A 144,179-nucleotide genomic window follows, 5' to 3' on the forward strand; every position below is an offset into this window, starting at 1 on the left:
TGAAGCTGTATATCCAATCAGAGTCTGTATTTACGAAGTATGTAATCCTGGAAGCGTAATTCAAATTTTGGCTCAAGATTCCAATAATCACTGGATTCAGTTGTGGGATGAATCGTCTCAGATTGTACCCCCGAAATCAAGATTATTTTCTCCACCGTTGTCGCATCCGTGTAACTTTAAAACCAAAATGCTCAAACTAGTATTTAAGGACAGTTCACAGGTCTCTTACACAAAGCTAGATGCTGTGATGCTCATCGGTACATCAGAATTGATCCTATCTAGAAATCCTAACGAGAGTTTAACTAATCTGTTCAAAGAAATTAACTGCACGTACTCTCCATACCATGACGATGTTCATAATTTAACAACAGATTCAGAAAGTGCACACTTAGATATAGTTTATCTGCAACAGAATTTTTCCAAATACTGTGTTATTCGTAAAAGGTATTATTATCATCGACATTAAATAATATTTGAATCTATTTTTTCTGTTAATAATAAAAATTAATTTAAAAATTAATTTGTTCCGATAATATTTGCAGCGACATAAGAAGGGTTTCTACATATCCTATATATTCAAATTATAAGAATAATTTGAAGCACAAAAAGGTATCTCAGGAGGTAACCCCTGGTTATGAGCAACCTCTTGATCAGAGATATCCGCGTCGTATTTTCTTAAAAAGTAATTCGAATTGTGCTAAGAGAGTGAAACTCTCATTGGATGAATCCAAGGAGCTATCGTTAGCTTTTTCCCAGGTGCATCAGACCGTCTCCAAGGAGCTATCACGTTGCAGTTTATCTGCGCTTCCTGTAAAGTATTCTAAGAAGTCTATTTCTCATCACAATATTTATTACAATAATGACATTTCGTACTTTGAGTATTAAAGTATTTATTTTGTATTATATTAATTATATGTTATCTTTACAGAATGAAATACTACTAAAAATATTTAAATACTTAGATGTGGTAACATTATGCCGCACGAATGAAGTAAATAATAGGCGCTTTGATATTTTAACACGGGATCCTCTACTCTATACATGTTTGAACATGCGATATATTAGCTCTGAGAAAAAAATGTGCGATATATTTTATTATTTTACACCTAGATGTAAATATTTGCAACAATTAGATCTTACAGATTGCATCTTTGATGTTAATGATTTCGTAAACTTTCTTGATAATTGCGGCAGGCGTTTAACGCATTTAAAATTAAGTGAGTTCTCATTAAGGATCATCGACTTAAATCCTGTCCTACTTAAAACTTCAGAGATATATGCAAAAATTTGAAAGGTATATGCATATAGTATATGTATATAATTGTCAAGATTATTGGTAAATTGTATAACAATTTGTAATACAAATTTTTTTTAGAATTGGATCTAAGTTATTCTGACATAGACGACGAAGGATTTTCGTATCTCGAGGGGCTAAATAATTTGGAACATTTAAACCTTTTTGATGCTGGAATTACTGGTATAAGAACCGAATGTTTTTGCAAAATACTGCAAAATAATCAACGGATGCGTCAGTTATCGGCAGATAGCTACTTTATAAACGATGCAGTTCTAATAGAGTTGGGAAATTCGTGTCGTGACTTGGAAGCAATATATTCACTGGACGCATGTGATCTTACATCTCAGGGTATTAATGCTCTCGCTAACTGTAAGAATTTACAAAAAGTGAACCTTCATCTGTAAGTGTGTGTGCTACATTTTCTTTTAAAGCACACATTATTGTATTCTTTATTGAAATTTGTTTGCTTCTTTTGCGAGCATCTTGAAAAAGTTACATGAATTTTCTCTTTGCAATTAAAGTACTGTACTAATTACATCATTTTTGTTACAGACACGGATACCCAGCTCATAATGAGAGCTTATTTAGATTACTTTCCTCTTATCAAAACTTGCAAGAAGTTCATTTGTCCCATGCTATCCTCACTGATCACCGGTTGGAATTACTAGCGCAGTGCAAAAACTTAAAAAAGTTATATCTTTTTAACGCGAAACTTGATATACCTGATAATTGTTCCGTTATTTTGAAACAATGTCCTAAACTGGAGGAGTTTTATTTCATGTGCTGTAATATAAATCAATTGGTTAATGAATTGGTTAATCAATGGAAGGAAAGATATCCGCACGTGTCCGTCTATACATTCTGACAATTGAAATAGTTTTTGTTTAATAGGTTAGGACGAATCAATTTACTTTTTATATGTTTACTTTTTATATTTTTACTTACAAATTTACTTTTTAAAAATTATCTGCTAAATTAGGTTTAAAATAAGTTAATCTTTAATAAAAACAAAATATTCACATTTATTTATAGTTTTGTTATTTTCGAACCGTTTTATCTTTCTTTTTTTTCATAATTTGAATTTTTTGGGCGATGGTGTCATTTCTTTGTTTGAAATAATTGTTCAGCCAAATATTAGAAAAACTACATATACATTAATAATACATATACATATACATTAATAACATCGTTAATAAATTCTTGATATTTTTTATGTTTTTTTCGTTTAGAAATAGAGATTTCGTGTAATACTTTTTCTAGTTGCAGTTTCTAAAACAGCTTTCCGTAAAGTTCGTTGTAAAAATTTATTTTTATACTGTTCTGAAATAAACTCATGAAAGCTACTATAAATATTGGCAGAATGTCCGCTGTTTCCTCTTGAAAATTACACTATAATCTTTATATATTTAATTTTAAAATCCATCGTTTCTCCATAAAATAAAAAATATGTACACTTTTAGAATAAAATAGCTCGAAGTATTCGAACCTTTCCACTCTATCATATTTCTGCTTCCACGCGAGATGAGATGTCACATGGTTTTACAACTTTCCACGCGTGGAAAGTTCACGCATGTACTTTGCAAGGCGCACTATGTGTCCAGTTGTTGGAAAAGATTTTTACAAAGATTTTTACCAAGAGAGCCTCAAAAAATATCAAAATTCGGAAAAAGCCTTATTCTGAATAATTACCTACAATTTATTTCCATTTTCCTAGAAAGCGTTTAAATCAATTTCCTAGGCAAATAGCATTTGAACACAAAAAATAAACGGGCGAAAGCCATTTGACCAGGCAGATAGCATTTGCCTAGTCAATAGCTATTTTCCTAAAATAACCATTTGCCTACGACACATAATACATATATATCTTTATGGTTCGGCATAAGTTGGGGCCAACCATAAGCGATGTGTACATACGTATACGCTGATATACATCGACATCCTAACTTGTATTTCGGAAGTATTTTCCATATGTATAATCAAAATACAAAGATATATCAAAATTAAGTTTCCTTATATGATTTGTTAATTGTCGGTACCACTAAAAAATACATAAAAATATGATTATAAGCAATAGACATAACGTGAAATGCAGTAGGACGATTCGTTTTCAAATACGTGACAGCGCGGACATATCTGCGCGCGTGATGCAGTGTCGCACGTAATATATCCGCAACTCGATTGGTCGACGGTGTCGATTGGTCGACGGTGTTAAGGTGGCAGCCGACCCTGCGTCGCGATCGTTGTTGCGCACGTCGTTCTTCTAATGTCTTCTATCATTTTCTACGACCTTCGATCATTGTTCGCCAAGTCTTGTCTGTGATCGTCGATCGTATGCGGTCGGCAGTTCAAAGTCCTGCGTAATTATAATAATTAAGTCGTGTAGTAAGTCGCGTATATATAGTTATAAGTCTCGCGTTAAATTTTATCGGCCAGTGTCAAAGCTACGTGGCTTTCCATAGCCTTTACAGGGAATCAAGTGTATAGAAATAATACAGCAGGTGATACAGGTACGTGTACGTTAGGCTACAACTACATGTATCGTAATGTTCACCGTAAGCGGTCGTAACGCTCGTCGTAATCGCTATCGTAAGCTCATCGTATGAGTTGATTCAGCTTGAACTCTTTACAATTACGACGCTTGTCTGGCGTTACAACATAACCTTGCAACCGCATGCTTCCCAGTCGCCACCCCTTCGTTAAGGGGTACACCGAATGGTCCTCCGTAGGATAAAGTCGGCAGCAGACACAATCAGGACGAGCCCAACACTGGCAGGAGGACAAGCAGAAGCGCCATCAGCGCCACCCGAGGCGCCAGAGTAGATGGGCAAGAGAGAGCGCTCCGAGGATGGAGAGGGCAAGTCCCTTCCTGTGAGCGATCCCATCCGGCGCAGTCACATAAATTAGAATAAGGTAGGCTTAAGTTGTGCGACAAGGTTCGCCGAGCTACGGCTAACATAGGTCTAAAGACCGTTTTCTTAGCCAATCCATTTCCTTTTAGTTTCCTTGGCACCACAGTGTCCGGCGTGGCCGTAAGAATTTCTTTGTTTTCCGTTTATTTATCGAATTGCGCATAGATCGGAAAAGAGCGCGAATATATTAGGCACCGAGCCACACACAATCTTCAGTCCGCGGACACAAAATATCAAGCCGAGCGTAGAGCGCGAATAAAGAACCAAGCGTGCCGCATAAGAGCATCATAAGAAACGAGCAAAACCGGGTAGCGTCGCGATCCGACCATTAGGAGGCGAGATACGTGACCGCGGACGCCAACTACCCGATCGAGCGGGGTAATCGACCAAATAACCACCCGTACCGCATAGGGGCGTCTTAAGAAACGGGCAAAACCAAACCGCGTCGCGATCCGACCACTAGGAGGCGAGATTCAGAACCGCGGACGCCAACTACCCGACTGCGCAGGGCAAGCGACACAGGAACCACCGGTACCCCACCGCAGCACCTCAGGGTGCGAGCAGCACCAAACCGCGTCGCGATCCGAGCACCAGGTAAGGAGATTGCGAACCAGGCGTCATCTTCGGGAAAAAGCACGCGGTGATTCATGAGCGGGACCTGGTACATCCGGGGAACAGGTCGCCGTCGAAATCCGGCCACCCTAACGAAAGTTACGGGGACGGTCCGCGAACTCGCTACCTGGACATCGGCTGCGAGAACAAATCGCGGAATTGAGTTAAGTAGGACCGGGAAAACGATCACCGGGGGTCGCCGTCAACGGCGGACACCGCGAAGTCGATCCGGACATCTTCTCCGGGAAGTCGGTCCGGAATCCTCTATAGGAGCGTATGAGAGGACGTGCGCGCGGGTCGGCGTCGTGAAAGACCGAAAAACCAGAAAGTTGGAAAACCACTACCCGGGCGGTAATAAAGGGCGTCGTCCGTAAGGCAGGGCAGGTGGAATTTTCCACGGGAAACATCTGGTACGCTCGTAGCGGGTAAACAACGCGTGTTATTGCGCCGCGGCGAACATTCCTGAGAGAGAAAGCGGCCGTGACGCCGGAGTGGGGATGGAATTCGAAGGAGGGGAGCCACTGCGAGCAACGTTACTCGAGGGCCGAGGCAGTCTCTCGTGGGCGCTCGTAGAGGTAACACCTATCTCGCGCGTATATCTCGGCGTGTCGCGTAAAGTTCCGCGATCGCATTACGAGTTACGAAATAAGATTACCCTGACGTCCAAAACCAACGGGAACGCCCGCATAACGCGTTAAGGTGGTTCATGCATCGTCATTACGAAAGGCGAACGGTATTATTGTGCCGAATCACGACATACGTACTTAGCGAGACGTGCGACCGCCATCTTGTGCGGAATTGAAAATTGTGAACAACAAGCATTGTGAAACAAATTGTGTGAATAAATGGAATAATCATTTGTGAAAATAAACACGGAGTTGTCGATTACTTACCTTCTACTTACCTGATCAAGCGGTGGTCAGCCATCTTGAGTGTGCGTTGATCCGGGTCGAAGATTATCGTCGGTGATCCATCAGTCGGTGACGGAGAGGGGCCATCCACGGCGGGAACCTGAAAAAAAGCATTATTAATTAAGTTAATTTACCACAAGTCCTATACTTATCTCGTTCGAGCGGTGGTCGGCCATCTTGCTGGCGCGTTGACTTGGGTCGGCGGTTGGCATCAATGATCCATGAGGCGGCGATGCAGATGAGTCATCCATAGCGGGAACCTGAAAAAAGAAAGGATTAATTAAGTTAATTACCCACGGGGCCGGTACTTACCCTGTCGGGCGGTGCATGGTCATCCATCTTGATCCCACGTTGATGTGGAGCGGCGATTGACATCGGTGATCCGAGAGAGGGCACTGGAGAGCGGCCATCCGTGGCGGGAATCTAAAAAGGAAGAAGGATTAGTTAGTCTGTTAACACGTGACAATAAACGAATTGATTGACCATAGTAGCAAAATCACTTACCTTCTCGGTGGAAATAGGACAAACCGAGTGGCGACCGATGACTCAGAGGACAAATAGCGTGTTGCGCAGCCCAATCGTGTACCGTTCGGTTACAACCTAACCTGTCAGCTTTCTCGACGTGCGAAAAAAAATGTGTTTATAGATGTATTATCCCGACGATGAGTTCAGCCGCCTGTTGTTACAAGTAACCTCCTTCAAGGAGGACCTCCAGGGTCGCGAGACCATCAGCGTGGAGAATAACGTAGCGTCGATGTTTCAGCTGCGAACGTTCGCCGATGTATAACATGAACATAGTAAACCTGGACGACGTGGCCCTAGATTCCATAGAATTGACGTTTAAGGATCAGTATATGGGACGCAGCGAAATGTGGCGTTTGAAGAACAGCTTGGTACCCTATTCCTTTATTTCACATTTGCTAATTGATCTCTTCTGTATCTCTGACCAAAATATATGTATATATATATATATATGTTCTTCTTAGGTAAACACTTGCGTGTTCATCAATAAGAAGATAGAGTTTTGCGGCGGTAGTATACGTTGTGTCAAGTGTACGAGATGTGGTCACAGGGCAATCGTGTTGCCTGCGTCGTCATAACTGATGACACTAAAGTTTGTGCAACATTATGGTACTTTATTATTGTAATGTCCCTTTATCTTTGTTATAAAAGATCCGATTCTTCTTAGGTGGTGTTTCGATCTTCTACAAGTATGGTATACTTGTTCATTCAAATGAGCTCTGAAATGTGGGATTTTGATATACACGGAGATCTTTACTTTGAGAAGGCAGTTAATGGATTCTTAGCGGACCTATTTCAAAAGTGGAAAAAGAATAGCAGCAATCATGAAGTTACTATAGTACTGTTCTCGAGAACTTTCTACAATGCGACCAGTTTGGAGGAATTTCCAAATCATATGAGGGACTGTTTGCAGCACGATTACAGAGGGAGATTTTATGAAGATTTTTACAGAGTTGCGGTACAGAATGAAAGATTTGAGGATTGGAGTAATATATTGGTGCAACTGCGCAAACTGTTTACTGATTATCAAAAAATTGTCTTGGAATATCACCAGAAGCCAGGTGTTAATATGCCTAAGGCGGTAAATTCCACTGCTGCTCAAGGCAACTTTTTGGAAGTGTTGAATATGTCTTTGAACGGTAAGTAAGGAACGACCAAATCATTAAGTAATTTATTTGTCTATTTTGCATCTTATTCTATCCATGATATTTTTACAGTTTTTGAAAAACACTACTTGGATCGCAGGTTTGGCAGGACTGGTCAGTTATCCGTAGTCATTACACCTGGAATTGGAGTTTTTGAGGTTGACAGAGAGCTGACAAATGTGACAAAGCAGAGAATCATTGACAACGGTGTAGGAAGTGATTTAGTATGCGTTAGGGAACAGCCACTTCATGCAGTTCCGTTATTGAAGGTACTATAAGTACAAAACAAATATATACATATATATATGTATAGATATTATGTGCATAATTTATTTATATACAAGTAATATGTGTGTAATATTTGATTCTAGTTTCACAACAAAGATTCCTCTATAAATGCACCAGATGACTATATAGCATGCCTCACTGGATAAATCTCAGTTTCTATTCCACGAACAAAAAGATTCCCTATTCCACATTTATTCCACAAATAAAGCTGCCGCCCGATAAAAACAGTCACGTCACATCCACGTCGAATCCACGTAATTTACGTGGACTACGTGGATGCAGATTTATCCACAAACTATCCACATGGATGCAACGTTCTTTTCTCATCACTACATCGAAGTCTATTATCTCCGAAATATCAATGTAGATTCTCTGTGGATATATCTATTAAGAAATATGTACAGGGAATTTTTATTGACATTTCGAGGATAAAAGATTTCGATGTAGTGATGAAAAAAAAACGTTGCATCCATGTGGATAGTTTGTGGATAAATATCTGCATCCACGTAATTTCTATTAAAGATTATAATTAATCAAAGTGTGTTTAAAAGAACCGCGCAATGATATTTCGCGAGGAGAGGCAGAGTACTTGACGTTATCGCCAAGCGTACTTCCAATGTTTGCGAGCGGTGTGGTAGAAGGTGTTTTACCACGTTGTCAATGCGTGCGTCCGATTTCCGCAAGGAAGAAGACGAAGTGACGATCGTCTCTCGGCGCGACGGTTTCGGCCATTCCTTCTTGAAAATTCAAGCGAACAACACGTTTTAACAGTCGTTCCGTAAATTCGTGTAACATCGATTTCATAAGTGTGATTGAACCAATATATTGTAAGCAGTAACGTTAGCTGCTCTGCGTGTGCTGTTAAGCCATATAATTACGATTGTGGACAGCGAATCCTGACCAGAAATAGCCAGAGATCTCCTGTGCATAGCAACAACACATCGTTCCAGTCATGATTGTGTTTCCTCTACAACGCGAAGGATCGTTGCCAGCAATCCTTTAGTCTCTCATTGCAACGACGACGTGTCGTTATCATTCATGGTGATGGATATAAAGAAAAGATGTGATGCCGACATGACATCGCAGAGATCTGAGCTAGTGCCAACACGACACTAGCTATCTCCGAGAGATCTTCTCTTTGCCTGTTCAGCGAACAGCGCAGCCAGCAAATAGGTATTTAATAGCGTTTCATCGAAACCTGAGACGAGTTTGAGACGTAACTCTCTTGGTTTCAGAAACATCACTCAATCAACGATTCGAGCCACGAGTTATGCGCATAACTTCAATCCATAAAGACTTTACCAGAAACAAAACGTTCTCTTCACTATAACTTACGCTCATTAAAACTGTCGAGTTCTTGTTAGTCATAAACTACGTCTACTAATCAAACGTTTGTCATTACTTAATTCAATGATACTTTTATTGTAATTACGTTCATTAACAGTCGAGTTAATATCTATCAAAAGCATTAAGTCAAGATATTGTCACATATGTTTATGGTTGTAAAATTAATCAACGAGATTAATTAAAAATACTCAATAATTCGTCGGCGTGAATCAAAGATATATTGTGCATGCTTAGATGTGATACCTTTATGATGTGCATTCTCTGATGAGATAATTTAATGATTCTCATGCGTTGATATGTTTAAATATATTCTGATAAGAGAAAGTAATCCATTTCTTTCATAATTCTTTAAAAGACACAAAAATAATACTCAATTTCTTGCAAATAAGACGCAATTATAATTTACATGGTCCTTCGAGTTAATATTCAATTATGAATCCCATTCTTCTTTAAATTCAATGATTCAATGATAATTCATTGGTCTAATTCATTATTACTTATCAGAATATATCTATTTGATTTCATTAATGATATGTATATATATTTAATTATGTATATTCCGATGTATTGATAATTTGTGCTGCCTTTGCGCACTAATATTTGAAAACCTGTTCAAATAATTTATAAAAAACATAAACATCTCACTTAGTATCGCTCTCTCCTTTTTTCTTACAGTCCAATACATAGCTCGTAAACATTTTTGGTCCTTCGAGCCGGATCAATACAAAACACATGACAATAAGATTAAATTTGTAAAACCAGCTGAACAGTAAACGGGCTAGTCACGTGATCTTGAAGTACAAATGGAATGTGGAGAAAGTACTGAGAAGTAAATACATACATGGTGAAGGTTGAATTCTAATATTCAAAATATTATCATTGGTGAAAGAGCGATGCTTAGTTAGATCAGAATAATATTATAAGCAGACTTTGTGATTACAATTGTGTGTTGACTAAAGTCAACTGCGTAAATTTCGACCATGCGGGTCTCTCATATAGAAAACCGAATACAACAACAATTTCCTTTAATTAATATCATAGTTAAATCCTATGATGATTTACTTGAATATGGGTTAACTAACGCTTCAAATCAAAGAATTAATGCTCGCCTCTCCTCGTTAAAAGAAACATGGGAGAAATTCTCGTTAAATCACGAAGCAATTAAATTGTCAATTGCTAAGCTCAGTACAGAGGATAAACTTACAATTTACAATAACGTTTATTTCGTTAATGATTTATTTTCTGATACTCATACATGCTATCTCTGTTATCTTGAATCACTTGAAAAGATCACTTCTCTTTTCGAATCGGATCACTTGTCAACGGCGACATCTGCATCAGCCCAGTTTCTTTCTCGGCCAGTTGCTACACCTGTAGCATCTGCATCAACCCAGTCTCTTTCTCAGCCAGTTGCTGCACCTGTGGCATCTGCATCGACTCAGTCTCTTTCTCAGTCAGTTGCCACACCTGTCTATATACATCAATCGCGTCTGCCTCAAATTACTATTCCAACTTTTGACGGAACTCCATCCAATTGGCTTTCATTTAAAGATTTATTTACATCAATTGTAATTGATAAACAGAATGTATCCGCAGTTGAAAAACTACAGTATTTGAAAACGAGTTTAATTGGGTCTGCTGCCCTTTTAATTAAAGATACTGTTCTCATAGCTGAAAATTTTCAAAAGACATGGGATGTCTTAGTTTCATTTTATGAGAATAAACGATTACTTGTTCATTCAGAATTACAATCATTGTTTACTCTCAGGCGATTAACTAAAGAATCGGCTTCTGATTTAGAACAGCTTTATTCTAAGATAGGTCAATCATATAGAACTTTACAAAGCCTTGGTCGTCCTGTTGATCAATGGGATGACGTATTGGTTTATACTGCAACTCAGCGGTTGGATGCTGATTCGTTAAGAGCTTGGGAAAACAAATTAGGTTCGTCAAAAGAACCACCCTCTTGGGCACAGTTTAGTGAGTTCTTGTTCTCTCGTATATTGTCTCTTCAAGCTTTTGAGAGGTCACGTCATGGTAAACTTAGTCAGCAAACGCGACAACAAACAGCTAAAGTACATTTTCAAGGAAAGACTAAGGAGTCAGATTCTAACAATTCTTGTTGTTTGATATGCTCAGGGAAGCACTTCACTTCTAATTGTCCTCAATATATTAATAAAACTATTTTTCAAAAGAAAGCTCTCATAGTAAAGCATAAACTATGCTTTAATTGTCTAGGATTACATCGAGTTTCGATGTGTAAAACAACTAGAAGGTGTAAAAACTGTGGACAGAAACACCACACTACAATTCACACTGTAAATAATTCAACAAAAGAAAATAAGAAGTCTTCTGATGTAAAAGAAGTTCCTTCTTCAACAGTTACAAAACCTGAAGCTAAGGTTTTGCATTCTTCTGTAGAAAATTCATTGCTAGTGTCTCAAGTATTATTGGCTACAGCTCAAGTTGTACTTATGTCAGGAGATGGTCGAGTTACGAAGATCAGAGCTCTTATTGATCAGGGTTCTGAGATCTCTATCATAACAGAGCGAGTTGTGCAACGACTTAAACTCTCACGAAGTTCTTCCTCACTGTCATTAATCGGGATTGGCGCTCAAAAGTCTAATAAGACTCGAGGCTTTACTTCATTCACATTTAAACCACATTTTGATTCTGAGATTGAATACTGGATTTCAGCTCATATTCTACCAAAGCTTACTTCTTCTATTCCCTCGACTAAACTTGATAAGACGTCATGGCCTCATTTAAACAAACTTCAACTTGCGGATCCAGAATTTGCGAAACCAGGATCAATCGATCTTATTTTAGGAGCTGATGTATACGGACAGATAATAGACCAAGGTATAATAAAAGGAGCTATCAATACACCTATTGCTCAATGCACGAAATTAGGATGGATAGTTTCAGGCCCAACAAATGCTAAAGATACCACTTCAAAGGTTTATGGATATCACGTTAAGGTCAATGATGATCTGTACAATTTAATGCGAAAGTTTTGGGAATTGGAAGAGATTCCAACGTCAAGCACTGCTGCCTTGTCTCCCGAGGAGCAAGAATGCGAAAACCATTTTAAGGCTACGCATACGAGGGATGTAAACGGAAGATATATTGTCAGACTTCCTTTCAAAGACTCATCAGAAAAACTAGGAGATTCTAAAACAAAAGCTACACGAGTGGTTAAAAGCTTATTTAATAAATTTACTTCCCGACCTGATTACGCTAAATCTTATACTGCATTCATTAATGAATATAAGGATCTGCATCACATGCAACAGGTTCCAACGAGTCAAGCCGAACCTGAGAGAGCTTATTATCTTCCACACCATGGTGTGTTACGAGAACAAAGTCTTACTACAAAATTGCGAGTAGTTTTTAACGGTTCTAGTCCCACTACGTCAGGTATTTCCCTCAATCAATTGCTTCATCAAGGCGCGAAGTTACAGTCAAATCTTTTTGATGTTCTTATTTGGTTTCGGATGTTTCGGTACGTTTTCTTTGCTGACATTGAAAAAATGTACAGACAAATATTGGTTCATAAGGATGATTGGGATTTCCAAAGGATATTATGGATGGAAAAACTTAATGAGATGATGATTTTCATTATTTTCGTTTTGATCACAGTAACCTACGGTCTTGCTTGCGCTCCATTTTTGGCATTACGTGCAATCAAGCAATTAATTCTTGACGAAGGACATCGTTTTCCTCTTGCACTCCCTACAATGAGAAAGGGTATATATGTTGATGACTTTTTTGGGGGTGCCGACACAGTCGAGGAAACTAAAACAGTTGTTAGTCAAGTAGACCAGCTTTGCATGGCGGGCGGTTTTAATTTGCAGAAATGGGTTAGCAATGACCCAAAAGTTATTGAAGATATTCCTGCTAACAAACGAATTGATTTACCTTCCATTCAAATAGAAAATGCGGTAATCCATGCCCTCGGACTGTGTTGGCATCCATCCACTGATGTCTTTCAATTTACTATAAATTTATCTTTGCCTAAGGTCGTTTCCAAAAGAACTATTTTGTCTACTATTGCCAAATTGTTTGATCCGTTAGGATTTCTATCACCTATTACGATTTCAGCTAAAATATTTATTCAGCAATTATGGTCTCATCAACTCGGATGGGATGATGAACTCCCTCCTCATCTTTCTGACGAATGGACGACTTTTGTTAATCAACTTAAAGATATGCCAAACTTTACCTTTCCAAGATGGCTAGGATTTCAATCATCGGATACACTAGAAATGCATGGATTTTGTGATGCATCACAACTCGCAATGGCTGCAGTCGTTTATATACGATCAACGTCCAAGGAAGGAAAGGTTACTATTACTTTAGTGGCATCAAAAACAAAAGTCGCTCCCTTAAAGAAATTGACTATACCTCGTCTTGAATTACAAGGAGCAGCATTACTCGTGAAACTAATGGTACAAATTTCGAAAGTAATAAATAGAAAAGATATACGTGTTTTTGGTTGGATCGATTCTTCTGTGGCCTATACCTGGATCACGAATCCTCCATCAAGATGGAAGGAATTTGTCCAAAATCGAGTCTACTTAATACAAGATCAATTACCACAAGCCTTATGGGGATTAGTTCCTGGTACCGAAAACCCAGCTGATCTAGCTACTAGAGGACTAACATCGTCTCAATTATTAGAATGTTCCACATGGTGGACAGGACCATACTGGCTTTCTCAACACGAATCTACCTGGCCAAAGGTCTCTGTACCTTTAATCAATGATGACCTTGAAGAAAGAAACAAACAAGTCTCAACCATCATTGTTGACAATCCTACAGAACTGTGGGATCTGATTTTTAGGTTTTCGAGTCTCACCAAATTACTAAGGATAACTGCATTGTGCAGAAGATTTATTTCATTGCTTAGGAAACGTCAGAGTTTAAGTGAAGGAACATCACTAAGTACTGTTGAAATACAGAATGCGAAACTTTACTGGGTTAAAGCGATTCAACAATCCTCCTTTTCTCAAGAAATTAAGATTCTGTCCAAGGGACAATCTCTCCCAAAATCAAATCCTTTGTTGTGTCTCACACCATACATTGATAATCAAGGATGTATTCGTGTAGGAGGACGATTAGATAACTCTCACCTAACTGAAGGTTCAAAACATCCTCTAATTCTTCCAAAGAATTCTGTTCTAACCACTTTAGTTATCGATGATGCGCATAAGCGCACCCTTCATGGGGGAACTTAGTTGACTTTGTCATTCTTACGACAACAATATTGGATCGTCAGAGGTCGTACTACGGTAAGGTCTTTTATTCAGAAATGTGTAATATGTGCTAGGTACCGCCAGAAGAAAGCACAGCAACTGATGGGTCAGCTTCCAGTCAATAGAGTCACACCATCTCGTGCTTTTCTAAACTCTGGAATCGATTACGCAGGCCCTTTCATCATCAAAACATGGAAAGGAAAGAATCCGCGTACTTACAAGGCTTACATTGCCTTATTTGTCTGCTTTGCTACCTCAGCACTGCATTTGGAGCTTGTTACAGATTACTCTTCTGATGCATTTATAGCAGCTTATAAAAGGTTCACAGCACGAAGAGGCATCTGTGCTACCCTAACGAGCGATTGCGGTACTAATTTTGTGGGTGCTGATAAAGAACTCAAGAAACTTTTTTCAGAATCCTCTAATGAACTAAAAAACATAGCGGCTCTTCTAGCCAACGATGGCACTCAGTGGATCTTTCACCCACCTTCAGCTCCTCATTTTGGAGGAAAGTGGGAAGCTGGCGTTAAGTCAGTAAAAACTCATCTAAAACGAGTAGTTGGAAACCAAATCTTAACATACGAAGAATTTGTTACTCTGCTTACGCAAATTGAAGCAATTCTAAATTCACGTCCCCTTTACCCGTTAACAGATGATCCTGATGATCTTACTGCTCTTACTCCAGGCCATTTCCTGATGGGAACTGCGCCTACAATCATACCCGAACCGTCTTTAGAAACAATTAAGATGTCTCACCTTAGTCGTTGGCAGCTGATTGGGAAAATGCTCGAAGATTTTTGGTCTAAATGGTCACGAGAGTATCTACAGCGATACCATTCAATTTACAAGTGGAATAGAGTTGTTCCTTCGTTGAGGGAGGGCTCTCTGGTTTTGGTCGTCGATGACAGGTATCCGCCTTCGAAATGGCCGTTAGGCAGAATCATACAAACACATCCAGGACCTGATGGTCACATTCGAGTTGTAACGATCCGTACTCAGTCCTCAACATTTAAGCGACCGATAGTAAAAGTTTGCCCTCTTCCCATAAAAATTAATCAAGCATGAATTGTTCGGTAACTACAGTTACCGAAGGCGGGCGGAATGTTTAAAAGAACCGCGCAATGATATTTCGCGAGGAGAGGCAGAGTACTTGACGTTATCGCCAAGCGTACTTCCAATGTTTGCGAGCGGTGTGGTAACTAAGGTGTTTTACCACGTTGTCAATGCGTGCGTCCGATTTCCGCAAGGAAGAAGACGAAGTGACGATCGTCTCTCGGCGCGACGGTTTCGGCCATTCCTTCTTGAAAATTCAAGCGAACAACACGTTTTAACAGTCGTTCCGTAAATTCGTGTAACATCGATTTCATAAGTGTGATTGAACCAATATATTGTAAGCAGTAACGTTAGCTGCTCTGCGTGTGCTGTTAAGCCATATAATTACGATTGTGGACAGCGAATCCTGACCAGAAATAGCCAGAGATCTCCTGTGCATAGCAACAACACATCGTTCCAGTCATGATTGTGTTTCCTCTACAACGCGAAGGATCGTTGCCAGCAATCCTTTAGTCTCTCATTGCAACGACGACGTGTCGTTATCATTCATGGTGATGGATATAAAGAAAAGATGTGATGCCGACATGACATCGCAGAGATCTGAGCTAGTGCCAACACGACACTATAGCTATCTCCGAGAGATCTTCTCTTTGCCTGTTCAGCGAACAGCGCAGCCAGCAAATAGGTATTTAATAGCGTTTCATCGAAACCTGAGACGAGTTTGAGACGTAACTCTCTTGGTTTCAGAAACATCACTCAATCAACGATTCGAGCCACGAGTTATGCGCATAACTTCAATCCATAAAGACTTTACCAGAAACAAAACGTTCTCTTCACTATAACTTACGCTCATTAAAACTGTCGAGTTCTTGTTAGTCATAAACTACGTCTACTAATCAAACGTTTGTCATTACTTAATTCAATGATACTTTTATTGTAATTACGTTCATTAACAGTCGAGTTAATATCTATCAAAAGCATTAAGTCAAGATATTGTCACATATGTTTATGGTTGTAAAATTAATCAACGAGATTAATTAAAAATACTCAATAATTCGTCGGCGTGAATCAAAGATATATTGTGCATGCTTAGATGTGATACCTTTATGATGTGCATTCTCTGATGAGATAATTTAATGATTCTCATGCGTTGATATGTTTAAATATATTCTGATAAGAGAAAGTAATCCATTTCTTTCATAATTCTTTAAAAGACACAAAAATAATACTCAATTTCTTGCAAATAAGACGCAATTATAATTTACATGGTCCTTCGAGTTAATATTCAATTATGAATCCCATTCTTCTTTAAATTCAATGATTCAATGATAATTCATTGGTCTAATTCATTATTACTTATCAGAATATATCTATTTGATTTCATTAATGATATGTATATATATTTAATGATGTATATTCCGATGTATTGATAATTTGTGCTGCCTTTGCGCACTAATATTTGAAAACCTGTTCAAATAATTTATAAAAAAACATAAACATCTCACTTAGTATCGCTCTCTCCTTTTTTCTTACAGTCCAATACATAGCTCGTAAACAAAGTGATATAAAGATTATAATTAATGAAAGTATTATTATACTGCGTTTATGCGCTAACCGGATGAGGTCCCGATCATTATTTATTAGGGATGCCATAAGAAAGGTTTCCTTATTTTTGTCTAGTGAGGCCCTTGTAAGGATTTGATAAGAATGTTTTAACTTTATACATATACGTTTTTCATAAATATATTTACGAACAATTTTCATAACTAAAGATCAAAAAATCAATGAGTAAGGAGACATTTTTCATGCTGGGGTCTTTTAGACCCCTCATGTCATTTACGAGATTCTTGAGAGGTATGGCATTTAAGGGATAATTTCATAGGGCCTACAGGAGTTCTAATACAGCAACATCACTATCAAGCTATTTTAATGCAAACATTGAAGTCACAAAGTGAGACTACATTATCCACTATAAGTGGATCCTCGATGGAAGTTGGAGCGAGCAATTCAAATCAGATTTCAAGATCGGCATCTCAAATAGGATTCCAAGGTCGTTAGTATTTAGTATTATTAAATTAGAGCATTTTTAAGGTATGAAATATGAGAGATACAATAGATAATAAACTTCATGTTCTTATAGACACAAAAGGAAAGTTACTGCGACCTAATCCTTCTGTAACTAATGGAGATAAAGCTGCAAATCCTTTAGCTATGGCGAATAAGAGTCTTACTTGATGCGCACGAATACATCGATATGCTATCTTTCTCCTTCGACATCCTCGAGCCGAGATTTTCTATTTTCTTATATATTATGCCAGTGACAGAGAGAAACGAGATGATTGTCGGTCCTTGTCTAACTCATATATTCATCTCATCTCGACTATCTTCTATTTAAATAGTCCGGACGTGTATTCAATAAATTATTATGTAATACAATAAACTAATAAATTTTAATATGAGTGTGCAGATGTACATTAATTTAAGTTTAGATCCCCACCCATCTAGAAGGGTGAATTTCAATTCTCGACAGGAGGCTGTATTTTAAATTTCTAAAATGTATCATAAGACGTCTTAAAGACATTATAAATGACGTCTTTAAGGCGTCATACGTTCCAATTATCCTCTGTCTGCGAATATATAATGATGAAAATTAAATCACACGCGCTTTTGCTTCAGAAGAAATACAGATTGAATGATAGAAGAATTGATAGAGATACAGATTGGACTGAAGATTATCTCGATTTCTTCATCTTGAGTAGGGAGGTCATCAGAGGGAGGGAGAGCCAGCACACACGGGTCTTTGATTAAATTTCCATTATTTCCATTATTATTCAGCGTCAGAGGCGTATAACGCAAGATATACACAATCAAACACAATTTACATTTCGACAATCATTATATGTATAAGACTTCATTTCGATTCTCCCTATTGGTACTTAGCAGTAATGCTCATCGATATAGCTTTTCCCGCTACTTCAAAGAGCGCCGCGTCGACGCGCAACGACGGTTCCCCGGTTTATCAACGCATCCTCTCTTTCCTCTTTCTCTCGCTCATTCACACGCTCTCACTATCGCGCGCATTCGTATGTACGTTCACGTAGCGTCGTCGATCGAAAAGTCAGGTAAAAATCCGCGAAGAATTCCCTCAACTGCGGCGATTCGCTCTCCCTATATAGGTGCAGGGCGATATTCCTTAGCGGAATATCGCTCGGGACTCTTCTCCTCTCTTGATCGTAGTTGCGAAGTTTCGAGGCAAAAGCCTCATATGGATTCTCGACGGTGGAAGAAGTTCGCCGGTCGCTTTAACCGACGACTTGGAACTCGGCGGTAATCACGGAGAATTTTACTTATTCGCTCCGCCCGCTCTAATCAAGTTTCTTCCCCGAGAAATGACACGATCAGGTCACGCTTCTCTTCGTCTACAAAATTAAGTTCCGTCCGAGTAGAGTATCAGACGCCAGGAAAGATGATCCTGGGTGTGCACAAAACGTGCGAACTCTAATTATTAACATCTTCATCTGTCGCACAAGTACCTTTTGCGTAATCCAACTAGAACCTAGAACACCGCGGTCACAGTGATCTTCTCTTGTGCTTTGTATGTTGGGGAAAAAAGACTTCTCCGGATGAGGATCTCTTGGAGATTCTTCTTTTTTTTTGTATCTTCCTTTGTATATCATCGCACCCCGTTTCTACAGAAGAGCAACAACGCAATGGCGAACTTGCATCTAGAACTTGGGGGATCAGCAACTATCAGCAGCGTATTCTCTCCATTCTACCATTTATACATTTACTACATACGGCTTCTCTAACTTCTAAGATTGTTTCTTTATCGTGCATATCGCTTGCCTCTCTTTTTCTCTCTTTTTTTTTGCATTTTGACTGCGGCTCGTGAGGGGAAACACGCTATTGAAATTAATCGGAAATAAATTGAAACCCTTAACTGCAATGCGTTTTAATCGGAATTGGGATCGGCATAATTTCTCGAGTTCAGGTTTTCGCAAATCTCTCTCTTATACTTTTCGAGACAATCTGCTCTAAACAATAAAAAATCGAACTCGCCGAAATTACATCAATGGGTGTGTTTAGGTAAGACACCGCTACTGTAGCGCTACACGAATGCGTACCAGCCATTGGCTGTTCGTGGTAGCGCTACCATGAACAGCCAATGGCTGGTACGCATTCGTGTAGCGCTACAGTAGCGGTGTCTTACCTAAACACACCCAATCTCCCGCACTTAATTTTAATCAACCAACAGCAGGACCAAATCGTGAACGAGAGTCGCGAATTATCGAAAAAAAGAGTGACGCTTTATCAGACATTTTATTATATTTATATTGGAATTCCGATTCGCGTAACACGAATTACAGCGAAATAGATGATACACAGAACAATGAAAGGGCTTTCTTCAATGTGAACAATTAAGGACGAAATCTACGAGAGAGTGAAACTTCGACGAACGTTTTAAGAACTTTAGAATTCCATATATGTAGTTCATATTCAAGTATTTCGCTCTTGATCACGAGCCTGCCCGGCTGAAAACGGATAACTTCTACAATTACGTCTCGTTACACGTTCTTATGGACTTCAAGCCGAACGAGACCATTTTTGAAAGCGGGATAAAATGTAACAGCTAAAACGAAAAGACTTGATGTTCTCTTCGCGAAATCGTTCTTTTCTGTTCTTCCGTTTATAAAAGAGACCGGTTATCGCATTGCAACAAATTCGATTGGCGCATCACGGCCCACGATGATGGATCTACGATCCTCTCTCAGAGTAGCGATCGCTCTTATATCGTTTCCACACGCGATCGTTCACGCGAGAAATTATTCGTACCTATATATATTCTATGTACATTATTTCCTGCTCTCGACATTTCATACAGGCATGCCATATAATATTCGCTAACTCGTAAAGTATATTAAACAAAAGCGAGGTGTCCGCGAAATCATTTTTCCACTTAAAGGAGACAAAACGAAACGTGAGGATGATAAACTGCATCTTCTTTCCTTCGATGCTAACAGAAACGCGTGTGGATAACGTCAAACAAATCATTTTAATGAAAAGGGCATATATGCACACAAGAATAAACATTCTTATGTCTTTACAGTACATAATTGTTGCGAACGAGAGCGGTTTCGCACGATCCCCACTCGACACGCGTGCAACAACGCTACGACGACATTCCCTCCGTCCTAAAGTCATCGATAATTGTCTAATATGTTACAATCGGGCGTCACATCGGGCCCCGAATCCAGACAAGCCTTAAGATTATTAGATTAATGATCGATATTCGTTAAGAAATGGTAATAAGAGCGTAATACAATCAGAGTAAATTATCGAGATTTAACAGAATCCACGTACTCTTTTCTTCCGAGTGTTCGCTCTTTAAGCTCTATCTTCCATTGCTTTTTTTTGCTTTTTTTCTTTTAGTTACATCACACATCTTTTATCACCTACCACGACTGCATCATTACTTTTAGATTTGCTTCAGCACGTGCGCAAACATAATTATGTGACGCGTATTCAGGAAACAGTATGCTAGCACGTATATGAACACGTGCACATCTGCGCCTCTCTCTCTCTCTCTTTCTCTCTGTGCATCTCTATATCTATCTATCTATCTTTATATATATATATATAATTCACTTATATGATAGACAACAGTACGTAAAATGTAGTAAATACAAATCGAAACATCATTCGTGGAGAAAAAGGGATGATCTTGCTCGATGAAAAAGAAATGAGGAAGGGAAATGTCGTACGCTCTCTCTTCCTTTGGGGAACTACAATGATGTTGTTGCGCTCGATTCCGTTCTGCTCGGGATGCATTTTTACTTGCATAAACAAATCCTGAGTTCCTTCAAATCCTGAATTCCTTTCCCACACAATCCTTACATAGTTCGCTTCATACTCTACGAATGAAATTCCAAAATCAATTCACAAATCGAGTCTCGGTCGACAATAACTGGGAAGGGCTGATAATTTTCAATCTGAAAAGATCTGTCTTGTAGAAATCTTTAAAAATTATCTCGCAATGATGTGGCATATTGCGCCGTGAATAACAAATAGAGATGGAGTAAAGAGAAAAGGAAAAATTTGATATGAAAATAGTGACGTGTAAACAAGGGAAACATAATTTCTCGCGTATGAATAAAGAAAAGTAGTGTAGTGTGTAGTGTATCGCAATTTTTTGGATTTGGATTCCAAGAAAAATATAGCTTCTGACCGTTCATAGAAAACTGGCGCAAAAATAAAGAAACTAAACTTGTACTAGAGTCTTGCTTCGTTCCTGAACACAAACTCCCGGATTAGGCGTTGAATCCTCGTTGATTTGAACACTCGGTTCGTATAATGTACGGCGGTGTAATAAATTCGCTCAATATCCGCAATTTGATAATTTTACATACGCATACGTTTATTAAGATTAGCTCAGTACAGTATTAACTTCATCACGGAGCATCATGCGCAGAGACTTTCGCAAATGCAGGCACATCCGCTTCTCAAAGAGGGGCTGTCGAATCCTAATTTTTTTTTTCAGGCATCCTGCATTAAGGCAATTAAGTGCACCCCGTTTTATTTACGTTTCGGATCTATTCTTCTGTAAATTGCAACTAATTACACAATATGAAGTACAAGATCGTGAATAACTATTTAAAAAAGAAAATCACTTGCTCAAAGTATACATGTATCGAGTACGGGTGGAAAGACAAGCAAAACATCCAAGAACATCGGAGAAACGACAATTAAAAGTTCAACAAGTTTCCTTTACAATCTGTTTTCTACTTTTCGTTTAAATTTAGTTTTGAAGTTTCTCGATCTTGCGCACAAAGAAAATAAGATGATCAAGCTCTGAAGTTCATACTCTATCGTGATAGATTTGCACACTAAATATTTTAACTCTTCTTTCTTTCTTTTTCTCGTGGATCTACACGGCGTGTATATATCATTTTTGCACACTTTGTAAAACGTTCGCACAGGGGGGTTTGCAGAGCCACCACATCTTGCAGATACACGCTCACACGGGATCTTAGGTGACAGACAATTTGGATTGAAAACATTAACGAGACGGGGCAAGAGATATCATGTATACGGACTAGTGAACATGCAAAAGAAAGAAAAGGAAGAATAGTATTCGAAGAAAAGAAACGAGAAAAGCAGATAACGGCGATGTACACGAGCATCTTCGAAATTTTCTACTCTCGGTAGAAATCTTACAAATGCATCCGTATTACATCGCACGCACACTCCGATACAATGTTACCGATGTTACCTTCGCGTATGTTTTATAGAAATAAATATATCTCTATTAAAAAAAAATTTGGTATATTTGAAAGACTTGGCTTGTCTTCGAAAAAATTGAAAAGAAAAATTTGAAGATTTTCCATTATCGGATCACGATATGAAAAATTTTTTTACTTTACGCTTTTTAACGAATAAATATATAGATCCAAGTATAATTGTGATAGGACAAGTTTTTTTTACGGTTACTGCAATTGTTTAATGTCTTAAAATGGAGTGACTAATTTAAAAAAAAGCTTTATTTCTCAATTCTATGCGTCACAAGTTTACATCTAATGTAAAATTATATCGGGAGCTTTCCAGCAAGCGACACAAGTCGACACAAGTATCGTTTTATCTTTGTTACTCATTGCCAAAAAAAGAAAGATAGAACGATGTTTGTGCCGACTTGTGTCGCTTGCTGGAAAGCTCCCATAATATACAACACTAAATCTTGAAATTTATAATTTGGTGAACAGTAAATATTAGTGAAACATTAAATACATTTAAAACATAAACACTAGAAACCATATATTTTGAAATGTTAATTTAACGGCTAACATAAAATCATAACTTATATCTAAATGTAATCTCTCCACTTTACGACATTTTATGCCATAAGTATGCCAAGGGATGGTCCGCCAGTACCGATTTTTACTAAATTATATATATCTAATTCAATTAAACATCTATTTCTAAAAAGTCTAATACATAAAATTTATTCCCTCAATATAATTCATTCTTTATTCCCTCAATATAATTCAACCCTTTCCTCTGTTTAGTCTACGATGTAAAATTGTGTAAAATGCTACAGCGAACAAACTCTACTTAAACGAGTTAAAAGATAAAGGAAGTTCGTGTAGACTACAAATGATAATTATAAACTATAAATGACTTTCTCGTACATTATACCAATGATTTATTGATTGTAAAGCATACAGGAGTCTATTATAACGAGAATTATAATCTAAGTAGTCATCTGAAAAATATGCAGCAACGTTGTTCTGCACTGTTATACCATTCGTGACATTCGTTCCTACAATCGTTTTGTGTATCATTTTTTCCATTATTAGTGCGCCGGAGAAGTTATCTGTAGGTTAAAGCAATTTAAAAGCGTTAGTATTACGGACCAGCCCAGGCATGATTTTGCATTCGTATATTTTTATCTGAAAAAAAGGGGGAGACGTATCGTATTACAAGTATACATTAGCGGTCGATCGTTCGATTTGCACCGGGTATGTTGATCAATAAAACCTCTCGCATTTCGTATCATGACGGCAATCGTGTATAACATACGCAAAATGCAATATGGAAAAGCTACATTCGCGTACACATTCATTCACCATCATTGGATCGATATATACTACAAGTATATTGCTGAATTCTTATATCAGTATGCTGATCCAAGTATCCTTTTGCGTGTATTTATCCTTTTGCGTGTTCGTACTATTCTTCGATACCTCAATAACCGAACAACAAACGCTAATGTCGCTTCGTCTTCGTAAGAACTTCTTTTTACAATACATTTTTGTGTTGGTTCGCAAACACCTGCTCTCCAGCGGGTAAAAGGTAACGCCGTATCGTGGTAGCACGTCAGCGTGGAAGAACGTGGCAAGACTCATTCGAAGAAGAGTAGTACACGCGAACGAACTCTATATATTTCGAGCATGACTGCAAGAAGTGTGAGTTATGTACATTATTATTCGCAAAGATGCCGCAGCGGCCAGCGAATCAGCCCTTGCCCTTGTTCCATGTCACGTAACAGCAAAAATGGCGAGATTAAAGTTCGGAAAAGTTTTGTAGTAGCATTAGGGCACAAAAGGATGAGGACGTGGATGAGAGGGAGGAGGAGAAGGAGGAAGAAAGGAGAGGGCGTTTCGAATAATTATTAATATATAATATTATAATAATAACAATAATGATGAGGTGTTCTAAACAGTGCTAGGACTAGTGCTAGGGGATCCTGTGTGAGGAATCAGGGTGGAGGATGGGTACACGGGCTAAGGAGGGGTTAGTGTGGGGGTGGCGGTTCCGTAGATTGGTTTCTGCCATCTACTGCCCTAACCGGCTTCCTACGCGAAGAGCCTGTCACTCCGACCGAGCCAACTCCACCTCTGAGGTAAGCGGGCGCCGGAGCTGCTATCGGTTCCCTGATAGTTCCGGTACCAGTATTCCTAATTGGTGGCGGCAGTGGTTGCTGCAGTACCTAAGTCACACGAAATTCTATGAGGACTATTTCGATTTTCTACCATGTATCAACTGTTGTTCCGATAATATCGTCTGGAACTAGATATAGCGTGTCTCAAAATAACATTGACATAAGTATCATATAAAGTGACAGTAAAATTAAATACAATAAGTGAGATAAATTATCAAATTTCTCAAAGTGACAGATAATTTTTGGGAAATATAGATGCTAGATATTGCTACATCGAGTTTCAAATATAACATATATATTACTTTCATCCCCTTTAGGTCTCTAATTATGCTTAATTTTAACATATAATATTTTAACATATATTATTTGCCAGAAAAATAGATGCTTACCAATGGCTGAGGTAATACACTATGCATCAATGTTTGAACTATAGGTGGATTTTGCGTTGCAATGCTATTAGGATTCGAGGATAATCCCTGATTTTGCAGACCTGAACCTACGCTGCCAGTAGTAGTAGTAGTAGCAGCAGCAGCAGCAGCAGCCTGCAGAATATGCGATTCTTTTTGTTGCACAGGTGCCTGTGATGTCACGTGTTTACTTGTCGCTTGTTCTCTCTTCGCTTCCTGAGTTACTCCCAATTTTTTCGCAGAGACAATGGAAGTATTGGCGTTTGGGGTTTCAGGACTGGTCGTGGCAGTAGTCGCATTCGACGCCGGTGTTTGCACAGCGCACTGTTGTTGCATCAATTCTGACAATGTTTGGGAAAGCGTTCCGACAATAAGTTCACGTGCAAACAGGCTCCTATTTGCACTCTCGCGTTCAATACTTTGCAGTTGTGAGTCAGACGGCGTGGTTATGATGCATCTGTACAAACGTGAAGACGGACAATCAGATTTACCAAGTAAAATAATCGAATATCGCAATATTCGTTCTTATCGGTTTTCAAATTAAACGTATACATTAAACGTATACATGTATTTTTTTACTGCTCGTGAGTATATATTTTTCAATTATAAATACCACATGTTGATATATAACAAAATGCATATCAGTGTTGTCCAAAATAGATACGTAGATATTTATAATATAGTTTTTGGCAGCTATTTACAACACGTGAGCTTGTACATTTTGTATATAGACTGAGAAAAAAAAGAGTAATTTTTTTTGTTAGAACGCAAGCTTGACTGATTATTGTTCTTTTGTAAAAAGGATAAAGATATATACTTTATATATACTTTATATAAGGGGTTTTAAAAAGCGTTTTTTTTTTTTTTTTAAAGGGACGTACCCAACCCTATCCAATTCTATCCAATTCAAGGGGGGAGAGGCGTTTTTTCAAGGGACGTACCCAACCCTATCCTATTCTATCCAATTCAAGGGTGCGTTCCGATTCCCCACCTGGGTGCTGAAAATCTATAGTGCACGTGACATATACTATAGGATTTTTAGCACTCGGGTGGGAATCCGAACGTAGCCCAAGAGGGGAGAGGCGTTTTTCAAGGGACGTACCCAACCCTATCCAATTCTTTTCCCTACTATTATCATTTCCTTTGGACCAACGGTTTAACGTCTCTTCCGAAAGACGGAGCCCAGTTTTCCACCTAGGGATACCTCTCTCCGCTAGATGGGGGGACGGCGTTTTCACTGAGAAATTCTCAGTGGCCTAGCGGGATTCAAACCCGGTTCTCCGGATTACGAATCTGGCGCTCTACCCACCAGACCAGCCATCACCCGATTGTTCTTTTGTATATTGCATGAATTTTTAATCTTAAATATATGTGAATAATTTAAATTAATATTTTACGTGAACAAAATGCACTTGAAATTAACTAGACTTATTTACTTAACGAGACTAATATGAATAAAAAAATTCTATAAACAATATTTTATACCTGTAACTTTGAAATACATGTTATTAATTGAAGATCTGAAAGGGAAATACATACCTGGGTAACAGGGACATATTATTCTGTGAATTAGTCGAAGACACACCGGACGAGTTGGCCGCATTGGTCGCGTTATTATTACTACTTGTACTGTTCGTTGTCCCCATAGTAGTAGTATGACCGCCACCACCGCCGCTGCCACCCCCGCTGCCTCCACTTACAGAACCGATCACTTGCGTCTGTCTTCTGGGTAATCTTTCGAGTTGTTGTCTGGCAGCCTAAAAAGATTTTATTTTAGTAACCATATTGCTTAATATGTAAAAGATAATTAACCCTTTTGCTACAAGGAATGACTACAGCTGACTGGGAACAAAAAGTGAACTATTTGCTCAATCTCTTCTATAAAAATCACAAGACTATTGGAATAATTATTATTTAAGCAATTCACAAGTTACCAATAATAATACACAAAATAATAATTATCAATATAGTAATAGAAAATATTAAATACTAATATATAAACTAATCGCACATATAATATCAATAGTATATTCTGCTACATCAACAGAATAAATCATCAAAAATTAATAAATTATTAACTTACATTAGCATAATTCATTATTAGCATTGTTCAAATATTTCTTAATCTCGCTTGGATTAAAGTCAATAACTCAATAATTGAAGTCAGTAATTTAAATAATCAAAATTCGATAATTTAACACAGTTTAAGTCAATAACTAACTAAACTCAATAATTTAACTCAGCCAATAACTAACTAAACAAAATTTTTGAAAATTTATCTCTTCTTTCTCTTCTAAACACTCCACTATTTTCTTTATTCTATTTGTCCTTTTAATGTTCTATTATGTTTATTTATAAATATCTATTGTTACATTTCTAGTTATAACATTTATAATTTCAGCAAACAACCTCTATATATTATTAAACAAAAAAAAAGAGAAAGAGAGAACGGAAAACAAGGTAACAAAAAAGTCAAAATGTTCAATCAGTATAAGTAAATGTGTAATCAGTGCCACGTATCCAGTCTGAGATTAATTTTAAGTTACGTAGCATATGAGACTATTCTATCTATATATCTTGTATATATATATATATATTCATAACTGAACGTTCCAATTAATTTTTTTTCAATCAATTACTTTAATATTTCATAAACTGTTATTTTCACCTTACAATTAAGCTTTTACATGTATTAAATATTCAATACTATCAAATAGCCAGCTATCAGACACAGCTTTAAACGATGTAATCATGATATCTACATTTAAACGCGATTCGACTTGAACATTCTTCAGACTTAATGACATACATGACACTGCGATTATGCATAACCTAATAAACATTATAAAAATATATATATATATACATATATTCGTTTTTTTTTTTCAAGGTAAAAATGAATTATACCCGGACTTGTTGTCGCTCTAATTGCAACTGCATTTGTAATTGCTGTAGTTGTGTAGGTGCTGATGTACTTTGTCCACTTCCGCCTCCACTTCTGCGTACTCCCGACAATTGAGACAGCAATTCCGCAATTGGATCTATGCCTTCACGATTACTTGGGCTCAGCCCTCCAGATGAACTGAAATGCATGTTGGACCTGCAGGTCCAATAACGCTCTAATGAACATGATCTGAGATAACATGATAACAATGATGATTAAGAACTTGTAGTTAATCATGTCAAATTTTCATTAAGGAAAAAGTATTTACAATTTATCACAATCTATCGGCAGATAGATACAGTATTTATGAAATAACCTATTCATAAAAATATAAAAGATATAAATTTGCAAAAAAAAATATCTAGTAACATTATTACAAAATTATGTACAAAGATAAAGTCTATAAACATTATAATCAATTGTGAAATATGATAATTACAAAAAATTTATTTTAATTAATATCAATATTTTCAATAAAAAATACTTTAATTTATATGATATAGGAAATAATCTTATGTAATGTTAAATTGATGAGTAAATTGGTCAATAGATATCTGCAGTTTTGTACATACCTACGTCCACGTGGAGCTCCAACGGCTCTAGATGGATGCGGTATCCGTCTAACACCGTGTCTACTTGCAGTTGGTTCATCCAGAAAGGAGATCAGGTCCCTTGGTCCACTGCGGTGTTCTAGTGTCAGATGGCCAGCAAAATCATCAGTAACATGATTAGGATCTCCACCTGGCACTGCTGCGCACACTGGACAAACCTGTTACAAAAAATATACAAGTTATAGATATACTTACGTAATCATTATGTATTTTATCTCTTTTTACTCTTTATACACGTACGACTTCGAACGAAATATCCGGATGATCAGCAGCAACGTGTTCTTGTAATGTAGCCTCGGTAAAGCCCATTTTTGTACAGTAGGGACAAGTCAAGGATTGGGGCTGTTCGACACTCACTCCTTCGCCACCATAGTATAATTCTATTGGAAAGTTAATCATTTACAAATTAATTAATAAATTTTAATCTTAACCTTTTAATCATAACATTTTCCAACTATAAATTATTTAATATTATTATATAATTATGATGCGTCATTTGCTTTGTCAAACACGTCTTTTTTATATATTTACAATTTTTGAAGGAAATTAATTGAAATATAATTGAAAAAATAATTTATTTAATCACTAAAAAATGTTATCTAATCACGCAACTAGAAGTTTAATTTGCAAAATTCATTATTTTTCAGGCATTTATAACTATTTAACACTGCGCGGACACTGTCTTTTAAGGCACAGTCGATTTTTCGTATTGTACAGTTTTCTCCTGACACTTAAAAAAAAATGCAACAATTCCGGCCTATGTAAGAATAGAAATCACTTTTTGAAACCTTAAAGATGATACATTAATTTTTATAAATTTGTTTGTAACACAGAAACGTTTTCAAAAACCCTTCGGACTTAAAAGTCCCAGGGTGTCCGGGGTGAGTATTCCAAAAACACGGTGTCCGCGCAGTGTTAAGTATAAGAATTTGGCATTGAAATAAATATCTTTTCTTCTTATGTATTCTGCTGTAATATGTAAAAAAGTTGAATATATAAAATACTTTTAAATTATTTTATATAATTAATATTTGTAATTATTAGTAAAGTAAACATTATATTTTAAATTTGAGCCTTACCAAAGTCAGATCTAGTAAGTATGCATTGCATAGGATGATCTGTGAGGTGGCGAGTGGTACTGGCGCCTCCCTCGTAGCAGCTGGCACATAGATCATAATCGTAGCATACGAGGCACTTGTATCTACGACCCCGAAAATTTCCCTTCAAGCAGGAATCACAGCTAACCCCTAAAACAAATATGTTTAGCTCAATATAAATTCGAAAAAATATTTTAAAAATGTTTTATATCACGTACATACAAATCTCATAGATTTTTAAATCTTGCTAAAATCTTAGCTATTTCTAATTTGCCATTACAACTTACATTTATTGTTATATATAATTAAATATAGATATTATCACGTGCAGTAACAAATAATAAGCCGAAAAGTAGAAAGTAAAACTCTTATTTTTAAGTTTATTATTTATTAGTTAAATAGTAATACACATTACTTAATATATTAAATTTCTGATATATTATAATTCCTTATTAGCAAGTTAAAAGTATTCTTGGATTTCCATTTTGCATAATGCAGTCGTGGAAAAAATTCTGGATGCAAAATATAAAAAACATGAAATTACAATAAGCATATAAATGCAAATTATAGTTTAAAATATTGAAAGTCATCAAAAAGTTCCTTCAGTCTCACATACCAATTTCATTATTTTTCAATTTTGAAAAAAAGCTGAAAAGTATATTAGTAGAACCAACTAATGCCAAATAGTTTGAAAACGTCAAAATAATAAATGATATATAAAGTAGAGAAATTCAATCAAGTATGACATATACCACTCTATGTACTAGAATCAATTTAAATTTCAAACTTCTACCTTCCTTCCAACTATACTTCTTACATATGCATTAACTTTAAATTATTTAAAAAAAAAAAAGAATGACAGAGAATACATGTAAGAGAAATAGAAGGTTAATTAAGAGAAAGACAGAACATTTGTACATCAGTTAACAAAGTAATAAATCATGACTTCATGAAAATCTGTGTGTGTGTGTGTGTGTGTGTTTCTATGTACATTTTTAACCCAGATCTCATAACATCAAATAATGTACAACACTGTATTAATTGAAGTAATGTATTTTTATATCGCACTCCAATTTTCTTTCCACGTTTGCGTTATGCAAAACGGGAACCAAAAGAATACTTTTTAACTTGCCAATAAGGAATTACTACTACCCGTATCCAAAGTCAGATGACTATACAACTATAAATAGCAATGTGCAGTAAATACGAGTCACAGTCTTGCAACAATGGAAAGCAGGATTCGGGCACGATATACGCCAATTGAGTACAGTAAATACAAAGGAACGACTGATCAATATTTCATAAGAAGGCGTGAACTTATCGCATACATATACATTTATTAATTAAACACTAAAATCTACATGATACTGTACTTAGTTTCAAATATAAAATATCAGTAATTGAAGTTTACAATGCGCGACAAATACTGGAGTGTCCAAGTGGCACTTCAGGTTGATCTATCATCAATTTATATCGGACATGATAATTATATAACATAACACACCTTGCGCCTTGGAAAAATATAAATTCTACTTAAGAAGCACAGAGATTACCTTGTGCTGTACACGCCATACTAAATAAATGCAAAACTTCTTTCCGCTTATTAAAATCTCAAAGGCCAGAGACTTAAGAGCAATGTGGCTCGTAATACTATTTTTATGACACACATTAAGTAGCGAAGCTGAGATGTCGAGAGGATAGCGGACAAGTCCGCCGGAGGGCACGGGGGCCGTTACACAAAATTTTTATTGACCGCCCGTGCAATCGGTTTCGTGCAAAGAGATCGCGATAATGTTGGAAAAAAGTCTGCAATATGTTCTGCAAGAAGGGAAAGACTCGGTGAGGAAAACGGGTTGGGGGAGCCCAGGGGAGACCGTGTTGAAAGGGGGAGTCAGCTGAGGCGGTACGACGGTCTGACAGCTGATCGGACGTGGTGGTCGACGACCTGGCGGTACGCCGCAGCAAGAGGATACCGAATATCGTCGCGGATCCCCAGGGATTCCACGGGAAAACGTCGCAAATCCGCAGAAATTCGCGTGAATCTTCAACCGTGTGCTGCCATCTGGCCTCTGACATTAGGGCCCGTCGGCCACGGGAGCTCGCGGGACGTGTCCCCGTGTCAAAAAGGACGTCCCCGCGGCTCGACGGTCCCGCGGACACCGTCGCGGGTCCTCGCGGACCCACGGCGAAGGTTCCCGCGTGCCCGACGCGACCCAGAAACCGCTCGCCGCGGCGGCGGGCACCCGTGAATCCCCGCGCGGTCGCCCGTCCCGCGGGCTGACTTGCTCGTCGGAGCACGTACGTACCTTCATGTCGACTCATTTTCCGTTTAAAATCTCATATACGCCAAACTGCGCGAACCCCTCGCGATCGTACGCTCTGCGAGACACGATCGCCGGCCGTCGTTGCGTGGGCACCTCGGCGTCGCTCGGTCACGGGTCGACACGACACGGGGAAAACATCAATCGTCAAACAAAAAATTTGTCGTTAGAATTTCCAGCGTAAAACCTAACCCAACTAGGCTTGACGAACGTGACGTCACGATAGACTGGCCTACCGGGTATCCCGATGACCCGATGGACGTTGCGCGACCTGCGCGTCGCCTATTGGCGCCGCCGCGCGACCCCGCCGTGACGTTGCCGCGAGTCGCGACGATCTCGACTTCGTATTCGCGGGAGATACGAAGTTCGCGCGATTCCTCAAGGGCGGCTTCTTTTCAGCCGCGCGTCGTTCCTGTTAAAGAAACCCTAAATTAATCATTTATTAATTTAATTGGCGATTTATACAACTAGCAGGATTGTCGAAAAAATTGTGAACTTATAATTTATAATTTATTGCCCATAATATAATTTTTCTTTCCATTGAACAACAAAAATTAGCAATTGCTAATTTTTGCTATCTGCGTTGACTGAATAGCATAGTATTGCTTGACGAGTTAATCATCAAAGTTAATCGGAATTTAAACGAAGATGCTTTGCAACGATTTGTTAATCATAAATGATAAATTACGTTTTAATTGTAAGGATATTAAATTTAAAATACTTTTATTCAGCCACACACGGTCTGTCGATGACAAAACTTATTAAACTAGGCAATCACATTGATGGCTTTTACTTCAATCTAAGACATTAAGAAACTGCGCACAATTAGAGCACATATTAGAAATAAGAATAAATATTAAATATTAGGAATCGGAATTAATAATAATAATCAACCGTAATGCGCAATGGCAAAGAATAAAATATAAGATATATAAATATAGGAATTAATATTCCTACATTTACATATCTTAATATTTAATATTTATTACAGGAATATTCCTATATTTATATATCCTAATATTTAATATTTATTCTTATTCCTAATATGCGCTCTATTGTGTGCAGGACTTCAGTGTGAGAAATTCAAATTCACCTCCCTCATTCTATCTGCGTTGATTCGAACGGCCATCCATGGACGGCATGGACACGTAGTTCATGACGAGACCAGATGGCGATCTTTTCACGAAACCTTCCGAAAGTCATTTCCGCGCGTGCTCGTATCGTTCCGCCGGCGATCGCGAGACTTCGGGTCGGACGCGGACCCCTCGCGAAATCGTATATCGTATCACTTATCGAACAATGGCCGCGGTACTCGGACGTGTGATTGTGTACGGGGGCAAGGGTGCCCTCGGCTCGGCTTGCGTATCGCAATTCAAATCGCAAAATTGGGTGAGTAAGCGGGACTCACGAGTGCCGTTACCCTCGCGCCCGACGCGTAATCCAGATCCGATTAATCGCACGGCCGTCTTATCGGCAGACCTTGTCAATACATCGCACAAAATTTGATTAGAGTTTTCTGCCGGTCTACTATTAAATAATTTTATAAACATGTGAAAAAACACGTATTAATATGTACGTACAATGAAAAAATTATATAAATATATTAAATAATTAAAATGTTAAAAAATGTAATTTATAATGGCCAAGTCGGAGTTTTTTTATCACCCAATTTATCGGTGACTTTTGCCCGATCACATTCCGCAAATCGTACATCGTATTTTCGTCCGTTTCAATTTTTCTTAGTGAAATTTGTAAGGATAAAATAAGAACCATTTTTCCGCGGTATTCGTTTGACATGATATTTATTTAGGCCCATGTCAAACGGCGCATGGGAGTGCCATATGATTCGATCGAAGTGACAGTCAACTGTTTCCTCTTCAATTTTCCCGGTTCCATTAAGTCACGGCGATTTTAAATATTTCGTGGAGTAATTTCAGATTATATGCGATAATATGCGATAGCCCTTGGTCAATTTTATTATTTATTTCATTTTTTTGCATTATAATTGGATAAATAAAATATGCAATTATATGCAATTATGACATGTGACTATATATCAATGTAATAATAAGTAAAAATATTGCAAAATGCGATTACACAATTCAAAGATTTTGCAATTTAATCGAAATCGATATTTCTTTATGAGATTGTCTTTAGTTGTATATGTAGACGTATATATAGACGTTGTCTGAAATTGCATAAAAACTATGTATGTGTACCAAGGTTACTGGTAGTCAGGCAAGTCCTTTCACAGAGCCTTCTAGAAGTGATTATTATCTCTACTGTATATACATTTAGATAAATCACATGTATAAAGTTAGCTAAATCATATGTTTTATGCTAAAAAACATAAATTACCTATATCCTAATTATCTTCTAAACACAAATGTTATTTATATTATTGCTTGTGCATAAAATTATTAAATATTTTTATAATATTGTTAATTTGTTATTAAGTATGTATATGTATGTTATATTTAGTTTATAATTATAAATTTTTATTTTGGTTTAGTATATGCGTTGTATTATAATTTTTAGTGGGTTGGCTCTATTGATATGAAGCCAAATGAGCAAGCAGATGCAAATGTGATTGTAAATCCTGACGGCGACTGGCAGCAGCAGGTAATTTTTCGTCGTTTACATTTTTATCATGAATATTCAAGCGGTAGATGTTAATTAACTTCTTGCAGCAAACTGAGATCTTGGCTCAAGTTAAAGATACATTGAAAGACGAAAAAGTTGATGGCATTATCTGCGTGGCCGGGGGATGGGCCGGTGGTAATGCGGCGCACAAAGATTTCGTGAAAAACAGCGACTTAATGTGGAAACAAAGCGTTTGGAGTTCCGTCATAGCTGCCAGTATCGCGGCTGAATACTTGAAGCAAGGAGGATTCCTTTCTTTGACTGGTGCTAAGCCGGCGCTAGGAGAAACACCAGGTTTCTTTCATGGATAATAATATAAATATGCATCATATAACTTTTCGTAATTGCTAAAAGGCCGATTCTACTCGATTAGGGATGATCGGCTATGGTATGGCAAAGGCAGCTGTTCATCAGTTAACGAAATCTTTGGCGGCTAAAGATAGTGGTCTTCCTTCCAATAGTTTGGTTGCTTGCATCCTACCGGTTACTTTAGACACGCCAATGAACAGGAAATGGATGCCTAAAGCTGATACAAGCACTTGGACTCCACTCGAGTTTGTGTCAAAGTAAGATAAAACGTTATTTACATATCAAATTAATATCTTGTGATTTATATTATTTAAAAAATGTACTTATCTTTCTATAGCTTGTTCTGGAAATGGTCTCAAAACCAAGATCGGCCTACTAATGGTTCTCTCCTGCAACTAATTACTAAGGACAATAAAACGGAGCTGATCGCAGCTTAAAGATATCAAGTGAATAAAATTCATGGGAACAAAAGTCTTGGAGCATTTATGACAATACGATAATACATATATCTTGTTTATTGTTACATGAAGTGGAGAGATATGTTCATGAGGCGGCAAGTCCTCCAAAATGATTGAAGTTCTTATTTTTGTATCAAGAACCGATATAGTTTTTTATGTGTTTTTAAACGTCCATTCCAACACTATATTTTTGTATGTTATTGTATACACAAGTCGTTTACTTACTTACAAGAAGAGGATACTTTTTATGCATGTGTATACACATGTATTGACATATTTGTTTTTGTTGTGAATGTAGAACACATATACATATACTATATTGAATGTTGCAAAAACAAAACGAAAAAAAAAGATCACTTAAAGCATCACGAATTGTCCCTTTCGTGTTGATTTCTTGTCCTCTTTGAGCTTCACAAGTCCAGTCAAATAGTTAAGTTTTTTTTTTATAGTCCATAAAATTTCATTTTTTTTTTTTAAGTAAATTTTAATGTTTTAAGTCAGTTTACAGCATTGTTACCGAAATATTTGATATTAAATATTAAAAACTATCGCAGTCATACGTAAATTATCTTAAAAAAAGATTTTATAATCTACCGTTAACTTTTGAATAATGAAATTATATCTCTATTAAAAAGAAATATTGTCAAGTTATTTTTATATTGGAATAAATACGTGTCCATAGTAACTAACACGTTTAAAGAAGGTTAGATATCAGCCCGGATAGCTCAGTCGGTAGAGCATCAGACTTTTAATCTGAGGGTCCAGGGTTCGAGTCCCTGTTCGGGCGATTTTTTTTTATTACTCGAAACGGGACGACATTTTGTAGTAAAATGTAAATTCAGTATTTTAAGTGCAATATATTTAATAGCATATTTACTGTAATATAGTCACTATAAAACCTCATACTTTTTATACATGTTGCAAATAATTATACATAATTCATTATATTTTTACAGATCTTTATTATTTTTGTACAATGTAGAATTTATTATCTCTGACTGTGACAATGATGTTGGAGCAGCACGTCGACTAGTTCTATAGATACATATAAATCAATTAGTATTTTGTGATATATATACTATAACACCAAACAAATTATGCTTATTTTGCTTTGGGTGAGAAAAACTCGTCAAGCATTTTTTGTTCCGCTGAAAAGAAAAAAAGAAAGGTTCAGATTTATGATATGTTATCAAGTTACATTATAACACATTTATATAATATATATATATATTTTTATACAGTCTCTAGAACTTTGGATGTTCCTTTAATCACACTTTTTGGCCAATAAACAAGTACCTTAGCAAAGTTTTGTGCAAAGCATTTTATCTTTAATCGTGATTCAAAGAATGGTAGAAAAAGACCCTATCAGGTTGATAAAAAAAAACTGATTAAGAAGATATTTGACAGTTTGATAGAATATTTTCTATAACACGACATATTATTATAAAATAAGAGATCTTCGAGCCATATTTATTTCTACATTTATGTTTACAGTCAAGTGTTTTACCTATTAAAGCAAGTCTCTTCTCCTCGGCTAGCTTAGCGTCACGTGCAGGTTTAAGTCTCAGTTCCTCTGCTCTGCGAGCATCCTCTTTCCTCTTAAATCTTCTATGATGGTATGCGCCGTAAGTGATTCCAGTAAGGAGTAGACTCCAGCGGCAAAACTATATAAACAGATGCGTTTAATTACAAACAGAAATTGTTTATTCTATATATGCCTATAAAAACAAACACTGACATATTACTGGTGTTATAAGTGTCACTCCTGGACCAAGTTAAGACAGCGAAATCTAATTCTAAATCTAGATAACAGACGGTCATCAATTACTAATCGAATTTCGAACTGAAAATGATCGAATTTATTTCATGCGGAGCAAAACACTTTCAAGTTTTTTCAAGGTTAGAAAATCGAAAGACGACGTTAAGAAACCTTTCAGTGAAAATTGAAAAATAACACAAATTGCCGTGACAACGAAGACCACCAGTTATATCTTTTAATATATATATTTATTAATTTCCGAATATACCTTTACGAAACAGTAGAAAAATTATGTAATGAAATAAATTCGATCGCGACGAGAGACGGTGAGAATTCAGTCGGATGGGTCGGAAAGAACAGCGTTTAATAACAGCGTGAAATAAAACGTATAAGGAAGATACGCAGGAAAACATACGATGATGGAATGTTTCGAGAGAAGCTGCTCCTTTTACCTTGATAAAAGGAGAAACCCGCAAGGGTCTCGGATTCAGCTCGGCGGTCGACATCTTGCTCGAGGTCGAGTCGTCGAGGATAAGGACGTCGTATGTCGTATCTCGCGAGTGCGCGTGTCATCGGTGTCATGAGTGTGCTCCGTGCGCGATGAAAAGCGCGCGAAATTCGAGAACGTCGTTTTGCTCGACAAAACAACATTCATACACACATACACACATACACACAGGCATACACTTCGACTGTCAAAAAACTATTTCTTTTACCATCACCAATCTTAAAAGATTGTCCTTCTAACATGAATGTCTTGGAACAAAACGCAAGAAACAATCGTTAAAAAATTTTCATCTTGTACATATGCAAGGCGCGGATATAGGATTAAAGCGGAGCACTTCCGGAACTTTACTTTCAGAAACTATTTCTTTTATAAAAATAAACCTTAAAAATTGTCGTTGCACATGAACATTTTGGTGTAAAACGCAGGAACAAACGTTAATAAAGAGATTTTTACATATTCAAGTACCCGCTGGTATTTCGGATAAACGGAGCAGTTCCAGGTCTTGTTTGTTAGTAAATTTTTATTCTACTAACGTCGTGGATCTTAAAGATTGTCCTCGCACTTGTATACATTTTGGCACAAAACAATAATAAAAAATAATAAGTGAAATTAGACGGATGTGGTTCTTATAATAAAATAATACATGCGTTTTTATAAAGAGTGTATGATAAATACTTAAGTCTTTAAGTCTCCTTTCTTAAGTATTTGTCATACTGCGTGTTTCTTGTATTCATATTTCGTCTTTTAATTTTTTTCTTTCTTAAATTCGTTATAGAAGCTTCATCATACTTTAAATGCAATTTAATTAGTATAAAACAATAGACATTTTGATATCTCTGTCAAGAAGAAAGAAATATCAAATCGTCTAACAGAAAAAGAAAAAAATCAATAAATCTTGCAAAACTCCAACGAATGATAACATTACGTTCGATTCAAATTAAATGCGAGCATCGATTGTATCGAAAAATACACACCGAGAAGTTAATTTACAAAAGAATTTATTCATTAAATTGATTAAATTAATTCATAAAAATTGACTGCACAACATTGATCAAAAATATTTCTATCTCTAATTCCATTATTTGCGTGAGAATACGGATTGATCGTTTCTTTGTGATCCGTTCTTTTAATTTGAAATTGTAATCAACTACATTCGACTATAGAAAAAATTGTACACAGAAAAATAATCATTCTACAGCCAAGAAAAGCATTTATTTATTTTGTTTTATTTCGTTTAAGTAAGTTTTTTCTTACAACAAAGAATATTTTCTTATTAATATAGTTTTCAAATATCTTGACACAAGTCAAGAATATGGTTTAAGTAAATGTAATACTTATATTGATTTTATGGTAGATTTGCGGATATATAAGCTTACCAAATACTTAATCCGCAAATCTACCATAAAGTCATTATAAGCATTAAATTATTTACTCAAAACAATATATTCTGTTTTTTTTAAGATTTGTGTCAAGATATTTGAAAACTATTAGTAAGAAAATATTCTTTGTTGTAAAAAAACTTATTTGAAATAAATAAAATAAGTAAGTGCTTTCCTTTTGGCTGTAGAATGATTATTCTTATGTGTGTATTTTGTATTATATGAATATTAATCTGAATTACATCCTGCGAAAAATCGAAATTTATAATATGGATGAAACTAAAAAATTAATAACAAAAAATTTTTTAATGCAAAAACCGAAGCACGGTGACGGACGCGCGGAGCACAAACGCTTCCTACCTGTACGAAATTCCTCGGAAGAACGATAGCTGAGTGACTTACGCAGGTAAACGGTATTTCCGAGCGTTGACGGAAACAAGTGGCAAAGTCCGTTCACCGTCAAAAACAACGCTGAAAACGCGCCGATCTTCAAGATATGCAATTTCAAATTCAACGGTTGCGCGTTGCGCCTGTATGTACATACGGACAGTGCGGTGCCGACGGTCACGGAAAGGTTGCAACACTTTTTTTTTGATGATTTTTGGAACGCGCAGTAATTTTGAGATCGCGATTCACCATCTCTGTATACACGTAGTGAACGGTTATGATAGCTGTCAAAGTGAACTATACAAGGTGGAGGTTCACGAAATGTATCTTGTGCGCCGCGGAAAATCTTAAGATATCAACTGGATACTGTAATATCGGGGTTAGTATAAAAGAATAAGCTAAATAGACAATTTTATTTTATAAATTAATTTTTATTTTCAAGACATGTGTAACATTAAAAATTAATGTAATATAAACATATTAATATAATTATTTATAATAATTATATTAATTATTATAATAATTATATTAACAATATATTAATTATTTATAATAATTATATTAATATATTGTGTTATATGTTATATTAATTTTAATTACATAATTAATTACATAATTAATAACATTAAAATTAATTAATAACATATTAATTTTAATACATATTATTAATACATAATTAATATAACAGTAAAATTAACCGGTGTCTGGATTAATGTTCGGCAAGCAGAGGACATCAGTCGATCGAAGAAGCTGCCGTGGAAGACGTGGATGCTGAGACCGCGAAGTCACATCACCGCTTCAAAGCCAATCCTTCTCGTCAAATAACGATGAAGTAATCTTTCTAAAAAATTACAATTATAAAAATTAATTACTTGCAAATTCAGTTTTAGTACAAAATCATCATTTTATTATAATTATATTAAGTTGAGAAGATAGATTTACTTACATAAAATTGCCAGATCGCTGATTACTATTGATTGTTCGGTAAGAACAGATCAATCGCAATCTGTTGTCCGCTGCAATCCAGAACGAATCTCTTGTAGAAATTCGTTGTGGGATTAAGATGTGCACGTCTTTGTTCACTCTAGTACTGGGATCTTCTCTCGGCTGCAGGGCCCCTGGATCGATATTAGGCAGGGATGTTTCGAAAACGGCGATACGTCCTCGGGTGGTGGAGAGGAGTTTGTGAGCAGCTTGAAGACCGGCACCAAGGGCGTTGTTATCATCAAGAGTGCCACACAACTTGATAGGCAGCTAGGCGAGAAGGTTGCGGAATCGGCAGGCCCAAAGATATTTCGGATAATTTTTACCTTGTGCCGTGTTCATTCAAGATTTATTCCTTCATTCGTTTATTCATTCCATTCATTAACGAGAGTTCACGTTACAATCATTCAATGTCAAACATATCATTTATTTATTCATACATCACCTTGGTGAAAAAATTTCTCAGAAAATCTCTCATATTTTCTCAGAAATTTTGCAAGAATTGGGACTTATGAAAATTCTGAAGAGGTATATGATATTTCTCAGATACTTTCAGAATTAATTAGATGAAGATTTATAGAATATTTCAATATCCGTATATGTGAAAATTTCTGATAAATTGCACAGATTTTCTCATATTTATTCAGATTTCTACAAGGATATATTTGCGAAAAATATTTTATTCTTATTTTGTCTGAGTTTTTCAATTCGTATAAAAAATCTGAAAATTTCTCTGAGTATTCAAAAAAAAAATCTGAAAATTTTTATAGAAATTCTGATTAATAATGTGAAAAATTTTGATATTTTTTCACCAGGACATCCATGGAAGATCACATAGTATTAATACCGTGTGACATGATTCTCTATTACTGCATTTAATCTTTGGGGCATAGATGCAACTAAATTTCAGAATAACTCAGGCCTTGCGCGGAAACCTTCCCATACGTTGAGAACTGTTGCGCCAATGCCTCGCGTCTACGTGGAAATTGAGGATTCCATATTTTCTGAGTAGCTTGTTCCTCTCGTTTTCCATAATGTTACAGGCTCAGATTCATCCGTCGAAAATACCTTCTCATTCGAGAAAATGGTATTTGTCCATTCATATTCCCATGCCAAATGCTGCAAGGTAAAAGCCATCCGTTGTTCTTTGTGGCGTTCGGTTAATTGTTTATATTGAGCCGGTTTATATCGATTGTATCTCTGTTCCCGCCATCTGCGTCGCACGGTTAGCGCGCAACAATTCAAACCAACTTCCGCTACCGTTTGCTGCGCCGCTGAGCGGAATCCGGTCTTCTGAACTAAATTTAAAAGTTGTTGATCTTCCTCGACGGTAGTGCATCGTGGACGCCTTGTTATTGGCCGAGAATTTATATGGCCGTCTATTTTAAATTGTCGCACTAATTTGTATACCGTACTTCTTTGCAATGTAGAGGAAAGTCCCCTATTATGAGATAGGCTCCTAATATGCGAAACCGTGCGGTGCAGAGAGCGGGAACAGAGATATAATCGATATAAACTGGCTCCATATAAACAATTAATTGAACGCCACAAAGAACAACGGATGGCTTTTTGCCTTGCAGCATTTGGCATGGGAGCATGAATGGACAAATACCATTTTCTCGAAAGAGAAGGTATTTTCGTCGGATGAATCTGAGCGTGTAACATTATGAAAAACGAGAGGAACAAGCTACTCAGAAAATATGGAATCCCCAATTTCCACGTAGACGCGAGGCATTAGTGCAACATGTTCTCAACGTATGGGAAGGTTTTCGCGCAAGGCCTGAATTATTTTAAAATTTATCTATGCCCCAAAGATTAAATGCAGTAATAGAGAATCATGGAAGTGTCACACGGTATTAATACTTTCCATGGATGCCTTGGTGAAAAAATATCAAAATTTTTCACATTATTAATCAAAATTTCTATAAACATTTTTAGATTTTTTTAGAATACTTAGAAATTTTCAGATTTTTTATACAAATTGAAAAACTCAGACAAAATAAGAATAAAATATTTTTCGCTAATATATCCTTGTAGAAACTTGAATAAATATGAGAAAATCTGTGCAATTTATCAGAAATTTTCATATATACGGATATTGAAATATTCTAAAAATCTTCAATTATTTCTGAAAGTATCTGAGAAATATCATATACTTCTTCAGAATTTTTTATAAGTTCCAATTCTTGCAAAATTTCTGAGAAAATATGAGAAGTTTTTTCACCAAGATGATGTATGAATAAATGAATAATATGTTTGACATTGAATGATTTTAACGTGAACAACTCTCGTTAATAAATGAACGAATGAAGGAATGAAAATCTTGAATGAACACGGCACAAGGCAAAAGTCATCTGAAATATCTATGGGCCTGCCGATTCCGCGACCTTCTCGCCTAGCTGCCCATCAAGTTCTGTGGCACTCTTAATAATAACAACGCCCTTGGTGCCGGTCGTCAAGCTGTTCACAAACTCCTCTCTACCACCCGAGGGCGTATCGCCGTTTTCCAAACATGCCTGCCTAATATCGGTCCAGGGGCCCTGCAGCCGAGAGAAGATCCCAGTACTAGAGTGAACAAAGACATGCACATCTTAATCCCACAACGAATTTCTACAAGAGATTCGCTCTGGATTGCAGCGGACAACAGATTGCGATTGATCTGTTCTTACTGAACAGTCAATAGTAATCAGCGATCTGGCAATTTTATGTAAGTAAATCTATCTCCTCAACTTAATATAATTATAATAAAATAATGATTTTGTACTAAAACAGAATTTGCAAGTAATTAATTTTTATAATTGTAATTTTTTAGAAAGATTACTTCATCGTTATTTGACGAGAAGGATTGGCTTTGAAGCATTGATGTGGTTTCGCAGTCTCAGCATCCACGTCTTCCACGGCAGCTTCTTCAATCGACTGATGTCCTCTGCTTGCCGAACATTAATCCAGACACCGGTTAATTTTACTGTTATATTAATTATGTATTAATATTATGTATTAAAATTAATATGTTATTAATTATTGTAATTTTAATGTTATTAATTATGTAATTAATTATGTAATTAAAATTAACATAACATATAACACAATATATTAATATAATTATTATAAATAATTAATATAATTAATATAATTATTATAATAATTAATATAATTATTATAATAATTAATATAATTATTATAAATAATTATATTAATATGTTTATATTACATTAATTTTTAATGTTACACATGTCTTGAAAATAAAAATTAATTTATAAAATAAAATGGTCTATTTAGCTTATTCTTTTATACTAACCCCGATATTACAGTATCCAGTTGATATCTTAAGATTTTCCGCGGCGCACAAGATACATTTCGTGAACCTCCACCTTGTATAGCTCACTTTGACAGCTATCATAACCGTTCACTACATGTATACAGAGATGGTGGATCGCGATCTCAAAATTTCTGCGCGTTCCAAAAATCATCAAAAAAAAGTGTTGCAACCTTTCCGTGAACGACTGTACATACGGACAGTGCGGTGCCGTCGGTGTCTAGTGCGCCGGCGCGGGCGGCGCAGAGCGGCGGAACGTGATTCGCCGAATCCGGCGGCTCGACCGCTCGACTCGCGAGCCAATCACGTTCGACGTCTCTCTCGACTGTGCGGTAGAGACCTAGAAATCAGAGATGCGACATTGAAGGGCATAGCCTGATTGGTTGTCTAAATCACGTGATAATAACGCCATGTTGGTTCCTTACTGCATGTGATTGACATCGGTAGTGAAATATGTATAATGCATATTTGTATATTAATGGTGGTTTATTAGTGTTTATAACTTACATTTTTGTGCAATACATTATTATTATTATGGTGTAAGTATTTCTATTTGTGTACATATTTATTATCAAATGTAAAGTTAATCTAACCTTTAATAGCACATGATGTCATTTTCTCTCTAATATTATATGAATGTATATACTTAGAATGTATTGAAAATAGAGTCCTTATGTAGGACTCTAACTGAGAATGAACTTAATTTACTAAAAACATCTGTAATATTCTCTACATTTGCGATATTTTCCGAATAATCTCAAAATCTACATGTGCTGTTAACGACCTGACTTTTCTTTCAAAGCTATATTGAACTTGATCCTTTCTTTTGAGAATATTTTGTTTATTATACAGAATAAAGTGCTGTGTATCTGGTTGTGCAAATATATTTAAGAAGCATCGGAAACTGGAAGAAGATGAAAATTGTCCACTTGTTTCATTCCATCGTTTTCCTAAAAATGTTGAGGTACAAACTGCTTGGATATTTAATGTGAGAAAAATTAATGGATGTAGTTGGCAGCCTATAAATTCGTCACGTGTGTGCTCTGTAAGTTAGAACTTAGCTAAAATATTTTTGATAAAATTTGAACATTCCATAATAGCGTATTATATTTTTCTAGGAGCACTTTGATTATTCCTCTTGGGAGAAAAATAGAGAAGGGGAGAAAAGGAAACTTAAATTCCAAGCAGTTCCTTCTGTTTTTAATAATCTTTCACAGATATCTCAAAATGATCACAATTATTCACGAATGTCAATAATGAAAGATATAGATAGATAGATAGATATAGGGTCCGTTCCGTTTCACGCATATGCGTGCATTTATCTATAGCATACGTAACGTTTACTATAGACAATGCGCGCATCATGCGTGAAACGGAACGGACCCTAGGTCTCTACTGTGCGGCGGCAACGACGCGCGCAAGCGGCGCAAGTAATACGCGACACGTTCAACGTCGGTGCGAGACGTTTTGTCGCTCGTGTAATTCTTTTCTCGTGAACGAAAAGAAATCTGTTTACGGAGTGTTGAAAATTGAACGTACGCCGAATATTTCCTTCCTTTTTGTGTCGACTGAAACGAGTGGAATGCTGTCGCTGGGCGAAATGAATGCCGAACGCCGTGCTGGACGCCGTACGTGTCACCCTCCCGACTGTGATTTGGCCGATCTCCTGCAGTGCTCCGTGATCGGTGAGTGAATTTTACATGAGAAATAAGTGTTTCTCGAAGCGCGATATATCCGAATTTTAATAGAATCGTTGTTCCGCGTGTCACAGTGCTTTTGTTTCGATTTCTACTTCGAATATGTGAATCGCGCGGAAAGACGCTTCGATAAATAGCTTGAACCTCTCGTTAAGCGCGGGAATTAATAATCAATTGAGTGATTAAAGAGAACGATCGCGCGTTTGGCTTTCTCGACACTTTGCTTGTCGCGATCGCGAATGATCGCGAACAACCGCAAACGATCGAGTGAGCTTGCTTCAAAAGTGTATGAACAAGCTCAAATGTGCGTCCACGAATATAATTCCGTTAAAGAACAGGCACGTAATTTGCTCGTTCACGTAATTCGTCGTAAATATAAATTTATTTACACGCGTGTGCTTCTTTATTTTTCATAACCTCTATTTTACAGAAAATTTACGTTAAATTGTATCTTTTTTATTTTTAAATTTCTTCGCGATCGTTCTCCCACCGCGGTGATCGCGTATAAAAAACGTTGAACCGTCGTCGTCAAAAGATACTTAAAAATTATAAAACGTTCTCTGTTGCTTGTTCCCCAAATATTTTTCGTTCTGCTTGGTTTTGCTTACAAAATTTTCCATAAACGAGCCTATAGGTGCGATTTCACGATGACGCTCGACGCTGGATTCGAGCGTCAAATCTAGTCACGTGATATATTCAGAGGGACGCGAAATATAACCTAACCACTGGATTGGCTGAAATGAGCGTCGAGTGTCAAAGCTAAACACAGTTTAGCTTTTTGACGCTCGAATCCAGCGTCGAGCGTCATCGTGAAATCGCGCCTTATTGCTTCGTATTTCGTGCTCTTATCTTGCAGATTTACTAGCAAGAAAAAGAAAGAACGTTGTCAATTCGATCGCGGCGCTTTAAAATGGACTTATTGCTATGAAATTTTTCTGATAGTTAATACACTCTACGTTACAAACTCATAGCTGATAGAATTTAACATATATAACTATAGACACTACAATAAAGCACGTGCCATTTATATATTTTTATAATAACATGTATCAAATTTAATCTTTATATTTACTTGACATCACGCATCAAGATAACTTGTAACTTGAATAAAATCAATCATAATAACCTGTCATTTATGAATTGTCAAAACATGATTCTCGCGCTGACAGTTTTGGATTTCTATTCTTTTATTGCCTGTATGTATATACATACATACCTGACCAATCACAAGTGATTTGATTTTATCAAGGCTTAATTCGCGATTTCGCTCGTAGATGGCGCACCGCGCGCCTAGGTAACAATTCCGGCGAGTGTTCCATCTAGGGCGCGTCAGGCGCGTGGCCGTGGCCCCCTTCCATGACGACGATCGTGGGCGAAAAACGGTCCGGTGTTCGGAGACTTCGGAGTTTCGGAGCGGAGCATCATCGGAGCTCGCAGCAGTGAGCAAAATGGCGTTGTTATGGACGGTGATGTCGTTCGCGTTTTCGTTACTACTGACACCTTTCCTCATGCTGCTGCTGGCGATCATATTCCTCGCGTCGATCGGCAAGTCCCTCGGTGTGCGTAGGCTGTACATCAAGCTGTTGCTGGCCCTCTTCGAGGTAAGTCCCGTTCTTCTTCCGTTTCGTATGTCAACGTGATCAACCGGTACGCTCCCGGATGGTCGTTTCCTGCGTACCAACACGGATCGCGTACCGCGCGACGTCGCGGTCGCGCGGTTTCCTTCGATCGGCGTGGCGACGCGACGCGAGGAACCGTTTCCTGTGCACATTTGCGGTTGTTTTTCTTTCGTAGCACGTGCGCGTCGGAGGAATGTCAATTGGGTAACCTTACGCGTCGTTGCGTAGTCGCAAGGCGTTAGCAATTTTGCGAGCGATGAGAAAGAAGAATCAATTTAGTTTCCTTGTTTATTCGATATTCGGAAAACGGAACTGACCGCGGAGATTTCGCGGCGACGCGAGTCTCTCGCCTGGGTCCGGCGGGACGGATATGCAACGAGTATGCAAAGGGTTTTCTCTGTGGGTCGCGAGTTAATTAGCGCGCAGGATGACCGACCTTTCGCACTTTGTATACGTACCCGCCTTATGCCCGCGGTATCAAAGTACAGTTTCCGCGAAACGGTGAGAGAAGAGCGGTTTTTTTTTTATCAACGTTACGCAAGCTCGATTTATTTTTGGACGGAACAGATCGGTGCGGACAGGAAAGCCTCTATTTATCAAATGATATATATTAACCGTCCCTCCGTCTATATATGTTTTATTTTTGCACCCTCGGAGTGCAGTATACGTGGGTCTGTCACATTTGACGCTGTTTTTCCCTACTTTAAAGTATTTAAAAAAAAGCTGAAAAAATTCACAAAACGTCTGTCTATATACATTGTAATTGACGATTTTATAGTCTTTTGATAAACATCGTTTATTTAATATTTTCTGGCAGGCTTGCGGGTTTTACAGTTACGAGCAGATATCATTTTGGCTCGGACGCCGTAGACCCAGGTATACAGCCAGAGGGTTAATCTCTCCCTATTGTACACGTACATTATGGGAGTAACAGTGATTCGGCATCTAAACCGGCGAAGCAATCCTATACAGATGTGTGTTATTCATGTATTTCACGTGCATTATCGTGTGCACATTCTTAAACGCGGAGAGGAAGTGTTCGAAACTGTATTCATCTGTGACACCTGTCGACGCGTAACACTTGCCGAAGAAAATACCGTTTATTTAGTTCTAATCAGCGCGGTGTAATTGCGAAACGAGATTCATGGATCTGGCGTACTGCAAAAACGGCGACGGCCAGGAGATTGTCCCTGATTTCTATTTTAAATTATTCCGCATCGGAATGCGACGCCTCAGACGTCAGACGCGTATTAATTTCATGATTAAAACAGCTGTTTGTCGAAACGATTAAAAGAAGCCTTTGCCGAGATCGTTTTTATTGAGATAAAAAGATTATCAATTCTACTCTGAATTGTTAATTAATGCCGAATGTATTGTAATGACGTACGTAAACGTCATGAAAACGGAAGTAAATATGCCAATGTCAGTTTAGGCTTTCTTATTAAGGTTTATGATATCCAGAACCGAAGGATTTATTTTCCTAAAAACAATCGATACATTCATTAGAGATGCAAAGTGCGGCAATGTATAAAAAATGTATAGAAAATAATGCCGAAAATACAATATGCGTGCTCGAAATTATTTAACTTTTTTAAACGACTAATTACTTATGCGAGAACGTGGTAAGTAAAATATTTAAGAAACGATCACCGGGCACTTTCTCCGAAAAAATATGCCGAATGTCCCGTGCTTCGCTCACTTTCTCCTAATTACACAGATAGATGCTGTCTTAATGAGATCTTCGTTTCAGTGTTAAAACACGTATAATGCCTATATATAAGTGCCTCAAAATTTAAAGACTTTTTGAAACTTTGAACTTTTTCCTGCCTAGTCCACCGTTCAAGCCTACTTTATCTTATCATTTTCTTGTCATATGTCGCTTGAAACCGCATAGTTTCATATAATCACGATAAGCTATTCACTCTGCATTATCATTAATATTAATATAAAAATTCAAGAGTTGCTCATTTATTTGTACACGTCCATGTTTTATACTTATATCGACCTTTGCAGCGCGTATATTTAATATATTTGTCAATATTGTCTGATCAAGTTACAAGATAGATATCGCTATATGTCCTTTTCTGTACTATTTGCTCATTCATAATAATATACTGCTTCACGTCCCTTTCATCATTTCCGTTTACCGTACATGTAGTCTCTTATTAACTTGACTGACTTAACTCGGATTGATTATTTATTTGTTCTAAAATTGGTGGGCAGTCAAGAGGGAATTATTTTCTCTATTACATTAATTTCAATCATATCTTTATCTGTAATTTAATTTGTCTTTATGTTTAATATACAAGAATATGTTCGAGAAAACTGTGTGCAGATATTGATTATACGTAATAGGTATTCTGTTTTAACAAATGTCTTTCTATATTTATTGTGACGGTTTAAAAACCGTGGATGATTCTAAATATAATCGAAGTCATAAATTAAAAAAATTTTCATGATCTAAGGCAAAGTATTGAAAGGTTCTAAGTGTAGTAAATAAAGATAAAAATATATGTATTAATTGCAAGGTAAGGATGAAAGAATTAAGCGAACGGACTATGATAAACAAGTAGCAGACAATACGCAAAAAAAGCAAAAAACGCAAAAGAATATTGATCCATTTACATTGACGCGAATTCTCACAATTAACAAACTGCGTAGGCGAGCAATATTTGTGTTTTATCATAGATACGCATCGGAATGGTATGATGACCAAATAGCCTTTGATGAAATATTAATGTAAATGAATACATTACCATGCTTTATTATATCATTATCATGACTTGTAAAAGTTTGATTATTTACAATGAAAACATGTACGTATACATGTATCGTATTTCCGGCGTGACTTTGCAGCAACCTTCCGGCATTCGATACCAATCTCTCGTGCAGCGTACCTCAAAATAACTACCTAAAATCAGAAGTAAGATACCAAACGATTCTACTAAAATAACTACTAAAATCAGAAATAACTTGTTGACTTGTTGATTAAATAGTTTTTGAATGTATTGCCAGAAGAATGTGAAAGGCTGGAAGGATCTGCATACATTTCAGTGTTTGTATTTCAGATGCTCAAGTGCAAATGATTGAATTTTCAGGTTCTTGTAGAATCTGAGATATTGGCAATAAAACTGTTTATGTGCGCACTATTTATAGTCCTGATTTCTGGCTATATTTTGCTAATATTTAAAAGATATGTTATTAACATAAATATATTTTTTTAGTAATAAAAGAAAAATAGAATTATATTAGGAAGATTTAAAAATTTTTAAATACATTTTTTAAATATTAAATATATTTTTTTAATTACTTGAAATTGATCATTGAGTTAAATTTATAGCAGATACTTTCATTTTTAATGAAGTTTTATATGGTATGCATGCTATTCTTCTACTATTAATTTTTATAATTCAGGTATTGATTTGTTGTTAACTGGGTTTTTTTAAACTTGTTTTGCACTGCGTAGAGTGTATAAATAGTCTAATAAATGTTAGTCATAAATTGAAATGAGATTTAAATTTTTTATTCATAGTCATACTTAATCATCTTTATTTGGTTTTGCAAAAAGTTTGCAATATAATCATATTGCGAACATCATAGACAAGAGATGCAAAACGCGAATATTTGGTGTCGTAAATTTATATAAAATATATCCTAATTTCTAACTTTTCTAAGAATTCTTAAATATCTAATTATGTAATATTTAATTTCAGTAAACGTTGCGTATACGAATAGTCATTTGTATAACTACTAATGTCAAAATTGTCGTTATGATTAACATACCTAATTAATTTTTGCAAAATTATGCATCTTTGAATACTGGATTAAATAACGTAACTTGTTTTCATTAAAAATTAGTAAATTTTTTAGCTTTTCTAAATTATCGCTAATATAAAACTGTATAATTTTAATAAGCATAAAAAGTATACTAAAAATAGGCGAATGGCATATCGATGAACCAACGAGGTGAAAACGCTCCTCATATACATCACGTTACAACTGTGTTTTCATGAGGAACTCACCGAGTCACCGACTATATTACCGCAAGGTCTGTTGGAAGTGTTTTGAATGCTATAAGAAAACGCGACATATATATATATCCCGCAAACGTAATGATTCTACTCCGGTTTATTAATTTAACAATATGATTACCCTCTGCTGTAAAAATTGATGCAGAGTTCGTAATAAAGTTTGCATTTCTACAAAGCAAACGCACGAGGTTCAATAAAAAGGTCGATTCTTATTATCGGTCAAGTTACGGTCCGGTCACGATCCGATCAAAAATCGTTGCCATTAAATTCAATGCAAACTCGAGAAAGCATTGAATTTAATGGCAATGATTTTTAATCGGATCGTGACCGGATCGTGACTTGACCGATAATGAGAATCGACCTTAAAAGTGGAGGGAACTGAATGTTTTTTAATATCTTTTGATATAAAACTTGAGAATCTATCGTTACCTTGGACTTGAACCTCGGATTGACTACTTGTACCGTGAGTCGCCAGAGGCAAAGAAAACGCAAAGTTACATGTATAAATAATTTATGTTCACGCTAATGACTTTTTGTCAGTTGCACCGTCCTGGTTCGATAATGCCGGTTTGTCAAGTGTATATAATAAATGTGTTATCAACGTGATAACATCTACTATATCCGTGATATATCATCTAGATACGTGCACGGAATACACATTGTCACAACTATCAGTAAAAGAACACGTCAAGTCGTAATATTCAAAACTAGATTCTGAACAATCAACTTACGTATCTCTTCTGCATTGTAAAATATTGTAGTATTCCTAAATAATATATAATATTAATATGGAAATATCATTTTATTTCTACTAAACAGAATTTACTTAAAAATCTAAAAATCATTCACATAAACTGCAAAAAATATGTATACAATATCATTTCTTTAGTTCAAGATTTATTCAAGATATTGAAGAGAGACTATTGGAGATTTCTTTTCTTAAAGAAATCTCAATCTTTTAATATATATATCCCTTTTAATATATATACGTACGCGATTACGCTTATAATCTTTCAAAATATAAATATAAAAACGAGTTTTTATCTTAGTTGTCGCTTTGTTGAAACTTATATCTTTGTATTGTTGCATCTAAATTTTTTTCTCTAACAGGTACGTTTAAAAAGAGGAAATAAATAGAATTTGTGCGTTTATTAAAATAATTCCTGATATTTTAAATAAAAGTATGTAAAACATGATCGAATTTTATCTCTCGAAATGTCACGAGCCTGTTACGCAACTGTCGGTCTTGGATTTTCTACACGGTGACGAAACGAAATTCCTTCGCGAGTGCGTTCGCACTTTGAATTCACCGTTACGCTCGAAACTTCCGCACGAATCTTGAATCACAATACAATATGTAATACGGTCGGTGCATGCAAAATGTCGATAATGTCCTGACAGTTTTAGCATTGACAAAAATAGTTTTATATTGGAGAAACGTCATGAGACGTGTAGACGTATTCTGCTATTAACAATATCTTGATCTTGAAACCGGACTAAACACTGATAAAAGAGACGAAGGACAAAGATGAGGAGTGGTACATGAGTCAGCTTTACGTCATTTTACGTATGGATTGATACGTTACTGCTTGTTTCGAGGGGAAAAAAGAGTGATTGCCAAGAGTTAATTTGCCTATCTTTTTTCTGCATTGTAAAATATTCTTTATCACGATAAAATCGGAGCAATGTTCGATTTTACTCAGCAAGATCTTTGTTATCGCTATACACATTTTTGAGGAAAAACACTGATAAGATTTCCATTTCAAATCGAGTTCGCTAGACAATTTATTCTTGCAAACAACGTATGCAAGAATTTAATTTGCAGAAATGTTGCGCTTCATGGTCGGTGTTACTACTACGATTTAACTACAATAATTGCAGCAATTCAGCCGAATAAAGTCCCCTTGAAATTACATAATTGAGGAATACCAAGGACGAGCTAACTTAAAAATTGCTTTTCTAATTTATTTACGCTATTGTTTACATTTTGTGCGAAATTCTGTTTATTTCGCGTCACACAAATAACGTTTAATAAAATCAGTTCTTGTATAATCTAATTTTTTTCTTGTTTTCACTTTTTTAATCTAAATACAAAGGCTGGTATATATCTCTATAATAGAGTCAAATCGATATTTGTATATCGTAAATAACTTTTTATATTTAAATTTATTTAAAGTATATCATATTGTCAAATCTTACACAAAAGAATATTAAGAACATATTGTTACTACATAAATGCAATGCACGAAAATCTTGCTGAATTAAGGTGGATTAAAATTCAAACGAATTTTTATCAGTCTTCTCATGAATGATACATGAAGCGTGATTAATTTTCGAGTTATTATTCACAACCGAAGCACACATGCACAATCAAGGGATAGGAAAACTATTTTGGTCTGCGAAATCTATGCGCGGGTCTACACGAGTCCGCGCTGTTTTGATCTATACAGCGTGTGTAAAGTTATACATATGTAACCTATAGATTCGCCTAGGCTAGACTCTTATGTTCTCTATCATTGATCGATACGATTCATTGCCTTTGAATTGCAAAGTATCCCGAGATACACAAATATATCAGATGTAGATCCCTGGCGAAATGAAATAATGCATAAATTATATTGCGTCAGGCATATTTACAAAATAACTTATATTTACAAAATGACGTAATGATGTTTGTTTATTTGTTTGTTTGTTTTTTTTCCCAGGTCGAAGTCTCACTTGCCACAGAGGAAATACTTTCTCATTGAGATGCATTATGGCACAATCGATTCGAGTTAAAAACTCATTGTGTAAAGAAATGTAAATCTGTTAAAAGCTAATCTTTCACATACTGCACAGGAAAAAAAAATATTCTTGATTTGAAAATATCTTTAGTTTCAACGTGGAAATCTTGAAATGAGATTATATTGCGTTAAACTTGCTTGAAGAAAACTTGCTTGAATGAAGTCATTATATAGTTCAACCAAAAAAAATGTTGAATTAAAAATTTGAAATTCTTATATTTTCTAATGCAAGCAAGTTTAACGCAATATAATATCATTAAAAAATTTCCACGTTGAAACTAAAGATATTTTCAAATCAAGAATATTCTTTTTTTTCTGTGTTCCACACACTGCGAAATCTTTCATCTCTTTGTAACTGAATCTTAATAGATATGGTATAATCAGATAAGGCGATGATATATCTGATAATGCTTCGTAAAATGATAATGATCGATTCAAAGTACGCTCGAAAAAACGACAGTATTATTAACTATGCCTGCAATGAATGAATCGATTTATTGCAGATATTTAAACAATTGATCGGCAAAACGTCTGCATTTATTAAGCACACACACACACACACACACACACACACACACACACACACACAAATAGATGTTAAATAGCCAATAACTCTCGAAAGCACTCAATCATCTTATAACTTGGAAGACTTGGTCGTTTTACTTTCGGAATACAGAATAACGTTAGTTGTCACGATTAATATGATTGATATTAGAATAATTTTTACAACAGTGTTTTCGATATAATTTGTCATTGTGGAAACATTACATTTCCGAAATTCTCATTATTCCAGAGTTCTCGTCTGTTCTTATCTGCAAGTGACAAAAGTTAGAATAGTTAGATGTTCCGATTGTAAAATCGAAAATTTCGGAAAATCTTATTTCTCCGGTCTGTTTAGTGCTATTTTCACATGCAAGTCTCCAGTCAGTTTTCTTTTAAATAAATAAAAGTTTTTATATTAATTCTTTATATCATAATTATACTAATTCTAAAAGAGAATAGCGTTTCACATAAAAATATGACGCTAAAAATGATATCTTCTTTAATATCGCGCGTATTTTTATGTATATATATAATTGACATAATTGTATTAAAATATAAAGATTTTAATAAAAGCAAGAACAAGTGGAATTTAAAAATAAAATTGATATAGAAATTTACTCAGATTAACATTCGTTAATTTTTATTGATATCTTCAGTTTAATGTATAAAAGACACTTGGCAATTTAATTAGTACCTATATAAATTCTATTCTGTGCGCGTCGAGATAATTGCGAAACGGCTGGATTTCCTTTTTGGATTAGAGCTGGTGAGAGGTATCGGGAGCAGGCAATTTCTCTCGGGAGAAAGCCCGCGGATATATATTGTGTCGCGTGATCCGGATGCTCTCCCACACGTTCGCGTCACATGCCGTCAATCACCAGATGCGTTATTGAAGCTGCGATTCGTGTATCGAAGCGCGTGAGATCGACTAAAACGCGATTATCTGTGACCCGCAGTCTGCATTTTTCCCATAGATTATCGCAGTGTGAATGATGTAATACTAATTAAACATACATATAATGAGTTATTACGCGGATGATAAATTAATATAGCCGCCCCTTTCCCCCGATGTGAAAACAGCATCGATCCAAATGCTATGTATTTGGCTTTGTCTTTTAAAACGGTGTGTACAAAGCTTTTTTCTAACTACGCCGTTCATTTCCAAACTGTGTATCGCTGACGCGATTCTCATTTAGCATTTATTATCATATATATGTTGCGCATGTACAGCGGCGATTTGTTATGTGAAACGCGAGATGTCAACGTGATTGTTGATGCCTTAAGTCTTAACGTGAAAAGTGAATGAGCAACATGTGATAATTTATGTCAACCACCGTAAAAATATCTTGTTTGTGTTATATAATTATTTTATCTGAAAACTTTATCTGACAATACAATTTTTGTATACGTATATACAAGATCATCTTTACGGAAAGAACACACGAAGATTTTCAATTATAAGTATATAACAGGTGTATATATGCGCTTTCTCACTTATATCTCGCAACCTTACCTTTAGCGACAGATACTCAAATAAAGTAAGGAAAGTGTTCACGTAATTAGTATTTAACGTAAAATATTATCGATCGCCTATTGCTTGCAACTTGCAACGTTCTGATCTGTCGAACGTGATTGAAATTTCATTGTCACTTTGATACCAAGGGTGAAACATCACAACCACTTTAAAGATATTTTGTTACGAAAAATTGATAGGATAATCCAATCGCTTGGAAATTGAGACAATTTGGGTAAACAGCGCCTCTCGCTTTATCTTCTTTTTCTTGCATTCACATACGTATACGGAGCTTTGTCATTAGGTATTACACGGATCACATCCAAGTTTATCGAAAGATAAACTGTAAAATACTAATGGAGACGATGTATGTTAAAAATAAGAGGAAGGACATTTGAAAATATAACTATGAAATACGTAATGCCGTAATATTTAATTTTAATTCATAAGTGATTTACGAAAAATATTAGATTAAATCAACATTTTCTCTCTCTTTTTCTGCCTTTCTCTCTCTCTCTCTCTCTCTCTCTCTCGTGAATTTTATTCTCTAAAATTTTGTTTGTTTTATTTTTTGAATACGAAAATGTATGATAGAATATCGAGATTTCGAGAGAAAGAAATTTAAGTTTTCTTTATTTCTTTTTAGATGTCTTTAAATTTTTATTTTAAATTAATTAATCTATTATAGGTGTTAATTAATTCTTTACATATAACACAATAGTAATAAAATAGTGATAAAATGACCTCGTTAATGGTTTTATTATCCATCATTCTACCACTTTTGTAATCTTCATAATTGCTCTGATTATGAGAGAGACAGAGATAGTCTTTGCGTCTCCCCGTACAGAGAAACATGTTGCACTTGTGTATATGACTTGTCAAGTTCGGCATCGTAACTAATAATGCAGTGTCATAGTAATTCACGCAGAAAAGTATTCGGCGTCTTCAACTGAGAGAGACATCCGTTAACATTCACATGAAAAATTGTACTCGTCGATAAGGGGTCAAGTCCTAAAAATATATAGCTAAAATCAATCCACGTTTTAAATCAGAGGTCATATTTCACTAGTATAACACCACTCGGATTCCAACTAACATGAAATTTTATATAACAAATCTACCGATATATAAAATTCATAATACAAATTGACAGAAATGCAGGAATATTCGAAAGTGCTTTTTTACAAACGATGTTTTAACAGTCACGATTAATAATTTCTACAATTCTGATTTGCGCAATTTAGCTCAAATAATTTTCAATAACTCTCAATGCAATCACCGAAAAAAAGGAATAGCAAAGTTCAGCGAAACTTTTTGCTATTGCAATAAAAGGTTTTGCTACTATTGCTAAATTAATTAGCTCTCGCAGCAAAAAATATTAGCTGTCCCATATTTAACAAATAGACTTGCTGTTGCAGCAAAAGCTTTGTTTCCGTGATGCAGAGACAAATGCGTCTTATTAATTTACCTGGTGCAGACTGAATAAGTGTTAGTACGATGAACAGCAAGAGTGGCGGAAACTAATTAATGCACTTGAATACACTCGCACCAGATAATTGCGGTAATGCGGTAGCACGTCACCTCAACAAAAGTTATCAATGTATAATGAAAAAACGGACTCATTTTTCAAAATAAATCTATCTTTGTTTGAGTTAATTTTAACAGCTGCATAAATAAACTTGTAATTCTGGACCAAAATGTTATTTTTAATCTCTTTAACAAAGATACGAGCTTGGACAAACGTTACATTTCGTTGAGTGAAAATTTGTAATACATTCAATTATTATATCGTGCAGTATCGCGAATATTCGGAAAACAATTTAATATGGTTATTGACCGTTAATTGGTCAATAACCAAATTTGATTAATCTTTAATTGATGATATCAAAATACTTATGTCACGTTGAAGATAAGACACTGCGATCGATCACGGTAACAAAATATTGATTGTCGCTCGTTAGAGATCGTCGATCATCACTTTGTACACGCGATGTTCACGCATTGAATTACTTTTTTGGATTTTGTCCCTGTAACACGTCATAGTTCATAATCCGCTGAAGTTGCTAAGTGTTATCTTGCCATTATCGATCGATGAACGAGGATCAAGGTCTCTCTGGTTGAGAGTAATCATTACTGTCAGCAACTGTCAGTATTGAAAATCTATGGTATACGTAACGTAAAATATAGAAAAATATGGGGTATTTTTTGTCAAATCGGACACTCCCCCTGTCCAAAATTGGAGGCAACCGAAAAATTTCTTTTAGGGCTTATTTTATAGCTATATGCATGTACTTTTGTTTTAACTCTGGCCTTTTTGAAAAACTAATATGGCGGACCCAATATGGCGACTAAAACCTGGGGAAACTGAACTATAAAAGGCAATATCGCTCATTAGAGCGTAAGCGGTTGCTTTTTTATGAAATCCAGTGGTACAGTGTTTTCTTCGTCCCTGGTAACGAATTTGTACTAAAAATATCAAATTTCAAAATGGCGGAATTTAAATGGCGGCCAAATGCCAAGAAAATGGTAAAAAATGATGATATTATTAACTGAGACTTATACTGTTTACTGTTGGTTCCAGGCTCATTAAATTAAGTGCTGCAGCGTTTTTCCAATCGCTGATCTCTTGATGTCTTGTGTCCAATTTGACAAAGAATGCCCCATATATATTTTTAGTACTGAATACCAGATTGCAGCCTATATCGGCATTTCGGAGATTACGTTCTCGTGGGCCAAAGGATGCCTATTTTCAATGACGTACGCCATTCTTGAACGCACATACATGAATTAACATCGCGTGTATCTGTTTTTCATTATCTCCCACAATAACGAAGTATTTTCGTATTACGCAACTTGTGGGACAACTTTTCCTTGTTTTATTCTTCTCTCTCTCTCTCTCTCTCTCTCTCTCTCTCTCTCTCTCTCTCTCTCTCTCTCTCTCTCTCTCTCTCTCTCTCTCTCTCTCTCTAAAGTGTTGCTAAAGAGAGGTCGTATAAGTATGTCTGGGTAAGGAATGGTCAAATATGTGTTAGGTCTTCTGATGGTCAACCTGTTATTCATATTGATTCCGACACTGATCTAGCTAAGCTTATCTGACTGGTCCGACCGGCTCGTCCCTTGTTCTTTGATCGTTCGGCTTAATCAACATGTAATTCTTCTGGGATACGTTTTGCTGAACTCAACGCTTATTCCTTTCGTGGATATATCGACTTGCTTGCACGTGAAATTGGATAACATTGTTTCTGGTATAGAACTTCTAGTGCTTTCATTCCTTATTATTAGTTCGTAAATTGCGCTGCGCCTTAGTTCTCAGTTTTATATACACTATTTAGTTCTCTTTAGTAATACTGCTCCTTATCTTATTCTTTTTCACTGTACTTATTATTAGTTAAGTTGCGTTAGTTCTTAGTTTTTTTACAGGGTATATTATTGAGATTGCTGCTGCTTGCCTTATGAGAGAGAGCATGCACATCATACTAACTTCTGACCGCTATATTTCGCTTTTGTTTATATCTCATTGTATCTCTGCATCTTGTAACTGCTATATTATTGTAATTGCGATATTATTGTAACTGCTATATTACTTTTTTGCCCTTTAGCCTTTGCTTGGGCATAATAAATTATATCTATCTATCTATCTATCTATCTCTCTCTCCTTGAATTGAAATCGCAGATTGCGCAATAATCAAATGCATCTACATTGCAAATAATAATTCTAAATGTATATAAAGAATAAATTGTAACTATTTCTAAATTAATAAAAAGATATCTAAAAGTACATAAAATATCATTTTGCTTGATCGAACTTGAACTCTCCTCAATATAATTTATTTGTCCTGCGTGTTTACACAATATAGTCGCGAGAAACACTTCAAGTATTTAAATTGAAAGTGAATTCTATTATCTTAATAAAAATAGATAAGATAAGCTAGATTATTATACTTAGGCAATTAATGCTAATGTTTTAAAATTCTGTTTTAAAATTGAGCATTTCAGTATTTTATTATTGAAACAATTAGATCGACTCTTTTTTTTCAGATGTAATTGTTGCTGCATCTATCTCCAAAAGCTCACAAAACATTTTTTATTATCAATTATCTTTAAAATAGTATAAACTTTCTCATCAGAAATAATATTTGGTTTAATAAATTCATCTGTTCGCAACTAAACCAGATTTTTAAAGAAATTTTTAGTAACGGTATGTTTTTTTCAACAGCTCGCTTAAAGAATCTAGGAATGAAAGCTTTAAGATTCTAAAAACAGTCATAAAAGAAGTTGTTCGTATTAAGGACTATAAAAATTATAATTGTCTACACAGAGACCACTAAACTCGAGTCAAAGACGCAAATAATTGACGTGATACATTTTATGATTGACTACGTTTGTGTTACAGTATGGTCGACAAAACATAGAAAGTGTGAGGAAGAGAAACGGTACTCGGGATCCAGATGAAGCTCTTATAGAAGAGGAATCGCCAACGATCACGGAGAAAGATTCAACAGTAACGTCGCCTAAAATGCAAAACGGAAATGTGAGCAATTCGGTGATAGCCAGGTCGAAGGACTTAATCTTGGTTCCCGAGCCAGAAATGCATAATCACAAGAATCAGGTTGACGAATCGAGCCTCAAGAACAATCATGAATCATCAATCATTGACGACAAAGAGGTAAATTTAGAGAAAAATATTTAAAACTTATTATATTTTTAGAAGAGGATACTTAGTCAAGCTTAATAAAAATATATCATATTTTTTTTCTATTATTTTTGCCACTTTAGGATACTCTCAATCACAAAAATCCCCTTGAAACGTTAAAAGCCGGATTTGCGCCGGGAAGTTGTTTGGATTACATCAGAGCGGGCGTCGAGGCTATTATAGAAGACGAGGTGACTTCACGTTTTGAAGCTGAAGAACTTAAGGTGAATAATGTAATAATTATTTTATCGACTGTAAAATAATTATATTGATATTTGCATAATAACAATTAACATATTTGGATAATTTATCGATGCATCCTATAGAATTGGAATCTATTAACTCGAACGAATAGACACTACGAGTTTATCTCCTGGAAGTTAACTTTCATATGGATGTTCGGATTCGTCATGCGCTACTGTTTCCTGCTACCCCTAAGGATATTTATCTGCTTCATAGGCGTAAGTTTGATATTTATATTATGCTCTATAGCTAATATATCACAGTAACACTGAATATATAATAAGCGACTAAAATTGTGACAATCGATAATTTTTCTCGTTGGGATCTTATTTAGCGATATAAAATCAATTGTCTTCAGGTAGTTAGATTTAAATAGCGAATATTAATCTTCTATAAAAATATGCAGTTTGTAATGTTTTCGCATTTTTAAACGCATATTTTAGATTTACGGCACTGTAAAGTTATAATATTAAATTTATTAAGATGTACGCGTCAAATGTAAATTTAAAACTGTATACGTACTAATATCAAAGCTTCTTAGGTACTATATCTCGTAGTCGTAACATATTTAATCGGCTTTTTGCCGAATGGCCGTATAAAACGTTGGGCGAACAACCAGGGCTCCCTTATTGCGTTCAGGATTATGTCTCGTTCTATCTCGGGCATGATCACGATCCACAATCCAGAGTACAAACCTAAGAACGGAGGGATGTGCGTGTCAAATCATACGACCACCCTCGACGTCTGCATTTTATCCACGCAAACGACATTTTCTTTGGTAATATGTCGTGGGTGGGACAATATATTAAGCTGCATATATATAAGCTGAAAGATTTTAAGTGTCGCATCATTATTTCATAGCAAACATGTCTTCTATTTGTCAATAGCTTTGTATTGTCTGTAGTTTACTATTTCATCGCATTTGGGAATGATGCAGGAACGAAGTTATGGTACATACAAATTATTTACATATAAATTATATTTAAAATATTCATTATGAATATATGATTTATATGTAAATATTATGAATTACTTAGATATGAATATTTTGTATATATTCATGTATAAAATATTCGTTATTATGACACATGTACATATTATACAATCCGTATTACTCAAACTGTATGAAACAGACACACAGTATACGATTTTTTAAATCACGATAACACTGGATACAAAGGTATAATGGTTCCTTCATATAACAACAACAAAAAATCGGTTCGCTTTCATATATGGCCGAAAGTCAGAAATTTGTTACTAGTGTTACAGAAGTTGTTGCCCATTAAGGGCCTCGCACACAAAATTGCATAGGCTGCATATGCATAGCATAAGACCGCTAAACCAATGAGCATCTAGCATAAAGTCGCCATATTGATTTACATAAGATGCTCATTGGTCCAGCGGTCTTATGCTATGCTTATGCAGCCTATGCAATTTTGTGTGCGATGGCCTTTACTGGTAAATGTTACAGGTAACGTGTCCTGTAACTTTGGTTTACAGGTAGTACCTACTCAGCAACGATAGAGAGGGAATCCCACGTTTCTCAGGTGCAAAGCTTGTGGTTTACAGGTGATGTGGCTGACAGTGTGTACCGCAGTAGTGGGCTACGTTCCCGAGGGTAGCTTCAAGCGATGGCTCAACTACAAAGTCTCCATAATGTGCTTTGCTGTTTTATCAAGTGCTCTGTCTTCAGTCATCACCTACAACAATCCAGAGAATCGACCTGTCAGAGGCTTATGTGTAGCTAATCACACATCTCCTATTGACGTACTCGTACTTATGTGTGATAACTGTTATTCATTGGTATGTTTCCGATACGCCGCTCATGGATATGGATATCTTTTTCATAGCTGCTTTTTTGCGCAATTTTTTTTTTGCTTTGCAAAATCTACCCATACCATTTTTCCGAACATCTTGAAAATAATGTTATTCTGTAACTACGTAAACATGCTTGCATCTTATTATTGTTAATAATTTTGTTGCTTTCATGATCGCTCTATTAAAATGTTCCAAAAATCGTACTTTTCTCAACGGTTACAGATTTGGTAAATCTAACGTTGATTTTTCTTCGCAAAAATTGCATGAGAGAGAGAAAGATCTATATTATAATTTCATGATGTACAATATTAGATATATGAAAATTGAGATACAGATCTATATTAAAATAAAATTTATATTAAAACAAGTCTATCTTGATTATTTAAGAAACATTTTATTTTTCTATATTTTTCAACGATTATAATTAATGATAGAATTGAATAATTGCCAGTCTTCAGCATCTGTAATTCGAAGGAAGTGTACGACTTTTGGAAGATACATAATTTTTAAATGCTGGCCAGATCACCTTACTTGCATTTCTTATTATAGATAGGTCAGAGGCATGGTGGTTTCTTAGGAATATTACAAAGAGCTCTTGCTCGTGCCTCTCCACATATATGGTTTGAACGCTCTGAGGTCAAGGACAGAGAAGCAGTTGCGAAAAGGTGCGATTACTTGAATGCAATTACGTTTTCCTGTCCTGCCCATTTCATATTCTACAGGATGTTGTTGTTAATGCATAATACGTTTCGTGCAGGTTAAAGAAACACGTATCAGATCCGACAAACCCACCTATACTCATATTTCCGGAGGGTACGTGTATCAACAATACGTCAGTTATGCAATTCAAGAAAGGCAGTTTCGAAGTGGGCAGCGTTATTTATCCTGTGGCTATAAAAGTAATTTTTTATCAATATCTCTAATGTACATCTTTGTATAACATTTTTTTAAAAGTGTCTTTCACGTATATTTTTGTTTAAATATATAGTACGATCCAAGATTTGGAGACGCGTTTTGGAACAGCAGTCGATATTCGATGTTACAATATTTATATATGATGATGTCCAGCTGGGCTATAGTCTGCGACGTGTGGTATCTCCCTCCAATGTACATGAAGGAAGGAGAGAGTGCCATCGATTTTGCGAATCGAGTGAAATCTGTAATAGCGCGGCAAGGTGGTCTTGTCGATCTACAATGGTATGTACGATAATCGTTTAAAGTCTTGTAGAAAATAGGAATTGCATATGACAAGTAAAAATTATATATTTATTCCGTGAATGGTAGGGATGGCCAACTGAAGAGGATGAAGCCGAAAAAGGAATGGAGGGAAAAGCAGCAAGAAGAATTCAGTAAACGATTGAAAGCCGAATAAATAGTAATATCATTTCTAGTCATGACTTCATAATACGCATCTTGCGTGATATTTGTTTGTTTAAACAAAATCATTTCATTCAATTGGCCCCTCTGTCACATATTGTTTCCGTATATATCATAAAGGAAAATCTATATGTCCCATTAGTCTGCATTATTAAATTTTAGATGTAAATATTTTCGCAAATATGACAGTTTGCACTTTTTTGACAAATTTCTAAATATGAGTAATTGGCACTCTGCGAGGTAACATAATATTGTACATTTACAATTATACAAATGTAACTTCTTAATGTAATTTTGAAATTCATATGCCGAATGGCTTATGCCTTGAGAGAGTTTTCATTTAAAGTGCAAATATAATATTTGCTAGTTTTTAATAGAAAGTTCGATGATTGCAAAGGCATTACGAATTTATTATTTATATGTGAATGGTGTAATTATGCTAAAGCGTGTGATACTTTTTTGCATGTGAGTGTATGTAGCATCGAGAACTTTTCGATTATTCGTACGTACTATGGAATTATTAGACAATTGAACAGTCAAACAAATTAGACGAAGCATTAATTTTCTCTTATCACTGAGAATAGCAAGAGAAAATTGTTGTAGTTTTTACTGTAGTTAAAGGAAGAGAAAAAAAAATATTTATTCATTTTTCTGAAGAAGGCTTAGCAGTATGGCAACGTAGCACTCCAGATTACCTGTCTTTTAAGAATACTGTGTACATGATTGCATTATGTTATTTTTCTATTAAAACTGAGCTAGCATCTCGATATATATATTTTCTACTTTTATATTTTACATACATAGAATGTGAACTTTTTTAGCGCTCTATATTGCAATGCATGTCAATATAATATACGGTCATGAATTTAATATATAAATAACACACGCCCGTGCATATTAATGTATCTGTGAACCTAATTCAAAAAGAATATGCTAAGAAAGAGAACGAAAGAGAAAAATATACGAGTATGAAGAGATGTATTTTCTCACACTTCCAACCAAAGTTAAATAGCAGGTTTAAAATAAGTGCTATTTCACTATTGATGGCATTATTGTAATAACTGTTAGTAAGTTAATAATAGATGTTATTTATTATTTATTTAAATGAAGGTGACATCTATTATAGATTCATAATATTTATTATATATTTTATATAATTTTTGGCCTAATTCCTATTATAATTAAACAATTAAATATATTAAATTTATAGTTAATACATTTTTTATGAAAGATGAAAATTTGATATTTGGCGATAAAAGAATATTGAACTTATTTTGAACCCCTATTTTCCAAGAATTCTTGAGAAAGAAATAAAAAGGATTAATGTTAACTAAATGCAATAAATTAACGATGTTAATTAGATGATACAATTATTGCGTGGGGAAGGTAAATTGTAAGTCGGTTTATTTTCCGAATCCATCTTTATCGTAACATCATAATGTACTAATTATAAAACATGCATAAATCCATTTTTTCGTAAAATTAAATTTCTAAATATCATCACATGCTATTTCTAATGTCACTGTAAAATTTCTTTTATAAGAAACGGTATAAAATATATTTTTATAGCAAATAATTTTAGTCAGTAATAATATAAGAGATGTAACTATATTGCTTATATTAAAAAGTAAGGAGTCTTGGGATTATATAAAAATATTTCGTCTTTTATAAATAAAATTGATTTGTTATATAGCATGTATATATATTTGTTATCGTTTAGCTCATATGGGAGAAATGTATTATATAGTGTGTATGGATTTAATATTTTGAATGGCACTTGTTTATAATTAATGTCTGTCGATGTAAATGTAGTTAAATAAATTAATTGAAGTATATTAAATAAAAATATTGATTTGTATGAAAATGTTGCAATATAATATATCCTATGTAAGAATAAAACAGAAAGATTGTTTCAGTTTAGATACAAAGACGGCACGTTAATCCTTAAGTAAAACGTAATTAATTATATAATTAGGAAAGCAAATGGTACTATATTAAATTTCTTAATCTTTAGGCTCAATATATTGTCAATTTTTTTCGATTACATAACAAAATTGGTGTCAAAGCTAAGAACTGTATCCATAACTGCTCTGTTCAAACATATGGCTGTACAAACATATATAGGTATATTTGTTTCTTTTTCCGGAGATTTACTCCGCAAACGAGTAAACGAATTAAATCAACGTAAGAACAATAACCTTGAATACAGATCTTTGTTACATTAATTAATTATCATAAGTAATGAATAAACTATTAAGCTCTATTTTGTAGCTTATCTTCTTTATCTTCGTGCATTAGGTATAAATATCAATATATTACGATGCTACTTTTCTTCAGCAATACATATAATGCTCTAACATTTTTAATAAATAAAGCACTAATCTCTTTGGCATGAGACTCAATAATGATGAAAAACATAATAAATAATTTGTAATTAACATTATGAACGGCTATTTCTGATAGGTAAGTTTTTAGAACGTGCCGTAACTAAAAGACAATGCAAAATTGGTATCCTGATTAATTATAAAGTCTTCATGATTATAAGATTACAGATTATAGCTCCTTGTAATCCACTTGAACTTTTACTCTGATTCTTGTGCTTAATTAGGAAGTAGTTTGTCATGGTATCATATGACTGTATTATGACCACGTAATCATTACAAGTACATTATTCATTTGGATGAAACAAATATGCAAAAGCATATGCATTATCATTTGCTGCATACTTATTCTTGTTGAATATATTTGTAAACAATCTCTCAATATCTTCTTGTATTTTTAAAAATAAGTTAACATATAAGACTACAGTCTCGCTGTTAACAAATATGAATGACTTATATAAACATTAACACATATAAATTGTTTTACCACTAGATCACAATGGCTCTTGGTAATATTTAAATAACTATATTTCGCGATTAAATTATAACTACTCTGATAATTAGGTTATAAAAATTGAATTTGTGAAATAAATTAAAATATTGTAACAAATAGATTGCAAAACGTTTAACGGTTCTCATTATATTTAATGCGTATTATATTATTGATAGCAAATCCGTTCAAAAATGGTTAGTATAAAATGTAAAAGGTTTCTAAAGTTTTTATTACAATTAAAGCTATGTATGTATACGTTTTATATCAAAATTTATAAAAAATATATATATTTTCCACGAATATATATGTCCAAAGTCATATTGAAATAAAGTCTTTGATCGAAAGAATGGACGTTACTATAGTGTGCTACGCATTGTAATGGATATTACAGCAAGCATTGTGAATTGCAATGAAGCGATATTAAAATGTTCGATAATGTGCTTATTTAGAGTGACTGATTGTTAAAAGCGAATTTTTCACAATTTTCATCCTTACATAAACACAAGATCTCTCCATTTTAATATCTTTGTTACCGATAATATTATAAAAATCTTGAATTTTCCTGAATATAGCACAAAGTTTCGCTATATATATAAGAATAGAAATATGATAAATTGCTATAGTATCAGATTATGACGTCGTTATAGTCCTAGTCACATATGTGCGCTATCAGTTGTAAAATATTGTGTTTTAAATCCATATTAATTTTTGGATTTCTTTGTCAATAACATTGCTCGTTCAGTATAGATAAAGCAATACCTTCTGTTGCACAGAGTACACTTGGTAAGAATTTTGTTTTATATCAGCGTATACTTATTCGCTTATCCTAAACCGCGAAAGAAAGGCACAAAGAAATATATTAGAACTAACACTAATGAATGGTAACTCTTCTAAAGATCAACGATACAAAAATCAATGGAGAACGCTTTTGCAAACGTGGATGGACGCTTTTTTGTTCACAACACTCGGCAAGGTGGACAACGTGAGGCGTCTGCAGAGTTTTACATTACATTATGCGGTCGACGAATCCTCGACAGGTGAGTTTTCGACGTCGTTAGAGGCAAGCGTGTTCTTATTCAAATTGTGAATCGGTCTTTTCGGTTTCGGTGGAGGTGTGGGCGGTTTAGAGTGACTGTCTACATCGTCGTCGGTAGGTGTCGGCAACTTGTTCTTCAACTGTCCCGAAGACTTGTTGAGATTATTCAAAGTAGCCGCACACCGATTAGTAGACAGCTCCTCTGGAAGATTACAATAATCGGCTTCGCGCATTTTAATCGGTAGAGGAGGTGGCGGGTCGTCCTCGGATGCTGTACTGTCAGTTGTGCCGACGCTATCTCTATTTCCCTTCCCTAAGCCGCTTGATTCCAGTCCGTTGTTGATGTTCCTTAGATAGTGAGATTGGCCGGACCAACGATTACTCATTCTCCTTTCTTTCTCCACTTCCGATCTCAGGGGACGTTTTGGTGTGAGCTGTGTGCGAAGAAGCGCGTTCTAATTATATTTACTTTAAAGTCACGTGTAACAAGGCAATAAGTTCATAAAGTCTTTACCTCTTGTCGAAGCTCAAATACGTGTGTTGAATGTAAATTAGATATTAACGATGTAACAGACGATGTTGCCTGAATAGAGCTGTGGGATATTTCGGTTGTGGTATACCACTGGCTGGTCGGTTGATCGGTTTTCGTCACTGTGGCGGAATCACTCTTTCGCGAGCTTCTACGCTTTGAATCCTTCTTTTTGTACGTTCCTGGACTTGGATTTCCCAATGCCTTTTGCAAAGAGGCCGTTGACAAGATGTGCGAACGCATGGAGTTGTTTCTACAGATTAAAAATATCCGCGATTAAAGATGTCTCTATCAATTAAAAAAGAAAACTTGTAGCTGAATAGATAAAAAAGATAAGAGATCAACTACTAGCGATTGAACGATGTGCAACTCATAATAAGCGATTGAAAATTTCATAGTAGGATAAATTAAAATTATTTGTAATCATTGTTAAAATAAAATTTTCCACACACTGTGTGTACACTTGTATTTTACTTATTATATGTTGAGGGAGTCAGCGTGGTAAGAGAAACATCTAATAATAATCGCAATGTCATTCGAGCTTTGCAATATAGTTTCGTAACACAAGTGCATGTTTTTAATTACCTATCGCAGTTATTGTAGACTTAGGAAGTTTAGTAGAGATTGCCAGTTGAAGGAGATATATATTCCAGGGATATTTATGACGATATAGTGAAAAATGCAAAACAAGACCATGCAGATAGAAAGCAAAGTAAACAAATATAAGAGATATAAAAATGCTTATAATCATAACGAAACAAATAATGTACTTTTTGGATACATGTAGAATTAAGTATTTATATGATAAGAATGTGGGGTAAAAGAATGTGGCATTCAAAACAGCTTTTATTGTCCTATCATGAGCTTTTGGTGCAAAATCTTAATTTTAAATTTATTTAAAAAAAATTGCTAATATTTATAATTGGTTACTACAAATTATAACTTTATGAATGTTACCTATCCTCGAAACATGTGTTAAAGTAACATAAACTAGATTAGTGCAAATTAGTGTAATGTGTGTGCTAGGATATGCATTAATTTATTTACTATATTGCATAAAAATTAACAAAATTAAAACAAGCAAAATATTAAGCCTTGCGTGACGCTTTCATTAAAAAATGTAAAATGTGAAAGAAACATATGTAGGAGTACTATGTGCGAAGAAAGGATAATAAGGTATTATGTGAGAGTTTATCAGGTCCAACAGCAATATTCCTGAAATCATATTGCATTCTTTTCTATCACGTATTCTAAACGGCATTATTCATCTTCTATAAATGCAGAACGTAACTTTTATAATAAATATGTAATTTTTATAAATAAATCCGTGCATCTACAAACAATTATTAATTACAAATTAAATATTTACATATTTTATATCAAATCCAAGTATAGAACACATCTTGTTGCTTTAATTTTAATATTACATGATTAGGATTAGTTGCACTACATCTAATTCATCTACGAAAAGAAATGCTTTAACTTTTAGTTAGTGCTGAAGTTAAGTTAAACACTGATATGATGACTTTACCTTGACAAATTGACGCTTTGAGCATTACTTGGAGGTGTGCTGTTGTTAAAATTGAACGATGTAAGCGACTTGAACGTTGCAACTTGGGATCTTGTAAGTGAGGATACCCTGTAGTGAGTTGCATAGCTGAACGGGGTAATTACAAAGTAGCTGTTTAACTATTTTATTATTTATACAGGATATTCCAGATCAACAATGTTCGATCTTGGACATTCTGTATAATATACACAATGTCATATTGTTTTTGCTTATAATATTGGGGAATAGGTCTCGCAAGATAGTCGCGTTATTTTATCATTTAATAGAAATAAAGATAATGTTAAAAACAATTGAATTTAATGTCGCTTTTTAAGAGCAGTTAACACCTTTTTTAAAATGTTGCCTTATTTCAATAATGATGATCGTGATATAGCAATAGCATGCTATGCAATAGTTATATCTGTGTTAGTTACGATTATATAAACTTATTAATAAAATAGTAAACATGCTCTGCAAGAATGGACAGGAAAGCTTACTCTGAATTATTCATATTTGACTCGGACAGGCAGTGATTATCTCCTCTCGAAATTGGTGGTCTCCGCATTGTTACGGTTTGCGTTAGGCTTTCAATTTGCAAGTCGCAGGTCTGTGTTATAGAATAAATTATATGGATTTAGAAATCTAATGCGTGTATTTACTTGATATTATTTCAATAGATACTGACTTGAACGGTTAGAAGCCTTACCCTTTTTCCATATTTAGCTTCTACTTGAGTACGCATTGACATGAAACATTGCTCTAAACGTTGATGAAACGGCGCCAATTCGGTGGGTGCTCGTACTTTATGTAACTGTAGACCTAGGCTGAGTAGAGGGATTTGCTCTGCAATAAGCCCTTCTAACTTGAGAAGATCCGAACTCTCTTCCGGATGACTATCTCTGTACTCTGCGTTGAGGAAAGCCTTTTCATAGTTATCGATTCCACCCATAACAGCTGGATCCAATATGCCATTCAATTTCATGCTCAAAGGATTTAATGGAAGACTGGGATCACTCCTGCAAAATAGTTACATGAAAGATTATATTGTGAATAATAATAGACATATAATAAACAAGTAAATCAATTTCATTTCTACGTTATAGTCATCATAAATTATTATAAAAAGATAGAGTGACGTGTGAGTGATTCAGTGATAGGAATAACTCATAGATGACAGGTCTCATATTCGATCTCAAAGTTTGCCCCTATAAGACTTGGTTTTTAAATGATTGATTAAAGAGTTAAAAGTTTTAAGTTGAAAAGTATGAAGTTGTTGCAATAAGAGATTATAACTCGTTTCGAACAATAAAATTAAGATATCATGCAAACCTGTTGGCAATAATGAGATCCCTCAATGCTGTGTTTGTAGCTTCCATAGTTTCAATCGCATTCCTCAAGGGACTGACTAAATATGTCTCGCTAGACGTCACGGGAAACCATCGAAGTATTCCCGGCAACGGGTAGCTTGTAACAAGTACTGTTCTTTCCAACCATAACGAGGCAAACTCATTGCTATTGTTAGTGCTAGTATTTGTTTCCTTTTCCTTATCGCTATTTGTCGCAATGATTTCCTTTCTCGGAGCAGGTCTTGAAAATCTAAAGCGCTGCACATCGTTCACACGATGATATCTAGAACACAAAGACAATGATAATCACACAGAAATACAATAGAAAATTGATAAAATCTTACGTAAGCTGTATTCGATGTAACGTTGAATACGCACCTTAAAACTGCTTCTGCAGTAACTGGTTTACCACTTAGGCGATGCCTCTTTTCATCCATCAGTGGCTCTACCTTGTTGATTTGTACATATTGATGATATGATTCTAGCATCTCTGTGGTGGGCGGAGACAACTTATTCATTTGCTCTGCATTCGGTAACTGATTCAGTGTTCTTGTGCAAAAATCACTAAGTCGTTCGTATTCCTTTCCTCGATAAACAAATACCTGTATCACAAATATATTATTTCGTTGAATAAAGAATGGAAAAACGGATGAAATAAGTTCAAAGATATATTAAACACATGAACGTACCTTGTTTTGAAGGAAGGCAGGGTGCCCTCTGCCGTAATATGCGACTCTGAAATATTCTGGTTCAGGCCTTAACTGTTTTATTATACAGTCATAAAACTTTGCCATCCGTCTTAATAGTACGGACAGTTGCAAATAATCAAATGTTTCTTCCTCATATTGTGAGACTAGTTCCTTGCAAACGGCAAGGGCGCATTCCCACATTCTTCCTTTATCAAAATAATCAATAATATCATTGTACAATGCTTCTTTCAATTCACGGTGTGTTTGACATAACGGATATCTAGAAAAATGATACGGTAATTTAATATTACAACAAGCTTATTATATATGAACTATCTATTTAATTCTAGTTGGTAGTATTACCTGTGTGATATTAACAAAGGTGACAAAGGTTGATCACTCCATGCTAATAATTGGCTGTGGAGCTTTAAAGAATAAGCTGCTTCTGTATAATTATCGCATTCTAGGTGTAATTCACACAGCTTATTCACATATCTGTATAAAGAAAGTCATTTAATACATTTTAATATACATTTATTATTTGTATTAAGTATTTATGGAATATTCAGATTTAAAAAATCCAAGCTAATCGCTTTGATTTAATCAGACTTAGAAGATACACAATTAAAACGTTTGAATTATAACAGATTTTTTAATACATTTACCTGATATACATTTCCTTTCTATTAATCTCAGAATAGAATTCTAATAAATTTACAGTGCAAAGCATACGATGTTCTTGGGATTCTGCATGAATAATATCGCGATATTGCAATAAGCGTTCCATGAGTCGAGCTATAGTGTCTACGAAACGTAAGCCTTGTTCTCGCATTGTAGAATGCTTCTCGCATAAAGAACCCATAACGTCAGTCCAAAGTGTACGAAACTGTTCATCGCCTCTGCCTCCTTCGACCTGTTAAAACGAATCTTTGATAAAACAGCTTTTCATTAATGTAATTAGCAGAGTAAATTTTAATTAAGACTGTTTCTTGTTTCAGTATTAAAAATTATGTATATAAAACACTATACCAGAATATCCAATTTTGCAATCATTTCGTTTTCATATTCCATAAAATTAGCTTTGATATGAGCAGGATCGCGCTTAGTATCCCCATATCCTTCCACTATACGTGAACTGTAGTACTCGCATTGCATCATGTCGAAAAAAATAGGTATAGTAGCTTTTCTTAATTCGGTATCAGGTATTAATGCCATTTCGAGGATGGCACCAACTAAACTGGGCACAAACAGTATTTTGTGTTGGCCCAAGTTGAACCACATAGATCTGATTTCAAACACAGTTGCTCTGTAATGTAAGGAAAAAAGCGAATAATATTAATTTCACTTATATTGGCACACTTCCTATTTATTTAAATTAATTTTACTTTATTTAGCTACATAATATCTAGTAAATATAATTATACCTAGAATGTATCGATTAAGAATTTTTTGTCTCGATGTTAAAAATAATTCTGTATAATTATTATATTACATAAGAGGGACGTACCTGCGCATATCTTTATAACGCTTAATAATTCGATTTCGTTTCGCTGACGTAAATGTCTCCAATTGTAGGGCAGGTTGAGTTAAGAATGCGATAGCGCAATGAAAGAAATTTGACCATGCTTGATGTTCAAACTCGGTGAAAAAATAATCTCTAATTGTAGCCGAGAAATACCGTAAAGAATTCAAAATAATGTTATTTTGGAGCATAATCATTTCACACCAGTCCCCTGGAAATACGCTTCTAGATACCAGATCTTTAAAGACTAACAGTATCTCCATAAGAAAGTCAAGCAAATCGATTTTTGTTCCAAAATGATTGATATACACCTCGTAATGGAGTTGTGTCATTTGTCTGAAAAAGATTTTTAAAAAAAGAACGAAAAGATATGTGTTTCAATCTATTCTTGTCACATTATTTTACAGTTGTTTTACATTTTTAGAATCTTAAAAATACCTGAATATCGCCAACATTACTGAAACTAAATTTCCAACTAAGGGATTTTCTCTGTCCATTGATATGACTGTCTGTATAATAGTACGCAGGGCTGTTAACATTATCTCCTTGACATCTGAAACTGTGCTACCCACGTCTTTTCTAAAAGTCAGTTCCAGGATGTCAGATAATATCTTGACGCATAATTCCACCTGTAGAAACATAAGAAACAGATATAAAAAGTAGCTTGTGCTTTATGAATCGTATCTACGTCTATAATGTACAAATAAATAAAAAAGATTATTGCGTAAATATACATATATAATCTACACATCTAAATTAGTGTATGATATGATATACACTCTGCAATCTATACATTCACACAAAAAAAATAACTCACGTAACGCGAATCACCGACGCTAAAAATTGTAATGCAACACAACAGACATAAGTGCAAAGTACATCAAGATTCTATGTTAAATTGTCTCAAAATCATGATGCCGTGAAAAACGCATTATTTATCTGCATAGGGGGATTTTGCAATTTCCTGCACTTATGACAAAAATTACCTCTTCGGAGTAGCCGCGGTGCTGGTTGAGCCGATGCCGATTTTCGCCGAGCAGCCTGGCTACCTTCGCCACGCTCTTTCCAGGCGTACTCGATAGACCCTTTAAACGCCATTAACCAAAACCAAACCGTACAAAAAAAAAATGAAACAACCCTTGTTAGTTGGAAAAAAAACAATGCCATTTTCGAAGGACGTATACGACTATACATTACTGAAAAATTTTCCCGACACCAATGTAAATATAGAACTGCAGAAAAGACGCAGTATATCACTAAGCGTAGAATAAAATATCAATATCAGCAGAAAATTATTCGTAATACTTAAAAAAAAGTAGATTAGATAATATCTAATAATGTATTTAATAGTTTAATAATGTATTTAATAATTTAGAGTTTTTCGTGTCATATAATATGTAAACCTTATATCAAGTAATTTTATGTAAAAACTTATCGCACAATGCAGGGCAAACATTATTACAATAACATCACTGGACAAACACATGCTACATTCCAAGTTTCAAACTCTTTCAAGTTATATTCCTTTCACATGCTTTATCAAGAATAAATAAAGGATGTCTTTCAATACATTTGTATTTTCTACTACTAATCTTCATTATTATTGAATTTTCTGAGATCACAATTTATAACATGTACAACTATTTCTTCTTATAATGTGAAATTAAAAAATCAGCTAGCAGAATTTAATAAAAAATGTAGCTATCACAAACAATTTAAGAAATAAAAATAAAGAGACATCCTCTGTAAAAAGAGAAGTTTAAGAGAGAGAATTCATAGAAAGATGCGTGGCGGAAAGATCGCAGGCTGCACGGAAAGCACGAACAATGATATCGTACGACGCACTGAACGATATTAAATGTAAGTAAAAATTTATGAATATGATCAAATTTGATATGCAGTTATATGCAGATGTAATTAGGATTCATCATGAAGTATTGCGAGAATAAATGTATGAACTGATATTATTTGTTGTGAGATATGGATAAGTAATGAACATTCCATTTCGTTTAAACTGTAAGTTAGGAAATAGCATTAGAAAATAGCATACTTTATGCTAACGTCTTACCTCCTCCTTGGACTCCAATAAGTCTCTCACAAGTATAGTAATTCTTGGCAATAAAATCGCTCTACAGTCCACATTTAAAAAAAGCGGACTGTGGACGATGTCATTTACCGTCATCATTTTTTGTTTAGTTAATCTACCCGTTGGTAGAGTCACGAGTAAATCTGTTAAAATTGTGCTTAATTGCTTGCCGCTATAAACTCTTAATAAATGAGGTATCGTCGTTGGTAGGTACTTGAGACAGGCGCCTTGAACCAACAGAGTACCATCTGTTTCATGACTCATGAGATTAACGATAGACCGTAATAGATCAGTTAAGGTTTGTGAGAATTCTTCTTCATCCTGATTTAACCTTTAAAAATAAATAACGAATGTCCATTAAAAATCATGCATACTTCTTTTTTTGGAGTAGATATTCACAGCCATATTTATTATATTGTGAGAAAAGAATTGTAATGACAAATAAAACGTACTCAGTAAATAAAAGACGAGATTCGACAATAAATCTCATGCAGTATTGCAGACTTTTCATTGTCTTAAGCAATAAATCTCGTTCCTGTCCATCGCCGTTGTTGACGTTATCTATACGCTTGCGTAATACCGCAATTAATTTCTTATATGCAAGAGTTGCAGAGAAGCTCTCAGAAATATATAAATCTAATACTGGTTGGAAGTGCTGGTACTTTCTATCGGATACGAGTCCGATAATATATAAAAGGCACTCAAAGACCATGTCATCGTAGACATCACTGTCTGAATTACTCATTAAGATATTAAATAAAGCATCCAAAACATCCTGGAACGTAATAATTTCAATATAATTTTCCCTTATAGAAACATTACTTTTTATTTTATACGTAATCTTAATTTTCGTTAAATCAGATTTATTTTACCTGCAGAAACTTCACTATTTCCTCCCCGTCAACTTTCATTAAAGCAGCTAAAGATTCTTTTAAGTCCGTATTGTGCGATGCCCAATTAAGTAAACCTAATAAGTCTACATTCTGGGTTAATTTAGTTGAGCAAATATTGGTCGCTATCAAAAAACTATCCTTACTGCTTAATGTTAGCGATCCTAAACTTGGCTTTTTCTCCATGTTTAATTCAGCCTAAAACACAGATAAAAATAAAGAAAAAGTAAAATAAAATGCATAATCTTTAAAAAAATTAAATTTTTTTTATCTCTTCATTAAATAAATAAGTATACCAATTCTCCACGTGTGGATGGCAATTTAAAGTAGGATATATCGCTCTCGTCGTATTTCTTCTGCTCTAACTTGTAAACCAACAATTCGTGTTGTATGTCTTGTAGAGTCGTGCCGTTGCGTTGCATTAATCGAACGTAACTTAAAGCAAATGGCTTTTCAGACTTATCTTTCGCTTCATTAGAACTGCGATGCTTAAACGTAAACTTTAAGTGGGCCTGCTTAAATTCTTCTATAGGTATGGCGATCTTAAATGTTTCGCACCATCTAGGCTTGTCTTCGTGATAATAAATTACGCTACGATACTCGTCAATTGGAGACGCGCCGCCACCTAATGTCATAACTCCGGGGATCGCTATACCATGTTCATTACATACTTTGACCTGTTAAAAATTATAAGTATTCATGTACGTATATTTATAAGCATATGTAAAGTACAATTGTTGAAAATTTCTATTCTTACTAACCGTTACTTCCACATTTTTGTCCGTAGATTTGGAGCCTTTGCTGAATTCACCGCTAATTAACGTCAGATACAAATCATTACGTACGTCACCCGGCAAAATAACTTCTGGGAATCCCATTTTACGCGCGATGGCAACATTACCGAGCACCAAATGTGGATTTTCATCGCGTACCTTTTCGTAAATATTCAAAATAATTTCAGAACATAATTCACTTTTTATAGCACAATTATAGAATAACTTTATAGAATAATTTTATTTTAAGACTCACTTGTTTCGGATCGCCCCTCAGCAATTTTAAGCTAGTCCACAATCCTTGTCCACCTGTGACATTGGCAATATTGCCGTTAACGTGTTTCTGGATATTTGTTTCTTTCTGCGCGATAATTCTACGTAATGTGCCATCAAGACTGTCTTTCTCACAACATCTGAAACAAAGACAGGAAACCGACAAAAACGAGTCTACTTAAATTTTGTAAGAGCCATCATAATGCTCCTCTTTGATGCTCTAATCACGAATGTCATACTATTGAACGTCATAAAGCCAAAAATATCCATTCTAAACACGTACTTACTGTATAAAAGGTATAAAATGATGTTGCTCAACATCACCTTCAAGCTTGCCGGTAATGAATAAGGTAATATCCATAGCGGCTACACCGAACGGTCGCCTCATACTTTCCGCGCCCTTAGATTTGGTTTGATTAGCTTGTGTAACACTCGAGCGACGGTGGTCCGGTTCTTTGGCTTCCATACCGCCTATTCTAATTACGTAACAGGCTAAATAAACTTTGTCCCTCATTAAATCTCTGGAACCAAGATCCGTGAACAATACTCTAAGATTGTGCAGCTGATCAATGTCCCTCGCGAGTCCCTCTTTGCTCCACGATACCACGTAGTTCTCCGTGATAGCTTTCATCTCTCTGCCGTCGTACAAAGTCAACAGCAGCTCTACGTCCTCTGCCATTTTACATACAAAATTTCTCACACTAACGAAGAAGATATGTGAATATACAGGTACTTGTGGCTTGTAGGGCTTCTTCTTGGTATCATTGCACGCTTTTCTTATCCTTTCCGCATCAGTCTCGTGATGGTAATACAATTGGATAGTGCTTGTCTCCAGGGGATTCAGAATATTTCCGTGCTCGTCTCGAACCACCATGTCCAAGCCCAACAGTTGATTCCCAGTGCCTATCTTTGCTGTCGCCAATCTCTTCATGTCCTTCAACTCGTCTACCGTTAAAGTCCCGCTTAAAATCTTGCTTCTGTATCCGATCGCATCCAGAATCTGTTGCTGCATTGTTTCGAAGTGCTCGGAGTGTGTCTATATATATATATATATATATATATATATATATATATATATATATATACACAGAAAATTATCAAGTTAGATATATAATACTCTCCCTATTTCCAGAAATGAATAGAAATTGTCTACGCCGAGACATTTTATACGCACCACATACAAATGTTTCCAATGATGCCCCCATTCTCGCAAGACGTTAGTAATCTCCTGCACCAAGTTATCCGTATTCGCAGATTTCTGCAGGATATGTATGTAGGATTTTGGAAAAATTCCACATGTACCCTTAAACTTGCTGCGGCCGTAATACCAATCTGCACATTCCGCAGTTATTTGTACAATCTCTCCGACCGTTAGGCATATTGCGTGCGGGATTGGATGTGCAAAATTATGGATGGCTGAATAAAGTGAAGTAAAATATGAAAATAAATATAGGACGTATGTCTGATTTTCGTGTTTTTCATGGATTATGCACGGAATACTTCGTTTATCGTGGAACATTCGTACTCTCTACTTTAATTTCAAGATTATAATTTTTTGGAGTTTGGAGTTTGCATGCCGACTAAAAAAAATCAGACATTTTATCTACCTTATCTTACGTCGCAATTTAAAAATAATCTTAGAATGTAAAATTTGTATTTCTAAACTTTCAAACACTACATAATAATAAATTCTACGCAAAGTTTACAGGAGCAGAGTGTACGTATAATGTAGATGTATGTATAATGTAGCATGTACAGTGTTTTTTTTTCCTCGAACAAGTAATCAACATGCGTTTCAATCAACAATCTATTCATTGACATCGTTAAAAACAAGGTCCGAAACAATTAACGTTGGTTTTCCAACGACAACGAAGGATCCTTTCCTAAATCAACAACGAAAAATAGAAGATCGCAGTATTTTCCGGACAGTTTGGCATTCACATCGCTCGAATAATATACCGTTATGTAAATAATATTTGATATATGCGCGCAAATGTCATGCAGGGGCGCGAGGCCTGCCGACGGAGTGGAGGACGCGTACGCAGCCCGCACGACCGCGTCGGACGATATGCGACGAGAATTTATCTGAACTCGGGGGGCACCTCCCAGGATGTTGGGGTTATTCAATCTCGTATACGCCAACTACTCCTCACCTATTCCGGAATGTTCCTCAATCCGCTTCCATGTCATTGTCATTTTATTCAGGACACTTAGCACCTTAGCACCTTCGAGGATTATTCACGGCAATTACATCTCGACTCATACTTCGTCAGTGCGAGAGGGAATTATTGCTACGTTCTACCTTGCCATCTAACTATAGTGCCTCGAAACAGGATGTTACTTCTCTACTGTATATTGCCACAATGAGAGAGTGACAGGGGACGAGATGGAGCAGGGGCTGACGTTTGGGAGCAGACGGGGGTGAGGCGGAGAGGGGAGACAGTACCCTCGCCGTCCCTCGCCAAGACTCCACGAGAGGCTGGGCTGGACATCTCTTCCTCGATGAGTTTTAGAACGCGTACTGGATACCGAAATATTCCGAAAATCTTCATTCAATTATTTCTAAAAGTGTCTGAAAAATTTTATACATTTTTTCAGAATTTTTCATAAATCCCAATTCTTATGAAATTAATTTCTGACAAAAAAAATGAGAAATTTTTTCACCAGAGGGAGATAACTTTATCATTGTCGATAAAAAAGTTCTCTATCGTCTATTTGTCAATCCGCGATCGGTATATAATGAGGGACTAGCTGTTTGCGGCATGCGTATGACAGATGGCGCCTGCTATTCCGCTAACTTTTCCGAACTCTTTTCGATCGTTGCCGCGGCCGCGTTGGGCTCAGCTGTTTGTGTCGCGTCGCGTCGTGTCATCGCTGGTCATCGCGTTTCGTTTACCGCTCGCGGTTTCCATGTCGGCGTGTTTTTGGACCTTCGTGTCGTCGTTACCGTCGGAATAGTCAGTAGAATTATCATCATGGTGCCCAATTGCACGGTTGAACTCAACAAGTTGATGAACGAGTTGGAAATAAGCGAACTGGAGGTGAGTCTCGAGTCCGCGCGAGCGAGAACGCTTTGTAGGTTATGTCAGTCGTCGTCGGCTTGTTCGGCTCTTTCTACGCGTCCGAGGCCAGTAAAATATGCTTTAGATCGAATGTCACTGGTGTGGGGAGGGTTTCTAATTACTTACCCGTATTCTGCTGTTTCAGGCTCCGACTGGAGTTATAACCCCACAAGCCTATATGCGACTGCTGGCTGTCTACCTCCATCAGAATGATCTGTAAGTAAAAAACCTTTCATTTTGTTGTTATTCGTTTAAATTTATCTCTTATAGAGGATATTATACCGTCATTTCTCAATTAGACATTTTATCAATTCTGTTTTATTAACAAATCAAGCTAGATAGGATTTAAATGCATAAGGCGTAAGGCCTTTATAGCATCTAGTCTATATTTGAACAATGAGAAGTTCTCGAATACGTTGAAATATTGAATATCTGGCTACGGTCAACGTAACGCTACAAATGCTTCGAAGCATTCCTCTTCCCTTTTCTTTCAATGAAGAAAGAAGGAGAAGAAGAAGGCTCCAAAGCATTTGTAGCGTCACAATGACCGTAGCCTCTATGTAGTAATAGTTTAAACAATGTTTGTCCATTTTAGTTAGTCCAACTTCTAACTGTCATGTGATTCTGACGTGCTTTTTAATATGAATCCCATCCTTAATTTATTTAGGATTTATATAGTATTGTTACACACGTATTAATTTTACCTCTATGTGACATACAATCTTTTAAACTTATATCGTAGTTTGGGCACAATGTCATATTGATTAAGATTTTTGTGAACCTACTATATTACTGATTATATGATTCTTATACACACTTAAAAAAGACCCATGATCAAAACGTCGTGATTTTAATTAATAATTCAATAAATGTGGCCGGTTGGGTGGATTAAAAGCTACCTGCTTTAATCAAATACAATAAAAGATAAAAGATTGTAAAGCATATTATATTGGATTGGATTAACAGATCTATGAACCACTGATTGTATCGACTATATATTAGTATTAATATAGGATAAGTGATTTTTTTCAAGAGAGTAATAAACCTTACAATTTGTCCAATTTATGCAATACTATTTAAATAGTTGCAGTGAATTTATAAGTTCAAAGAGAAAGATTTGTCTTTAATGAATCTAATTTATAACTATAACTAGACTATAATTCTTTTGTAATACAAGTGTTTAATCGCGCAGTAATCGCTAAAAAAAATACATATTTTTTAATTTTTTCCTGACATACATGTTTAAGAGCTTTAGCTTTCCTTACTGTCTCAAATTTCAAGAATATATTCAATTTTATTGAAAATAGTGCAATTTTTCTTTATATCTTATTTGTTACCACATAGTCGGATTTTTTTTTTACACATATTAAATTTTTGGAGAACTTAAGACCCACTAGTTTTATCTACGAGCGAGTTATTTCTTATTCCTTCGCGTTGCTTTCATTTTCGTATAATTATTCAAGAATCATCTCGATTTAAAGACTCTGAGAATCTCTATTTCCCTGTTTCTCGCGGCGCTAAGTTTATTAACGAACGTTTCGCATCAAAAGCACGAACGTCGTGTAAAATATTTCACTCAAGTAGCGACTCGTTCGCCGAGTCGACCTTATTTTTGCACGATGCATCGCGTTCGGGAACGCGATCGGTTCTCCTTATCCGTTGGTCCGCTTGAACGAACAACCGGTGGTCGTAGGTGCAACGCGAAGTACCTCTGGAAGCGAATCCCTCCGGACATGAAGACCGCCCACGAAGAACTCGGACGGGTGTGGACGGTAGGGCAATGCATGTGGCAACGCAACTGGCCCGCGGTCCACGCGGCCCTAAACGTGGAATGGAGCGAAGACATCAAAGACGTTATGACAGTCCTCAAAGGTAGGTCAATAAGGCAAAGCGATAAACTTAGGCCACTTAAGGCTAATAAAACAAACGTTTCGTTCGCTTGGACAGAATTAGTGGTAATTAACAACGTCCGTCACTGAATTATATATTTTTTTATGTTTCTCTTGTACAAAGAAATATTGGTATTTTCTTGTATAAGCAAGAAGATATCTATAAGAAGTTATTCGTATGTATAGGTCGCGAACGAGCCTTTAGGGATTATCGGTTGTAATAATAATAATAAAAATTTGTTAAATCGTTGAATGCAGATCCAATATTGTCTTTCAAATAATTGTGACATATTGCCGTTTGTATATGTATATATATATTTTTTATTGTTAGTTATTAATTATCATTTATCGAGCATATATGAGAGAATATTTGGCATTTAAATGAATATCATACGCGGGTTAACTTCGTGTTAACTGTGGCAAATTGCTTTCCTTATTTAGCGCCCTACATCTGTAGAAGCGCAAGGACTAAATATGTTACCTTATTATAATTAACGACAATCAATTGTTATTAAACCCACCGTCTACATAATTATCGCTTACAAACGCCAGCCGATAATCGATTATTCAAGCGGAATCTGCCCAGCACAGTTGGAGTCACTCTTTACTCGAACTTCTCGTTCCTTATTAAAAGCGAGAGGAGTTCCGCGCTGCGCTAAACGGAATCATCCGCCCGATTTTGGACCCCCCCGATTTTTGCAGACAATGTACGAGAACGGGTGATGAGGCTGATATCGAAGGCGTACTCCTCCCTGAACCTGGCGACCATGGCGACGATGAGCGGTATGTCGTTGGACGAGGCGCGACAAGCCGCCATCGACAGAGGCTGGACCGTAGACGACACCATAGTGCAACCGCGCAAACAGATCGACGAGGAACAGTACGATCAATCGGACAAGATCTGCCTGACGGAGGACCAGCTGCAGAAGCTCACGCAATTCGTGTCCTTCCTGGAAAATTGAGAGAGCTTCGCCGTTCCCCGATCCTCGGTATGTGAACTCGGGTTGCCGCGCTTGGTCTATACGACGGGCTCGATACTCCTCTCGCAATCTCACCTCGTAATCCTATTATATAAAGGAGGAAGTGCGCGCCAAAGGTAGCATCGTCGGTGTTCGCGTTCGTAAAATAAGCATACCCCCGTGAGAGAGAGAGAGAGAGAGAGAGAGAGAGAGAGAGAGAGAGAGAGAGAGAGAGAGAGAGAGAGAGAGAGAGAGAGAGAGAGAGGGCGAGTGAAAGAGAGAAGGGGGAAAGTGATAGAGATAGAGACGGAGAGCCTACCCACGCGATTTGTCCGTTCGATCGGAAGGATAATTCAATGAAGCTCCTCGCAAGCGTGGAATCAACAACTATATTAATCGATAATCAGCTGTGCGTGCGAGAGGGCGGACTGGCATTTGCGGAAAGGGATCCTCCGGCAGGAACATCTCCTCTCCCTTACCCCGCCCCGTCCCTCCGCCCTACTCCTCTCCTACCCTCGATGTTGAATCCCATAGAAATACACGACGTTCGCAGCCGTTCGACATCGCTATAATTATCAAAGCGGACCGCCGCAGTAAGAATCGCGCAGGTAGCCGTTAAACGTTCCTCGCGGAACGACGACAACGTACCTCTCTCTCTCTTCGGTGAGGACACGCGCGCGGCGTGTGCGAACGACATTACGCGTGGACACTCTTCGTAGCGTATCTTCGAATTTCGATTAGAGAAAGAGAAACGAGAGAAGACGAAAAAAAAAGGATTGGAACTGTTTCAAGCTCTCGGCGTGCTCTGCTGGATTTTGATAAAGTGTGTTGTAGCAGCAAGTGAGTGTTTGTATTTGTTTCTTCTGCCCGTTTACCGACTACTACACCATTATCCTCACGCAACATCCCTCCCTCTCGTATCGTTACATGCGCGTTTCTCGGAGAGCCGCTCACGTATCGAAAATGCATTTTGACATGGATATAAATATCATGGATTCGCAATCGACGACTGTTTCTCCTGTTATTTTCGAGGAAATAAATCAATAATGATTCGCCTATTCACATATATTATAGTTATTTGTTCACGAATTATAGTACGTTGATTATGAAGATCTAATCGATATGGATCTGAATTTTCGGTTAAAGAATCTTAATCAATTCTTCGTCTCTAATGTTAGATTTGAAACTAAAGGAAGATTAAGGATTTAATAAAACTAAAATTGATTGATTCCAAGTTTTAACAATCAAATGAATTAGCATTTTGGTGAAATCGACTGATATAAATTGGCACGATCAGTCAGTTAAGTTCCATCGCGTACCTACAACTTCGTACTTGCACGTAACTTCGGAGTTACCGCAGAACAATTTTCGCAGATTACGTTCCGATCCCTCGATCGAGGCGAGGGGATCTCCGCGGCTCGCGGCGTGAAAGCCGAACGATCGACAGAAAAATCGCGCGTTCGGGAAGATTCGCGAGTTGCGTCACGCAAATCGAATCTCCGCTCTCGGAAAAATCGGCCGCGGACCGAGTACGTTCCGAGAGAGGCGGCGCACAATGATTCCCTATGAAATCGATTTCTGGCCGACCCAACCCGCCGTCATTGTTGCGCACGGGTTGTGCCGCCGATCGCGCGCGCGATCGTTACGCAATCCCGTGGGTATTCTCGAGGAGACCTGCGGCGGGCAGGTAGCACGCGGTCTCTCGCTACTCCGGCACCGCTACTCCGAGGTTCTTGCTCTTTTTTTCGGGCCCCGCCGACACTCTAGAAAGTTGTTGCACCAGTATCGCTAGTCCTACACATGCGCGTGTCCGCTAATCCGCGCCTCGCCGGTACATGTCTCTCTACAAAGTGCTGAAAAGCTACATGTATATATATCGTCGAGATGCTCCAAGCGTCTCTCGTTGCGAGCGCACCGTTTCCCCTTACGGATTTATCTCCGTACAAATTAAAGCTAATGATGGCAGTTAATGTTGGATAATCCTGTCTCGACGAATATATTAATATTAGGATGTTTAATGCCTTGTTATTTAAATATACATTCCCGAGAGCAATTTATAACAAACATTTTGGATTCATGGCCGACCTCCGGCAACTTTTCTACATCCTCATTAAGAGGGAATAAATTAACAGCACGTGTAATTTTAAGTAGCTGAATCCATTGACTGTGGAAACTGAAACTATGTCAAGGATTCGAACATGAATTAAAAGAAAATATTTACAAACGTGGATCTGGGAATGTCTTTTTTAATTTTCAAGCGATTCAAAACAATCATTTTGCTCTATAAGAATAGATAACAATTATTCACACTTTTTAATCTCGAGTGAATTTTAATTGAACGTGAGTATATAATTATAAAGATATATCAAAAATTTGTGCGTAAAAGACGATGAATATTACAAAGTTTTTGGTAAAAAGAAATTCGCTAAAAGATTTCTAAATGTTGCACGTGCAGCTTTTCAGCAGCTTCTATATAGCACGTTTTTGTCAGATTCTCACACCTATGACTTCGCGGAGCGTCGAGGAACGTGAGAATCGCCATGAAGATCTGCCGCGTTCGTTTCTACTTCGCGAAACGATTGTTTCGATCTCCGCCGATCGCGCCGTGCCGCGCCGCGGTGCACCATTCGATTCGAGCGCGCCGGGATCGCGAATATTTCGCAGGGAATATGTATGCTAACGAGAGAAGTTGAAACGCTCTCGTCGGCGCTCGTTGGATCCGCTTCTATTATGCGGAATAGAATGCATATCATGCTGTGTACCCTCCGGAGTCACGAAGGTGAAAGCTTTTGTAGCGCCGCCTTTTTTTCTCCCCGTAGAATAGATCGCGCTTTTATCGGGAACTGTTTTTATCAGACGCCTCATAAATGGCGAGAGAAGAGAAATTTGGTTTATAAAATATATTAAATAATATGTGCCATAATATATTTTCATTTCATGAACAAACTTTTTGCAACTCGAGATATTGAAAATGTGAAAAACATGCAGGTATTATTAAAATTTTATATATACGAAATAATTATTTCATTTATGATGTGATTCGTATTTGATGTGCGTGAATATAATAAAAATAATAATTGTTACGAAATATAATAACAGGAGAGTTTATTATTATATTGAATGTAAGAATCTTCTTTTTTATTCTCTTCCTTTTTTTTTTTTGAAAGATGCAGACGATGCTCATTACGTTAGATTAGTTAATTACTTATTTTTAATTGACGTTAGACTTTTTCAAAGAAAGATATCAAATCATATCCATCACACATTGAATATATTCTCAAAAGTTTATGTTAATTGACGAGCTTCTCATATTTAATGAAATAACGAAATATATATTTATATTCTTGAGATAAAGTCTTCGTCTCTCATTTCTGCAAAGAGATTCTATTGCAGAGTCGCGAAGATTTAAATTTCCAGTCAAACGGAACTTGCAGTATCCCAACATTGCAAAATCCCTCAAGCCCCTTCACCCGCGGCGAGCGCATCCAGGAAGTTGTTAGAACGCGTTCGATCGACGCGTATCTCGATCCAAGCGTCTAACGCTAATTTTCGCGCGTTAATCCCGACGTGTGGGAATGCTCGCTGAAAAGCGTTCAACCTGTCGATCGCGCGGAGAAGGAAGGCGTGTTCCCACGCGCGCGCGCGCTCGTACCTACGTACCTACGTACGAGCGCTCGCGCGCGCGGTCCCGAGGCCTATCCTAGACGCGCCGTTCCGCATCGGATACGCGCGATCGACGCAATAATCGGTATCGAAAAAAAGGCGCTCTCCGGAGACCAGCGGGGGGTTGCAAGGCGCGCGCGCGCGCGCGCGCGCTCGCGGTCCGGGAGGCGCAAGGCCCGCGCGATGACGGGGCCCGACCCCCGGGCCCTCTCGTTCGCTGTACCTGTTTCCACGAGGCCCCGGCTCGCGTGCGCGCGTGCGCGCGCGCGCCTTCTCAACGCCGTTCGCTGAATAATGCAGATTCATCCGGCGAGATGATTGCATCGCGATATCGCACCGCGATATTCTTTTTCGCCCGATCCCGAAGCGAAGCAGGCGCGGAGAGCCGGGGCGGAGAGGAGGCGGGGGGTGGAGAACGATCACGCGAAGCAGCGCGCCTCGCGCTTCGAGACATTGCCCACACGGACGGATGCCTCGTTTGCGCTTCGTTCGCGGATTGTCGAACGTTTCGCGTCTCTATCGGTCTTCGTTAACCTTTCGGCGAGACCTCACTTACGGGGCCCGGGGATCGAATTTGTCTTGGCCGCGTCTCCGTCGGCTGATTGAGTTGCATCCTCGATTTGGTGCGGTAATATAGAAGAAACAGAGATGGCCCTTAACAACAACATATATTATGATTTCATTAATTGTCCACAAACATCTGGATTTTATTTTAAAATCGCTTATTAAAAAAAGTAATTTCTCGTTAGAATAGGGACACAATTAATCTATGTGAAGAAGTAATTGACATAATTAATATAAAATTAAGCACGATGTTTTTATACAAAGAGTTATATATCTGAAGAACACACACAAAGATCTAAAAAGTCAAAGATGAATTTTTGTACATCAAGATTGATTCTTGAGAGACAAATATTTAAAATTTTTTTATTATTTAATAATTTTATTATTATTATTTTTTATTATTTAAAGGAGACCACACACACTGCAGAGAAATATATATAGAAAATATTGTATGTAAGAACGTAATTACTTTGATATTTCGTAAAAGACAGATATGGAATTAACGTAACGCGCAGCTTTTACACTGAATTCCTTCGATGTGTGGAGAATGAAATTGCAACCGCGCGGTGATTTACGAGAATGTAATTTATTTGCCCCTACAGCGATATAATCGAAGCAACTATCAAACAGTGAAAGAAAACACTGTACCAGAGTCTTCCCGACTAGTTGCGGCAAATACAGACATTAGCGAATGGCTCTTCTTACGTCCATCCGACCGTTCATCATCGATAATCCCGCAGCATGGAAACTACCCTACTCCAATAATTGCGCGTTTCAATCGGATATTTAAATAGAAATAAATTTATTTTAAGAAATACTAATACCACAATTTAATCAAGATTAAAGAATTATATATATATATATATAAAATAAAAAAAAATAGAAAGTTATAAAATGACAAATGAGAGAATTATATTAAAAAATAAGAATTATTAAAATTAAACGTTAAGTAATTATGCAATATGTACTGATTATTTTAAAATCGACAATTAAATGGTTATAAAATATTTTTTTCGAATTGACTCGAATAGCACACCGCCCATGATGGCATCCTTGTTCGATGTTCAACTCTCTATATTGTCAGTCACCGAAAATCAAGACAGACTTTTATAAGAGGGACCCCGTAATTATCTCGGCGCAACGCGACGCGGAGTATTGGCGAAGATAAGCGAGCATCGGTTTGCAACATTAAGCGAAGTGAAGGTGAGAGGCGAGAGAGGGAAGAGCCAGGCCGGGTTACCGGTTACCTCAGCTGACCTCCCCTCGCGCGTAAGAGTACGCGCCGGTGACTCGCGTCTTCTTTCCCGAGCGGCGGGCTCGCGCTCGCTTGCGGTGACCTTTGCGCGTCGCGGAAAACCGCCGGCGCCGATGCTCTCCGCGAGCGAGCGAGCGAGCGAGCGAGCGGCACGAATCGAACGAACGCGCGCGACTAGTCGATTTCGTAAGTCCCCATCGCGCACGCGGCGACGGCGGCGGCGGAAGAGTCGTCGGGGTGAGACGCCGAGGACAAGCAGTGGATGATGATGATGATAATGACGAAGAGAAGAAGAAGAAGAAGGCCGGCGCGAGCAGCAGCAAGCCTCCTCCGACGAGGATTTCCCTTCGCCAGCATTTCTCTCCCCTCGACTTCTTCCATCTCGGTCTCTCCCCGGTGACCTCTCGGGTCGTTCCAGGTCGACTCGGGGGATGCGAATGCCGTTTCCGCGGGGTGCGTTTTCGAGAGTTAAAGGCGATAATGTTTGCGACGGCAGCGGCGACGACGGGTTCGTTTTACACGCGCGCGGAGAAAAGGGCGGCCACGTTCCAGAGTGACCTTTTCTTCTTGATACCATTTACTGGGTATTTTTATCGCGCGGGACGCGCTACTTGCACCTGCCTCTAAATGATGTGATCGATAAGAATCTGCGTCGCACTATCCGCGCGCGGCGCGGATTTTTCACCTAATCGGAGAACGCGGCCGCGAGCCGACGCGGGGCGTCGCGGCGCGGCGCAGCGCGGTATCTGGTCGTCGGCGTATCCGTCACTGCTCGCGCTTTTAGATTTGCAGCTTCGTTGGAGAAGATAATGACTCGGAGCTACGTGAAACGATGAGAAAAAGATTATATGAGTTACGCAATTTTAGGGGTTCCTCTTTTTATTCCGACGCGTAGTCTAATTCTCAAACGATCAATGAAAAAACAGCGTAATGTATTAACTTTGCAAATATTAGCGATCTTACTTTATTGTTGAATGTCTTAGGGTACCATATTGATTGACGAAAATATACGGATAATGTATATTGCTCTAACTATAAGAGATTTATTCGATGTTATCTTATATCCTGTTTCGGAGAAAAAGCAAAGATGATTCTCTTCTCTTCTTGACTCAAATAGCTTCTTGAACTATTTGATGTAGATCTAAACCACACTTACGGAGAATATTGAGGTAACGGGATAATTCTATCTAAGAAGTGTTTTGATACCTATTTTATTACAATAACTGCTTAATGTATCGTATTCTAAAGAGGAAGTTGACGCTGGTTATTTATTTGATTTTTAAGTTAAAATTTTCAAGCCTTTTTTATTCACTATCGAGATATTTTGTGTGTTTTTACAACAATTTATAGAAGTAAAACAGAAGTTATTTTGGGAAATTAAAGATATTATATTTAGAATTAATTAGGAAATGAGATTGAAGAATTTGATTATTTTATGTAAATAATCTCTGTAACTACGTATTGGGAGGAGAAAGATGAAATGCAGTCGCAATCACGACCACTCTCTTTGTCATCACGATTCAAAGCAGAACAATGTTTTCTCGCATTCAATTATTCATTGCGTAATCGAGCAATCCACCTTACGAGAGTTTGCATTCTGACGATAATTCTGAAGATCCTCCTTCGACCGACGACGTCATCCCTCTTGTTAGGTCTCGAACAGATCTCCTCTCCTTTCTTCCTCGTCTCTCCTGACAGGATTTATGTCATCGCAATTGTCGTTAAACATACTTATTGCTGACGTACATTCTAAATAATGCGCGGCATCGAAAAATACCGATACAATGTTCGGTGGACATGCCGTTTTTGTCATAAGGATAGTTGAATATTCTTTGAAGTTTTGAAACCCAAGCCTATTAGTCATCGTGCATTTCCAGAGATTTGAGCATCTATATGTATAAGATCGTTTTCACGAAATAACTTCTTAATAAAAAAAAAAAGTAATTGGTAAATCTATGTGCATTTATATTTTTTAGATTAAATACCAGATCGAAAAAATAATGCATGGCTATTCCTATAAAGCCTTGTGTCCACGAAGTGCTAGAAATCGCTCTGAGATCTCGGATGGAGAAAGAGTAACCAATTGCATTGGTCAATTGGCTGAAGTGTTTAAATGTAATTGGTCAATTCTTCCTCCGTTCGAGATCTCGGAGCAATTTCTAGCATCGTGGACACAAGGCTTAATATGAACTTAATAATATCAAATTCTTCTCATCAGCGATGTCGATATCTACCCATTAACACGTCTAAATTAATAAGAAAATATATGATTATAGAATGTGACACGATTTCCTTAATTCGAAAAGGAAATGAGAGCTAATGAAATCTTTAAACTAACGCCGATAACAGATTCGATTATGGAGTTTTTTTTTATTTAGGCAATTTATTTTATATATCCAATGACAAACGAAGAATACTGCATGTGACTATAAAATTTACACATATCAATACATATACAGATACAGTTCAATAATTGAACACATTACATATAACATATAGAACTCTATTTTGGACTTAAGATTAGACAGAATTTAATTTAATCTAATTGTATATAATCTATACTTATGTATGGACGATCAAAAATGACAAAATTTTTATAAAGACAAGAGTTATGAAATTTTATGACAAGAAAGAAAGGGTAGTCTTCGAGGTCCCGCTCTAAAAAATTAGGAGCTATCGACCGCCTCGTTGCATAACAATAAACGCAAATGCAAGTTGCAATGAGCGGCTAGTCTACCTGCCAGAATAATAAGATTTTTCATTTCCACGATGATTGAAAGGGGGAGTTCAAGCTTGAAATCGATGATCCCCTCGTTGTTCGATCGCGCATACGTTCCGCGTGTACGAGATGCAATTGTGCAAAGGTAACGATCGGTTTTCTTTCCTGCGGTGGTATGCCGCGGAGAAGGCGCATTCTGAGCGCACCCACCGGAGTACCATCGATTCGCGTCGGCCAGCTCGAACGGGGACAAAGACGTGATCTACAGGGTGTCCCACCACTGTCTACCGGATGTCTGTTTTCAGCCATAAATAATATAAAAAAATAAATACTATGATGTTTCATGATATTGGGCCTCCAACGATTGTAACATTATTAAGAAAAAATTTTGAGTAATTAAGTTTCCCGGAATTGTACACGGATAATGAAATCACTCCCTGTTGAACACAAGCGAGTTAACAATAAGGAAAGGATTTTATAATGCCGACCACATATGAATATATTTAGTAACGACCTTTAATAATGTCCAATTTTAGATTAGAATTATGTATCTAATAGTTAGAATTATGTATCTAATGTATCGTTCGTTATTAACTGATAATTAGAATTAGAGCTTCTATATATAATTATTGGATATTCAAGAACTCCGAGCCGAAGGATTATAAATGATATCATATCAATTGATCGCAACCGGATATATTAAAGGAACCATTTCAATTCAAAGCTTTTAATATTTAGATGTGAAAGAATAGGTAGTGACTCGTGATAATATGACATAGCGGTTTGTAGAAATAATGGTTGAAAGGACACCCTATATAAATCTACGGGAACACTATGCCGGGTGAGATCGCCATTGCCGTCGTAGGAGAGAGAACGAGGATGATCGCGATAAAGAAACAATCGAACTGCGTCCCGCCCACGGATCCGCCAACATTCAATTGTGTCTTCTCTTCTTCGACCTGCGATCGTTCCCGGTGTCCCCTCGCTTCCCCCTCGTCTAATCGAACAACAAAATGTTTCGTAGCACCTCGAGTGGCGCGGCGTAACACCTGCATAACACTCGTCATCGAGAGCCCGCTCTCGAAAAAGAGATCCTTTGAGCCATCTTCGAATCTTCCGATCGAATCGGAAATACTCAAGGTTGTAGGTTGTGTCTTGTGTCGTTGATTCGATTGGCGAACTCGAGAGGAACTATAGAGTGGCATGAAACACCAAAGTGTTGACTTTCTACGTTTTTTTTTATCCAAGTTTATATTAATCTCCAAAATGCAAACATATTGAGAGTGTTCGAGCTTAGCGATGGAATTCTATCTTGTAATATAGATGAGGTGTTATGGCAAATGATTTGTAATAACGATTGATGTAAAGACATTTTCTAGTGAATTAATTGTTTAGTAGATTTTCAAGATTACGCTATATTTATTTTACAACTATAATTATTTAGAATGAGATTTGTTTATCTTTCTTGTCGATCGGTTATCCGATTCGATCTTCGCGGCACTGCCCAGCTTACTCCGAGTATCACGAATAAATTGCTCGAATTCGACGCGCTCACCAGCAAGTAGATCGTATCGTGGAAATTTTGCGGCCGTTCAACTTCTCTCGTGCCGAGAGAAATACGCGTAAATACGCATCGCGTTGCACAACCGCGTGACGGCAGAAAGTACTTATAATCTCGCATTGTTGCAAAATCGACATTCGCACTTCCGATCCCTGAGAACGCGACGGCGAGAGATTCTCGACCCGCCCCGAAACTCTAAACACGGAATAATATCGCTTTTTCCCGCGCTCTTGACTCCTTGACTCCCGGCCTCGGTAACTCCCTCGCGCGAGATAACAATGACGATCGATTATCAAGAGGCACGGCCATTCAATTGAAAAGATATCTAGAATGAAAAGATATCTCAGCGAATAAATCATTCTTCTTTCCGGAAGACTGATTTCTCTTATCAAAGATAAATTATTAACCTAAAGGTTAATAAATGTAATCATCTAATGATCCTCTTTTTTTACAATGTTATCTCCTATTCTATTTCTAAAAATTTTATTACATTAATATTGCCTCTTCTGTGGCGATCGTGGCGCAGAGAGATGTGCGCTGGTCTAGTGAGCGACCCGAAGGATCCGAGTTCAAATCCGATCAAGAATCTCGCTAGGTTTTTATTCGATCGCCACCTCTCGGAAGGCAGGGGATGGCAACCCACCGAGAGTATCTTGCCGCCCTAGCTCTCTATATTTGGAGAGAGTTCCCCAGGGTTGGGGTTGACCAAACGATGAAATAATACGGGCGAAGGGTGGCAGTGTGGTCTAGCGGTAAAGCGCCAGACTTATAACCGCGAAGAAGCGGGTTCGAGTCCACCTGAGCCGCCCGAAAGCCAAATCTAGTCGAACAAGAATCACTAAAAGTAAGATGGATAATTAAGACAAGTGAGATAAGACTGTTATACAAATTATATTTTACAAATTATATTTTAAATTATATTTTACATCTATTATTTTTTTTTAAATAAATGTAAATCGTCGATTCGCTAGAGTCGCCCATTAACTTTTAATTGTTTACTTAATTTATTTAACTTTAGAGACAAAGACGATTTAATATATCGCTTTGGAAGTTGCACTTCGCTACGACAGATTTACGATACACGGTGTTTAAATAAAGCAGCGAGTCGCGTCCTTTGCTCCCAATCACGGAGTAAGGAAGTTCGCCGGAGTGCGCTCTTCCTTCCTCGGCGACTCTTCCGTTTCCCGCACGATATGTGTAATCGCGCAAAATTAGCCGCAGTTCGAAAAACAAACACAAGCTAAACTCTCTTCCACGACTACTAACCCGAAAAAAAACCCTCCGTTCGTATTGTTCGCAACAATGTCCGCTCGTGATCGTGCGCGAGAAGCGAGGAGGCGCGAGGCGGGGAGCGCGCCTTCTTTCGGAAGTTCGGACGCGAAATCTTGTCCCGCGCGGCATCCTCGCGCCGCCAAACAAGATTATCCGAGTCCCATGGCGATTTTGCAATCGCCCCGGTAAAAGGAGCAGTCAGATTGCACACGAACTTCTAATCCCATTATCCGCCTTTCTTTTTCGACCCGATGAAAGCCCGGCACAGAATCTTCAACTTTGCCATTTCGAGCACACTGCGTGCATATGGGTTTCGTACCAGGAAACATATATAGTTTTAAAATTATATTTCGTGGTAATGCCGATAGTGCAAGAATAAATTTGCTTCGTGAGAGTACTCCTTTAATAGAAAGTATGAAAATTTCAAACTGCTTCTTACAGTAAAAGACTTATATATAGCAGGTGCGTAAGAAATTCAACTTTGTTTAAAAAAAAAGCGGATAGAAATGACATTTTTCAGTATTTATTATCTGCTTGGCGAAAGCAACACAAACTTTTCTAATTTTTAACCGATTAATTATCGATTTTCTGTTTGAACTTCAAAAGCATCGTTTCATGTCGTATTAATAGCATCGTAAGAAATTAACGATGCCGTAGGATTTTAATGTTATTGCTGTAAGAAATTTTTCTGATGGCAGCATTGATCTTTACGATACCCTTAATGTATCAAACATCAATGATGCGTGACTACGGTGGTCGCCGTTAACATTAAGATACTTCGCACGCCCTCGTCTTTCCACTTCCTAAGGGCCAAAGCACATGACATGGCGTAGCGATATATGACAGTCGTAATCGTGGACATAAGTAACACACAAGCTTTGACGTATTCTGACAGTCAGGATATGCCATGCAATTTTGTGCGTTACTTACGTCCATGACTACGACTGTCATATATCGCTACGCCATGTTATGTGCTTTGGCCCTAAAAAAGGCCGGACGCACCTCGAAGAAACGTAAAGGCCCCCGCACAATGAAAAATATAAGGAACAAGGAACAGATATTAACGATTAGGCCGATTTAGAAATAAAAAATCTCAGGAATAAAGCTGGTGTATAGCATTAATACACGGCTTCCGACAGGTAAAAATCTATTGCCTGTGTTATTCCCTGTTTCTGTTGTATTTTTCATCGTACATCCAACTTTATTCTTGATTCTATAGTCCTAATCGCTAATAGGTGCTTTCCATTTACATCAAAACTCAGATAATTCTCACTTGTGACGTCGTTCTACCATTTTTGGCAATTAATGAATAATAAAGACAGAATGACGTCACAAGTGAGAATTATCTGAGTTTTGATATGTAAATGGAAAGCATCTAACATTTGTTCCTTATATTTTTCATTGTGCGGAGGCCTTGACACGTCCGCAAGGTCCCGCGACGCTGGAGTTACTGACAGAACCTAATTTTTGCGTACATGCCATTTTTTTCGGTTATTCTATAGACTATAGAATTAACGAAAATTACATTTTGTCGGTAAAACAGATAACTCCAGCATCGCCTTAAATCGCAGATCGCCCCCTGGCGCGTTTCGGTAGCACGGTAGAAGGACTAGAAGGTGACTAAACATGCTAGCGCGAACATACGCGAGTGCACCTACGATTTCGTAAACGTGCGGCGGCACTCTCGGAGGCAGAAGATAAAGAGAAATACCTGAAGAGGTGCAGGTGAGGCAGAGAGAAGGAGAAGGAGAAGGAGCCCTGGCCCGGAGAGGCTCGGCGAGGCTCCGCAACGACCCGAGGATAGAGAACTTAGCGATAGAGGAGCCAGGAGACGAGCGGAGGAGAGCGTACCTATAGCCGGCCTAGGAGAGAAAGACGGGGAGAACGGAGAATATGGGATCACCCGGGGTTAGGGTTCGCGATACTGCGCCCACGTATCCATTGTCTCCGCTTTCGTGCGCCGCGGGAAAAAGGACGCGAGTTGCCTACGGTGCGCCGCGCGCTCGCGCTCGCGCACAGAGCCTTAGCCGACTCTTTCTCGCCCGCGGGATGCACCGATACTCCGTTTCCTTGAGCGAGAGAGAAAGGTGCGCTGGCGCGACGACGGACGGACAATAAGAATGTATGTATATACGGGTTATCGATGCCTTAACCGCGGGTTGACAAAGTGAGCCGGGATTGCGAATAGATCGTTTAACCCTCGACCGAGCGAGCTGCTCCCCCCGATCTCCATTGCTTTAAATTTAAATAATTTGACGCGTTACGAAGAAACTTTTTCGTCTACATTTATATGCTGTAAATAATACACTGTACAAAATTTAAAGTTATCATTTTTTTTTAGCAATTAATGTAATCCAGACGGAATGATTTATTTAGTATTCAAGTTTACAAGATTATGGTACATTACACTCTTCAAGTGAAATAAATAGAAGTTATAAATTTTTTAAATAAATAAATGGTAATTAGAAATTTTTTTCGAACTGACTTTTCGTCTATAAAATAGCTGACTTGTGTTCTTTTTCTCTCTCTCTCTCTCTCTCTCTCTCTCTCTCTCTCTCTCTCTCTCTCTCTCTCGCTGTATGTCGCTAAAGAAGCTATTGAAACCGTATACCCCTACGATACATTTTCCTTGCTTTTAGGGATCTTGCATTCATCACATTGATATTCATTGGAGTGAATATTTGATATTCGCCCACCGGTAAAGCCCCGGAACAGACTATTTCCAGGGCAACACGTCGCTGGGACCGCCGTTTTTTCGCGCGCGCCGCACATCGGGGTGGGTAAGTTTTTCTTCCCCTTTTTTCAATGGATGTACGTCGTCGCTTCGTCAGAGAGTCGACGGTACCGAACGCGTTCTAATCTCGTTAGGCTGAATGACGTCAGGCACCGTCCTCTCGCGTCTTTCCAATTTGCGGCCGCCACATGGACGATTAGGCATCATCTATCGATGACTTTTTTGCCGCGCGCGAAACGAAGCGAGAGCATCGATCGTTTTTTTAACTGCCGACATGCGACGTCGCAAACGCGCGCGTTGCGCCTTATCAAATCTCGAAGATTGCAATAATCGCCGCTGCGATCTTGCTGTCGTCATAATCTATCTATATGGAAATTATCGAGGAAGCCTAATAATACTTGGCGATCTCTTTAATGTATATTAAAATAAATGATCTGTAAGAATGAGCGATTGAGAAATATCGTCGAGATAATCCAGCTTGTTTGCTGAACCCAATTATTATTTCTGACCTACAGCTGTCGCGCGTCGAAGCTTAAATTTGCAAATGTTATATTAATTTCATACCAGAAAAAAGGGTATTATAAATTGATACGTTACATTATGTGACCTTACAGTAAAAATCACTGATTTACCAGTGATCAACTTGTTTTATTGTATTTCATATCAGTAACCTGACATTAGATTGAAACGACCAACGCCATCCGGTATCTTTGCAGTAGGAGTCAAAGAAATGTCACACGTTCTGGTATAAGATATATAACTCGTTTCACGAACAATATTACGCCTTTTAATCTTCTTCCATATTAATTTATCTACCACCCTAATATGATAAATTGTTTCAAGGTTGCGTAAAAAAAAATGAACATTCTGACGCACACGCGTCGCGAATGATTTTATCGGTATGCGCATTTAGCGATGCAGTCGGGATTCGTCCCGCGTTATTAGCGTTGACGATGACAATGGACGGACTCAGATGAATGGAGTCCGAGGAAATCTGATGGCTCCATAACCGTCGTCGTCGTCGTCGTCGTTGTCGTCCGTTCCGGGTGGCGGGCCACCAACGTCGCGCACGACTTCTCCTCTCCCAATGGTTCTCACCTATCGCGGTTGTAGCGAGGTCGCGCAGCCTCTAAATGCACCGCCGTTTTCTTTAACAATCGTTCCGCTTACTATTGCGCTTGTAATTAGGCACGATCGCGTTAGCGAAACCGAGGCAGTGGCCACGTTAGCGAAGCCGAATGTCGGCCACGTGTCCCTCGGCAATATTTTTCGTCCCGCAGCGTCGTAAATTAGTATAAGATAGCGTGTTAGTCGAGAGTCCTTGAGATTACAATCGCGTCGAGTATTATGAAATACTTGTTGCATTTAGTGACATTAACGTGTTATCTAAAAAAAAGATTGCGTTTAAAAATCGTTCCATTTATCCCTCACTTTTCCTTTCATCTCGAGTTTGGAAACCGCGAATGACAATTGTTGTTGCGTTGCGCTAGAGCGGCTAGAAGACTTTCCGTTTCGCAGGAATTTGGAGTAGTCGTTCGTTTGTGTACGACACGGAAACTGGTCAATGTCAATAGCAGTTTCCGCGCGCGTGGGAGTATCTTTTCTCTCGGTCTACCTGAGTACCGATTACTATCTGCACTCGATCGCGCCGATAGTCGACGACCTGTCATCGTCGCACTTACGTAAATTTTCAAGAGTTATAGTCGAGTTTATGTAAAAGAATTACGTCGAAGGTACCCTCGATGACGTTAGTCCGGGAGAGAAAGAACCGTTAGGCCTCTCGCGAGCGATCATGCTCGCCGTCGACGTTGCGTTCCGCCCTTTCTCATTGCGCTTGATTCCCGAACGGTCCATTGTTTTCTCTCGTTCGCGATTTTCGCACCGAGAGGCACCAGCGTCACGATTAATCGAGGCCTAATCGCTCACCCGACTTTACACGACCTGATACTTATTTCATTACGGGATTCATTCCGAAAGAAGGTAAAAAGTTGGCGCTATGCCCAGCAGATTAATTGAGTGATTAAAGCTCTATGAGATGTCAATTAATTATAATTTACGAAACGTAAACGTTGGACGAAAAATATTGCGAAATATTGCAAGTGTCTTGGGCAATTATAAAAGCTTCGCACGAAGTCTACCAATTTTTTCGAGTAACATCGGAATTACGTAAACCATCACTTGCTCAAGCGTGAGAATTGCAATACACTAAACTTAACGAATATATAAATTCATAAACGCCGTAATTGCGTAATGCCTTAACGTATCTCGCAGGTCTGTTCGCGCGTACGCTTCGTCCGCAGCCGTCCATTCCTCTTATCTCCATGCATGATCGGTTAAGATTTGAATTTGGATGCCGCGTAATTAAAAACAAGGACGTCGACAAATTACCAGATTATTTCGGAATCTGTCCCTGCCCAACTTATTGCGCTTATTAGCATGAACGAAATTCGCTGCACTGTGTAAATGATTCATCGCAGCAGGAATATCATCATCAGAAACAGCCAACTACGTCAGTCCAATCGTGAATTATGTCGACGATGAAATGATAAGTATCACGTTTTAAATATTCCTGAATATAATTATTTAATTTATTCTCTCTTCACTCTCTCTCTCTCTCTCTCTTTTCCTCATATTTAAATCTATAATTCTGAAAAAAATTCTTACCATCAATTTGTATAGCATCAAAAAATATCAACGATTAAAGATAAGATATAATTTTAATAAAATAGCAATTAAAATCATACAATATCTAAAAGATATAAATTACTACAGATATTTACATATTTATAAGCAATATAGATCATTGGAAATAATTAGATTGAGAGTCATTTTTCTTTTCAAAAAATGCAATATCTTACAGCAATATACAAGTTTATACTCTACTATTTTATTATCTTCTTATCTATTTATAATCGATTTAATAACCTGTTTAAATCGCGATATATTATCAGGATTAAATCATTATACTCAAACGGTCAATTATGTGTTTGCATTAAATCTCCCTGTGAGAAATAATTCCATACTTCTAGATCTTCTTTTATGTAATCGCTACAATCGTGCACTACAACACACACACACGGTTATGGCGCAATTATGCGTGGTGAAATGATAAGTAGCGGGGGGCGCGTTAACGCGGACAGGTTCATTTCCTTCTCGTTCTCCGACAAGAGAAACACGAATCAATCATCGGCGGAGCCTTATCCTTCCTCTACCACTGACATCCCTCTCCGTTCTAATCACTCGCGGCAGTGATCAGCTGCGCTGCGTCTAATTTAATCACGTCTCTTTACGCTCGAGAAGTTCGATATCGCGGGTAGGACTTCATTGTACCCTATATCTCTCGCCGCCTACGCCCACACCACACATAACAATTGACGCAAGCTCTTATGCACCTGAATTGCCGTAACCCACAACGTAATCGGGCTCGTAATTATTTCGGTGTAAAGTCGTAAGAGCGTCAGTGCACTAGCGCATTTCCGCATTAATATATGCAAAAAAAGCAACGCTGCTTTTTATTTATAATTTTGCATTTTCTTAGAATATTAATATGCGATCGAAATAGTTGAACGGTAGAGCTCCTTTTTCTCAAAGTTTTTGCGATGTCTCTTATTGCGTACTTTTTAGATGTAACCTTTTCTACCCACACGTAATTCAAGAAAACTCAAAGTTGTAATAAATATACATTACACAAGCATACGTACATCATACAAGATTGTAACAAATTTCTTCCTCGATCGCGACGTTCGATACTTTCTCCTATTAGTTCTATGTATTCAAGTCGGACTAAGGTTGATGATTTCATTAAACATTTTTAAGTGGAACAGGAATTAATCGGGATTTAATTCGGTATATCAACTTCCATTCATTATGTTCGTAAAACGATTTGTCTCCATTCATGTAACCTATCGGGCACTTGTATTTGCAATCTCGCCATTACAGACTGATAGACTTTAATTATTTCTTTACAAAGTACAGCACAGATATACACCATGTGTGTAATATCACAGCAAATCAACATTAAATTACCAGATGGCGATTTGAATAATCTAACTAAATTATGTGTGTTGAAATTAGTTTTGACCGATACTGAACGACGTTACATCTTACGTAACAGACAACGATAAACAGTCTTGATTTCAATTAGCCTTATAACCAACGTGAGTGAAATACAATTTTAACGTGTTAATTTATCGGCCACAACTCTCGCGTTCCTTTTCGGTCCACGATCCGAGGAAGGAACCCGGAGACGGACGGCCTCTTCCAGCGCCTTCCTCGCGCTCCTCTCTTCTAATCGCTCACGCAGTAATCGGCTGTGTCCCACTTAACTTGGATAGCGTGGGATAGGCCCTTGGGAGATGATAATTACACGTCGCGCGCGCGCTCGCTGTGGGTCGACCTACGGGCATGCCGGCACGACCGTATTGTACCGTACGTTACGGCCGTGCACTCTCACCGGTACTCTTCGGCCTCGCCTGTCTCTCTCTCTCTCTCTCTCTCTCTCTCTCTCTCTCTCTCTCTCTCTCTCTCTCTCTCTCTCTCTTTCTCTCCCATCCGCGATCACCGTTTCTTCTGTCTTTCCGCGCTTACGTTAGAGTATACCCCAGCGCGGCCGGTCCGCGCCGGTCCACGAGGAGTACCGGTAAGTAATTCCCGGGGTCGGACGTGTCCGTGCGACCTCCGGTATCGCGCCATCGCCGCGATTAGCGCGCGCGAAGACGCGCGGAGTCCCGACGAAAGTGATTTCGTCGTCGTCCTCTGCGGTGCCGGGCCGGGGCGAGAGATGTGCGCGCGCGCTTTCTCGGTTATTCTCAGATCGGGCTGCATCGGTGGGTCAAACCTGTTATGCACAATGTCTAGTCGTGTGGAGATAATATAGTCATGTAGAAACATATATAAAACTGCACGCTGTCGTGCGATAACCGAGAAGAACAGGATCCTTCTGTTAAGTGTGACTAATGAAGGGAAAATAATTCTCTTCGCGACAGAGAATTTTAACATTGCAATAATTTTGAATACTCAATAATCAATGTTAAATAATTCAGTTAAAGTCTGTTAAAAAAAAAATAAACTGGGAAATACTATATAGAACGAGTCACGGGTATTTATATCTTTTGAGACAAAGCATCTGAAAAATTGGGATGTGTCGTAATTGGTAGAAACCTGGGTTTTACATTTCTATACGTTGTGAGAATTCCCAATGATCTCGTTGCAAAAATAACTTGACATCTTTTCCTCGATGGATCACGCATCCGTTTACGAGTTTATTCACAGTCGTGAACATCAACGTTATCTGCTATCGAGATAAAAATCTGAAGACACTTCCTTTTCTTTTTTTGCCAACGGTGAAAGCACCAAAACGTTAATTGTGCGCGCTGACAATTTGCCACGGCGAAATCGAACATAAAAGAAGAACAAAAACACGTAGGGTAATAAAGACGATAACGATTTTGTGTGTGTGTGTGTGTGTGTGTGTGTGTGTGTGTGTGTGTGTGTGTGTGTGTGTGTGTGTGTGTGTGTGTGTGTGTGTGTGTGTGTGTGTGTGTGTGTGTGTGTGTGTGTGTGTGTGTGTGTATGTGCCATCCACCATGCGTCGAAATCACTCGCGTCTCGCCTCGCGATTATCCCGTCAATCTCGCGCTCGCTCGAGCGAACAGCTCGTCGACACTCGCAATTGACTTCGATACTTCCGTCAATGCTGCTCTGAAATATGTTCGAAACTGTCGCGTTCACGGAAATAAGTAGTTTTATTATTTGTTGTTACGTTCAACGATATCGCGCGTAAGGAGAGAAGTGTATACAGATTGATTCGATAACAGATTGATTAACAGAACGATGCTCTCCGTATCGGCGACAGAAATAATTTATTAAATTTATATTTCTACTTTCATTATTCTATTCAATTATTATTAAAATTTTTATTTTGCAGTGACAATTTCCTCTCATAATCGCTCGTTACTTTCGGAGGAATATGGGCGTTTGCAGGATTCAGGAAAAGGAACAGCCCCGTTTTTGCCACACTACCACCGTTGCCGCAATTATCACCATACTATAATTATTCAATAAATTACAATTACGCCGTCACACTCTGGGAGTTTGTAGAAATAATCGCGCGGTGGTTACGAGAGCGGATCGCGCGCGGAAAATAGCGGATCCAGGCGTGATAAAAAGGATAATAAACGTTCCGTTCATAGCGCAACGATATCACTTTCGTCTCGCCTCGACGCGAGATCACGCGCGTCAATCGCAGCGGGCGGCGATATAGCGGCGATCCGACTTTTATTTTTTCTCGCCGCGGAGCGTAAAAATTGAGCGGCCGAACGCCGCCTAAGGTGTATACCTAGACACTAATTCCTTACGTAATCCGAGTGTGAAATATTCGTCCGCGATCGCGTCGTATGATAATCCCGTCGTAAAGCGCGTCGACAGCGAGAAAATCGCGGAGGAAGAAATCAAAGGCAAGCTGTCGTTATAACCATTTTTTTAAATAGACTTTATACATATGTTATTACAAATATTTATAAATAGAGACTGTATATCATTATAATTTATTGTAGTATAATTTTTTGGAGTTATCTTTAAAACACAGACCGTTCTCCCTTATAATTTTCTCTCCCAATACTATAATATATTTTCTTCCAATGTTTCTGCTGTTAATTAAACCATGGAAAGAATATTAAAGGAACAGATAAAAGCGGGAAAAATAATAAATCTGAAAAATTGAACACTCTGTCAATGAATAATCTATATAAATGCAACTCTAAACAATGCCGTGTTTAATGGTCAAACTAAGATTTTAAAATAATTAAATATCTCTTATTCAAAGTGTCTTGAAGAAATTTATAAACCCTTAGCGTATATCTCTTTCTTTCTGTCTTCTTTTCCGGCTCCTCTCTTCCCACTTACTTAATTTTTTTTTTCAGATTGAGATTGGTTTCTAATTTTAATTATAGATAATGTGGCGATCCCGATCGCGTCTGTTAACATGCGGTAGAGCATCGGCGCGTCGGACGCCGCGGCCGCATCCGACGCCAGCGTCGCGTCGCCGGCGTCGACCATCGACCGTCGACGGCGGCGAATCGGCTGTAATATGATAATAGCGCGCGCGGCGGGGCACTCCCCGGCCGTTTCTATCTATGTACGTTTCTTGCCTTCGTCTCCTCGCGAAGTGAAAGGCGGGCGAGTCGCGCCGCGCTTGTGTGCCTATGGCCCGAGCTATGCCTGAGCTATGCGCCACGGTGTGCCGCGCGGTCCCCCTCGCGCGCTTCGGGTCAGAGGTCGGCTCACCCACTCCCCTCCCGGCCCCCCCGTCTCTCCGGCCGCGCTTCTAGCTCTTACTCTCCGGCCTCCCGATCTCCGATCTCCTCTCTCGCGCGCGCGCGCGCGCACGTTGTGTTGTCTCTCTGGATGCGGCCATCCTTGTCGGACGCGGCCGCGCCGACGTCGCCGCGTCTCCGTCGTACGGCGTCGGCGGGATGCAAGCTTACGTTACGTCGGCCGTATACCTCCGAGACAGCAGGCCAACAGGATCTAATGATGCGCGATCGTTTCTGCTCGGTTCGCTCGCATCTAGAAACTTTACGCTCGTCCTTAAGGACCAACCGCAGTGGATGGCGCTTCTTTCGAGACTCTCTCGAACCCGGTTGGAGCTTAATTCGAGCTTTCTTCCGAGATTGGAATCTTAGTCAGGGTCTGAATGGGTCGAAACACTTTCTGTTTCGTAGAAAAACAGTCAAGCGTGCAATCTTCGTATGCATTATACAGGGAATGCGACGCTTATTAGCGCATTTGTACCGTATGGCGAAACGGAATGACTTAATGATTAATGTGAATGAAATTCCCAGACTCGAAAATGTTTTTAATTCGCAAAAGTCTAACGTCGCTTTGTGATGTCGTACTGTTCCACGGAAATAGCTGCACTGAGAAAGATTTAAAAGTCAGGTCACGACCTGGATATTTAATTACGAAGGTGGTAATTACGTGTGAAAGGGAACGATAAAAAATGTAGATTCCTGACATATGCATATCCATCGTACATATTTCAGACGTGCGGTATACAATAATTATCACGATTGTCATTGCACGAAAAATTACACATATCAAACAATGCAAATGTAATACTGTTTAAAAAAAAAATAAAAAAAAAAGAGGAGACAGTCGGTGTCAAACGACGACACATTATCGCATTATCACGCAGATATGGAACATTTTGTTAATTAACATTTGCATACGAATATTGACTGTAATATAATCGCGTAATCGCGACAGGGGATTGACCCTTCACTTTTTTTTCGAGTTTTTTCAACATCGGTAGCGTTACACTGGATATTAAGTGATCGCTAAAATACTGCGGGGGGGAAAACTAGTTCACGCCGTGCACGGTCCGTCGGTGTCGAGAGGTCGATATAGATCAGCGCGCACCGCGAGATAAGCGATATCCGCGTTGCGCGAGGTCCTATTTTACAGTTAGCCGAGAGAAGGCCTCTCCTCCGGTATTTCGATGTCGCGTACAGTGTACGCCGTGGCTGCGTGGGACTGGGTGGAAGATCGTGGTGATTAATGGCGATCAGAGGGAGAAGGCTCGGGAGAGAAAGAGAAGGAGAAAGAAACGCACGTACACATACACATACGGAGAAAACGGTTCTAGCCAAGCGTCGCACCCTTGCGTGGCCCGCAAAACGACTCTACGCGGTATGCGTATTGTATGGTAATGCTGCCCGTGTACCTACTCCAATATTTATTCACTGTCGTTATAACGCGCTTTTACTACCACCCGGCACCATCCATCTCTCCGCTCCGGGGGGGGGGGGGGACTGCGGAGCCCCGAGAGCTTCTCTCCTACAAACGGGACGACGCGGCTCGTGGCCGGCTCCTGTCATCCGATTCAGATATATAGTACGAAGAAAGCCGTAATATAACGTCTAGATCTCACTTCCTGGACGTATTAACCGCAGCCATAAACCACGCGACTTTTCCCGGTGAAAAAAAGATAGTCAGTCTTTAGGAATTTCATTGGGAGAGTTTTACAAATATTACAATACATTGTAAAAAAATAATTTTTTTCGGTACGTAAACATTTTTGGATACATCAGGGTAATAGACGATTTGAAGGAACCGAAGAGATATCTTTTTTTAATGTTCAAGATACGCGGTTAAAAACATTTTGTATTTGCGTTGAAATCTACCTGTGCGGAAATTTTTGTGTTAACATACACTTTTTTTTGTATTAATGTAACATATTGTTATTGTGTTAATTTTTCTGTCTACCGTTTCTAAGAATATTAAAATAACACAATTTACATGTAAATACAGTCTTGCACGGTGACATATTTTATATGTTAAAATAAACAGATAAGTTGTGTTACTTTCCTCTCTATAAGAGTTTCCATTTTTCACATATCTATTACTTGCGTTATTTATTTACATATTGGCCTTCTGTTAAATTAACATAAAAATTAGAGTAGATAAACTGGGACACGTAAAATGTATTAAATTAAACACAAAATTTTTTACTAAGTATATAAATTTTGATATTGTCAAAAAAGATTTCTCGTTAATATTTCACCCGAATGCAATTTAAATACATATTGCATTCTTTTGATATCAAGACGCAGTTCTGACAGTATCGCACGCGTAATGTAATTGTTATCTTTCAGTTAGACAGATTTGCATTTCCTTAGTACATATATCTTTTATAGGGTTGTTCTTGTTTCCAGTTCCTGTTTGTAAAAACTTGCCATCAATCTTTCGATTGTTTATTCAATTTTTACCAATGTATTTCGCGCATTCGCAGACTTTTAATACCTGCAACTTTTCGTCGTAATCCTTGGCGGAATCGTTAAAATTTGTCGCTTTGCGTCCGGGTGTTTTGCATTCATTTGAATATCGCCGCCTCGCACTCGCATCCCGCTAGATTTCCAGTGGCGATTTAATGACCGCGATCTCTTCTACACCCACGCGAGGCGTGCCTATGTACACAACTACACACCGTGGTAAATGCAACTTTGAAATGCGGTGTACTGTTCTTCCTCGTACCGTCGCGGATTATGTGCAGAATGTTATTTCGCCACGTATATGTCCGCCTTGGCGTCTCAGCCATACCTATATTCTTTTTTATATCCCTGCGCGAGTAAACTCAAGCACGCAACTTGATTTCTGGAGTTTGCCATCTCTCGGTTGTTGATTTAAATCTAGGTGATGGAAATATCCGCGGTTTCTTTTTTTATAAGTAACGAATGAAATGCATTGCGCGGAACGATAACTGAAGTGAAGACAAATCGGATTAACTTTGAATGTCTCCTATATAACTAGGATTAAGAACGAGAATACTCCGTAATATCGTGCCGCTTAAAATTAAACATTTCGTGATACTAAAAAGTTACTTTTATCCATAAATAACTTATTAAAAAATGTATTATTATAACAATATATTAAATATACACACATAACAGATTACAATAGAGGAATTATTAAATTAATCTATTCTTATTTTTATATAAAAATAATGATAATTTAATTTAGAGTAATAAGTTGATACAATGTGATGCTTGCTTTGATACTAATAGAATTAAAGTATCGAATAACGTTTTACACGTGTATTATGTCGAGTGTGAAGGCTAACATCCCGAGAGAAAAGCTAATCGCGTCGTAATGTTTATTTCTCTATGAAGAAATTTAATCATTCAACGGCGAGGTACCTCGTCAAAAGAATTTTGAATGGACGTGCATGCGTATTGACCTGTTAATCTCGACGTGTGTCCTCGTTTTTTTTAGTCGGCTACAGAGTGGTCTCATAGCCGAGCGTTCGCCGAAGCGATTCCGGTCAGTCGGGATGTCTGCCGCGACTACTCGCTCATTGGCTCGTCCTTTCCTTTTTCGCCCGCAGCGATCGTCCTCTCTCTTTCGTTCCTGCGCCAGGTGACAGGTGAAACGACCTATACGCGCAGGACAGCGAGGTCGCGCGCACCATTCGCCGAGGATACCCAATTCCGTAGAAAAGGAGAGATACTTAATCGAGAGGCTCTTCTCCGAGCGATGGGAATGCTTGCCTCCGTCGTCGGCCGGAGGAGAAACCGATCGCGATCGAAATATCGGGCGCGTTCGTGATCGACCTGAGTGCAAAATTGGAGATATAATTTATGCACACGGAGGATGAAATTGCAAACTGACTTTTCGAATTGAAAAATCGAAAATTCCGAATTTTTTTATTTTTCTTGATTTCTCTATAATTTTTTTAAGCAATATTCAAAAATAGATAAATTTATTTTTAAAAAAGGAAGAAAACGGTATAAAAGAAAACAGTATTGACAGATTTGTGACAAGTAACAATGTACAGAATAAAAAAGAATAAACTGCAGATAATGAATAAATTCATATCTTTCGATACGAAAAGAATAGACATTAAGAATAGATATGTCTATCAATTCTTTCAAATTGCTTTTGCTTCAAATTTTCATCGGTAGAAAGTAAAAATATACAGTGCACGAAATGTCAATCGTTCGTTTACACAACGAATAATAAACGAAGCGCTCATGCACTAAAGAGAAAGAGTAACTTGATGAATGAGCCGGAGCTTTCGATTTTTCGCATTTAATTCCCGGGAATTCAGTAATGATATGTTTCGCACGATTCGCTGAGGAAACACGCGCATTACCCTATCCGTTAACATTTCTGCCGGCGGATAAAAGTCGCTTCTTTCTTTCTTCTTTTTCTTCTTCTTTTTTTTCCTTTTTGATCAGTGGCATGCCAAAGGCAACGACACGAAGGCGCGCATTAACGGATAGACTAACGCGATAATACGCGCGTCATTCGCGTCGTTACGCGTGTGTAAACAAGGATTTTGCAACCTTCTGCTGTGAGGATGCGCATCGCTCGCGCATCTCGCAGACTAACAATCGGTGGGCCACGCGTGTATACACGAGAGTTTCCTGCTCGTTCTATTAAATTCAGATTCAAACGACGGCGGCGGGGAACTAGCGGAAAGGAGGGGAGGGGTTATTACCGTCGTAATTAGAGAAATGAAAGTGGTGAGCGAGCTCGCGCGTGTCCTCGTAAACGCATAATTACCGCTTGTCTCCGCGTCGGCGGGATCAGAAGCCGGCAAATAGGAATCTCTTACGGTTACTTAACGTAAGTAATTGGCGTGCGGAACGAGTAATGTTACTTAATGTAACTGCAGGCCGCAACCGCCGCCGCGCCGCCCGCGCCGCCCGCGCCGCCGCCCGCGCCGTCTCTCGAGACGATGCGAACGTATTTCAACCGATGCATATGAATGCATCGGTTGAGGCTGAGGCCGGTGAGGAATCGGATTTGTATTTGCTTTATGGTCAATCGTAGAAATGTACGGAAGGTCGTGCTATTTGCCGCGCGCTTCGAAACGCTTTGCGGTCTATGAGCAATAGCAGATGATTAAGTATGTTTGTGATTAATCGGAAGTTCGTCTAATGCGTTGTGAGGTATTCAAGTGTCTTTTCAAGTTTTCACATTATAACGTTAGGTCTTGACTAACGTAAGAAATTTTATAGTCTTAGCGCATAAATTTAACACTTTCACTGCCGAGCGAAAAAAAAATTACGCTCTCAGGCCAGGGCTGTTTTTTGACCAGTCGCTGTATTTTATTGTCGATTCTTACAGTATTTATGCTTTCCTATGTTTTTTTTTTTTTTATCAGCTTTTGACCTGATTACTAGGTAGGTACATCATTTACGATACATCTGGCCTGCGTGGTTCTGGGTGTATCGTAAATGATACACGTGGCAGGGAAAGTGTTAATAAATGTTAATAAGTTCAATAATCTATCAATTTTTTTTTAATAATCCGGCAATTTTATGCGTTACTCGGTTCTCAATTAATTATGAAAACAAATATCATAAGAAATAAACGCTTGTAATACGTGATCCGAGCGAAAAACTAAATTTGCAATGAAAATACGAGCGTGAATTTAATTATATGGGGCTTTTTCTGGGGCCGCGGCGCGAAGTAGAGATTGTAGTTAGGCCTAATCGGCTGGCGCGACTCATGTACGATAAATCGATAAGATAATTGACACGCTTGTTGCGAAAACGCGTACCCCGCAGGCTCCCGGAATATTTTCACGCGGCAAACGCGAATATATCGCGCGCGTGAGGGAATAACACACTACCTGGGCAACCTTTTATCCGTTTGTTTTCCCGTCGGTTTACGAGCGGAATTAATAAACGCGCATTGACATCTTATCTGCATCACGCGCCGACATTCTGTATACTCAAGAAAGTACGATTAAAAACCTGTCCTTTGCGATATAAACAGTTATAAGTGTTTTCTATCTTTAACGTTGCGTGCAATATTTCCGCACGAATGGCGTTCCTTCTGGAAAGTGCGGTCCTTAAACGGCGTGATAAAACTTCACTCAGAGACAATCGCGTGCATGTCTTTTCTTTCTAATTATCACAACTATCTGGAAAAAGGCGGACCCTACTTAGCAAATTACCTTCCTTCACAATCTGTTTGTTATTATCGTTTCACCATGTAAGATTGCGTATAAACTTTGCCATATCTTTGCGGGTAATGTAGTAGTGATCTAGATATCTCGGCGATACCAAATATCGGGTATTAGAGACCTATTGAGGAGGTTTAAAATGGGTTAACGCGTGTCAAACCAGTTCTCTTTACATTGTGCGGAAAATAGATATGCTGTCGATATTATACAAGACCGAGGAACAACCGTATTAAAGTCTTCATATTACTGGAACGGTCTGTATTTCTGGAAAGGTGGAAACTTTCCAGCAGCACGATAAAACGTGTCAAAAAGAAACGTTTTACCGCGCATCCGCTGGACGAGCGAGCCTGTGCGAAACTCGCGCGCGAAAATAAATCATCGCGATCGATAAAGGATCGCGCTCTCGCGGCGAGGGAAAATTCGCAGAGGTCCCGGACTCCCGACACGTGCTAAACGGCGTATAGAGAAAGAGACACACATGCGGGGGATTATTAATATACGCGCGATGCGAGATAAAACGCCACGAAAACAATGATAAAGCACAGTGCAGGAGCCACAAAGTAGATAGCAGGAAGCAGATATCGGATATGAAAAAAAAAATCTCTCCGATCCGTTAACCGACGACTCCTGACCAAGGCCAAGCAATGTTGCTAACGACTTTGTAGGCTCGGCTTCCAACCGGTGTGTGCCCGTGTGCGTCCCCCCCCCCCCCCGTCGCGGTAGTTCTGCATTAGTCATCTGTCAAACACGATGAAACCCGGTATTACGTGCAGACTCTCACAATCTTCGCTCTTTTTTTTCTCCGCGCACGCTTCTTCAATCAAAGTCGATGTACTGCATTCCGTCGAAGTAGAATCAAGCGGGATGAGTTGACAATGCAAGTGCTGAGTGCAAACTTCGCAAGAAAATGATTTAACAAAAATCAGACTACTGATTACATACCTTTGTTTCTTTTGCGTTTTCAATAAATAAATATTTTTCTTACAAGTAAATAGATATATACCATCTTCGATCGAGCTTTGTAGCTCAATATTGTTTTTGTGTGAATTTATATACTTTTTCTACTCAACTGCGCGCTGATTTATTCGTCGGTCTTGAAACACAGTTTTTAATTAGAACCACTGACGGATGTTAGGGGAGATTTTAAAGATAAAACTCCCCGTTTCCAAAAAATCAATCTTGCTGAATCTGTTTAAAAAATCTAGAAAGAAAATGCATTAAACATAAAGTAAAAATAGGGTCAGAAGTTTCACCACGTCGTTGATTTTGGAGTAAAAGCTCTCTAAGTGATGCTAAGAAAAATATCGAACCAAATAACTTTGCCGAAATCTCCTCCCCCCATTATTGACGTCAGGATTTGCTAGTGGTTGGAACAGTAAACATATTTAACATATTTAAATTGATAACAATTTAACGTTTTGATGCTAATAAGCATTATTTAAAATTTTAAATCACCGTAAAGAATTTATTGCAAAAAATATTATTCCAGCCAAAATTCGAATCTTCGAATCGAAAAATAAATATTTTTCTACATAATTATGAAATTTCGTAGAAAAATTTTATTAAATCTTATTAATCTCGTTTTTCCTATCAGGATGTCGATAAACTTTTAGATATTTATTACGTGTTGAAAAAATTCATCAGCGTTTATAAATTTATAAATATTTTCTAATGAACTTCAATTTATATATTTAATATTGTATATTAGAGATATTTCTAGAGTTATGTTTTCCTCTTTGATTTATCATTTTCCTGAAAGGTTTGACATAACTTCCTGGAGTAGAAGACATAAATGTAAGTAGCATGAATAAAGTTATGTCTTTCTGAAGATCTATTTTTTCCACTAGGACGCTAAAAATTTTCTAGGATCTCCTGCGTATGATTTCACGTATATCACATACTCCGTGTGATTTTGTGCAAGTATTATAGTAACGAACAACTGGCTGCGCGCTCTCCGCTGCGTCTCTCCGGCTAGGAACGGCCGCGTGGTAGATCCTTTTGTTCTCTGTTAGATGATCGGGCCGTACGAGTGATAGAGAGAAGGGATCGTAAATCAGTGAAATTACACGATGGCGTAACGAAATCTTAAAACGCCCCCTTCTTTTGAAAAAATTCGCCGGCGGAGATGCTTTGCGCAACGCGTAAAGTTTTGATCCTCTTCTGCTCGGCAATTTGTTCCCGGTATCATTGTTCTTCGGAGCCGTAGAGATACATGAGGAAATCGATAGACTGTCGAACACTGCAATATACTCGATATTGCATTTCAGTCAATTTTTCTTCTAGAGATTATTGTAAATGTTAATTTATACTGAATATACCAATCTCGAAAAATATGCGACGATACTATTTGAAAAATGGCACTGCTTTTCCTTTATTGCTTTCTTATAATGTAATTTCCCGGTGAGAATATAACTTGTCACGTCACATGTCAAATCAAAATTCAACTGCATTATTCCGTATAAATAAACTCCGGTTATTGAGTGTCGCGAGGTTTGCTGTGTCGATACCTGCCAAAAATATAAGGGTAACCCGCGGGGTCTAAAAATAAAGCGCTCATGTCGAAACTACATTTGCGTGCAGCTTCCATCATTGAAGCTGGCCTGTAAGGTTAAAAACGAGCGGCGGTGTGCATAATTTACGCATCGCTGCGCCAGCCCGAAAACCTGAATGGTGAATCGGTTACATTTTTACGACACTTTTTATCTTAAAACACGCAATATCCGTGTGGATTACAATGCGCTCACCTTGGATTCGAGCGACAAATCGAGTCTAAATTGCGTATTTACATAAATTACATAAATCAAGACTATGTATCAGCTCGCACCGTTATTCTTGTTGCTACGGATCAATTCATCGGCTTGTTATATTGAGAAAAAAGTCGGAGACTCTTCGAGAAATATTCAGTCGTATGCAATATTTCCGAATGGTCAATTTTCCAATTCACTATACAAACAATTTAATTCCAATTCCAATAGTAGAACGGTGTATGGAATTGTTTCACGCTCATTTTTTTTACGTGAATAGAACATTCTTTTACATATTTATCATATGACTAAGAGAATAAAATGTCTGCTGTGTATGATTTTTTTTGTGAAACTGAGCAAATAACATAATTTTTTTCTATAAAAATTGTTTTTTTTTTTTGGTAAAAAAAAACCAAAGTCATGTCTATTCCTATGTTCTATTCGATGCTTGCTTCTATTATGTATTATTTATCCAAGTATCTATTTCTCTGTACTTTAACCCAAAATTTGAATCGGAAAATTCGTAGCCGACAAAAAGTCAAGAATCCTCTTGGATCGCTCTCGAATTACTACGATTACTACGCAGATTACGGATCCTCGGCTTGAATTACATTCTAGGCCTAGGCGATGAATAAGAGATTCCAAAGTGAATAAATAATTCGTAAGAGATTTACATACATGGCATAGATATTACGACGTCGCCCGCGACGATGCCGTCGTCGTTGTCGTCATCGTCGCCGTCTCCGTACATGTTGAAGACGGCACCGAAAAACTATGGGAGAAAGTACCTGTATGTCTCTTGGAGGATCGGCCATGGGGCGGGGGGTGAAAGGGGGGGGGAGGGGAGAATAGAGAGGGAAGGGAAGGGGAGAGGGAACGACCTTCCCGCGGTTCTCCAGCTTCGTGTCCAAGCGCATCTCTCTCTTTCTCTATCTCTTGAACTCCATTCTTCCCCCCTCGCGTTCCCCGTCTCTCTCCCACTTTCCGCCGTTCTCTTATAACCGGCCGCCTAGGTGAGCAACGCACGTGTATGCGACACGTGTGTGTGTGTATGTGTGTATACACACACATACACACACGCGTATAAAACTAAGCGCTAAAGATAACGAGGAGACTCGTTAACGACTTTGTGCAGATCGGAGACGGCGACGTTGCTCGCAGGTCGTATATCGACTCTCCCACGAGGCGATAGAGGGTGAGAGCGCAGGTCAATGGAGGTGGAGGTGAGAGACGGAGGCGGGAGAGGGAGCGTATTCTTCTTCCTTCTTCTCGCGCGGGTCGCACCCGATGGGGGTTTGCAACCCGACGGCGACCCCGCGTGTGACCCCACGACTCGGCGTCGATTCTCTCTATGGCATTATAATCGTGACTGCGCTGCCTACCGGGAAGCGAGACCAGACCGTTTCTAGGGAGAGAAAACCGACGCCAGGCAAAAGCGTTCGCAACGAGCGATGGCCTCCCAACTCGCGCGGACGGAGTATCGAGATTCTCAACGAGCCCGATTGTGCCGAAATCCGGAAGTTGCGCTTCACGGTGTACCTGGATTCACTTTTTACGCTCATCCCTCTTCTCGTACATAAATGTTTGCGTTAAGTGTGATTACACGTAACGTTATCACGAATTAAGGATCCGATAGTCACGTTTCGTCATAAAAGTGAGATATGGATACTCTTGGATATGGATACTCTATGCTAATAGATGATAAAAGATTCATTAATAGGCAAAACTATATATTACGTGCGGAAAGAATTATGTGTATTTCATGATAACTGGATTTTTATGTCTTATTTCTAAAAAGGAACGGCAGGCAAATAAGATTCAGCGTTTTTTCTACTTTTATAAATTTCTTTTCTCACGTGTGCTATTTCAACTCAAAACTAACGATCTTCTGTGAGATTTTCTGGGTCACGTAAAAGCGAGATCTCGATCGTTCACTTACGAGAACAATTTGCACAGAATTAACTCTCGGTAGTACTTAAAAGAGATTGTTCTTCTAAAAATTAATTGCAATAACATTTCTTGAGATACAATGAAATTAACTCGTACCAATAAAACGGCGCTGATTCGAATTAGAGGTAGATACTTCACTAATGATACTTGACCAGATTCCACGTATTCGCGATTATGTTTCGTTACGTTCACGAGAGATTTCGATCATACAGCGAGGCATCCATCCACCTCTAGTATCGTCTTAGTGTCGTTGAAGTGGAACACTTCAGACTCACGTGTCTTATAGCATACGCCTCTTAATCCCGGACACTCATAGTGGAGGAATTTAATAAGCTGAAGTATCTTCTCTCTATCAGTTCCTGTTTATCATTTTAAAGCTCGCACACTCTCCTAACAAAACACATTTATATTAATACGGTTCGAATTAAAAAAAGGTTCGCGAATTAAAAAAGACGTATTTCTGTATATTTATATTTGCGTTTTTATTATTGGTTTGTTATTTATATTTGAGTTTTTTTTTTGTTATTGTTTTGTACGTTTTTATTGTTGTTTTTGTTTATTGAGTTTTAATTTATACATAATGTACATCGTTACAGTAATTTCTCGTTTTTCTATATTATACATATTTAAATTTTCCTGTTTACTGTTTAAGTAAAATATTGATTGAGTAACGCGCCGAATCGTGGCTCGTTGCATAACGCATCTTTTTTTAATTTATAGCATGTGACTGCATTTTATACATTTTCGTTCACGCCACATTTTAATATATATTTTTTTTTTACGGGTATGGTGTCATATCAATCTTCTTTTTTACGAATGATAGAAATCGTGCTTCTTTTTTGTCGATAAAATCTCGACTTTAATGGAAACAAAACTCAAGTCGTCGTGTCCTAGTGCGAATCTCGTTCAAGGATAAACCCGATCTTTCGGATTCGCTCTTACATTAACATAGTCACCCTATTAAGAAAACGTTAAATTTCTCTGAGACACAAGGCCTGTACAGTCATAAACTGTTTCGGCGATCTTATGGCTCGTCCATTCTCGTTTTTTACAACACTGCCGGATGAAATTGAGAGTGATCAAACTAACGTGTACTTGGACGATTTCCCAAAATTTTTATCTTCCGACACGCGTTCGCTTTATTCGCATTATTCTTACCCTTTAAACATCCCGTAAGATTTATTCTGCGTTGATGAACGTAGTAATAATAAAAGTTTATTAAGTAATTTTAATAAAAATAAAAAGAACGGTATTAATAAAAAATTCTTTTGGAAAACTGAACGTTTAATAGATTGATAAAAAATTCATCGAGTGTATGATACATACCGACATACGATGATTGTTTAAATATATATTCGTTTTGTTTATGGTTGAACCAGTTGTCGAATCTTTACCTAAAGACGGATAGAGATGGAAAGAGAAAGAGAAAGAGGGCGGATTGCGCTTGTCTTTTAAGTCCGACGGGAACATCTTCGATTTCAATGCGATCGAAGCTCGAATCTCTGACGTTGCGAGTCTAGAAGTCCGTCCAAGGATAGCCGTCTTCGACGATCGGGGACGCTCTCTCATTAGCATAGCAACGCGGAAACACCGAGATGCATGTAGGTACGCGCGCGAAACTCGTGTGCTCTCATCCTTGCGGCTCCTCTCGCGGCCGCGGCTCTCCTACGCGCGCGCGTGTGCGTGTGCGTGCGCGCCGCGTGTATGTCGACATGCCCGCATCCCGTACATCCGTGTATGAGCAATCGCGTTCCGCGCGGTGCGTGTACGCGCCGCGAGATCGATCGATCGCCGATGGAGATAGCGTCGCGAGGCAAATTATAGAAAACACCGGGACGTGCGTGTCGTACAATGTAAATAATAACGCCTCCACGAGTTTCTGTACACTTTTTCCGCGTAAGCGCGGGACGATATGTATCCACGTGCGAGAGATCGGGTAGATAAGACGTAATTAAGAAATGGAAATGTTGTGTAATATAGTGCCACACGAGGAGGAATAATTCAATTTGACCACAAAATATATAATTTTTATTTAACTTCTCGTCTAGCGTGCACGTTGAATTAATGAATTCGAGGGAATTAAGTGTCGGCGAGAAAATCGCTGCTTATTATTATCATCCATGTACACGAGAAGTCGATATACCGTGTACCGATATGTACTCGACTGAAGAGAAGAGTTTAATGTTGCAACCGCATATATTATGAAAATGTAAACTGACTGATTATGAGCTGTAATGAATCCGACAATTCTTCACCCCGTAATACCGTCCATTAATCATAGTGAAGCCAATTATAATGAATGGTTTCTCGCAGTATTTGCATGGCTCTACATAACGCGAGTATGGTAATCCGGTCCATAAAATCCCAACCTTGCAATTACGGCGCGGATTCATTCACAATTTTTCTCGCGGCTCATTTCCAGCGGTCTCACGGCGAATCACACGGCTACGCGAGTGCCAAATTGCGTTGAAATAATTTACACCTGCGAAATATATACGTATGCGATTAAGAAACGCGTTTACGTGCCAGTTTCCGTTCTATAAAAACTGTTTAAACTCGGTCTTTTTTGCCACATTTTATATTATATTATTTCCTGCTCAGAGTTCTTTTGCCATTGACGTTTTTATCACTTAATATTTTTAATGTGATAAATTTAAATGAGTATCGGTGATTAACAAATGACATAAAATTTACAATTAAAATCTAATATTCGGGGAAAGCTATGTAAAACTGGACGTAACGTAGTAAAAAAAAAAAGATCGATTATAATTTATTTATTTTGTCAGACTTGAATAATTCTGAAAATCAAAAGACAGGATAAATTTTAATATTTCAATATTCAATAAGCATCTTATAATCATATTTAAATCAAGAACTGCAACCTGCATAATTTTGATAAATCTATACTTGGACGTAAAACATGAACATATGAAACTGATTATTCATGATAATGAAAATATTACGGTTGAGATAAAGTATATATTTTTAGCTGCTAAAGTCGCATTTATTAAAATTATACAATATTCAGCTCTTGAGTTAAATACTAAAATTTACAGAATCATCAGAATATCCGAATTTATTCTGCATCCCTATTTTTGCGATTATTTATTCATTCATTTTAACACCATATAATTTCAAATTATTCCTATCAGTCGTCGCGTGTCAACGATCTTGAAAGATCTGAAAAACTAAATCGATTAGCTCTGCCCGACAAATTATCCATTCATCGATTTTCGAATCGCGTGCCGCAAAAAGCACCAACAAATGCGTGCAGGAGAGGGCGGGTGGCTGGCAGCGAGAAAAAGGGAGAGAAGAGAGAGAGAGAGAGAGAGAGAGAGAGAGAGAGAGAGAGAGAGAGAGAGAGAGAGAGAGAGAGAGGAGAGAGAGAGAGAGAGAGAGAGAGAGAGAGAGAGAGAGAGAGAGAGAGAGAGAGAGAGAGGAGAGAGAGAGAGAGAGAGAGAGAGAGAGAGAGAGAGAGAGAGAGAGGAGAGAGAGAGAGAGAGAGAGAGAGAGAGAGAGAGAGAGAGAGAGAGAGAGAGAGAGAGAGAGAGAGAGAGAGAGAGAGAGAGAGAGAGAGAGAGAGAGAGAGAGAGAGAGAGAGAGAGAGAGAGAGAGAGAGAGAGAGAGAGAGAGAGAGAGAAAAAGGATTGACGCGGATGGAAGAGAGCGCGGGAGAGACACGGCGAACGAGCGCGTTACGTACGGAGGAGAGAGTCGTTTCGAGCCGTGTACCGCGCGCCATGCTGTCGGGTCGATCGTCCTCCTCCGTGAAGTCGACCACTCGCTTTCCCTTTCACACGCGGCGCTAATCGCCCATCGTTCTCCGATCTATCGAGCCGGAGCGATAAGGCAGACGGAGAAGGAAGGACGAGAAGAGAGAAAAGAGAGGGAATGGAGTAAGGATACGGTAAGATTTATTTTACCTCGGGATAAATAATCCTTTAGGCACGCGGTGTTGTTTATAAATTTCTCTGTTTTTTTTTCCGCGTTTTCTAAAAATCAGACGCGAGCGCCGCGAATGCAAACGCGTACAGCGGCATTTTAAGTAATGGCAGAATAATCATCCTTTAACATCGTGTCCGAGGACACCTGACGAACGCCAGCTGACAATTATTGCCCACTTTTTTTTCGTCACGATCCTAATCACGATTCATGAAAAATGCACGATGTCTTTAGAAAATGCATCCAGTGGATACTGAGGCATCTATAATCTGCCTGATATATCTGACGTAGACGTGGGAAAGTGTGGGGCACGACCGCGACAGTTCGCCGCCGAAAAGTGCGAATCTACGCGATGCATCGACTTTCTTTGAGATTAAATTATGTAGGTAAGAAGACACTGCACACACACATACACACACGCACGCAAGAAAGAAGGATATTATAATAAACGTAACGATCGCCGCTAAATCATGTCGCACCTTCGGCCATGCGTTTCCTTTCGTTTCGGATGCGGAGAACCTCACGGTACTTGACGTTGCACTTTACTCGTGGGAAGGTGGAACAAAATCTTTTTTGAATCTTTTTTTGTTCGGCGTAGCCGCAACGGTTCTTGTCAGATAGCACATGTAAGATTGATTTTTATTTTAGAAGACATTATTTTTAAAATGTCGAAATTTGTTCGTAAGAGTTTTATTCTAGTGTCTATTTAATGTTACCAAATGTTTTTCATGTCTTCTGAAAAACAAGGCTTATGAAATAACATTCTTTCTAACTGAATTGATATCAGGATATCAAAATCTATCATCATCGTTCATCAATCCTAATTGATATATCATCGCTCTATATTTTTTATGAAGAAACTGTGAGGATATTTATAAATAAAGTCAGGAAACGGTATCGCAGATCGAAATTAGATACTTTTAAACGACATTTAATACGTGACATTCGAAAAGAAAAACAGAGCAACATAAACGATATTATAGATCCTGAGTTTAATCCTGCTAAAGGTTAGTCCTTTAAAGCCGACCATATAATAGAGATTAACTCAGGAAATAAAAATATATTTCTGAGTAAAATTCTGTATTGTGAAAATAATTCGTTTCAGTGGATTTAGAGGAAATATGTACAACGTACTAACCATCACTTGTTAATCGAGAAGATTTATTTTCTTTCGAGAAGAATCATAAATAAAATTTTGAATTAATCCTTACCAGAAATGATTACATTGCGAATAATCGCATTGATACGCTGAATATATCATGTTTAATCAATCGGATCAATTTCGGCGCGTATATTACCCTAATCGATGATGCAACGGAGATTCATGAGTACTCGTTTCTCACTCACATGTGTTGCCATTTCGCCGCACTCGCTAATCCAATTCGCCACGATCGATTCGACGCGTTTTGCCGAATTAATTCGCACCGCTGCGCCGTCGCCGTCGCCGTCGCCGTCGCCGCCGGGCATGAATGAAAAGTCGACGGGTCGCGGCAACGGTTAACCGGGGGGTTAACGACGTCTGTGATTTTATGCGCCGATCGTTTTACGGCGGATAGTTTCCCGGCATCGGGTAATCGCCGGTGCTCGGATCGAAGCTCGCATTGAAAGCCGGCAGTTATCCGGTTTCCATTCCGCGAAACGATTCCGCGCTACCGCCTCTCGACGATATCACATCCGCACACACATGCACACGCACGTTCGAACGGCGCGGCGCCCACGCGTGCAACGCCGACGCCCACGCGTTTTATTAATCGACGCATACGCGCGACGCATCGAACAGCAAAATTCTTGCTATGATGCCGGGGACTCGTCTCGCCGCCGTTTTCGTGATCTTGCTCGATCGATTGAGCTCTTCACACTCGATACTCCATGTGATTTTTCAGTCAGCTGTTAAAGTCTTTAGCTGTCTTTAGCTGTCTTTAGCGCGACACGTGACGCTCCTTTAAGATTGTTGATAAAAATAGAAACGCCTTGCTATTAACCGGCTTTATCAGTTTTGCGACGTCAATTAGTGGAAAATTATGTGTTATCCATTAAACGACGAGCGAACGATTTTAATGGACTATTGACTATTTACTTAAGATTTTGCTGATTATTAATAGATGTATGCGCGCGGCATTCATGTGCAGTAAAGGATTAATCTTAATATAACTTAATAATATTACATTCAGCTCTCGTCTTGTATTATTTTTGAAGCGCAATAGAAGCGCAAAGCTGAAATTTGTATCAAGTGAGCTATAATTAATTTAACGTGTGGATGTAATTTTCACGATGATTTTAACGGTGGGTGGATGTCGACTGAACTGCATAGTTTATTCAGAACAATAGATATTTCGGCCTCGGTACAAAGTGCACTTCAAATATCAAACGTATAACGCATATATGCGTATATTTAGACTCTCCAATATGTCTCCAATACGTTTGTGTTCGCGTATAGAGGTAAAATTGGCGGAAAATGAGCGCGCGGCGATCCCTCCGTGAAATTCGAGATAAATATTTTCTTAACGACAATGTCATCCGTTCTGTATCACTTTTTTAATCTAATTATAACCATAATTAAGGTGTTTAAGTGAGTAAAATATTTATATACAAATATAATTTACCGTTAGGTCTCACTCAAACTGCTTTACAACGACTTTTCTTATTAAAGACTCGCGCTCGATATTCAGAATAGATGCTGTGCCACAGCCGATTAATATAGATCCTGCAAGTCCGATACTCTTTACTGCTCACGCAAACACATCGTTCTTTAGTCCGATCAGGTATCCGTTCTCGAGTATCCGTAATAAAATTGAGATATTACGGTAATCGACGATAATATGCGATCGCTTTTTATCAACGCGATGTAGAGAGAAAAAAAAAAAGAGAAAAGTTACCCTCTTAGAGATCGATTCACTGACACGCGCCGCGGGCTCCATTATAGAGAAGCGGCCCACGCATTTAGCGCGCCACGCGCTTTAATCTCATTCACGCTGAAAGGGAAATTACGCTCTTACGCTGCGTCGCGGAATTACTTTGCCGGAGAGGAACGTTCATGCCTCATTCTCGCAAGTGTACGCATGCGACGCGTGGCTCTAATTTCAGAACGGGATGTAATTGAGGGCCTTCAGCGCAGGTCAGACACGATAACGCTCTGGACGGATATAGACTTTGAATAAAAATCTGGCGAAATATATGTAGAATAAGAGAGTGACCTTCCACGACTCTAATAAATAGATCACCCTAGAAATTTTTATTACGTTTTATATCGAATATGGAATATAACTTGTACCTTATTAATTGCGATATCTCAATTATCTCAGATTTATTTATTATTGTACAAAGTATCGTGGATGTTTGCCCATCCGACACATTACAATACATTTCCATCTTGACGAACATTATTTTAACTTTCTTAAACTAGACAGATAATGACGTACGCTGATTCTCTCAAAGTCTCAATTGCAAGATCCTCCCACGATCGCAAGTATTGTTATTGTTTATTTTTTACAGAAAGAAAATGAGTATTCATAACTTTGACAAGCATTCTCGTCAAGCTTTATAGTAAACCAAAAGTAACTCGGAAAGAAAGCGTTTCCGGACTCGTGTTTTTCATTTTGTCTTCCGTAAGTAATTTCGTTCGCTTATTATTTAAGACTCGTGCGTGAATCGATATTCAGATCGATCACGGGTATTACGTGGCAGTCGCTAACGTTACACAATGTAACTATTCGCGGCTGAACACTCTGACAAATATGTGCCGTCTCCGGCGTAATTAAAAGTCTACCACACTTAAGATTACAAGAAGGCATAACGGCTATATTACCGTAATTAGCGCGGCAATAAAAAGATTGCAGTTAAAATTATTATGTCATGCAATAGCGGTGTAATTATATTCGGACGCGTGTTATTAGGATAATCGGTGGGAGGAGGGATTTGTAATAATCCTTTGCGTTCTTAGTTTTTTTTTTAATTAACTCGCGCTCTAAATAGTTAAACATTAAATGAAAATTTCAGTTTTTCCTGCACGTTACGTCTTTCTCGTACGTGCAATTAAAAGTTTATTGAAATTCATTTATAAAATACAGATAATATTAACATATTCTAGGAAAGTATTACTACAATTTTCGAAATTGTCTGTCACAGCAATGTTTTACTCCGTAATTATCGGAGTATGTATCCGAATGAATGCGATTAGTCTCAAAATTGTAGAATGCAATCGGACTTATCCTAAGTGCATTTCTGTCAATTAAAACTGGTTTTAGCACATGTTGAATTTTCAGACTTTCGGTTCCAAAAATTTAGTGTTGCATAATTTTACACGGAAACACACAATGACAATTTTTTCAATCGCACTACAGATATTATAAATATTAAAGTCATTGTGCACATATCTCCATTAATATTGCCTGCGTAAACGTGTTCCTGTCCAAGCGACAACCGCCTTCCGTCGTGCAACCCGCGGCTTGTGGCCCGCGTATGCGATTGCGTAATATCGGCCTCTCACCCTCGCCTGATTCTTCCTGACTGCACGAGAACCGGCAACCGGTTCTTTCTCCTCCTCTTCGTCCTTCCGTCCCGCCGAGTCCTGCCACGCTCGATCGTCGCTTCCTTCTTTCTCGCAAGTGCATGAACGACAGGTTGCCGATTTTAAGTTGCAAATTTCCAAATATTATAATTCAAGATTTTACAAATCAATATTTTATAGAGTTTTATTGATTTAATTAACGCGTATCTAATTTTATTTGTGCTGTAATTAATTTGGCGTCATCTTTCAAATACTTTAAATAATCCGAGAATATTTGAAAAAGGAGTTAGATCCTTATTTAAGTGTAAGCGAAACGCCGTTATGTTTCCGAATGTGTTATTAATAGCCAGATCATAATATCCTAATTGACAATAAATGTTAAACAATGCATTACTAATCGGATCTTAGAATTGGATCGTAACACAAATAGGATCAAAATATTACTGAACATATTTTTTACAATATTTCAAGGGAATTAATTAGCTCTAAATGTTACGCGTACTGAATGTCGTCAGATCAAATGCAGGCACGATAAGAATTATACAAATGAGATGTGTCGGTAAGATATAAAAAGCGTTATGTAGCGACAATAAGTTGGACGATGTGTGATCTAAATATGTCCGTTTTTTAAAACACTAGACACTACAGACGCGCGCTTTGCGCGCGCTATTTAGCTTTAACATTATGCTATTACTATTACACTAATAACTCATTGATACACACAACTGTCAAAATATACAATGACAGCTGCAAATGAAGTAAGCGCAGCAAGAGAACCAATCGGCATCGCGGAAAAGCGACAACAATAAACTTTATATCTCCTTTTTAGAAGAGGAATAAACAGCATTTTAATCGGTCAGCAATAACCAATATGTCACGTTTATATTAATTAATACGGGGTTCGGGATTACTCATTTGGCCGTCCACGAAATATATCGTTATTAAATGTCATCTGTCGCGATAGGCTTTACTTAATTCACAATTTCCTCATAATATCGGCGTCATTCTGATTTCTGCATAAATGTCAGTTATTTGTGATATATACAGAATAGTCTTCGAGTTGCGACAATTTCGCGAGAAATCGAAATATGAAAGCTATCAGTTGGTAACATTCGGGACAATATATTTTTTATGCGACTATACGTATATGCATTGTTGTGCAGAATTTGTTGAAAAACATCTTACGAGATGCGTCATTTTCGTTAAGAAAAGATTGACTCAAAATTCAGGTTTCAGACGCTTTGTGTAAACACTTAATTGTTCGATAAATCAATTTTTCAAGATGAACGAACGCGCTCTACTAATTTCTGTCTTGGATTCTGACTTGTTCATCGTCTTGTTCCGTTTATCGCGCACCGCTTTCTAAAAGTCCTCCGTCAGACCTTCGAAATCGCCTTGGGCGAGTCGCATAGCCGACGGAATTTTTCAACGGCGGCACCCGTTGTCAGTTAATCGGCCGTGATGAGCAACCACGCGAGCGTCACGTGCTGAAAACTGGTAGCGGCTTTCGGGCTTTGAAATTTTCATTCAGTGGTGTCGGAAACGAGGGGCAACAGACACCTGATATGGCATAGGTTTCATTTTTCCATTTCGTTTTTAATGAATTTATTAAATAAAATGAAACTGCAAATGAGAAATATCAGTAGTAACGTGACAAATTTGGGAGTAATTTAACTCTTCACCAAATCTGTGTTAAATTCACTAGAAATGTATGGAAGGTTCGTAGTTGAGACTTTATGTTATCCTATTCGTTCTTACTTTGAGAGAATGTCATATATTGTGTTATAATTATATTTTATATTTATATTTAAGTTAAATAATGCAAACCTGAAGATTTATTAATTTATATCAAACTGATAGATTTATTTACATACCAATTATTTGAATATTTTTTTTATTACATATGGAGTTATTTATTAGCAAATAAAATTCAATCACAGAAATCCGTTGATTTGGATAAATATTTGAATAACTTCATGAGAGAATCGATATAATTGACGGGAGTTTCGACGATTCAGACAGTTCAGATTCTCTCAGGATGTTATTTCGCGTTTACTATCGCGAAAATGGCTTCGCCTCTCGGTCCGTATCGCGCTGCATTCGAAATAAAATCTAACGCCGCGCGTTTCGACATTACTATCGAGGAATGCACTCGCGCCGCGTCGATGGGAAATCGGAGGCCGGTCCGACCGACCGGATAGCCTGTCGGGAAAAATTTCAACGCGCTGTTTTCCGCGAAAAGCTTTTTCCTCCCGCTGTCCGCGTCGCATTCGAATGGGCGCCTTTTACGAACGCGCCGACTGATTTATATTTATTAATCGCACGCCTCGCTCTGTACGAGCCGACCGACGACGCGCGAGTCACGTTCTATAAATGCCGTAAAAAATAATTCTCCATTGCCCGGCGAAGGCGAGAAAGAGAGAGAGCGAGGTATGAGGGTAGTACGCGGGCAGAGGAGGTTCACTGGCATCGTCGTGCTCGTCCTTTTATATACACACTGATAGAGCGCATTACTAGCTCATCGGAGGAAAGGTCATCACACAGTGTAATAAAAGATTATGCGCCGCGTTGGCTCCCGTGCAATACACGGTACAACGATCTTCAGGACGTGGTACAAAGTGCCCGGAAGTTTATTAAAAAATCATTAAACAGTTCACACCGGCCCCGAGTCGATTAATAAGAACAAATTATCTGCCGGGGACGTCCGCGCCGACCGCCGCGCGAGATGAGCGATAGATTCCAGAGCGGCTTTTATAAAAGGGGCTATTATCTTCGGCCGATCTGGAAGATCGGCGTTTTCTGATATTTTACTCTTCATTGATTGCGCAAATATGAATTAATAACTACGTCTTGCGTAGTTAGGAAAATTTCAGTTTCGATAGGTGACATTTTTTTCGACTTTCGAATATTTTCTTTACTTTCATTTCTTTTGGAAGTAAGAAGTAACATTCTAACATCTTTCCCCACACATCCTTAACCTTATATAGAGCACAGACTCAATTTTGAGTGACATTAATAGTACAAATATAAACATAGAGTGTCCCACATATCCTTTCAACCACAGGTACCTAGAGGTCAATGTAAAAGAAACGGCGCTTGTTTTAATGTCGAGGTATCTATAGATGCGGAGTTGTTTAACAGCGAAGATAGGGGTTCTTGTGAATCAATTCCGGAGAGTGTGAATAGCCAACGAAACTTTATTTTTCAATATAATTATAATTATATCTTATAAAATTCAATTACATTAATCGCAATATTTTCTTTATTTAAGCAAAAGTTTATAATTTAGTAAATATTGAATTTTAATTTAAAAGTTTGCGATTAATTAGAAAAAATTAATTAAAGGATTAATTTATACACTGACAAGGGAACCTCGCGAACTCGAAAATTCTGATTTTAATAAAACTTCCCACACATGTAGGAGGGGTAAAAAGATGAATTTAGAAATTTTTTGTTGCTGCTCAAAAACGGTTTTAAGGGGTGAAACCACCACTCATATGTAGAGCGGCTTTTTGCTTTTCTCGATATATTTCGAAAAGTATTCGAGATATCAAAAAATGTTTCTTATAAAAGTTTTATAGTAAAATCTCCTCTATTCAACAACATTAATATAATATTTTTTAAAAATAATTTTTTAAACAAAATTTTTTTTCAAAATTTTATTAATGTTGTTAAATAGAGATGTTTTTACCATAAAACTTTTATTTGAAACATATCGAAATATATTGGGAAAAGCAAAAAGCCGCTCTACATATGAGTGGTGATTTCACCCCTTAAAACCATTTTTGAGCAGCAACAAAAAATTTCTAAATTCATCTTTTTATCCCTCCTACATGTGTGGGAAGTTTTATTAAAATCAGAATTTTCGAGTTCGCGAAGTTTCCTTGTGAGAAAAAAAAATTGTTAATCCGAAAAAATATTTAGTCCGATACGTTCAACTAAACATTTTAGTTAATTAACTAAACATTAGTTGTTTCAATTTATTTAGTTTCTTTAATCAAGGATTAATTAATTCAATTAATGTTTAGTTAACTAATTAAAATGTTTAGTTGAACGTATCGGACTAAATATTTTTTGGGATTAACAAATTTTTTTTGCCAGTGCATTAAGCACACTAGGGGAAAAAAATGCGACTTATTTTTGTATCTGCATCATAATATTACCATGTCGAGGCAAACTGCTTTTTAAGCAAATTAAGATTCATCTGTTTTAAATCAGACACGTGTCTCATCCCGTGATTATCATTACGACGAGCGTTGTCGGAAGGTTCTGTTCCGTGTATTGATTACGAACGACCTTATTCCCTTTTCCTGCTGCATCTCGTGCTTTTCTCGATCTACTGGGTTCGTGATAACCGTTTTATGGTTGATCGAATAATCACATGGTTATTTCATGCATAGTTGTTTCAAGGGACAGAAATGGATACGCGATAAAGTTGCAAAACTATATTTTTGATAAATTTGAATTATTTACATAATTTTGACCAACGCATATATAAGATAAAGAATATAAAGTTATATTCCTGAATGGCATATGTATAGCTAACCTAGATTTTTCGACAAAAGTGACTTTTTTGCTGCAAAATATTTCTTGCAGATTCGTAGTTTTATTAAATCGTTGTATAATAATTTATAAATAAAGAGCAGATATCAAGTTACGAATAAAAAATTAAAATTTTTGCTTGTTTCGATCGTCATGATATTTTCTGCACGTTCTATTCTTTGACGTTTATGAATATTCAATGGTATTTGTATCAAGTAAGATGCATTTTAAATTATCATTCGTCTGTATCCATTTTTGTCTCTTAGCTACGGGCAAATGCCTTTAACCTCACAAGGCTCGAAATATCTTAGCACGTGTGTGCTCCATTTTCTCGTCTCACAAATGACATCAGAGTAGTGACGAAACAATAATAAGTGGCATACTTGCGTACAGACATGCATTACTATTAGTTCTCGCGCGTCTTTAAAAAAAAAAAATTCAAAATTACCTCGGGAAACACACGCGAGAGAGATCGATAATTTATTTCGAAGCCATTAGCCACAGTTGTTAATTAATCAAGCACGCTAATTACTCAAGGTGGCGCCCGAACATTGCACGCTCTGCATACCGTGTCATTAATATCAGATAGACCTACTGGCGTAATGACCATCATGATTATAACGAGCGACGCGCGAACCACGAAGCTGAATGAAGAAAGACCGGATAATTTCGATTATAACATATATCGTTCAATTGTCAGAATTTTATCGATGACAGCCGATTGTTTCAAGCTGCCTCAGCCTTGTCAGCTTGTATACGTTCGCCGATAACGAGCCGATTGGAACATTGGAAATATGTATATATATATATATATATTATATACGCACTGCTAGCCCGGGGGTACGCGCCGTTCACAGTCGATCGTTGTCTTGTCGAAATCAACGCGATTCCTCCGAGAGGCAAATGACTTTATCCGCCTTTATCTTATTACTGACATTTATGTACATCTCACGACACGATCGTCGCGATAATCGCGCCCGTTGTATTATCGTGAATGTCAGTCAATTCTTATTATTGCGCGTTGTTCTTGCCTCGCATTGTCGATTAAGTTTTCACAATCGCACACGGGTTCTATCTCTTTGAAGGTAATACATTTATCCACGCGTCTGTGTGCGTGTGTGTGTGTGTGTGTGTGTGTGCGTGCGTGCGCGCGCGCGCCTACAAATTTCTATATAAAAAATTTTTGCAACACACATTGGAAGTTTCAATCCTTAGAATATAATTAAATCGAGGAGTATAATTAATCCTTTATATGTATAAAAATTGCTTATATGTCAATTTATATACTGTACATCAGAGGCGAAAAAAAAACGTTGATACTCACAATGAGACGTGCTCGTGAAGATGAACGGCTTCACCGCTCGTTACCTCGACTCAACGAGTTTGCGCCTTACGGAGGCGAGAGCGTTCTCCGCGCTCCGAGAGCAGTGTGTCGCGCCGATTTCACCCCGCCGCGACCGGATCGAAGTCGACCTTACCCCTCAATCGGCGCTCTTCCGGATCAGCGGACGCTTCACACAGGTGACGGCACGCATCGGGGTGATGGTGCAGAGTCAGCCACGAGCTATCAGCGTTTCGTCACGTGTCGAAGTGCCCGTCTTTACGGTTGATTAAACCGGGTCGACGTCGACTCGTGTGCTGACGCCTCCGCTTTGCCACGCGTGCCGCGCGTGCCGGAAGATCGAGAGAGAAAGAGAGAGAGCGAGAGATAACGTGGAAACACGCAAAAGAGCGCGCGAAGGGGCTAGGTGGGCGCGCGCGCGCGCGGGGTGCATCGGGTGACGCATGAATGGAGGCCATGCGGCGGCGGCGGCGGTGGTTGAAGTCGACGACGGAAGAGAGTTACCTGCGTCGTGTCCCATCTCCGTCGCTCTCCCTCGCACCCCGACTCACCCTGTCTCCTTCTCCCCACTTGACAACATACCTCGCCGCGTCCCCCTTCGCGTCCCCCCGTAACTGACCTACGCGCAGAAGCGTCCGATAAGAGTGGCGTAGGTACCGTCATAGAGGGACGCGCGGGAGGGAGGAGGGGGAAAACGGTGACGTCGTTGTTTCACCCTCGTATGACGTCACGGATGAATTGATGACGTATTAAACCGCTTGTTCCGAGTGGCCGAGTCTGCGCGAGAGGATTCGAGAAAGCTTAATTGTTTCGAACGAGTGCTGGGATGAGACCAGACACCGCAATACGAGAAGCGTCCCCATTGCGATAGCCTCATTCCGCGATGCTTTGGAAACTTTTAATTGAGTTCGGTATTGACGGCGAATTTATGAAAACGGGACGGCTATTAGTGATTCAACTTGAACTTAGGACACAATTTTTGCTGCGATAGTTCGTAGAAATATTGTTTAATATTTTATTAGTATTGAGCAAAGTATAGTTTCTGAAATTTCTCGGGGGGTTGGGGGAGAAAATTATTAAAAAATTAAGATTTAAGTAAATTCGCTCGTTCTGTGATTTAATTTTCCTCTCGCGCGACTTTTCAAATCTCTACTCAGACATTCCAAGTCTTTAAGAATTAAAAATTTTATAAAAAAAGATGAAATTAAAGTCTACGATCCTTATTGTTAAAGTTACGCGTTACGTCACGAAAATAAACAAATCGCGCAACACGTGTGAGGAAAATTGGTTATTCTTAGAGTTTTTCCAGGCTTATGATAAAAGCAAACTGATTCTGATTTCTTAGATCATCGCGGGCAAAACAGCGAAGTACCGTCATAATCTTACGCGATAATTATCGGCTGATTACATTATGGGGTTGGCTCGATTGCGCGTCCCTGGGTCATAGGTTAATAACGACAGCACGTCTCAGAGCAACACTGCGCCCCCGATGCATTCCGGTGCATCATTGCACGCACGAGCAACGAGTATCGACTCCCGCAGTCTCTTCTCATCGATATTACAAAACCGGCTATAACCGACGTAAACTCGCCGTCAGATCGGCCCCGGTATATTTATGACAATGTGCAAAAAGTACGATAGCGCATTCGTTAATGCATTACAAAGTCGCCATCATTGACGAATTGAATGATTATTTACGATTGTATATTTTACGGCTTTCGAAGGTATTCATTTGCCGCTTAATTGTGAATTTAATATTCAGTTATAAATTTTATTGGCAAATATCCGTGGAATTTCTTATGGCGAATGGCAGTTAAATAAACTTTTAACGAATTGCTAAATTCAAATACAAGGTTTCAGTTAAAAATATTTTAGAAGACTTTCGTTTAAAACATCTTATTTCACTACAATCTCGTTGTAAAATATACTGTGTGATGTGAATAACGAAATAATGAAATAAAAATTTACGTAATTATCTAGAAAACGTCTGATACAATGCATAACATTGTAATCTCATGAAATATCATCCTGCAATCATAAAAATCCACTTTTAACTGTACACATGTAAAATTCCGTATCATATATCGTATAAAAAGAACAACGTCGTAATCGTGACGTAATTAGGTATGTTACATTCATGAACACCGCGGCAACGCGTGCGATATTGAAAGGGAACGAGAAGTAACGAGAGAGTAGCAGAAACGAGAATGTTGAACGAAGGGGAGCGAATTTAAAGCCCGTTTTCCCTCTTTCTCCGTTTTTCCTTCGCTTTCGTCTTCCTTCCCTCTTTATCTTGAGCGACGCGGCGACGACGTCGTCGGGTCCGCGTGCCGCCACCGCCCCACCGCCCCACCGCACCGCCTCGAGGTTTGCGTGGGGTTGAAACGGGTATGCCGGAGGGTATGGAAGCGGAAGCGGCGGAGTGAGGGGGCGAAGGAGGACCGCCGGGCGACCGGTGGGTGGCGTGTTGACGTCACCGTAACAGCATCATCGGCCGCGTGGGCCAATAGGTGCGCTCATACTCAGGCCGGGTCCATCGATCCGCCGCGCCGGTGTGCCGCCGTGTGTGCGTCCTGGGTTATGACGTCTGCGGCGTGACGTCATCGTTAGCGCCGTTCGCCTCCCGCCGCGGCCGTCGTCTACCGTTCGCCGCTCCGCTTCGCCCCGCGCCGTCCTACGCCACCGCCGCCGTCGCCGCCGCTACACACGGTACGGTTTTAATATAGCGGAGGAACGCGCGCGATCCAGACTCAGTTACGCGGCGGCCGGCCACCCGTGCGAGTGTACCGCTCTCTCAAGAGTAGCCGAAGGTTCAACTCTCTCAGGATCTTTCACCTGTCGTCTCTCGTTCGCTCTCACTCCCTTTCGTTCAGTCTCTATCGCGTCTTAACGTCGGTTCGAGCATTCAGCAAACCGTCGTTTCGTTTCGCGCATTCAGACCCGTACGGAATTGAGCGTTTTTCTCTTTCACGAGGGTGGCTTTGTATCTCCGCGTGTTGATCGTCGCGTTCGGTGCTCCGGAGTGACGGATCCCCCCCCCCAGCCCCCCAACGATCGCCGGCCCACGTCGCGATCGAGCAGGACCAAGTACAAGCAGGTGCGTCTAAAGGAAGAACGATGTCGTCCGGCACGTGGCAGCAGCGATAAAGCGGCGACGCTGACAATTCAGGATTCTGCATGCGAGTGCCCAGAGCGGAAGTATTTGGACTCCTCGGTGGGGCGCTGACCTCCGATAACATCATCAGGAAGGACTCGCCTTGCCCTACGACGACGCACGCAGGTCGGTGATACCCATCGCACATCACATCACGTGTGGCTGTCTATCACGTTCGTTCATTCGTTGTCGCGCGGGAGGAGTTGCTGCCGCTCCGTTCCTGTTTTTTTTTTGTGTATGTGTGTGTGTGTTTTGCGTGTGGGAATCACGGAGCGGGGCGCATTCTCCACCGGCAGGAGTTCCTCATCTTCTCTCTGCTCCAATTCTTTCGCTTCTCTTCCTCTTTCCTTCTTTCCCCTTTCCCCTTGATCTTTTTCTCCCTAACTCGGCTCTCTTCATGTATTGTTCCTCTACTGATCGATAATCGAGCAAATCGAGAGAGCATCCTCGGTCTCGACTGGCGATAGTTCGCGCGACGGATCTTTCGACCGTGCGCTCTCCCTGCAGACTTGCGGGAGAGTCTGACCTCCTCATTGCCGTTTCTACTTGATTTTCTTTCCCCTTCCCCCTGCCTACCATCCGACGACCGGCGCGGCGCGCATGCCTCATTGTTAAAGGGATGTATCGATGCTGAATGACCAGTTTTTCGCATCTCTTTGAGCGCGACGCGCGTTTTTTGACAACTCGTGATCGGCATGGACTGTGCAACACACACACACTGATCTCATTTTGTACGATCTCATATGAATTAAAGGGACCTCTCGAACTGCCGATATTCGGTGATCATCCGTCAGGATCTAAATCTCCGATGCCCACGCCGATCGAACTTGCCGAACGACTCGCGTTCCAATACGCAATCTTCGCGGATCTATCCGCGACGCCTCGCGGAACTCCCGCGGATCTATAAATCGGCAGCTATATCGGACAACTGTCTCGGACTGTTTTTATTGTTCGACGCGCGCACGCGTCTTCCGGCCTCTACATCGTGAATCGCGGAATTGTGAATCGCGCGGGATGCCACGCGCGATCGGCGGTCGCCCGATGATCGGCAACCGTCGCGATTGAAGGAAGCGCGAGGTCGCCGTAGCGCCATAGCGCCGCTGATCGCGTACGATCGCGCGATGCGCACCACCGTCGAGGACAGCACCGGCAGCACGGAACCGACCGCCGCCGCCGTCGGCGTCGCGGCGCATCACCATCATCAGCATCAGCAGCATCGCGGTACCAGCGACGTCGCCGCCGTCGCCGCGGTCCGGCATCTGGGCGCCGAACAACAGGAGCGATCGGCGACGATCCATTTGTCCACCGCCACGCCGTACCACCAGCTCACCATCGCCGCGGACACCAACAACAACCACGACCATCATCGGAACCTCGAGCACCACGCGGCGCAACGTCACGATCATTGGAACAAGTGTAAGTCAGATACGCGGGGCGCAAGACCGCGGATTACTCCCGCAAGCTGCTCGCTGCTGGTGATGGTTATGGTGATGGTGATGTACGATGATGATGATGATGATGATGATGATGATGATGATGATGATGATGATGATAATGATGATGGTGGTGGTGGTGGTGGTGGTGGTGATGGCGGTGATGGTTCCGCGCTGAAGATGCTAGATAGTAATACTCGAGCGTTTTGTTCGTTCGATCGAAATTTTCGACCATCGATAAGATTGCGGTTTTTTTATTGATAATATATGTGTGTAGACGGTTTCACAGCTTCCTTTCGTCGACGTTTTTATGCACTATACGATAGATCCTGTCTGGATATTGAGATTCCACATTCTGCAACCTAATTTGATTGATAATCGATTGATAATAATTGATAATCGAATAACAAATGAGGAAATTATGAATGGAATTTTTCGAAATAGATCGTTCAGTAAAATGCAAACACTATAAGATTATAAGATGTTATCAAATTGCAAACGTCATAAAAGAGAAAAGATCATATTAGGTATTGAAGAAAATTTGATATCTTAATGTCGATGTAAAAAACGTTAAATTTAATACCATTTTATTACTTATTTTTATAAAAATCGATGTTTTCATAAAATTATAAACACTGCTCGGGAATAATTAAATTGTTGAGGGATCCAATTGCCAATATCGAACTTTTATTATTAAGCTGTAGAATTTGGAACATAATAATGTGATGTTAATGCTTAATATGCCAAATTTATTTATACAAAAAATCAAATTGCAATCTAGAAATCGTCCAATTAATTTTTTCCATTTTAGTCCGCGTGTAATTAAGAGCGTGCATACAATACAATATTAAAACTTTTTATCGAACATATTACTAAATTGTTAAAGTATTTATTTATATTCAACGTGTGCTGCTCAATATCTAGGTCACATAATATCGTACTTTAGTTTCAGTTGTAAAAGCGAAAATTTATCGAAATTGATATAACACGTAATGTAATTTGTTGCGCGCGGTTTTAGCTTGATAACGCGAAGGGAAGATTTTTGTGCATTCACATTAACTTTTTCCAGTTGCTTCTAATAGACACCAATCGCTTCGGTTTTATTTTAATAATTGTGTTTCGGGACGATGAGACATATCATAAGCTCGTTCACCTAATTTGGCTTTCGATATTAAAGCGAGATATTCAAGCGTCAGTCTTCGCGTCAGGGATATATTAAACGATTTGAAAAAGGCGGCGAATGCCTTCGCCTGTGTAATATTTGATCACCGATAATTGTAACTCGTTTCTTCTTCGTGCCATTTGCGGTGGCTGCGGCAGCTAAATAATTGAACGTTATTACGGAGCGATTTGGGTTATCGCCGCCTCGCGCGCTCGTCTGATATATTTCCAAACGCTCGTCACCGTTTGTGCCCGATATCTGCTTACGTCACGGCCATGACGTAGACGGCGGACGAGAATATCGTTGTTATTATTTCGCCTAGACAATCGCGGTGGTCCACTTTGCCGCGATTATTCTCTGTCTGCCAATTAAATCACAATTTACTCGGTCACATCGATCGGCGGCGTTAAATTATGACAGAAAGCTGATCCGTTTTTCAACATTTGCATTTGCATTGATATCACTCAATACTGTTATGAATAACGTAGGAACGTTACTGACATTGTTCGCATTAAAAATTGTCACTTTTTCAAATTTTCTAGATGAATGGTTAGTTTCAAGCTTCTAATTTTTTAAATTGTGTTTTAATGGTAATCATCTTTTGAAATCTCTTAAACTAAGAATGCTATAAAAGCACATCGTTGCAGACGAATAATTATCGAGATGCAGGTTTTTAAGAAAGATTCAAATTTTATATTATTATTGTTTATATTCGTATTGTCGTAGATCTCATCGCCATCATCACTGTCGTCTCTATGCTTCACATTTCTAAACCAAACATATCTATTCAAAAATGATCCAGAAAACTCTCCGTTATTTTCTCGCTTCCATCACAGCTACATTATTATTATTATTATTATTATTATTATCTCTTAGTCGATAAGTATATAAATAAATCGATAAAACTAACACTCTTACAAGCAAAAAAACCGGGCCGCGTTTTCTTAATTCATTTAGCATTTAGAAAACTTGACTTTGGTCGAAAGACACACTTCGATGTTCGGGTGGGCTTTCACGAGCGGTTACCACCCCCTCGGTGATCAATCGATATCGCGGGACGCGCTCTCTCCGCTTCCCACAGGATTTTTCACAGGTGTAATCGGCACGTTGCAGTAAATATAGTCTGGCAGTCGGCCGAGAGTGCAGGCCGTTTCTTTTCCGCGTACATACTTGGCCTGCACGAAGAGACCGCAGGGAAAGAAGAGAGTATACCGAGGATTACAAATATAACCACTTGCGCCGAGAGCGGGTGCAGGTGCGGCGTGGCGAGGCGAGACGGTCAAGCCAGCCGGTCGGTCATCGGTTTATTGCCGCGCTCGAATTGCCGACAGCCGCCGCCGCGCGCGCCGATCGTAACGTAATTCTCTCGCGGGGAGAGTATAACGGCCGTGGCAATGGTAAATCGGCGCCTATGACTTCCTCTACGCCGCGCCGCGCGGAGCGAAGCTAAACGGGTGCTGTCGCCGATCGATGAATCGGTAGCGTAAGAGGGTGTAAAAAAGAAAAAAAATTATGGGGACGAAAGAGCGAACCGAAGTCGATCGCTTCGAATCTCGTAAATCTTCGTTAAGTATGTAGGTTCCAGACTGATATCGAAAAATCGTGAATTCGCGATTATTCGTAAAATATTCTCGCGAAAATTAGCTTTGCTCGTTCAATTGTGGATACTAGGTGCAAAATGCAGAAAATCTTATCGAGACACGAATTATCTGTGATTTATAATATGATGGAAGGATATATAGTTGCAAAATTAATTAATCTCTTTTTTTTTACATGCAGACTATCGTAATGAGATATTCGATATTTGGGGCGCGATATAAAATAAATCGTGAAAATTAATATTTTGACGATTCCACATGTTTTTTTTGCATCGTAACACATTTATTCTTTCGCATGGTTACGAGTTAACAAGTAATCAGATATCGCGTCTAGCAAGTAGTTAAATGCCTTCAGACTCAGACGTCAGCGAAGGTTTTTATCGCGATGTCTGACAATGATCGGCCGTAACTACTTACCGCGGTGATGTATGTATATGTCGTGCTAATTTTAACTTTGCAAAATTTATGTATTACAGTAAATAGATTCCTTTTATGTTTCTTCTTACATTCATTATCTCGTTTAATTGGTTGTATTAATAGTATATTTGTCATATTTAGATATTATATCTATTCAGATTTATCTATTAGTCGTGCTATACATATATTCTCTAATATATCGCGGTGACACACTATCTGTTATGTCTTCTTCCTAAAGTACAGAAAATGGCCCCTTCAGAAACGTATAATTTCGGTACTTTTTTTTTGGAAGATGAATTTACACAATTTACTTTCAACGACTATTCCAATTTTTATCGACAAATAAATTATTTTTGAAGGCAAAGTGAATTACGTAGCGCGATTTAGTTATAGTTTTGCAAATATCCATGATTTCTTGAAAAAGGTACAAATTTGTTGTATGGAAGTCTCGTATGCAAATGTAAAATACATTATAGAATCACTGAAAATAATCAGTTCACTGGAATACATTTACAAGTCAGTTAGAATGAGAATACTGTACACATATTGTTTTTTTTATAAAACTATTTTTATAAAATCTCTCATGTGGTGATATTGAGATTATATTTTCAAGATAAAATTACATACTTCGCAATATTCAATGATACTATAACGATATGTTCAATAATACTATAATATCATTATAATGTTCGTTTCTTTATCTCTCCCGATAAGAATTACGATTTTATCCCACAGGAGGTTTCATAAAAAACAACCACGATATATACGTTTGACAGTAGGATAATACCCTTTCAAAGAGATCTTTATTTTGTTCATCATTTAAAGTGGGTCATTTCCGCAAGAATATTACATTATACTCTATATGATTCTTCTTTCGCCCACGCCGGTGATTATGAAAAGTGCGTCACTTCATTTTCCTCATTATTTTCGTGCAAGTCCAATTTTCTCGTATCCGTTTAGACTTAAGCTGCTTTCAGGGAGCTCGCTGTTAGCGCTAATGCATCATTCTATCTTTATCGTTATCATTAGGTGTAAAACAAGGATAGAATAAGCAAATAGCGCTAATAGCGCGCTCCCCGAATGCAGCCTTAATCGACTTCTCTCGGTAGTGAGATTTATCCGGCGGAGATCTCCGCGATCAAAGAGAGCGTTGCGCGCGCGTGTCCGGGACTGAGTTGTTCTCTCGGGTTGTTGGAGACGCCGATGTTGGGCGGCAGGTGGGTGCAGGGAAGGCGGGAGGGGAAGGGAGGGTGGGTTTGTAAGCGACAAATCCCGCGTCCCTTGACTCGTCAAGGCCGGAGCTCCATAAACAGCCGTAGCGTTGTATATGCACGTATATTACACGTGTTTATTATGTACGCGTGTGCCGTAAACCAAGATAACGACGTCGCGCGCGCGTGCTTTCTTGCGGCCCCGGTATAACGCCGCGCACCCGTTATAACGTAGAGCTCGTTCACGCAGTCACTGAGCAGCACAAGGGGGTAGCTTAAAGTGATATCGGAAAATATTCTCTGTGTATAAAAATTCTTATACATTATATTATCCACCATGCCGCTAACAATCGGTGAGCGCGCGCGCGCGCGCGCGCGCACGTCGTCCTATTTCTTTTCCACGCTCGCAATCTCTATTTTCGCGCCGAGCGAATAACATTCCGTTACGCGTGAATCGCACGACGAACAATTTTCCAAGCGAGTTCGTGTAATGCTCACTATGCGTGTACGCAATGTCTCGAAAGTCCACCATATAGCTGTGTATTTATTCGGCTATAGGCTTACTGTACGTCGTTTTTTCACTCTATTTTCCGCTATCAATCGATCTTTCCATTTTTATCATTTTTCGATATTTCCGAAGCAACGAAATAACCAAACAAAATGATACAAGGGTAGTTTATAATGTTTTTAGACAAGGCACAAGACTATTAATATTATAAAAATAATTTATTAATTCATGCAATTTACATGTCTTTTAAAGAAATTATTTACAATTTGTACAAAATTAGTTATAGAAGAATTTTATATACCAAGAGATTGTTAGTTATTTTTAGTGTTTAGAAGAGTATGATCATACATAACAATTAATTGGCAGCTTCGTTGATAAAAACATATATAAGGACGATGAAGAGTTATTCTTTAGTGTATATGTGTATATTCAAAGTAAGTTATACCCTTAAAATAATTAAAATATTATTCGTGTGCACATAATCTGTCTCTCTCTCTCCTTCTCTCTCCTTCTCTCTCTCTCTCTCTCTCTCTCTCTCTCTCTCTCTCTCTCTCTCTCTCTCTCTCTCTCTCTCTCTCTCTCTCGTTTACAGGGATGTATCCTAAAACGCTTAATAAGTATAACGCTTCTCTCATTCTCTCGCTTCTCCTCTTTCTCTCTCTCTCTCTCTCTTTCCCTGTTTTTCTCTCCTCCTTCCTGGCAGTCGAAGTATGAAGGGTTAAAAAAATATCTTGGTGGAACCGCAGCAAGCGCTTCCTAGAGGCCAATTGCATTGTTTTCTTGGGCAAACTAAATATACATGCGAGTCGGGCGATCCGCGGCTGCTTGGCCGGGCTACAAAAGAGACGAAAACGGCAACGAAGACGGCTGACGCATCACGTGCCGCTTAGACTTTTCACGTTTTCGACGTGTGCTATAGCGTCGAGCCACGCGCGAGGAATAAACCTCGTGCCTCGTATTATCGCTTCGCGTAAGAACGCGTCGTTACTCCACCACTCTGATGCTGTTGCGAGCATCCCGCCACACCGCTCCGCTCGCTCGCCGTGAATCATATACATATACGTCTGTTACGCGCAGCGACGCGACATCGGCACTGATAAGGCGCTCCGCGATTCGTTCGATTTGTTCGCCGATCGATTTGTTTATCGGCCGTTAGCCGATGATAGCCGGCAGATTGTATAAATCACGCTCGCCCCGGAATTCATGCCGCGCGCTTTCCCGAGATAAAACGTACCTTTGTGTAACTGAGAGATGAGATAATAACGCGCCACGCACGGCAGACTGCCAACCTTTTTTTTTGTTTTGGGAAGAAAAATCGGCAATAGAAGTCGCGCGCGGAATTTCTATTTTACAGGATTTTGAGGTGAATATTGTATAAAATGGAGTTATCGTTTGTTGAATGATAAAATATTTCACCTTTTATTTGCGTTACAGCGATTAATTACGCGTTCTACACGATCTTTTTAAATCGTTGAACTTTTGGTAGGAATTTTAATATTACACGATTGTCGTGTGTGTGTGTGTGTGTGTGTGTGTGTGTGTTTGCGCGCGCGCGCGCGCAGGAGATTCAAAAGTTTATAACGTTTTAATTAATATAATTGTGTAAATATATCATATTTTATATATGAAATATTAAAACATTTAACATTTTAATTCCGATTTAATTCGATCGAATATATCTATAAGATAAATGATTTCAATTTCAAATACATGCAAATCTGCAATACCTATACATAGTGATATAGTTTTAATGGCTAATTGACTTTAATGTCTAATATCCACAACATACCAAATTGTGATTTAATTCAGTTCATTAATATGTAATCATATCATATTACGCCCGCCGGTAAATATTCTATTTCATTAGTTCATAAAGTGTAAATAAATACAATTATGAATTCTTTCTATAGCGATATTATATAACGATGAACAAATATTAAGTTTCATGATCAAATATCAATCGTCCAACACTTCGATTTTGTCGAGGGCGAAATATTTACGATACTGCTTGATTAAACACGAACCAGCGAACACACACATTTCGCAAGTGCAGAAATTAGGATAAATAATATACGTGTGTATGGAAGAAATTGTTCGAAACGTAGGCGGCCAGGAGATACCCAATCACGACGTTCACGTTAAATTCACTCGCTATCTATCCGAACCCTTTCTTCGGAGGGGACACGCGACCAAGAAGCGAGCCTTGTTGGGGTGGACAAGGAAAAAAAAAGCGTGCAAAAATCGGACGCGGGCGAGCCGGAGTTGATCTATATTGCATAAATGTTACACCACGAGACTTCGTCAAATATTCAACGCACATTGTTACCGCGACGTCGTGATGAGGCTTTTGTCAGGGATGATGTACGTATTGCACGAAGGGGTGAGATTCTGGTATCGTGACTCTCGCGAAGAAATCGCCGGGGAGCACAAAGCAGTCAATTACCGGGCTTGTCGTCGTCATGTTAACGTCGCGCGATATAATCGACGTAACCTATACACGTAATACAAAAATTCTCTCTTAACGTAATAATATAATATATTTTATATGGCCTGTGGTTCTCCTCGCTCTTTGTTTCTCACGTATTTTAATTCATCATTCGCTTATTGTTAGAATCGTACAATAACTTTTGCAACGGCTGTACGTAATTAACATTTGCCTCTTTGAATGATTTTCAAATATCTAACAAACGCACTTTTGTGTAAATAAGTTTCTAATAATTATACTGATCTCTGCAATAGTTAAAATTTTATTAGGTATAACTCTTTAGGTATTATGTGTTAATTTTAATCGCTCTGATTTTTATGCAAACGCAAGGCAAGCTGTAAGAGTGATTTTACGGCGTGAAACTGATCCATTTGCGCGGAAAATCATGTCGTTTTACTTGAAACTCAGGCACAACGCAATGGCGAGGTCTATTTCAGGTGAAGCATGTGCGTCATACAACGCGTGGCTTTACGCATTTTTGCCACCGCGAAAAGTCCGAATTATCCCCAAGTCTTTTTTCGGCAGGCGGCTGTTAAAAATGATGTCACGTGTATTAACATGACTAACGTGCAATCCCTTAATAAACGAATTCTGCAACGCTCGTATATCGGGATCACGGCTGTCAACGGCCGTTGATATTTTCGTTATCATCTGTTGTATACGTGTGATATTTCGATCCATTAATAGATCGTTCATGACATAACATAATAGTATATGTTAAACTTGAAACTGATAGGACACTATTTTCTTGAAAATTGACGGCACAATCAAAATATGATTTTTTACATCAAAAATAAATCGCAAGAAGAGGTAATTTTCTGCTCGCGATCGTGCGTTTCTTTCCAAAATATACGATGAAATAGCGATTAATCAAGCGCACTAAAATATCGCAGATATTTTATTTCTGTATACACAGACTATCCAATGTTACTGCTTTCATTTATAAACTTTTATATTGAAATGGAGTATTTCCTTAATGAGAATTTGATTGAAATCCATGAACTCCTTCACAGCTTTTTATTTCTGAATATCCAGATATCTTGAGCTCAGGATTGACATTATATTGAAGACAAATTTACTGACGATTAATCGAGGAATATAATTTAGCCGTAATTAACTTTTTAACGTGTTTCCGAATCTTAGTTTATTTAAAATTTGTTTTCACAACACCTCCACGGAAAGTTCGACTTTCCATGCCTGTAGAGAGGGGCGAAAGCGGTCAATTTCACGCCAAGGCGGCATAGCGGGCGGAAAGTAACCACTTTCCTCCCTAGGGCGGAAAGTGACCACTTTCCACCCGCTAAACAGGGAGGAAAGTCGTCACTTTCCTCCCTAGGGAGGAAAGTGGTTACTTTCCGCCCGCTATGCCGCCTTGGCGTGAAATTGACCACTCTCGCCTCTCTCTAGGCATGGAAGTCGAACTTTCCGTAAAGGTATTGTGAAAAATATCGTGTGCACCTCGGGGCGAAAGCTTTTTCAGACTCGTGTGATTTGCCGCCCTCGCCTTCGGCTCGGGCGGCAAACTTCACACTCGTCTGAAAAACGCTACTTTCGCCCCTTGGTGCACAATATACTATTTACCTTTCTTTCTTATTTCTTACATATATATCTTGATATTTGTGTCCAGTAAGAATCCATTTCATATTGATCGAGCAATTAAAATAAAAATAATCAAAACAAAAAAGTTGGAAATTTTTTTTTTCAAGCAGGCCAGAGAGAGAACTCATACAGTAAAGCTAATGAAAATTTGTCATAACTTTTCTGTAAAATTATCACTACAACTTTTATGTAAAATACATGTCACGTATAGTGTCATCGATTTTTTTAACCCTTAATTTAAGTAAAGATATCTAATTCTAAATAAATATGTGATTATATTAAGTAAATAAGCCATTGGTACTATGTGAAAAAATATTTTCTTGGATCTAAGTTTTTTTTTTTCAGTGTATCGAGATAAACAGTCTTCTCAAGGCCATTATTAGAGAGAGAACTCATACAGTAAAAACAAAAAAAATTGGTCATTACCATAACTTTTCTGTAAAATATACGCGTATAATGTCATCGATCTTTGCCCGTTAATCTATCGCGAAACACGGATGGTATCGAGATATGGCGGGCAAATTCGATTCCTCGCGCGGATCTCCATCGATCGTCTCCGTCGGAAAACTCGCGCCTCGTGTCCGCTCCGTGAATACTCGCCGCGCAAGCTTGGCGTCGAGTCGGTGGCGTCGGTAGCGGCGACGGCAA

General features: G+C 38.1%; 6 protein-coding genes, 4 long non-coding RNA genes and 1 other non-coding gene across 29 annotated transcripts; 8 read left to right on the forward strand and 3 right to left on the reverse strand.

Moving 5' to 3' along the window:
* Window positions 1–5,536: 5,536 nt before the first annotated feature.
* LOC139782054 (GATOR complex protein Iml1-like) lies at window positions 5,537–9,675 on the forward strand. 2 transcript variants are annotated; one of them, XR_011720785.1, is made up of 6 exons: window positions 5,537–6,622; window positions 6,716–6,843; window positions 6,919–7,390; window positions 7,469–7,665; window positions 7,768–8,857; window positions 8,920–9,675. XR_011720785.1 is itself a non-coding variant. In XM_071720979.1 (5 exons), the coding sequence occupies exons 2-5, from the start codon at window positions 6,790–6,792 to the stop codon at window positions 7,828–7,830; spliced, it is 786 nt and encodes a 261-aa protein (XP_071577080.1). In that variant the 5' UTR covers window positions 5,537–6,622; window positions 6,716–6,789; the 3' UTR covers window positions 7,831–9,675. The 2 variants fall into 2 exon arrangements, 1 of the variants encoding a protein (XP_071577080.1); XM_071720979.1 differs by having other exon boundaries at window positions 7,768–9,675.
* Window positions 9,676–15,133: 5,458 nt separating this feature from the next.
* Window positions 15,134–17,802, forward strand: LOC139782056 (uncharacterized). 2 transcript variants are annotated; one of them, XR_011720787.1, is made up of 3 exons: window positions 15,134–16,027; window positions 16,090–17,392; window positions 17,483–17,802. It is a non-coding gene; the product is annotated as an uncharacterized lncRNA (long non-coding RNA). The 2 variants fall into 2 exon arrangements; XR_011720786.1 differs by having other exon boundaries at window positions 15,134–17,392.
* A 3,929-nt stretch (window positions 17,803–21,731) lies between these two features.
* Window positions 21,732–32,397, reverse strand: LOC139782055 (E3 ubiquitin-protein ligase KCMF1). 2 transcript variants are annotated; one of them, XM_071720980.1, is made up of 8 exons: window positions 32,144–32,397; window positions 29,820–29,987; window positions 28,981–29,120; window positions 28,702–28,898; window positions 28,093–28,285; window positions 26,725–26,942; window positions 25,168–25,642; window positions 21,732–24,826 (listed from the first exon to the last, which is right to left on the reverse strand). In XM_071720980.1, exons 1-8 carry the CDS (start codon window positions 32,157–32,159, stop codon window positions 24,632–24,634), a joined length of 1,602 nt encoding a protein of 533 aa, XP_071577081.1. In that variant the 5' UTR covers window positions 32,160–32,397; the 3' UTR covers window positions 21,732–24,631. The 2 variants fall into 2 exon arrangements, with proteins under 2 accessions (XP_071577081.1, XP_071577082.1); XM_071720981.1 differs by having other exon boundaries at window positions 24,710–24,843.
* A 996-nt stretch (window positions 32,398–33,393) lies between these two features.
* Dhpr (dihydropteridine reductase) lies at window positions 33,394–35,936 on the forward strand. The gene is made up of 5 exons (XM_071720978.1): window positions 33,394–33,547; window positions 34,697–34,780; window positions 34,849–35,095; window positions 35,175–35,367; window positions 35,448–35,936. The coding sequence occupies exons 1-5, from the start codon at window positions 33,458–33,460 to the stop codon at window positions 35,545–35,547; spliced, it is 714 nt and encodes a 237-aa protein (XP_071577079.1). The 5' UTR covers window positions 33,394–33,457; the 3' UTR covers window positions 35,548–35,936.
* Window positions 35,937–36,282: 346 nt separating this feature from the next.
* Window positions 36,283–36,355, forward strand: Trnak-uuu (transfer RNA lysine (anticodon UUU)). Its single transcript has one exon. It is a non-coding gene; the product is annotated as a tRNA-Lys (tRNA).
* Window positions 36,356–40,236: 3,881 nt separating this feature from the next.
* On the reverse strand, window positions 40,237–40,679 carry LOC139782052 (uncharacterized). The gene is made up of 2 exons (XR_011720783.1): window positions 40,548–40,679; window positions 40,237–40,442 (listed from the first exon to the last, which is right to left on the reverse strand). It is a non-coding gene; the product is annotated as an uncharacterized lncRNA (long non-coding RNA).
* A 1,631-nt stretch (window positions 40,680–42,310) lies between these two features.
* LOC139782051 (uncharacterized) lies at window positions 42,311–43,674 on the forward strand. The gene is made up of 2 exons (XR_011720782.1): window positions 42,311–43,292; window positions 43,398–43,674. It is a non-coding gene; the product is annotated as an uncharacterized lncRNA (long non-coding RNA).
* Window positions 43,675–46,906: 3,232 nt separating this feature from the next.
* Window positions 46,907–66,082, forward strand: Gpat4 (Glycerol-3-phosphate acyltransferase 4). Of its 6 annotated transcripts, none has more exons than XM_071720971.1 (9): window positions 46,907–47,199; window positions 60,481–60,753; window positions 60,864–61,013; window positions 61,107–61,241; window positions 61,565–61,801; window positions 63,391–63,506; window positions 63,599–63,740; window positions 63,830–64,038; window positions 64,126–66,082. In XM_071720971.1, exons 1-9 carry the CDS (start codon window positions 47,047–47,049, stop codon window positions 64,211–64,213), a joined length of 1,503 nt encoding a protein of 500 aa, XP_071577072.1. In that variant the 5' UTR covers window positions 46,907–47,046; the 3' UTR covers window positions 64,214–66,082. The 6 variants fall into 6 exon arrangements, with proteins under 6 accessions (XP_071577072.1, XP_071577073.1, XP_071577075.1 ...); XM_071720972.1 differs by lacking the exon at window positions 61,565–61,801 and adding an exon at window positions 62,593–62,826 and having other exon boundaries at window positions 46,919–47,199; XM_071720973.1 differs by lacking the exon at window positions 61,565–61,801 and adding an exon at window positions 62,593–62,826 and having other exon boundaries at window positions 46,925–47,199; window positions 60,864–61,004.
* Window positions 52,255–59,724, forward strand: LOC139782053 (uncharacterized). The gene is made up of 2 exons (XR_011720784.1): window positions 52,255–53,699; window positions 53,954–59,724. It is a non-coding gene; the product is annotated as an uncharacterized lncRNA (long non-coding RNA).
* A 130-nt stretch (window positions 66,083–66,212) lies between the features above and the next one.
* Window positions 66,213–80,202, reverse strand: Mbc (myoblast city). 8 transcript variants are annotated; one of them, XM_071720964.1, is made up of 23 exons: window positions 79,939–80,201; window positions 78,960–79,117; window positions 78,073–78,821; window positions 77,769–77,925; window positions 77,501–77,671; window positions 77,036–77,416; window positions 76,722–76,937; window positions 76,302–76,624; window positions 75,832–76,180; window positions 74,750–74,848; window positions 74,202–74,392; window positions 73,749–74,099; window positions 73,271–73,547; window positions 72,907–73,154; window positions 72,605–72,736; window positions 72,242–72,521; window positions 71,931–72,154; window positions 71,536–71,835; window positions 70,913–71,222; window positions 70,704–70,813; window positions 70,189–70,314; window positions 68,643–68,910; window positions 66,213–68,562 (listed from the first exon to the last, which is right to left on the reverse strand). In XM_071720964.1, exons 1-23 carry the CDS (start codon window positions 79,979–79,981, stop codon window positions 68,104–68,106), a joined length of 5,922 nt encoding a protein of 1,973 aa, XP_071577065.1. In that variant the 5' UTR covers window positions 79,982–80,201; the 3' UTR covers window positions 66,213–68,103. The 8 variants fall into 8 exon arrangements, with proteins under 8 accessions (XP_071577065.1, XP_071577064.1, XP_071577063.1 ...); XM_071720963.1 differs by having other exon boundaries at window positions 70,189–70,296; window positions 78,960–79,201; XM_071720962.1 differs by having other exon boundaries at window positions 78,960–79,201.
* A 421-nt stretch (window positions 80,203–80,623) lies between these two features.
* On the forward strand, window positions 80,624–103,530 carry Csn8 (COP9 signalosome subunit 8). Of its 4 annotated transcripts, XR_011720781.1 has the most exons (6): window positions 80,625–80,826; window positions 80,993–81,063; window positions 82,541–82,719; window positions 83,439–83,725; window positions 97,369–97,509; window positions 103,390–103,504. XR_011720781.1 is itself a non-coding variant. In XM_071720961.1 (5 exons), exons 1-4 carry the CDS (start codon window positions 80,761–80,763, stop codon window positions 83,696–83,698), a joined length of 576 nt encoding a protein of 191 aa, XP_071577062.1. In that variant the 5' UTR covers window positions 80,624–80,760; the 3' UTR covers window positions 83,699–83,725; window positions 88,525–90,209. The 4 variants fall into 4 exon arrangements, 3 of the variants coding, with proteins under 3 accessions (XP_071577062.1, XP_071577061.1, XP_071577060.1); XM_071720961.1 differs by lacking the exons at window positions 97,369–97,509; window positions 103,390–103,504 and adding an exon at window positions 88,525–90,209 and having other exon boundaries at window positions 80,624–80,826; XM_071720960.1 differs by lacking the exon at window positions 97,369–97,509 and having other exon boundaries at window positions 103,390–103,530.
* The last annotated feature ends 40,649 nt before the right edge of the window (window positions 103,531–144,179 follow it).

Source organism: Temnothorax nylanderi, unplaced genomic scaffold (assembly GCF_030848795.1).
Source record: "Temnothorax nylanderi isolate EJ_2023f unplaced genomic scaffold, tnyl_v1.0 TNYL_tig0385_pilon, whole genome shotgun sequence".
Taxonomy (NCBI): Eukaryota; Metazoa; Arthropoda; class Insecta; order Hymenoptera; family Formicidae; genus Temnothorax; species Temnothorax nylanderi.

Coding starts and splice junctions, on each gene's coding strand:
- LOC139782054 (XM_071720979.1), top strand. CDS start 6,790: ATGTGGTCACAGGGCAATCGTGTTGCCTGCGTCGTCATAACTGATGAC. Junction 6,844..6,918: donor TCATAACTGATGACACTAAA/GTTTGTGCAACA, acceptor GATTCTTCTTAG/GTGGTGTTTCGATCTTCTAC. Junction 7,666..7,767: donor ATGCAGTTCCGTTATTGAAG/GTACTATAAGTA, acceptor ATTTGATTCTAG/TTTCACAACAAAGATTCCTC.
- LOC139782055 (XM_071720980.1), bottom strand. Junction 28,899..28,980: donor CGGATATTTCGTTCGAAGTC/GTACGTGTATAA, acceptor TTTTTGTAACAG/GTTTGTCCAGTGTGCGCAGC. Junction 25,643..26,724: donor AATATGTCCCTGTTACCCAG/GTATGTATTTCC, acceptor ACGTTTGTACAG/ATGCATCATAACCACGCCGT.
- Dhpr (XM_071720978.1), top strand. CDS start 33,458: ATGGCCGCGGTACTCGGACGTGTGATTGTGTACGGGGGCAAGGGTGCC. Junction 33,548..34,696: donor AATTCAAATCGCAAAATTGG/GTGAGTAAGCGG, acceptor TATAATTTTTAG/TGGGTTGGCTCTATTGATAT. Junction 34,781..34,848: donor ACGGCGACTGGCAGCAGCAG/GTAATTTTTCGT, acceptor AACTTCTTGCAG/CAAACTGAGATCTTGGCTCA.
- Gpat4 (XM_071720971.1), top strand. CDS start 47,047: ATGGCGTTGTTATGGACGGTGATGTCGTTCGCGTTTTCGTTACTACTG. Junction 61,014..61,106: donor AAGAACTTAAGGTGAATAAT/GTAATAATTATT, acceptor TGCATCCTATAG/AATTGGAATCTATTAACTCG. Junction 63,741..63,829: donor TTTATCCTGTGGCTATAAAA/GTAATTTTTTAT, acceptor TTAAATATATAG/TACGATCCAAGATTTGGAGA.
- Mbc (XM_071720962.1), bottom strand. CDS start 79,981: ATGACAATGACATGGAAGCGGATTGAGGAACATTCCGGAATAG. Junction 76,938..77,035: donor CATCCACACGTGGAGAATTG/GTATACTTATTT, acceptor TCTGTGTTTTAG/GCTGAATTAAACATGGAGAA. Junction 71,223..71,535: donor GATCTCATTATTGCCAACAG/GTTTGCATGATA, acceptor ACTATTTTGCAG/GAGTGATCCCAGTCTTCCAT.
- Csn8 (XM_071720961.1), top strand. CDS start 80,761: ATGGTGCCCAATTGCACGGTTGAACTCAACAAGTTGATGAACGAGTTG. Junction 80,827..80,992: donor TGGAAATAAGCGAACTGGAG/GTGAGTCTCGAG, acceptor CTGCTGTTTCAG/GCTCCGACTGGAGTTATAAC. Junction 81,064..82,540: donor TACCTCCATCAGAATGATCT/GTAAGTAAAAAA, acceptor CGGTGGTCGTAG/GTGCAACGCGAAGTACCTCT.